Source organism: Channa argus, chromosome 4, assembly GCF_033026475.1.
Source record: "Channa argus isolate prfri chromosome 4, Channa argus male v1.0, whole genome shotgun sequence".
NCBI classification, from domain to species: Eukaryota; Metazoa; Chordata; class Actinopteri; order Anabantiformes; family Channidae; genus Channa; species Channa argus.
This window is the reverse complement of record NC_090200.1, coordinates 23,376,283-23,496,693: the sequence shown is the minus strand read 5'-3', so window position 1 is coordinate 23,496,693 and position 120,411 is coordinate 23,376,283. Positions and strand designations below refer to the sequence as shown.

Genomic DNA, 120,411 nt, shown 5'->3' with positions numbered 1-120,411 from the left:
TGTTATTATTAAATGGAGATTATATAATTATCTTTTTTTTTTGTAATTACTTTTAAAACAAAAATTAAAAGGCAGTTGTAAAACTTGTGGCTAAACTTCAGTGTTTGTAGTTAAAAAGCAAGTTGTGTTCTTCTGAAGGTTTTTTTTTTTTTTTTTCTTTCCCTCCCAGACTTGGATTGTTTCTCCTTATGTATTTGTCTCTGTCCTCTTATTTGTGTGGCAAGTCCCCCCTTCCTTTTTTTTCTGTCTGAGGAGATAGGGAGGTTAAGCCACTCATCTCTCCCTTTCTCTTCACGTGGAGTCTCAGTAATGTTACTGCTCTCCCTCAACTCCTTGACTTTTTTCTGTTTTTAATTTGTCATTAAATAAATCTATCTTTTTCATACCTTGTGCCTTTTCTTATTTTCTCAGATCATGGCTGCGCATTTATCCCACTATTTGGATCCCATAGAGGGCATGAGCAATGTTCCCTCTAATTTTTCATGTGTCTGAGCAAACACAAACTTCCTGAGCAGTCTCTTAGACCACTGTGAGAAACATCAGCAGTGTGCACTGTGCTCACGCCAGCATCGCATCCATCCAAGTTACATGGTTTATTAAAGTAATTAAATTACAGCATTTACAGTTCTTTTAGAATACTTTTAATTAAGTGCTTTAGCCCACTTACAATGAAAACTACAAAAATCTTGTTCATGAGCTGTGTAGTATGTTAACGCTATTGGAGGTATAAATATTTAATTTCAGCTATGGCAAAACCAGAACTACCAACCAAACCAAGCAAACTATAAACTTCAATTTTGAAAACACAATTCACATTTTTAGTATAAAACTCTGACTTGTATTACGAGTATGAGCCAGTGGGTGAGATTGTCCTACTGTGGTCTGGGAGAGCGTCCTGTAACTTTGTCTGCAAAATACATAATGAAAGTACATAATGACACGATTATTTGCATTTCTACTACTCAAACTTGTGAATATCCATAAATGAAAATTTTTATATATTTTTATTTTATTTTTTTTATTTATTGTTATTAAGGGTCAACATAAGCAGCACTTAGCATCATTAACGCGTCTTCACTCCACATCGGCCGCACCGCTTTGCTAAAACACCGGTCCCAGCACATAAGGATGGTGTCATAGCCTGTCAATGACGTTGATTAGCTGAGTAAATACGTATGTGAATAACATCATTGGCTGGAGAAGCCAGTCACTCACTAAATCACTTAGCAAAATAGCACAGAATAAATTGTGTTTATTTTATTTTCAAATCAGATAGGGTTTTTATTTTTAATTTTTTTTGGTGAGCCGAGCAGATTTTCTGTGCACGGTGACAGTGTCAGTAGTGTGCAATTGCGCATTTGTGCAACTTAGATGGAACACTGGGCATGAACATTTTTACTGTACTTTTATCACCTAATAGATTCAAGTCATTGTAAGATGGTCAGTACACTTTCAATTAATTAGAAATTTATTAGAATAACATTTTGGAACTAGAAAAAGCATTTTCAAAAACAAAAGGCACTGAATGCTTCAGCGCCTAAAGGACTTTCCAAGCAAAGCTGAAAAAAGCTGAACTGTATTTGTTGAAATAGCTAAAATGAAATATGGGTACCCTTTATATAGTGGTTAGGCAAACCTCAAACCCATCTAGCCTTAAAAAAGCTTCAAATGCAGTTATTTGACATAATTGATGATTTCATCAATGATGAATCATTTTTTGATGAATAATTTTAGTATATAAACACTAATGTCCCATATAAGCTGAACGTTTTGAAGTTTGAATTGTGTTTCCAGCTGAAAGTATGCCAAATAACTTGGATGTCAGAATGAATAATAATAAGAATAAGGATAAGAATTCCATCACAGTAATTCTGTTCTTGTGTTCCTTGCTGCCTGTCTGATCTACCTATCTGACTTTACAGGCTGCCCCACATCCACAGACCTACTTAACAATGATAAACTTAGGAGGCCAACAGATGTATTGAGCACAGTATCACTGGGATGCATTTTACTGCTCAGGCATCAGTGTTTTGGACCACAATCACATCGTTAACCATCTGTTATTATATAATGAGGAGATATAGCTGAAATAGCGTGTGTGGTTCCTTGTAAGTGGCCTTGGAAAACAAATTAGCAGGGTCAACATATTTAGGCAAGCATTTGTTGAGACTGCATCTTTTCAACTGATGCGGTAATAAAAGACCCATTCACACCTGGGGTTGCTGGGCTGCCCTGCACAGTCCCGACACAGCTTGGCTGTACCTAACAGAGGCAGGTTAAACAACAGTTTGTCTTGCACCTTTCAGATCCTCACTGACCTTATTATTCATCTGCAGGATCCTAATACAATTATCTTAAATTATCGTTATTATTATTATTATGACTCCTAAGTTATTTGGTGCCCAACTACTTTGGTATACTTTCAGCTAGAAACACTGTTTAAACTTCAAAATGTTAAGCTCTTAAAGGACATTATTGCATGTAAAACGCTTTTTACTATCTTTTATACTTTTTAAAATGTTTATACTTGAAAATGTTTTAAAATTTTAAATTTTTTTAAATATTTTAATGTTTAGCTGTTTTAGCTATTTAGCATTATTTCAGCTATTTTAGCAAAGGCAAAACTTTCAGCTGTTTTTAAATAATTCAACTTCAATTCAGCTTTCAGCAAAAGCAAACAATTTAGATTTTTAGCAACTGTTCAGCTTTTTTCTGCTTTGCTTGGAAAATCGTTTCAGCGCTGAAGTATTCACAGTGCATTTTCTTTTTTGAAATGCTTATTTTAGTTTGTAATTAGTGTTTACAGTTACACTAAGTACTTTGCCAGTATGATAAGTTCTTTTCACACTTTTCCTCCACTCCATGGGGGATCTAAACACCCACACAAGCATTTTACAATTTGTTCATCTACAATTAGACAAATTGTAACAAGACACTTTAAACTATGTTCATACATGTGACTTCCGGTTATAAAAAAGCAAAATAAAATGTTTTTTTAGTAGTCATCTTAGTTCATAGATCCCCTGCACAAATAATTTTCCTACAGTCCCTAATGATTCCACTGCCCCATCAGCAGTGATAAATATATTTCATCCACCTAAAAATATGGTGGAGTTATAAATTATGTTAATATAAAGAACTGTAAAGTGTCATCTGGAATCCGAATCATGGTTAAAGACAGACTCCAGACATATTGGGTGAAACTTTTCTATACTCTACTATTTCCTTCCATGATGTGGTCACAGGGGTCCAGCCCATCTGCAGGGCCCACACCTAAAATGTGCTGATTTGTGAGCATACAGTATGAGCTCTGTTTGTGGGGGTGCTCTGCCATGTGAAGTGGGCATGCTGCCAGCACCTTTAGCCCACCCAAGGGCCTCTGGGTAATTATGTTATAGGTTAAGGTCCTCTATTCACCAGAAGTGGAATGTATGTTTGTGGTGAGGGGGAATGTTGAATCCAGATGGCTTTGAGAGAAGTCTTAATACTGGGGTTTGAATGCGATTGGGTGTGTCTACAATGAACTCGCTGTAACACACATACAGTGCACTGTACATACATGAACATAATAAAACATCCATATATGAACACTGTAATTATCTGACTTAAGTGAGATATGTGATGAATTAAAGGCAAGACAATCAGGTGATACATGTTAGAGTACAGGGAGACATGCAGGACTTGGTTTTCTGCAGAGCAGCTTAATGGATCCTACAAGACTAAATAGCGGTTCCTAGAGGCTTTAACGTTTATTACACTTTAAAGTACAACATTGGTAATAAATGGCAATCTTGACATTTTCGGGTGATGGTGATTAAGTCTCTGGGGAAAATCCATGTTTTCGATAAATGTGATAGCCATTTTAATTGAAGGCTGACCGATGACTCCTGATTTGGATCAGCAGTCATTTCATTCCCAGTTATCATAGAACTTATGTCTGACAGACTCAACAAAATCATTACCAGCTTTAGAAAATTTACAGTTGAGCATTTTTTATTCAATAATATTAAGTGCTCATTATTCCAGTTATCCCTGCAAATGGTTCATTAAGTTCATCTTCAATGAACAGGCTGTAATTCATGATGCTCCCAGGGGCTCATTTTATAGCACACAACAAAATATACATATTGGGTAAATGGGATCAGAATGGAGCTGAATAATGTATGTAAGCACACAGTATGTTGCTCATCAAAGGTTAACAAAGAAAAAAAAACATATTTTACTACTGTTTTCTATTGTTTTTTTTTGTTTTTTTTATTCTGCCATCTGTAGCATGAACAGATAAAAATGTATGAAACTTTCTGTACTTTCCCCCTCTACTTATCAGTCCAATTATGAGACAGATGACGGTGGACAGTGCAAGAACTGTAGGCTAAATCTGTTTTTCCTTGCATTTTTCTTTTGATGTGTTTGACTTTTAGAAATGTATCTGTCCAAAAGTTTCAGCTCGGGTCTATTAATCTTTTCATGGCTGTCTAGAAACACACACAGTAGTGCTTTACATTACATTACAGGGGACACACACACACACACAATCACATGGCAATTTCTTTCTGTTGAGAAACATTCACACAAATCCACATATTGTTGGCAGTATCCCTTAGTACCTTTAATATACTCACTCACTCAATAACATCCGAGGGCATTTTTTTAATTTTAAGTCTTGTTTTTTAAGTTGCTGCATATTATATTGTTATTTAAAAATCTGTTTTTTTAATACGTCAGTTTCCTACACCAAACATCTGTCATGTCGGTAACAGAACATGTGAAAATATTCTCCTGTTGAAAGGAGCATAAGTCATGTGAAGGATATACTGTATAAACATGCTGCTTTATGATAGACACCATAAAGCTTTGATGTACTGCAGACCTGCCAACCTTGAAGAAAGTCCTGGAGTACCACCCTATGCCAAAAAAAACTTCAGTGACCAAAAACAGGCATAACACATGGTATCCTATATTGACATCTGTGTGTACCTGTAAAAAATAAGCTTCATATAAACTGTCTGGAAAATTTAAATAAATTCTAATGTTATATACGATCTTGAGGAAAGAAATTATTTCTAAGAATACAAATGAAAATAGCCACCAGAAGGCCTCTGTCTATAGACAAGATGTTCACTGAAGCAGACTACTTGCACATTTAGTCAAACTCATAATCAGGTTATACATTTCAATTTCATTGGCCTATTATCCTTCAATTTTTCTACATTTTCAGAGGGCCCACATATCACTACTCTACTACACGCCTATGAAAAAATGAGAAAAGGATGTCTGTTTTGGGGCCATAATATTAGTTCTCTATTTTTCTATATTTTTTATTAGCATCCTGAGTAGCATGACCAGTATTACATGATGCACCATGAAAAGTGAAAACAAAAGTATGAGAGCAGCTTCTTAAACCTTTACTCTTTGCATGTTACCGTGCAACTATACAGCACTGACTGACTGAGTGGTAAGAGCTGATGAGGGCACCAGCCATCGTGACTGTGCGAATCCTACAAAAATACAGGCGTTAATCCAATGACAAGGATACAAGGTCATCTGCGAGATTCACACCCTACGTACGAGGTGTCACTGGCGTTTTACTTTTAAATTGTACCAGTGTACTTTGATATCAAAATACATAGTTGCTACTGAAAAATGAGTTAAGGTTGGCAAGTGTATTGACTGTATAATATATAAAATCAATATGTTTTACGTTTTCATTTTTTACTGACATCACTGCCATTCAGCTTCATGGAGTCCAGAAATTACACAAATAAAAAAATTTACATATCACTAAATAATCCAGTTATCTAAATAACTGAATTGGAGAGTAAGAATAAATTATGGTAAATAGTCTGCACTTATATATGGCTTTTCTACCTCTATTGGCACTCAAAGTGATTTACACTGTTTATGCTCCAACACTCAACTGGGGTTCAGTGTCTTGCTCAAGGTCACACTCTAACATGTAACTGGAGGAGGTGGGGATTGAACCAACAATTGTGAGATTGGTAGACAACCGCTCTACCTTCCTGCACCACAGTCACCTAATCCTGTCCTTTAGCCCACAATTAGCATCATGAAGCAATATTTTACCCCAAATTAGGAAATTAAAAAATATATTTAGAACATTTTCCAAATGCCATTAAAATGTTATTTTTAATTTTCCTTTTGGAAAATGCCTTTTTCCATTTTTAAACTGTATTACATTACATTCAAATTATGAGGCACAACCGCAAATGGAAAATTAAAAACAGCCTTTTTTCCAAAAAGAAATGTCAAAAAAATTTCATTTTTATTTTCTGTTGCGTTTTAGGTGAAATATTCCTTCATATTAACATGTAAAAAAAAGTAAAAAAAACAAATTAAGATTGACTTAATTAGAGAGCATAATTTATTTGTTGTGTGATTTCCATTCACTACCATTTCTCAGTCTAATGCCAGCTTGCCCAACAGATGTACAGGATTCCAGAAATTATAAGTGTGTTGTTCCATTATGATGAAAAATGGCATTTTGGATTTAGACTTGGCCATGAGAATATCCAACCAAAGAAATATTGATCTAACCCTCACCATCAAATAAACTGGTAAAGTCTTTTATTTTTAGTTGAGAAGAAATTTGCACTAATACATTTCAAATTTTTTATTTACATAACTCACAATTCATCCAGCATTTAGCTTTTATCAGGCTTTCCACAAACAACATGATTGAACATCAATCAACTTCAGTCAGGCTTCAGAAGCCCTTTTCATGTGTCCACCATTACCTACAGAAACCATCACCATAAACATTGCTTTGTTCACACTTAATTTTTACTGTTGATACTATAAACACATCAAATCAGATTTATTGAATAAAAGCTGTGGTTGTTCATCAGATTCTTGTAGCTTTAATTGGTTCACATCCATTTGACTTGGTTTTTAAAGGTGCAGCAGTGATATAAACTCGATCTGGTCAACATCAGCTGTGACTTTTTGTACTATGTTAATATGCATTAATAATGAAGCTGCAGTTACCTCGTACGACATGAACTCATTGTGCGCAAAACTCTGTAAAACCGAATTCTCCGAATTTCTTAAATATGAAAATAGTCTGAACTCACAAGTCTCAACATCAGAGAATGGTCAGACTTATAGCATTGTTAGAAAATGAAGGATTAGAACTTTGTTTCCTCATTAGGCTCAAAAAGCCAGTTCATGGTTTCTGTTTGCCCTGGGACCTACAAGGATGTGGACACAGATGCAAATACTGACAGCTTCTATTTATTCTACAATCAAAGGTATTTATGAATACTTGTCTAGCACATGTGCAGTCTTGCAGTCCATGTGGACCCTTTTGGGCTGCTTCTTGGTGTTCCCTAAGGTTAGCATGGACCTTTGCAGACTTGGGCATGTGACAAAATATACATCACAGCACCTGCAGATGCAGAAAGCGTGAACTGGCCTTTACTCAAAGCTGTTCATATCCATTTTTAAATACTAGTATATTTTCTACACTTAACATTGCTATTGTGTGTGCATTTTGATCAGTGTGTTACAGTTTGCTGGTGAGCTGTGGATGTGTGGTCATGTTGGCCGCCCCTGGAAACCCTCCGTCGAAGGCGGCATTAAGCACTTCATCCAGGTTTCCTGTGGTGACAAAGTCGAGGTCAGCTCGGACATTGGATGGAAGCTCTTCTAGGTCTTTCTCATTACGTTTTGGGATGATGACGCACTTCACTCCTGCCCTGTGAGCTGCCAGGACCTTGTCTTTGATCCCACCCACCTGTAGAAGACAAACAATCAACTTGCTTCAAACAGTGAACTGTGGCTGAAATTGTTGGTACCATTCCATAAAAAAAGACAAAACCCACATTTTTCTCTGAAAAAACCTGACAAAAGTAATAAAAGAAAAAAAGGAAATAGGAAAATAGAAATATTACTTTTATAATAATAATACAACAAATGTGAATGGCCTGGACAGATTTATTAGAAAAGGTGAAAACTAGATAATTGTAATAATTCAAAATAAGTGTTTCCTATAATAGTGTAGCACAGTGGTGGAGTGGTTAGCTTTGCCGCCTCACAGTTAAAAGGTCCCTGATTCAAATCCACCAGTTTATCTGCATGTTCTCCCTGTGTTTGTGTGGGTTTCCTCCGGGTACTCTGGGTTCCTCCCAAAGTCCAATGTCATGCATGTAAGGGTAATTGGTGACTCTAAATCCCTGTAGTGTGAATAGTTGTCTGTCTGTCTATGCCTGTGTTTGGCCCCAAGATAAACTGAACTAATGAACTGAACTAACACCCTGACCTGTCTTGGGTGAACCCCACCCCCCAGTGACAGCTGGGATAGGTTCCAGCCCCCAATGACCTTGAAGAGGATAAGCGGTTAAAAATTATGGATGGATAGATGTTTCCTCTAATTAGCATAACATGTCATGTAGTTTTCAAAGTTTTATTTATTTAGGCTTATCCTTTGTTAGTTTTAAGTTATTTCAGAAAATCCTTTTACCATGAAAGGGTACCAACACTTTAATGTGTACTGAATTCAATAACTCACTGGCAGCACCAGCCCTCTTAATGTGATCTCGCCTGTCATGGCAACATCTGATCTGACCAATCGTCCACTAAACAGAGAGGCAAGGCAGGTTACTATGGTAACACCGGCTGAGGGGCCATCCTTGGTGACAGCTCCAGCCGGGAAGTGGAGGTGGATGTCTGTCCCTTCTAATGGATCTGGACCCCCAACCACTGTTGAAACACACACAGACAGTTTAAATTCTTGTTTCTTAGCCTATGTAAATGCATAGATTGCATGTACATCTGTGAAAGCATACATACTGTTAGTGAGCTGGTAGGTTTTAGCGTTCGCTCTGAGCCAAGTGATAGCCAGATGGGCAGATTCCTTCATAATGTCTCCCAGCTGACCGGTCAGAGTGAGCTGACCTTCTCCCTCCATTCGACTGGCCTCTACAAACATGATCTCCCCTCCGAGTGGGGTCCAGGCAAGACCCAGGGCTACACCAGGCAGGGTGAGCCGCTCAGACACCTTCAATAAACACAAAAACATGTGTTTATTGGTATAATCAGAAAAGTAATTAATGTAAAAAATAACGGCAAACATGATTTGGGGAGACAGGAGGAAAGACAAATTTCTGTAATTGATAGCTTGTGGATTTTAAACACTGATAATTGTCTCCCTGTTATTGACCCACTTACCTCCATTTCAAACAGTGGAGGTCCCAGGATGTCTTTAAGGGCGATGTGGTCAATCACAATGGGCATTTCTGGGGGCGATGCTCTGTCTGAACACACACACACAGAGTATACCTAATTCATCATGTAACACATGCATTAGCATTATATACAAATTATTTTCACCAAAAAGAAGAGTCAGAACATTTGTCATTTACAGCTTTGTGTCTGGTGATCAGAGGCCACAATAATAACAGAAGGACGACCTCATAGAAAGAATGGGATGTGACAGGAGCTGCAGCTGAGACTGGAGAAATCAGGTGTTGCACACAGACACTGACATTATGCAAAGATGCATCAAATAGTGAAACTACACACACTGAACAGCAAGATCAAGCACACACCATGCCTTAGGAAAAATGCAAAATACACAGACAAGAACACACAGAATTTGCATACACACACCATTGTTTGTGCTGCGTGCCAGTGACATCAGTTACCTGGCAACAGTCTTTTTTTTTTTTCCCCTTTCTTTTTTAAAAAAGAGGACATAAAACAGCTGATAATATTTTCTGTTTATCTCCACCTCTTTTTGTCTGTTTTCACTCTCTTTCACTCTGCTAAAATAAATCTATGTTAATTTCATTGCACATGTCTGATCCTTTTTATGACAGCCTGGTGGAATTCGTCTTTTGCAGATTCACATCTATTGTGAATCTATTCATAATTCAAATTTCAACTTTAAAAACTGTTATTTTACAATTTACAGCTTTTAATTTTTACAGAATTGTAATTTAATCAGCACCACTAGATAATATATAGTAGTTCAGGATTTTTCAACCTGGTCTTAATAGAAAGTTGAGTGCTATTCATGCCTATGGAGCAGGCTGTTGGTTGTTATCCTTCCTGCCAGAATGTCTGCAAATGTTTCCACATGGAAACAAGGGTTCTTCTCTATATCCCTCAGTCTGTGGGGAAAAAAGTGCACTTCAATGTCCACTTGATACCGATATGAAATTAGAATGGTCCATAAGATAAATCGAATTGAAATCTATCAAAGTTACAACAGTCCCTATGCTATGGCTCAAGGACACCAAAGTCGTGCCTTGTTTGTTGTTGTTCCGGTGACCAGTGTTTCACGCTTTTATTAGTAACTCCATTGTCTTGTTCCTCTCCTTATGTTTACTCAAAAAAAGACGCAAAATACCAATTAAATATGATTGCGGAGTTTAAACAAATGCTGGTATTAAAACAAATGCACCCATTGAGCTGATGCTGGTCTGCGGGAGCTACTGTCATGGGGTGTTAATCAGGGATGAGATTTGACATGTTAATCTAAAATAAAAGAATATTTAATGAAAGATATTTTTTTCAGAGTAACTATAGGATTATTTGAGGGGAGAAAGAAAAGCGAAAGTCTGGATGCAATAAAGTATGCAATGCAATGATGCAGTACAATAAAGCAATGCAATAAAGTTGACGTAAACGCGGGGCAGAATTTAAAGAGGGAGGAGAAACTGAAAAGGAGGCAGTTGAGAGGGAAATATGTAGACTGAAACACTGTCCAAGTCTGTCTGATATCTTAATGCAATTCTAATGAACTTCAACAGTCTAACAATTGCTGTAAAATAATTTTGCTCTTATAATGCGACAGCTAAACAGTTAATATTTAATGTATTGTTTTCTTGTATTTTGATGGATGGACACGTTTGTAGACTACTGTAGAGCAGTAAAATGGTCAGATTGTTTCAGGTCTGATCGGATGAGATAGAGTACAGAGAAACAGCGTAGCTTGGTAAAATGGCCTTTGGTTTTCCATAACAGCTCCTGATTGCTTAGTTAAGTAACTAACAGAATAGTAAAAGAACCTAGTTCTGCATTGCAATTATTTGTCATTGATTATAAAATGTTTTGATGTAACTAAATGGACTCAAGAATTTACAAATCATGAAAAAGTCATGTGTCTCACATGATCATTTTCACATTAGTTCCATTCAACAGGAAAGAAAATGTCAGTATTGATATTAGTGATGTTGGTCTGCTATTGCTTGGAAATGTATACAAACTAAATTTTATTGTATCGCACACCCGTAAATAAAATGAGTATTTGGTCTCTTGATTGAGCTGAGCTAAAACTTATTTTAATTTTATTTCCTTTTTTTGCTTGAATTAATAATATTGTTTATTATTTATTTAAGATTCTAAACCATTTAACATGACAATACCTCTCTTCAGCTTTAGAATAACACACTGAATAGTGTTTCCTAAGTAAATTATGGATATGTGAAATATGAATCTTATCCATCAACACCACCACTACAAGGACTCTTGATGGGAGTCTTGTATATAACATATATGTGTCCACACACAGCGACAGACAGAACAAAGAGAGCTTTTACCCTCCTGTTGTGTTGGACTCTCAGGTGCTGAGGCATCTTTCTTGGTGACTCTGTGACCTTCAGCGACCTTCACTGCCACAGCTCGGCAGATGGCTCCTATCTTTCTCTCTAGAGAGCGTACACCTGCCTCACGGGTGTATCTACAAAAACAACAGATTTACAAAATAATGGTGAGATGTTTTGCTGCTAATATAGCTTCCACAGCACAGTTTACCATTATATATGTGCATGTGCAGTCATCAAGTAAACCTCAGGAACACCTACTCGACCTTTGTTTGACCTGTACAGTAGCTGTGGTGCCCCTTCAGGGCTGGGAAAATCCTGTAAATCTGCATCAGTGGTATCATCGAGATATATATCAGGAAATCAACAGAAAGAAATGAAAGAAATCAAAATAAAATGGGTTTCACAGTATATATCTAAAAACCTAAAGTAATATCCTGAAAGAGCTCCTAAAAGAAATACTTGTTCCTTCTAAGTCTTGTCAGGTTTTTAAATGTTTTTTTAGTTTTTAATGTTTATTAAAGAGATCTAGCAAGTAAAATCACGGGTATCCCTCAAAGAATGAGCATCGAGAAGACTGCTGTTGGCTGTTTCTATAGTAACCAGACTGGAGTGGTGGCTAGTGTTGTAAAGAGGCTCTGCAGGTCTGCAGGCAGCATACTGCTTACCATCTGAAAAGACCAAACACCTATACAGCAGCAGCTCCTTGTATGCAGAAACTATTCCAAGTATTTCAGACAAAGGTGATTTACAGAATATAATTAGCGAATGCTGAAAACTTTATGTGATAACTCAACAGAAAATTAATAAAGTGCACTTTGAAAAAATTTACTTCAACACACTGTGACAGGCAAGTGCTTGCAGACACATGAGGCTAAACCCGGGTCATGTGGTTGAGTCATGTTCTTTCTAATCAAAAAGCACTCTGCCAGAGACACACTGGTCAACATTCAAAACAAATACCCAGTGAACCGCTTGACAACTTAATGACACACTCTGTCGACCAGCAGTGGAATTTCATTTTGGCCTCAGATGTGAGCGCTATCCTCCACACAACACACACTGGATCTGCAGCGTCTCAGCAGTGAATAGGGTACAATATCTGCAGAGCTGAATACTTTATTTGACTTTTCTTACTGTTATTGTTTCATTATGTGCTCAGCAGTGAACTGTGTATATTACAGACTGAATCAATAGTCATATATGAAATATTTACTTTACTACAAATTCCCAGTACAACACCAGCAGTACTGTACTAACAACACTGCAAGAAGTTATGTTTAAATATATAGCTACTGATTTTTCAAGCTATCCTAATCTCAAATCAATACACCACTCATCATGTCTGGAGGTTAAATGTTTGATCACTCACAGGTTATGGCAAAACTAAACTAGCTGTGGCAGGCAACAGCCTGCCTACATAATGACTACAATTCTGTGCTATCTCCCTAGGAGGTCAAATGACAACCCTTAATTATCTGGCTCAAGTTAAATAGTTGCACTTGCCCTTCCTAATTAGAGGGAGAGCTGGACAACACAGCTTTGACACTTATGTTATCCTAATCTTTATTATTATTATTATGACGCCCTTTTTTCAGTCACTCTTTACTTCTCAACGATTTGTCATTGAAACTTTATTCAACTTTCAAAAGGTGTGTCTTCTTGAGGACTTCCCTGCTATTACTTTTCACTTTAGTCACTTTTGTAGTTTTCACTGTATTTCACTTTTTCTTTTATAGAAAATTAATGAGAGTCACTTGAAACCCTTCAACTTGCCTCTTTTGATCTGCTTCCTGTACCGTCATACTTTGACATACAAACTTCAATAAAATTTCAACGAGTCTAAACACTTTCAACTTTTTGTCTGTTGATCAGCTTCTTTGTATCGTTTATACTTTTTGAAAGATAGCAGTTTTAGTTTGAGGTACTTTTTGGTAATTTTTTAACTTCTCCATTCGTGTGTATTGTGGAAAGTGCAGTTAGAGTGTGTGACATCAACTTGACAGTGTCCACTTTTATCAAATCTTTTCTATTTTGCTTCTTTTCTTTTGTCGACTTTAATCGTTCATACACAAATTATAAAAGTAGGTATTTTTATGTTATTTTATGGAAATGTAACTCTCATTGTGATAGGACTTACAGTTGTTTATTTAAATGGCGAGAAGCATCTAAAACTCCCATTGGAGCGCATTATAGCGCAAGTCCAGAAATTCTCCTCAAATCATAAAAGGGTTTAAAATCTTTTTTAAAATTGCCACCATGCCTTCATTTTATTGAGTAACTTAAAGTAAAGTATATTAACGTGTTCAGTGAAGTCTTTTGCCGCTCAGTTTCAAATTTTTTTTGATAAGACTAATACTTTTTTACATTTTGCAGATTTTGCAAGGCAAAGTCTGAGCAGTTCACAGCCCGTCTTCAGCAAATGTGAGTGATTTAACAGAATAGCAACAGTCAGGTAACAAACACAGCTGAATCAGGTCATGTGATCAGCCTCAGAGTTGTGCTCAAACACTTTACCTGACAGTTTTTCTCACGCAAACAACACAAAAGAATAAAACAATGTAGGTTTTACACGTGCTATTTCTGACTGACTGATTAACGGGGTTGGTTTTAGTGACTCCTGTCTCCTGCACCCATGGAGGCAGTTTATCTGCCATTTTCTCTCCTCCTGGCAGAACAGGTCAACATTTATTTTTACAAGTCTACATTCACTGACAGGAAGTTAATGCAACATCCTGTACATAGTTTTTATGATATAACAGGTACCTGTAGTAGCATGACACATACAACCACACACACACAGACACTCAAATTAAAAGTCTTTTGATATTTTTTAAAACATTTTTTAGCATTTACATGGTAAAACAAGTTTGTGGTTTTCATCTACATACAGTGAAAACACACAACCACACACACAAACAGGAAACACACTTTCAAAATATTATCATTCCCCCCCTTTTTTTAATTGTTAGCATTTACATGGTAGAAACTGTTTGTGGTGAACTCTACCTTTATAATATCAACCTCTCATATCATATCAACCTTTAAATCTCTTTGTTTTTAATGTCAACTTCCTACATATTAACTTTTTTCTTTCAACTTCTTGTAACTTTTGTTAATTCAACTTATACTGTAACCGTTTTCTTTCTAATCTTTCTTTACTTCTCTTTTCATTTTCTTTCTTTTCCGTTTTGTCCATATTTAAATCTCATCGTTTTTTGCATCAGTTCTACGATTTGAAGTTATTCCCATAGTTTAAAGCCATAAAAGTCTAGTCAGTAACTTCTATGTAATACCACAACATCTTGCGTTTATACATATTTGTGCATACTAAACAATGATGATATAAGTGAGTCCGAAAGTTGTGTGTTCACCTGCTGATTATATTTTGTGTAGTGTCCTGTGGTATATGCAGCTGCTGAGGTGTTAATCCATGCTGCTCCAGCTGGTTTGGGATCAGGTGACGGTGGGCTATCTCCACCTTCTCCTCCTGGGTGTAGCCTGGAGCACACACACAGACAGCTTTCATAAATTCCCTTTGTAGAGATCAAAGTAGTTTCACTTTACTGAGTTACATTAAAGACTTAGCCCTAGATTTAGATGTGCTGCAGGCTACTATATGCTCTTTTATCTATACATTACTCTTTCTGGTCAAAACCAGGCACCTGCATTGTCTGCCAACAGTTCAGCTGGATATTCAGGGGTGTTCACTAGTAGAGGCTACTGTACATAGCCTCCAGCCCCTGGCTTCAAATAGAGATAAAGAAAAAGCCTTAGTCAGAGGTCTGTAAGATCACTTCCACACTACCAGACTTCTTTCATTTTGACTCATACACTTCTGCCTCACCCAACATTTACTCAAGAGACTTGAGATGATAATATCACACATAATCCAGCTCAAACTGTAACCACAAAAGACTTACTGTACAACTTTGTGAGGTTTAGCATGTGTGAAATATTTATATCTAATGTTAATACGTTTATCAGTTTGTTAATCAGTTATCCTTTGTAAAAAATGGTGGGTTTTGAGTACCAGCAGAGGTTGTTATGGTGGACCTGTGTTTGCACTGTTGTGGATCCAAATGTAATAGGGTACATCACTGGACAGCTGTTATGTCACACTGTAGTGAATTCAATCATACAGATTTTCTCTGCTTCAGATTAGCTATGTCACCAGAGAAAGATTTGATTACAAGTTCTAATGAAAACTGTGGAGTTATTTGACTCCCAACTGTCTCCACAGTTAAACCCACCTGGTACCTGCAGCACCTCCATCCTGTCCAGCAGGGCTGGGGGAATGGTTGCTGTGTTGTTTGCAGTAGCAATAAAGAGCACTTGGGACAGGTCAAAGGCCACATTGAGATAATGGTCTGTGAAGCTGTGGTTCTGCTCCGGGTCCAGCACCTATGGGAGAATATAGAGACAGTGTTATGTTTAATGACACTGACAATCACATTTTATTTAGCTTGAATTTTAACTAAGGAACTGATGAAGAAAATAAACAGAATGAACAGAAAAAAAACATTTACATGAATGACAGGAAGCAGAACAAATTCTTGTGAGGACGTTTACCTTAAAGTTTGGTATAGAGCACATAAATGTTAATGTATTCTTTGGGATTTGATATGGAGTGAAAAGTTCTTATCATTCTACTCCAGTAATCTGAGAGAAGAGGGTGCTGACCTCTAGCAGTGCAGCTGCAGGGTCTCCTTGTAGGCTCTTTCCTAGTTTATCCACTTCATCCAGCAGGAATACAGGATTATTGACACCCACTGTCTTCAAACCATTGATGATGCGACCTGGCATGCTTCCAACATATGTACGTCTGCAGAAATAGAAAGGAACTGATGGCCTAGTGCATAAATATTTTCATTCCATTTCAAACAAACTAAAAAAGCTCACAAACAACCTGATTGTATTGTTTACGACAGAAAAAAGAAGAAATATATACAGTTGTGCTTCAAAGTTTGTGAGCTGAATTTTCCTTCCTAAATAGGACTTGTTGTTTTTCGCACAAGTCGTACAACCAGATAACGACATCTTAGTAAAAAAAAAAGCACTTATTTATTTACCGAGGAAAATAATTCAATCTTAAAAGTATGCGACTGGTGACTGTTTATCAGCCCTGCACATCAGCTAGCAGGAATTTCAGCCCATTCCTCCTTACAGAACAGGTCCCCCCCCAGGGATGTTGGTTGGCTTCATTGCGTGGACTGCTCGACTTAGGTCTTCCACAGCATTTCTAAGGGATTAAAGTCTGGACTTTGACTAAGTTTTTCAAAAATAATACATTCTTCTGCTTCTAACATTCTTTGTTTTGTGTTTAGGGTTGTTGCTTTGCGGCATGATCCACGTTGTGTTGAACCTCAGTTCATAGATGGATATCTGATCATGTTCCTGTAGAATTTGCTTATAAAACTAAGGCCTCGAGCAAACTATAGACAGGCAGCAATGTTCTTTTTGGAGAATAATTGTTGTACAGTATTCTTTTGGTGGTGAACTCATGAAAACTGATAACAGCAACAGCATGAGAGGGCTTTAGTTTCCTGGCTATGACCCCTGGGGTTCTTCGTGACTTTCTGGACTATTAATTATCTTGCTCTTGTTGTGATCTATGTTGGATGCCCACTCCACCAACGTAACAGTGGTCTTGAATGTTGTCCATTTGTGCGTGAACTGAGAGTCAACTGGTGACCTGAGTCCAAAATCTTTTGGCACACTCTCCAGCCTTGTAAGGATCAGCAACTCAGAAGTCTCAGTTGTTCGAGACATGACATGCTGCTCCAATCCTGTATTGTCAGGATCAGACTTTAATAGTAAAGACCCAGATTTCTCCTCTTTAAGACCAGGCGTCCCAGAATCACACCTGATTGTCCTCATGACTGACTGGAAACTATAATAATAATAATAATAATAATAATAATAATTATCATTTCCACATGACTAAAAGTCTGAATGTAGCAGTCTGACTGCTGATGGGCAGCTAAAACCCATAAATGTCTTTACACATCACAGACGATACTCATCTGAAGGACTTTAACGTGCACACGTCTGTGCCAACCATCAGTCATTAAAATTTCACACAGGCGGACTCCCAGACAACCTGGAAAGATTTCAACAAGACTTTCCAAATGAACAGATGCTTTTTGAGAAATGGACAGAATAAAAAAATATGTCATTACTCCCCTACACCAGTAGTAAGGAAAATCATATTTAAAAAAAACAAAAAAAACAGAGGACATTAGTTTTCTTCTCTTTTATCAGTGTGATTGATGAGACATGATATATGACATAATTTATTTAGTTTGAAATGCAATACAAATCTTTTGCTGTAAGCTTGTGTTCCACAAGCAACTTGCCAATTTAAATATATATTTTAGCCAATGTATCAAATATCTGTGACTTTACACAAGATTACCACATTTCACACTGCTAACACAAATACAAAGAAGAAAAAACATCCTTACAGTTCAAATTCAGAATTTTCTAAAGATGAATTAAGTGTTGGGTCCAAAAAAAATCTTATCTCTAAAGACGTCTACTGCCATTAGTATATTTATGTATATGTACTACAATCAGTTCTCCTTCCCTATAACAAACTATCACAGACAATTACCTGTGTCCTCGGACATCTGACTGGTCACAGACGCCCCCTAAAGCGATGCGGTGAAACTCCCTGCCCAGAGTTCTGGCAATGGAGCGTCCTACACTGGTCTTGCCAACCCCAGGGGGTCCCACAAAGCAGAGAATGGGGCCCTAGGACATAGCAGTGGTGTGTTAGTATATTTACAGCAAAAAATGTGACAAATGTGACAAAAAAAAGTAGATTTTTTTTTATTCTAGATACTCTTCTAGCATAATACATAAGAGATTCTTGTCTTATTGGAGTTTATTGAAGAAGGGGTTTAAATGAAGCACCTTCAGAGAAGTCTTCAGCTGTCTAACAGCAAGGTACTCCAGCACGCGTCTCTTCAGCTTGTCCATGGCATAATGGTCGTTGTCCAATACAGTACGAGCAGCTCGGATGTCTAAGCAGTCTGAAGAGTGTGTGTGTTGGATGGAGCAAGTGCGGACAAGATGGATGGAAAAAGTAAAGTTAATTACTAAAGATGAACAGATGACACTAAGGATAAATATGTGCCGAACTGGTCGACCTCTAAAGAATTCTTTTTTATTATATAAATCAATCATTATAATTTAAATCTATTGTAATATTACTCTGTCAGATGGTCAATAGTAGATATTATTTTTTAATCAGTCATCAGACAACAGAAAGCTGCAAAAAAAAGAAAAACACACGATTGTTTTCAGCAGTTCACCACACTCAGTCTCACATCTGTCTCATGTGAGGGGTTAAATGTGAGGGGTTTAAAAGCTAGTATTAAAGAATAGTATTAAAACTCGAGGCAGGGCAAAACTATTACTTCAGGAGCAGCAGGGGGAAAAAAAACAGCCCTAAACAAAGACAATACTGAAGAGTGGGGATCTCGAGATGCACAGAGTGTGCAACATTAGATGTTTTCTACTAAATGTAGCGTCTAGTTTTATTTCACCTTTGGTGCTTTTATTCCATGGTAACTCCACCATCAGATCCAAGTAGTTTCTGGTGAGGGCATACTCAGGCATGGACTGAGGCATCTTCTTTAATCTGAATACAAATAAATGTATAATTGTATTTGAAACTAAACCACATAACAGGTTTCAAATTGAACTATAGGTGCAAGACATGTATGTGCAGGGTGTAATGATAGAGATAGTTCACCTCTTAAGTTCTTTAAGACAAACTCTGAGTGCAGCTTCCGGCATGTTGGCCCCATGGATCTTTCTCTCCAAGACTGTAATGTCATCTCCATCATCATCTTCATCCTCCTCATCCAGATTGAACTGCCGGCCTGGGAACACGCCGCCTTTACGCACAGATAAAACCTGAATGGATAGCACACAACAGAAACGTGAACAGGCATAAACGTGGACACTGCTGAAATAAAAAGGAACAAATGCAAATGTCCGTTACCCTCTTGTCATTATCAGGGTTCATCTTCCTTGTTCTCTGTAGCAGTTTCAGTCCCTCAATCTGTCTGGTCAACATGGGCAGAGCCTTCTTAAACCGTTCCTCCAAGCTCACTGCATCCAGGACCTTCATCACACACAAAGGTACAGAAAGTTAATTCCAAAGTACATAAATGTTTGGAAAAAATAAACTTTAAGCCAAGGGTAACCAACCTTTTTGAAACTGAGAGCTACTTCTTGGGTACCGATTAATGTGAAGGGCTACCAGTTTAATACGCACTTTGAAATAACAAATTTGCTAAATTTACCGTTAATTATATGTTATTATTAATAATTAATTAAATTAATGATATTCATCTATGTGAAGACACGGATCATGTTAATGATTTTTCACAATAACTATCAAATGTGATTTAAAAAAGAATAGCAACAAAAAAATTCGACCACGGGCACCATGTTGGTGATCCCTGCTTTAAGCCAACAATGTGTAGTATCTTTTTTTAGTGCCACATAGTAACTTGCTTCACTGAATACTGCACAAAATGTTGTGTTTTTGTCCAATTTAAAAAATGGTTTAAGATTTCTTTCCTTTTAACCTTCTGTTACATCCCATCATTATTGCGTTATGTATGCTACTATTTTCCTCTAGTTTGACAAAGTCACCTGTAGTTTCTCCTTGTTTGAAGTGCGGATCATTGAGGCAACCACATCAGGAAGCGTTTCCCTGGGCAGACTGTCCAACAGACGCCTGAACTTAGCAACCACGGGAACGGACATGTCCAACATACCTAACAACTATACACAAACACAAACACAGATTAGATTTACTTTGTGTGTTTTTAAGGCAAATGTTTTATCAATCAGAGCATGTTATTTGTTACTATGATGAATACTGGAAAAAATTTAGATAAATGTGTCTGTTTTTGTTATTTTGATATACTTGTAGAGGCAGGCTTTCGCGTGTCCAGTGGTCCAACAATTATCCACTCCAGAGGTCACTGAACATTTATCGAATTTTAAGTTCCACAATTGAGCTGATAACAAAATAATTCCACAGACAACGTTAAGAAACCGTGTACATACATGGCTAAACACACATTTTTCCACTACTACCCTTTTGCCCAAGTCTGTCCGCTCAGTGAAGTAGCAGAAAAACAAAAGTAACTGATATACTTGTTAGGCAACCATTCAGCCAGTCAGCATCCACAACTTCAAAGGAAAAAACTTCAAAGGCGATTATGTTATTGAATGATGATGTCAAGACAAAGCGTGACTATAGGAAAAACAAAAGTAGAACAAATCCAGAGAAAACTCTTGGCTCATACATGCCCGGGCCCTACTTACGACTAGAAACAATTACTAACTTAATAAACTTAATAATAAACTAAATTACTTATAAACTAGCAAAACAACAATGCTATAACATAAAACATTATGACCAGTCTCTTATGGTCTACTTTCTTCTGAGTCAGAGGTTACCGGCACTTTAAAAATACCATAGAAGAACTGTCTTTACCACTGTCGCTGACCTTGGTTTCAGGTATCTCAAGCTCGTCTTTGTCTTGATATGAATCTGGCGGACTAGACCGTGTTTATCGTTCACTGTGTGGATGATTTTGCCCATGAGGTGTGTAATGCTGACTCATCAACAATCAACACAATGTCCCCAGGAACTAAATTTCAGCTTGTATCAATTTTTGCTGTGTATTCCTGCCGGATCAGCATATTTTCTATTTTGGACATGTTCCATTCTTTTTGAGCTCTCGCTCAGCCCAGACAAAGTTTGTTCCATTGTCTCAATGTATTTCCAAAACCTGATGTCTTCTTGTTGACTTATTAACATGAACACAATGTCCCCAGGAACAAAATTTTGGCTTGGATGTGTCCCTTTTGCCACCTTTAGTTGTCAGGCAAATATTCCTTAGTCCAACATTTCCAAACGAGATCTGCCATACACTGAACTTGTCTCCATCTACAGTGGGCATAGAGGTCCTCTTTGTGGTCCTCCAAACTGCTGTTTGGAGATCTCTCCACAGATCTCTTGTCCACACTCTCTGACTTAGGCATCTCTGGATCAGCTCTAGGCTGGCTTCGTTCTTACCTATCGGGACAAACCTTCAAGGTATCCTGGCGGGGGCATCTTTCTCACTCTCATAGCCTCTCTACCGGTGTGTCACAGGGCTCAGTTCTTGGTCCTCTTCTTTTTTCTGTCTATACTGCATCCCTGGGTTCCATCATTCACTCACATGGTCTTTCCTATCACTGCTACGCTGATGACACACAGCTCTTCCTGTTCTTTCCACCAGACGACTCCACTGTCTCATCACGCATTTCTGCCTGTCTCTCAGACATCGCAGCCTGGATGAGAGACATCTTTTGAGAGGAGAGACAATTAAACCCTTGCAGATGATCCAAAAACGCAGCAGCTCACCTCATTTTTAATCAGCCAAAAAGGACCAATGTCACACCACTTTTTACCTCTCTACACTGGGTTCCTGTAGCTGCTCGCATCAGGTTCAAAGCTATGTCTCTTGCTTACAGGGTGGTTAACTCAACAGCTCCTGCTTACCTCAACTCACTCATTCAAGTCTACAAGTATTCCCGTGCGCAGCGGTCTGCCAACGAACGACGTCTGGTTGTCCCAGAACCGCACAGAAGACACCAAGCAAAACTTTTTAGCGCAATGATCCCACGATGGTGGAACGAGCTACCAAACTCTGCACACTCAGCAAACTCAGTCCCAATATTCAAAAAACTGCTGAAAACAGAACTCTTTGTCTTTACACGCATCTTCCCATGCACTTAAATCTATATATAAAAAAAAAAAAAAAGGCCTTTCTGCTCTTTCTTGCACTTGCATCTCGTGAAATGTAAAAACTTTTCTGATAGGACTTTACTTTGATGTTTTCTCCTTGACTTAGATTTTTGCTGCCTTGTACCTCACTTGTAAGTCGCTTTGGATAAAAGCGTTTGCTAAATGACTAAATGTTATTTATGGGATTCAGATGTGGACTCATTGCCGTCCATTTCAGAACTCTCCAGCGCTTTGTTTGTAACCATTTCTGGGTGCTTTTTTAAGTGTGTTTCAGGTCATTGTCCTGCTGGAAGATCCATAACCTCTGGTGGAGACGCAGCTTTCTGACACTAGCCACTATGTTCCGCCCCAAAATGAATCAGATTTCATGATACCGTTCACACAGTGCCAGAAGCAGCAAAGCAACCCGAAAACACCTTTGAACCTCGACCATGTTTGACTGTAGGGACTGTCTTTTTCTGTAAACAGTGCCATAATGTCCTTGACCGAAAAGCTCTACTTTTGTCTCATCTGTCCACAGTACGTTCTCTCAGAAGGATTGTGGTTTTGTTAAGTATTGGCAAACTCCAGTATTGATTTTTTTATGCTTTTGTGTCAGCAGTGGTGTCCTCCTGGGTCTCTTACCATAGTGTCCCCTTTCATTCAGATGGCACGGATAGTTTGAGCTGACACTGTATTACCCTGTTTCTGCAGATCAGCTTGAATTTGTTCGGAAGTTTGTCTTTACACGTCTTTCTTTTCTTCATGCTCAGTCACACACAACACAAAGGTTGAGTGAACTTTTCTCTATTTTAACTGGTTGCAAGTGTGATTACTATATTGCTCACACCTGTCATTTGCCAAAGGTGTGTCTAAATACAACTTACAGGAGCATCACATGCTTGAAAAGCAATTCATTCTTACAATTTTGACAATGTCCCAATAATTTTATCCAGTCAATTTTTCTGTTCTGTTCTGAGTTCTGTTGTGTTGTTTCAGTGCAAACAAAAAGAATACGCATGTGAATACCAAAACCATTTGCAATTGGAACAATATTCTGAGAGAAGGGCTGCATTTTCTGACAGAATTGCAAGGGTGCCACTATTTGTGGCCATGATTGTAGCTCTGTTAGCAAAACTGGTATTGATTGAGTTTGTGAAGCATGCTCCATCATGAGTAAAAAATGTTAAACAGTAAAACTAGGGGAAAAAAAGTTTTACTCTCTCACTCATCACCACTCACTACTTATAGTCGGCTGTGATATAGACCCTCATCTTATGTAATTTAACATGTTTGTTAAATTACATAACTTTTGTTAAATTAAAAACTTGCATTTACTTTTTAGGAGATCATATCCAGGTAGCGTTGCGTTTGCATTTTGAAAACAATTAAACCCGCGATATGAAGTTTACACTAAGAAATACTCTGGGGATTTCTTTTTTTTAATACTTCTCACGAACACTCACACACACCTGTACAGCAGCCTGGTAGAATTTCTGGGACAGCTCCCCCAGCTCTCCTTCTTCAGCTGTAACACCCTCTCCTGCTGGGCTTGTGTACTGTTCCAGTTTATCCAACTGCTCCACCTGCAATACACAGTAGAGAATCATATCCAGCAGTTGTACACTTCTACATTGAACTTTCAGAAAGACTGACTTAACACTGTGTTAGTGTTAGGTTTACTGACTTAAAATGCATTTTTGACAATGTTTCAATTGAAAGAAAAGCATGCCGTACTTCTGCCAGCACAAAGGGTCGGTCCTTCAGCAAACTTGCCACACTAAAGCGGCACAGTCCGGTGATGAGAAGCGTGTAGTGCGGCTTTGGCCAGTTACTGCCCACAACCTGCACTGCTATCCCCGCAGTACCAATTCTACAAAAAGAAAAAGCCAAAAATCCAAGAGAATGTCACTGCTGGTAACACATCACTTAAGAAAGAATATAACTTACACGTCCCTTGTGAATGGCAGCCAGGCATGCTGTAGTGTGTAAAAGCCATTAATTTAATTCTCAGTCAAACACTGTCACTTACAGCTGCAACAATGTGTTGGTTAGATAACAAATCTGCAGCAACCCTAATAACAGAATAAGTGGTTTATATATTAGAATAATTTGATATTTTTAGAGCAAATTGTGAACTGTTGCTGGTTCCTGTTATGAGTATTTCCTGCTATTTTACAGGTCAAATGAATAATCCGCTAATTGTGAAAATAAGATTAATAGAATGTTAGAACAGTTACAGTGGTTGCTGGATGTCACTGAGCAAAAAGCTCTACTGCTAAATTCTGTATTACACACAATGAACTGAGCATATAATGTGTCATGCTGACACTTTTAAAGCATGATGTAATGAAGACATGAGTCAAAGGTTTATTCAATGTAAGGAGCTGCCTAAATATATATTACTTCACCAGGACAAATGCTAGCAGGTGCTCATTCAATCTAAGATGACAAACAGACCCTACTTAATGCCAATATTATATGTATCATTAAACCATACTGCTTCTACATGACAGTGTGCAGTAGTGTGTGTGTGTGTGTGTGTCTCTGAATCGCACAACATCCCACACTCGAACAAAATTCGTTTCTGATTACTTACTACACAAAATGTGACTATGATTTGCAGCCTTTGTATGAATGGTGGTTTGTCTGGTACATGTATCGGAAAACCCCTTCTTCTCTGTCATCTGTGCCAAATTGCTGTGGTCTACCACAACAACACAAGGAACATCCCATTTATTTTTCTTTATTACAAATGTATCCTCTAAATCCCAAATCATTTGATCCAATTAATTGGGAAAATGGGAAGACAGTGCTAGGATGCTAAGTTAAGTGTCTTAGTAGAACCCTTAACAAGCATGTCTTTATTCTTCAGTGGAAGATTATGTGCATCATTGATTTAAACAAGCTTAAAGCAACAAAGTAATTGTAACTGAAGGAGACAGGACAGCAGGCATAGAGCTTCTACAAACTGGCCTTGGCAGAGAACTGAAATAAGTTTAAAGTCCACTTCTGTGTTTGGCTGACTATTTATGGCTGTAGGGCCACAATGGTAACTGTAGAGATTTCTAGAACAAATAACACAGGGAATGATTTGTTAATTTTGTTAATTAAGAAGGTTTACATAACACAAATTTGGCAATTAAGTTGACAGTCATTTCGAGGCAATAACAGTATGACGTCACAAGCAGTCACACACATGCTTTATGAATGGTTTCCCCTTCACAAATTGTAAACCTATTCATTATGAGACCCTCAGGTTTTGTATCCAAAACATCTACCCGTTATGTCACATTACAGGAAGAAGAAGAGCAAAAATAAAAACAACAACAACAACAACAACAACAACAACAACAAATCAAGCTCAAGAACAGCCTCAGCTCGTCACTCTCTATCCAGCTATAAAGAGAATTATGTGTGTAGAAGTTTTTTTACTTGTGTAGGGTGGGGAGGTCGTCAGAGTCGCGCTCTGGGTCTCTGGTGTTGGGAATCACTCCTATGATTGTGCTTTTTAGCGAAGTCCCTCTCAGCAGCCGCTGACTGACCAGGTGCATGTTCCGCGGTGAGTCCACGCTAAACCTGACGGTGGAGCCCGGGAGGAGCACTCCTTCATGGGTTAGCAGCAGTGGGAGACGACTCGGTATCTGAATTCCGCCACCGGAGTTCATTGTCAGTGTTTTTTCAGAGGATAAGTTGCTGTGAAGGACACTATTACTGCAATCAAATACGCACTTCTCTGCTTGTGAAATGATTGAAGTGTCAATATAAGACTTCCGGGGTAGTGCTTTCAAAGTAAAACTTTCATTGACGACTAAAACACATAATTGCTATCCAGAGTGTAAAACCATAAAGTGCTTGTTTCAAGATAATATTCCTCAAATCAAAATATTTTAGATGTCTTTCGTTATCCATTTTTGCACAATTCTTAGCCATAAAATTAACTACATAGTACTCTTTAAAATTATGCAACTTCCAGTATTGGCTGATATGCTACGGCAAGCAATGAGGGACAAATTATGACCCCCACACCACCAAAGTCTGCAAGCGGCAGTGTAACCTTTTGCAGTACCTTAATCCTATCTTTTTTAACGTGTATTTTAAAAATCAATCATTTTCCAGTGATGGCAAGTAACCAATTACTGTATAATTATGAGGACTGCTAATATTCAAATTATTTCAGCTTTCTCATGCTTCCTATACAATTGTTCTACTATATCTCAGAATGCTTGACTAACATTTTTTCAATTCATTTATTTTATAGCCCTAGTTACTGGCTTGGAATATCCTCTTACTGCATAACTGATCGGCAGGTATTTAATTTGTACATTTAACTATTTTACCTTTTTAATTTGCTGCTGAAACTGGTTGCATCATGCATGTATTTGAGCTCTCTTCCAAATAAAAATTACGTCTAATAATGACACTTTAGCAATTCACAAGTCCTTTTTCTTTTGCTATCATTTTGCTAGTGTCTATTGACCTTGCAAATCAGCAAGATTGTCCAATTACCATATTCTGTACTATATAAGATTACTGAAAATATTGAGCTACAATGACATTATATTTAAATACACTCTTAATGACTCTGCACAAAGGGTCAGTTGATAAAATAGCAATATAATTTTTATTTCTTTCATAAACATACAGTCATACTGTCAAATACTATTAAACATTTCCAAAAAAATAAATAAATTCTGTTCCTTGTTTATAAAAAAGTTCTGTTTCTACAGTCTATCTTTGGACAACAACCTACAGACAACAACACAATTTGTAGTTTGCAGTTTTCATCTCCCTGTTGTTGACAGAAATTTTAGGTTCATAATAAGTACCCCTTAGAATGTGTAAAAAACAACAACTATACATTTCCATATGATAACAAAGTAAAGTAGAAAAAACAATTACTGCATTAATAGCAATTCAGTAATTCATTATAGAGCTTCTTTTGCATATGGGAACAAGGTTTAGTTCCTTTAAACATACAAAAGCTGTCAATGAGTTCCTTTGAGATTCAGGCTCAATCCAATGCAACTAATATTTGAAGTTAGCAGTGAACTGAAAATTTAATTTTCATACATACAATAAGCTCCTTGAAATACTTAGAAATGCAGTCTTGGGAGTTACTCAACTTACTATAAAGCTTATGGGTGAAAGATCTCATTAGTTATTTAATTTGGAAATAAAAAACACAATTATAGTAATCCAAACATGTTATTTTGTATGTTTTGCCTTTGTACCTATTTTGCTTTTAAAACCTCACTTAAATTACAACCCCAATTCAAAAAAGTTGGGACAATGTGTAAAACGTAAATAAAAACAGAATGCAATGATTTGCAAATCTCATCAAACCATATTTTATTCACAATAGATCATAAACAACATATCAGATGTTGAAACTGAGGAATTGTTACTATTTCGTGGAAAATATTAGCTCATTTTGAATTTGATGGCAGCAACTCATCTCAAAAGTTGGAGGAAGGGCAACATAACAACAACTAATTAGTTTAATTGGCAACAGATCAGTAACATGACTGGGTATAAAAGGAGCATTTCAAAGAGGTAGAGCCTGAACATCACTGCATCGGCTCAGGATGCAGAACACAGTTCTCTGTCCAACCCACAAATGTTAGTTAAAGCTGTATCATGCAAAGAAGAAGCCATATGTGAACGTAACACAGAAATGCCGCCCTGTATTCTGGGCCAAAGCTCATTTAAAATGGTTTGAGGCAAAATTAAAAACTGTTCTGTGGTCAGATTAACCCAAATTTTAAATTGTTTTTGAAAAACCATGGATGCCATGTTTTGCGGAACATTAATCTTGATATTAGCGGACAGTTCAGAAGCGCTCATCTCTGATGGTATGGGGGTGCATTAGTACCTATGGTATGGGCAGCTTACACATCTGGAAAGGCACCATCAATACTGAAAAGTACATAGAGGTTTTAGAGCAACACATGCTCCCATCCAGACAATGTCTCTTTCAAGGAAGGACTTGCATATTTCACCAATACAATGCTTAACCACATACTGCACCAATAAACAATGGCATGGCTTTGCAGGAGAAGAGTCTTTCCTGCCTGCAGTCCAAATCTTTCACCAAAAGAAAGCATTTGGCACATCACAAAACAAAAAATCCAGCAACAAAGGCCCAAGACTGCTGAGTAGGTAGAATCCTGCATCACACAAGAATGGGACAACATTCATACATAAAACTTCAGCAACTGGTCTCCTCACTTCCCAGACATTTACAGACAGTTGTTAGAAGAAGAGGAGATGCTACACAATGGTAAACATCACCCTAAGATATGTTGCCGCGATAAAATTCATAATGAGCTAATATTTTCAATAAAATGGTAAAATGTCTTAGTTTCAACGTTTGAAATGTTGTTTTGAATAATATATGGGTTGATGCAAATCACTCTATTTGATTTTGATTTATGTTTTACACATGGTCCCAAATTCTTTTGAATTGGGGCTGTATTTTTTAACAATTTATTGCTAAAAACTTTCAAATTTAACCCGATTTATTGTTTTTACAAGATTTTGGGTGTGTGTGTTTTATAAACCAACTCTGGTAACAACTGTATGAAAAATATGGTCCATGTTAAGATGAACTATAAAGCATAGACATGTTAAATTGCTCAACTGAAACTGTGCTGCAGCATGTGTATGTGCATACTGTAAGTATATATTTTATATACATATCCAAATAAATCGTAATTCTGATATATTAATACTCATAGCAAAAGTAAAGCCTTTCCACTATAATGTTTGAGTATATTATATCCTTTAGTGGAGGTTGTTAAAATTGTAATTTAGCCATCCCACAGAAGGTTGAAGAGATTATTGTTTGAACTGCCTCTCCCAAGGGGTCTCTATGAACTTTCAAGTCCTTTTGACATGTTACACTGAACAAATATACAAATACAAGTTTGCATTATCTGTACAGTACATTGAGCTATAGTGGCAATTAAACTACAGCACAATAATTGTAATAAAGTCATCCTCATTTTCCAAACATGACATTGTTTCACTTTATAGCAACAAAGTACCCTCAGGCTGGACTGACAAGTAGGAAAATAAAAAACATTAAAGTTGACCCAACCTGAGGGTACCTCCTGCTCTATCAAAACATGCTGTTTGGCTTTGAAATAAAATGATTCATTAATTCCATCCAAACCTAAATTTAAACTCACAAAAGCACTGAATGCCGGTAATGTCCACCTAACACTTTAAATGTTTACAATGGTACAACTTATATATATTTACACTGAGAGATTTTTAGCTTGCTCATAGCAACTCATATAACTCCAAAAAAATAAGGGAGTGCTAGTTTTATGTGCTCTGTCAAATATGTAACATCTTAAACATTTGTTTTTCTACTGAGAATTTTGTAATTATATTTACGATGATTTCTGTATTTATGCAAAAATATTACATTTGCAAATCTAGATGATTATACAAAACAAATTCTGACCGGCATACTTCATATTTAAAATGCTACTTCCTCTTTAAGCTTTGCTCAGCTAACTGAGCCATGGTTGCCTGGCGAGAAAAAAAGACAACTCCACATAGTATTGGAATAAATATGTAAATCTACACCTTGTTTTGTTATTTGTTGGGGTTTTTGCATAAAATAAACATACAGAAAATACCAAAAGTGCAGAAGTGAAGGGAAATGTTTGACTGCTAATAATAGGACTTGGACCAATAGCACGCTTGTAAAATAGCTTTTTAAATTTACCAGTTTTTGTAGGAAAAGTATGGACATTATTGAAAAAGTAAAGAGACAACAGCAGTTACTAGTTCGCCTTTAGGTTTGAAGTTCAGTTTATATACTTTTCTTTCACTCTAGCTCATTATTGTTTTAAGTTTTAAGTTTTCAAATGAAACTTCTTGTTTGTCTAAGAGTTGAGTCATGCTGGTCCAGGCATACACACCAGCCTTTGGGTAAAGCCCCACTGATGTCCTCATTCAAAGTGAAGTTAACCCATTGCTGAACCTAGTAGTTTAGTAGATTCTTAAAGAATCCATATTGATCATAAATCAATAAATATGTGAATATCAACAAATATTTTCCAAAACTAGAGTCCTGGGAATCTAAATATCAGAGACAAATGCTTTCTGACTGATTGCAACATTGGAAATTCTGGGGAGCTGGAGTTTTACACTAAAATGATTTTTATTTCATTTAAGCATCAAGTCCATATGTTCATAAATCCACCATGAATACTATTTCTGTACGTACAAATTCAGTCTGCTTGGATTGGTGGAGCTGGGCCCCAAGACTTTCTTGTTTCAATGTAAAACAATCATGTACCCCTCTTTATCGTTCAAGGTATCTAATGAAAAGTTGACATGCTGGCATCTTTTCAGCTTTCAGGCTGTAAGTCTTTCTTCCTGCCTTTCCTCCAATAGGAAACACCACAGTCTGAAAAATAAACAAGAAGAGAAACAAAGATAAACAATAGTTTCTCCTTAAGTGAGGGTCTAGTTGATTCACAATTAATATTCATTCCACTACACATTATATGTGGACTAGTACCACTATTCCATTATGTTAAACTGCTTATCCTATTCAGGGTCATAGGGGGCAAGAACCTATCCCAGCCATCAGAGAGAGCACATAGAATGACTTACACACAGACAGACTCACATTCATACCTACAGGGAATTTTAGAGTCATCAATTAACATAACATGCAAGTCTTTGGACTGTGGGAGTAAACCAGAGTACACAGAGGAAACCCACACAAGCACAGAGAGAACATGCAAACTCCAAACAGAAAGGTCACAGCCGGCCTGGGATCCGAACCATGGACCTTGTTCTAGTTGTGAGGTGCAAACCACTCCACCACCGTGCTGATCATCAGTAAAAACTATGTATTCTAAACAGTACTGATTTTGATACAAGTAAAAAAGTGAAAATTATAGCCAAGAAAAAAATAGTAATTAATTGTTTTTTAAAAATGATCAAAGGTCTTAGCAGCTGGCAACTGATTTTAACCATTTTCTTTACTGATAGCTTATTACATTATATACATAATCTATATTTGCAAAAAGTAAAGAGTAATTATGGTAACCATGTGTAAGAGGTCACTTACACAACATCCTCCACATCATCCATACACCACCAATCCTAATGTGAGGGCAGTGAATTCAAACAGGTTAGAGCCCAAACACATATATTGTTATTTAACCCCATTTTATCTTAGTTCATATTCTACACTGTTCTTTTGGCACATTTGATTTGCTAGTTTACCTTATTTTGAGACATCTGCACTTCAGTCTGCTGCACACAGACAACATTGAGCTTTTATAAGTGTTGTTACCGATATTCGCCACAAGAGGGAGACGCCCTTTAGCGAGCGTTTCTGTCGGGAGTGTACAGGCAGCGCCGACACACTGTGCGCTGAGACGAGACACGAGACAGAACGATGTTAACAACAGTGTACTGTTTGTCTGTAATTTTGCAGGTAAGCTGACGAGATATTGAATAGAGGATTAAAGTTTCATATAAAGCAGAGGGTTATGAGTAAAGTGGGAAAGTTGGCCGTTTGCTTCCACTCAGTGTGCGTTGGCACGAGTTAGATGTTAGCAATGACAAGGTAGCAGTTAAGCTAACTCGGCCATTGGGATTAGGACCCTGTACGGTACATTTGAATGAGAAACATCTAAATTGCATTACATGTAATTGTAAAGATGTCAGGTATAAGGACTGAAGTTGTAGTAGTACTGTTTCATTATTGGTGCCAAACATTTATTATAATTGTTACGAATATGTGTTAAATATGCTCAGGTCGGGTGTGTACAGGCAGCGCCGACACACTGTGCGCTGAGACGAGACACGAGACAGAACGATGTTAACAACAGTGTACTGTTTGTCTGTAATTTTGCAGGTAAGCTGACGAGATATTGAATAGAGGATTAAAGTTTCATATAAAGCAGAGGGTTATGAGTAAAGTGGGAAAGTTGGCCGTTTGCTTCCACTCAGTGTGCGTTGGCACGAGTTAGATGTTAGCAATGACAAGGTAGCAGTTAAGCTAACTCGGCCATTGGGATTAGGACCCTGTACGGTACATTTGAATGAGAAACATCTAAATTGCATTACATGTAATTGTAAAGATGTCAGGTATAAGGACTGAAGTTGTAGTAGTACTGTTTCATTATTGGTGCCAAACATTTATTATAATTGTGACGAATATGTGTTAAATATGCTCAGGTCGGGTGTGTACAGGCAGCGCCGACACACTGTGCGCTGAGACGAGACACGAGACAGAACGATGTTAACAACAGTGTACTGTTTGTCTGTAATTTTGCAGTAAAGAGAGAGAAACCACAAGATCCTGTCTGCGTGTTTTGTCAAGTGTGCTACAAAATTTGCTGGCCCGTACGGGGATCAGCTGTGCTACTGAGAAGACAGTGTGAGGTTGCAGAGGCAACACAAACGAAATGGCGCTGGAGCACCTGCAAGACCAGTTGAGTGAGACCCTGGTATCTCTTAGGTTGGAGCAGCTACAAGAGGTGTGTTTGCAAGCAAAAATCTCCACTGACAAACAGTCCAAAAAGCACACGCTGATCATGTTAATAACCGAAGCAGCAGAAATAGCTGTTGAAAATGAGGAAGAGGAAGTGGCTCATGAGTTTTTAGTCCACTTATTAACAAATGCTAAAGAGGTGACGGAAAGAGGTGACCAAGCACAGGGGACAGGGGCTAGGGCAAGCAAAGATGCTGCTATGTTGGCCAGCTTACAAGAACAATATGGAGAACTACAACTGAGTTTTCAGACCTCTACCAAGAAACTTGAGGAGGAAATGTTGAAGCTAACTAACAGAATAACTAGTCAGCAACAAAGTCATGCTTCCCCTCACCAACCAGCCTTGTCCACAGTTACACAGTCACCTGAAGTAACTCTTCGGAGGGAGTTCAAAATTAATGGACAAATTGGAGAAAGAGGGCAGAGGGACAAGCTGTCTTATTCTAACCTCATCCACCAGATTGACATGGGACTAAAGAAAAACCATAGTGAGGCGGAAATTATTGAGGCAGTGGTCCGAGCTGTAAGCCCAGGGTTGAACCTCCGCGATATGCTGGAGATTAAAACAGACCTCACTCTTTCCCAGCTGCGCACCATTTTAAAGGGACATTACAAGGAGGATAGCTCTGCTGATCTGTACCATCGGCTGATAAACATCACCCAGGATAATCACGAGTCCCCACAAAACTTCCTCTTTAGGGCAATAGAGCTGAAAGAGAGACTGTTAGCTTCTTCCAGAGAGCCTGGTACAGCCCTGAGCTGGTTCAGAGGAAGTTTCTGAGAGCGGTGTGGACGGGGCTAATTAGTGACAGTGTGAAATATCAGTTAAAAAATTATCTGGATGACCCAGCCGTCACTGATGAAGTGTTGATTGCAAAAACAAATGAAGCAGCCAGCCTAGAGTGGGAACGGCAGCAGAAATTCAGAAAGAACAGTAAAGAACTCAAGGTGAGAGAAATAAAAGCAGAAAGATCACTAGTCCCTGAGACAACAGTGAGAGCAATTGGTGGTGAAAAACAGTTCTCCTCCATGCCCACCAAAATTAAAATGCAAAAAACACCACCAGCAACCACTCAAATGGAAGCTGAACTGCTGGACACAATCAAAAAACTGAAAGAAGAGATGGAAGAAATAAAAAAAGTTATCCATGGATCTCCTAAGCCTCCAGTACAGCAACGAGTAAGCAGCGAACGTAGCTGCAGAAAATGTCAGGACAACAAAAAGGGAGAACAGTGTGACCATTGCTTCAAATGTGGGCAAAGCGGTCACTTATCCCGTGGGTGTAGGATGAGGAGGAGCACGGAAAAAAAACCAGGACAGGTAGAATTGTCAGCAAGCACTGCAACACCAACACTATCAGCAGACAAGAAAAGTAAGCCATCTGGAGATGTTTACAAGCTGATTGATGACAGTATCCAAGGTTTAGAGAACAAAAGGGATGTTGGAGCCCAAGACATTGGATCACAGAGAAATGAAATGATCAGTGTCAGTCTTCTCTCTCCAAGACGCAGAGCACGGTTGCTCAGCCTGATTGGGAAGAAATTGATGATCACCTGCCTGTTGAACGGGGGTTGAGACAAGAGCACTGTGGGACACTGGGTCACAAGTCTGCCTGATAAATGAGAACTGGAGACAACGGCACATCCCAAATACCATGGTGAAGAGTATTGCAGAGATCCTTGGATCAGAAACACTAGATGGAAGAGCAGTGAACCAGACACCGATCCCCTTGTCCGGGTGGGTGGAAGTTAAATTTAAACTGCCATCAGACCACACTACACAATTGGAACTCTTAGTCCCAATGCTGGTAGCTAATGAAGATGGTGTGGCTGAAGAACCAATTATTGGATATAATGTAATTGAACATCTGTTAGAGAAGGGCATAGACCCACCCCGTGGGGTTACCGAGGCTGTCAGTGCAGCATTCTCTTTTGACTGCAAAAGGACCGAAGTCTTTCTGAAATTAATGAGGAATGGAGACGACAGGCTAGGAGAAGGCATGGTCAAAGGAGGTAAAGAGATTACAACTATTCCTCCAGGTCAGACAAAGGGACTTAAATGCAGTGTACGTGTAGGCCCCCTCCCAGAGCAACAAGATGTCCTTTTTGAATCCCGCTCACACCCACAGCTCCCGGAGGGGCTGCACATTGAAGAGAGTGTGGTGCGGTTACAGAGAGGCACCTGGTCCCGCTTTACTATCCCAGTGACTAATAACACTGCTCATGATATCTATCTCCCTCCAAGAACCATACTGGGGCAGACCCATGTAGTTAAATCCATCTACCCTGCGCCGGCAGAACCGGTTGGAAAGAATGAAATACGAACGGTGAACCAAAAGCCACAAGAAAAACAGGAAATAGAGACTAAGGAGACAGTGCAAGGAGACATGACAGTGAATGGTGATAAAAATAGCTGGGACCCCCCAGTCCCCCTCAGTCATCTCTCTTTAGCACAACAACAGCAGGTCAAACAGGTCTTGAGGGAGGAGTGTGGAGCTTTTTCTCGGGATGAATATGACGTGGGGACCATTCCATCACTGCAGCTCAAAATACGCCTGAGTGACCCCACACCGGTGAAGAAGACATATGTATCCATCCCCAAGCCACTTCATAAGGAGGTAAAAGAATATCTGGAAGATCTGTTTAACAGAGGCTGGATCAAGAAATCAAAATCGTCTTACTCCAGTCCCATTGTATGTGTGAGGAAAAGGGATGGAAGCTTACGTCTGTGCTGTGACTATAGGGAGCTAAATAGGAAATCCATTCCAGATCGCCACCCAATACCCCGAATACAAGATCTGCTCAACAGTCTGAAGGGAAGCTCTTGGTTTTCTGTCCTCGACCAAGGGAAGGCTTACCACCAAGGCTTCCTGGAAGAGTCAAGCCGCCCTCTCACTGCATTCATCACACCCTGGGGCTTGTACGAATGGGTGAGGATCCCCTTTGGATTGTCATCCGCACCCGCAGAGTTCCAGAGGTCGATGGAAGAGTGTCTAGGGGGACTGCGAGATGAGATCTGTCTACCATATTTGGATGATAATCTGGTCCATTCTAAGACATTTGATGACCATCTCAGTGACCTGAGAAGTGTATTACACAGTTATAAGAACCATGGGGTCAAGCTAACACCAAAAAAATGCGAGATATTCAAAAATCAGGTGAGATTTCTAGGGAGGCTGGTCACAAAGGATGGCTACACTATGGATCCTGCAGACATCGCCCCTGTGCAGGCATTGAAGCAAAGAAAAGTCACCACTGTAGGAGAGTTAAGAAAGTTGTTGGGATTCGTTTCATATTATCGAAGCTATATCCCAAACTTCTCTCGCATAGCCAAGCCTCTGTATGATGTCCTCTCCTCAGACAAAATGGTGAAAGGAAAGCACAAACGAGTAAAAAAGGACAAAAACAAGCGAAACAGTGGAGGCCAGTTGTCATCAAGTCATCCAGTTACATGGTTAAAGGAACATCAGCAGGTATTGTGCCAGCTCATTGACCTTCTTTCTCAGCCACCCGTATTAGGATATCCTGACTTCGAGCAGCCATTTACCCTACATTGCGATGCCTCGCAGGAAGGGCTTGGAGCTGTGCTTTATCAGAAGCAGCAGGGAAAGTTGGCTGTGGTTGCATACGGGTCCCGGACTCTAACAGCTCCAGAGAAAAACTACCACCTTCACTCGGGAAAATTGGAGTTCCTGGCTCTGAAGTGGGCAATATGTGAGAGGTTCAGGGACTATCTGTATTATGCTCCAGCATTCACAGTTTACACCGACAATAACCCTCTCACATATGTGCTTACCACTGCCAAGCTGAACGCAACCACCTATAGGTGGGTAGCAGAACTCGCCGACTTCCAGTTCTCCATCAAGGACCGTCCCGGCAGAGCAAACAATGACGCTGATAGTCTCTCGCGTGTGCCATTTGATATGGAGCAGTATATGGAAACATGTACACAGGTAATAATGCCTGAGGTAATGAACAGTGTGACACAAGCGGTGGCTGTTCAGTCCCAAACAACTGAGCCCTGGCTGTGCCCTGCGATCATCTCAACAGTAGTAACTGAAAATAATGACATGACAACATCAGTAGCAGAAATCCCTAAAATCACCTTAAGGGAAGCCCAAAGAGAGGACCCCGTGATTGGTGAGGTGCTCAAATATGTCCTGTCAGAACAGTGGCCAAAGAGTATAAGACAACTCCACAATAATAAGAAAATAGCTGCACTGGTGAGGCAAAAACCAAGACTACACATGGACAGTAATGGGCTGCTATATCGGAAAACTGCCAGTCGAACGCAGCTACTTCTGCCAAAGAAATACCACCAGCTTGTGTACAAAGAACTCCATGAGGAGATGGGTCACCTTGGAGTAGAGAGGGTGTTGACCCTTATCAGGGACCGCTTCTATTGGCCTCATATGCAGAAAGATGTTGAGCATCACGTCACGCAGGTGTGCAGCTGTCTAAAAAACAAGCGACCCACAAAACCAACTAGAGCTCCTCTCTCTAACATTATTACTACATATCCATTCGAGCTGGTGTCCATTGATTTCTTACATCTGGAGAAATGTAAGGGAGGATATGAATATATTCTTGTAGTAATGGACCACTTCACACGGTTCGCTCAAGCTTATCCCTGCCGAAATAAAGCTGCCAAAACAGCTGCTGAGAAAATATTTTGAGATTTTGCACTGAGATTTGGTTTTCCCACAAGACTCCATCATGACCAGGGAAAGGAGTTTGAAAACAGACTGTTTGAGAAGCTACAAAAGTATAGTGGAGTTAAAGGGTCCCGGACCACACCATATCACCCTCAAGGGAATGGCCAGGTGGAGAGATTCAACAGGACACTGCTGGCAATGCTCAGAAACCTACCGGAGACTGATAAAACAGATTGGAAGGCATCGCTGACAAAATTGGTCCACGCTTACAATTGCACACGCAGCGAGGCCACAGGGTATGCACCTTATTTCCTCTTGTTTGGCCGTAACCCCCGGCTCCCTATTGATCTCATGTTTGGGCTTGCTGCAGAAGATCAAAGCTCATCTCATACAGACTATGCAGAGAAATGGAGGGCAAGAATGACAGAAGCCTACCAGCTAGCATCGAACACCGCCTGCAAAGAGGGAGTAAGAAGAAAAGTCCTCTATGACAAAAAGGCCTATGGTGCAGAGTTGTATCCTGGGTGCAGGGTGTTGATCAGAAATTTAAACGAGAAGGGCGGTCCGGGAAAACTCAGGTCATTCTGGGAAGATCAAGTGTATGTCGTAATACAGAGGAAACACCAGGATAGCCCAGTGTATGAGCTTAAGCCTGAAAATGGGAAGGGACGCACTAGGGTCATTCACCGGAACCTTCTGCTACCATGTGACTTTCTCCCAGTTGAAGAAGTGAAGTCACCTGGTGAACTGAGAAAAGTGAGTGAAAGAGTGAAAGTCAACAAACAGAGACATAGGGAACAGGAAAAGAGCTCTGATGAGGAGGATGACTGGAGAGCCATCGTCAGAACACAAGCAAGAAGTGACGAAGGGGTCAAAGGTTATTTGAGAGCAGAAGCACCTGAGTTCTATCCACACACCACAGTAGTAGCAACAGAGGATTTGACTCCCGAGGACAGTAGGGAACAACCACCAGAGGAAGAGGAAAACAGAACAGCGGATGAGAACAGTGAGACGCTGAACATGGAGTGTGACAATGAGTCCTCTGAATGTGCACCCAGTAGCCAAGAAGACACTGACCTATCACCGGTCAGACAGAAAAGATATCCTTTGAGAAGGAGAAAAGCAAAAGTTATTCTGACTTATCATAGGTTAGGTGAGCCTAGCATGTCTCAGTAATAAGTAATAGACCTAGTCAGAAAATAAGACAATTGGAATGTTGGAAAGAGAAATGTTGACATTTTTCACAGTTCATAAGAAGTACTCCAGCTACAGCTAAGCAAGAATGTAAGAAAGTTTTGAGAAGATTAAATAATAAGACTATATAAATGTTGTCGTTGAAAATGTCAGCGCAGTCACCTATCATAACTTGTGTACGACATTCTTTTGTAGGAAGGTTATTACTAGGTTAAAAGTCCTTACTCAGAAGTAATGCAGATACCCGTGTACATGGCGGAAGGGGCAGTGGAGTGTTATCGTGCACATTAACACCTACTGCAGACATATGGCATTAACAGGAGATATGTGTCATATGATTGGCTGGGAGCAGCATTGCATTTGCAGGAACGCTGTGAACTCTGACTCCTACTGGGACTAACCTATCTATATGCTGTGCATAACAAGTGTACTGATGATTTAATTACATGAACTGGTGATTGCATAATGTCAGGATGCCATTATTTTTGGAGGGGAGAGTGTGAGGGCAGTGAATTCAAACAGGTTAGAGCCCAAACACATATATTGTTATTTAACCCCATTTTATCTTAGTTCATATTCTACACTGTTCTTTTGGCACATTTGATTTGCTAGTTTACCTTATTTTGAGACATCTGCACTTCAGTCTGCTGCACACAGACAACATTGAGCTTTTATAAGTGTTGATACCGATATTCGCCACAAGAGGGAGACGCCCTTTAGCGAGCGTTTCTGTCGGGAGTGTACAGGCAGCGCCGACACACTGTGCGCTGAGACGAGACACGAGACAGAACGATGTTAACAACAGTGTACTGTTTGTCTGTAATTTTGCAGGTAAGCTGACGAGATATTGAATAGAGGATTAAAGTTTCATATAAAGCAGAGGGTTATGAGTAAAGTGGGAAAGTTGGCCGTTTGCTTCCACTCAGTGTGCGTTGGCACGAGTTAGATGTTAGCAATGACAAGGTAGCAGTTAAGCTAACTCGGCCATTGGGATTAGGACCCTGTACGGTACATTTGAATGAAAAACATCTAAATTGCATTACATGTAATTGTAAAGATGTCAGGTATAAGGACTGAAGTTGTAGTAGTACTGTTTCATTATTGGTGCCAAACATTTATTATAATTGTTACGAATATGTGTTAAATATGCTCAGGTCGGGTGTGTACAGGCAGCGCCGACACACTGTGCGCTGAGACGAGACACGAGACAGAACGATGTTAACAACAGTGTACTGTTTGTCTGTAATTTTGCAGTAAAGAGAGAGAAACCACAAGATCCTGTCTGCGTGTTTCGTCAAGTGTGCTACACTAAGAAAAAAAGGAAATGAATGTCTGCCACCCTGACTGTCAACTGAGTTCTCTTCTTTCAAAATCTTAAATTTGATGGGCCAATGTGCACATAAAAAAATGGATGTTCACTATATTTTTAACCCTTCATGAGGCAGATCATGGCTTCAGAGTCTTGGCCACTAGTTGATTCAAAATGGTAAAAGGTCTGTATATATAGCGCTTTTATCCAAAGCGAATTATAACGTTGCTTCTCATTCACACACACATTGAAGGCGGCAGCTGCCATGCCAGGTGCTCACTTGACCCACAGGGAGAAACATAGGTTTCAGTATCTTGCGAAAGACACTTTGACACATAGCCAAAAGGGACTGGTAGTTGAACCACTGACCCTGTGGTCCCTGGATGACTGCCTTACCAACTGAGCTACAAGTTGTTGATGGACCCTGTGATATTAAAACTCCTAAAATACTGTCCTGTCTAGGACATTTATACTACATTTTACTGTACCAGAAGTCACACTTCCCCTGTTATACTCACAGTCCTGCTGTGCTTCCTTGCTTGGAAAGCACTCGCTGAAGAGGCAGTACATGGTGCGGTACAAGTTGTCCAGAAGGGATTTTGGAGAAGCAAATCGCCAGCTGGAGTCTGGCACCCTGTCAGGTTCCTCTGTTAAACGATCCCAAATGTCTTGAATTGTCTCTGGAGGCTCCTGCTGGAAAACCTGAACACAGAAGAAAATGGACACATAAATATTTAGAAGCCAACTCCACTGAAGTGGAGTTGTTTATCTTAAACAGATCCTGATTTTGTAGTTGGTAAGTTTCAAAATATCATCAAATTAACTCTTGCATATTAGGATTTAGAACTTACTGCAGTTATTATCTTAAGTTATTAACATTTGGCCTGAATGTGCCCCTGGAGGTGAGTTGGAGATTCAGATCAGTGCAAAGAATTGTCTGCAGAAGCCAAAGCTGGGAGGACAAAGTGTAACTAACCTCACTGAAGCATACCCATCAACTCAACTTGTCTCCTAAAATAATCTGTACCAACACAAAGAGAGAATACACATACTGCTGCCATCCTCCATCAAAAAAAAAAGAAACTGGTTATGGATTAAAGTATCATACTGTCTGTCACACAGTGCCTTGTTCAAAGACTTTTTCATAATCGACAAAGTTGACATAATCCACTCTAGTGATTGTCTGACGATGACAACCTTCAACGGTAATTGGGGTAATAAGGGTAATTGTTTCTTCCTGAAACCCATACAAAATATTAGGCTTTAGTAAATATTCTTCCCTTTCATTGTTTTTTGACACTACACCCAAAATTGAAAATGTTCTTCCCCAGTGCTCAGCCTGATCCCCAAGTTTGCACTATCTCCCCTTACATTTTGGTCTGAGGTTTGGTTTCCTGTTTGCTTCATTCTGTTTAAGTGTTTTGGTTTTGTTCTTTGTAATCCCTGCTTGCTTGGTTATTTATTTGTCCCCTTCTGTCAGTCGGCATTTTATGCTTAGTTTGTTTTTCCGTTTGCTTCCCCTTAGTTACTTAGTTAGTTCCTTTGCTTCCCAGGCACAGTTATAATTTAGTTAATTTTCCCACTCTGAGTGTGTTTGAGTTCATGTTCTGTTTTACTTTGTTTAGTTATTACTACGTGTGTTTTCCTGCCCTCCTCATGGGGTGATTTACAGTTGTTTGCCTTTTTTGTGAATAAACCCTCTTTCACCTTGAAAACCTCCCCTTTTAATTATAAAATTAAATACACTCAGTGTGACACTCCATTAATCAGTCTTTTATGTTCTGCTTGTTTCCACTTTGTCTCACTTATTCTGAGTAGTGCAAGGTTGCAGTTTTTAATTTCTTATTTAAATAGTTTTTCTTGCCTGGAACATGGTCTTTATCGTTCTACATTCCTAAGGTCATGTTGTTCCTGGTTGAAAGTGGGGTGGTCATTTCTGAAGCTTCAAGGATTCCTGGTTTTCACCACATGACACCATAAGTCATCTATATGAAGAGCTTTCTCTTCCACAACAAGATCTGTTGATTTTCCAGTATCAGCTTTTTACAGGGCAGGGGTCCTAACCCCGTTTCCTTTCGAAAAATACCTGCTAGGTATCCATAGATCGACTCAGTGTGACATGCCAAATTACCTGTGACCCTGCAGCCTGGGAGAATTTTAATTGCTAAATACCCTGAAGTAGAACTGAATACTACTGTGATGCAGATACATGAGCTCTCTTACCTCAGCATGGTGTGACTGTACAAACACTCCCTCAACATCTCTGAAGCGTTTTTCCAACTCAGTGGTGTATGGTCTTGAAGGATGTCTCTCTGGCATAACTCGGAGGATCTAAAATTATAATTTGTCAACATTAAAGACTTCGATCGATTAAATACAAGGACTGAAATTCACTGTACATGCATCATTTATTCATGTCTATGGTAAAATTGTTGATTACAACTGGTATATTCAAGGTGCTGCCACTTGGAAGTTAATTGTGCTCAACTAAATGAGCAACAGCTACCTTAAATTTCATTAGTAATGTGATTATGGTTACTGATATAAACACCATTACTGAAAGAGACTTTTTTTTTCACTACACGCACACAGTCAAGTGTCTACTTGTCTGTAATTGTCATTGTCAAAGTTTTATTTCAGTTTTTAGGGTGTGTTTGTGGGAAGAAATTCAAGGATCAGTACTGACCTCAAACATGAGAGGTGGAAGGTCTGACGTGCAATTAACCACTTATGCGACATGGAGGATGTTTTATTTGTTGTTTTGAACTGTTATTAGTTGAAATTGTTCCCTCCTCGTTTAACCTATTATATTAAAGCTGAACTGATGGACGAAGGTACAGGAGGCCCTACCAGCTGGAGCCACTAACGCCCCCAACAGTCTCATATGAGCTGTTTCCCCTCAAGGCAGGGAAACAGCCAGGCTATCAGACACAAAGGAAAACATCCTAAAATCAAAAGCATTCAGGGACACACTTTCATTTTGCAAAGCCCAGTAGGGGAAAGATATGCATTGCTTCCCACTGCAGACTAATATAGTTATGTAACTAAGTCCTTGTCAGTCAAATGAAAGATGGATCTTCTGTAAAGCTTCTTTTCAAAATGTTCATATATAAAACAAATATATGGGAAAGAATAAATTAAATTTGTTTTTGAAACTTCTGGATTTCCAGGTCAATCCAACAATGAATGTGATGAAATGCTCTTTTGTAATGATTATTTGTGGTCAGTGAATCTTTTAAACTTACAGCTTGACTGTTGTGATGCAGCAGACTGAGGACTTGTGCAATTCACGTATATTAATTGTGTATTCAGTGTGGTTTAAGGGTGTTGAACTTTTTCACATGTGTATGTCTTTGCAGTTGCTGACGTGTGAATGAACATTTACCGTAAGTGCTGAAAAAGGAAAAGAGTGGGTGTTTGGAAGAGGAGGCAGAGAAAATTCAACAGAGCAACAAACATTAAAGAAATCAACATTAAACAAAGTCAGTTTGGTTGGTGCAATCACTTAAATCTACGGATTACAGCAGTTCAAGCCTTGAGGTTTTGGGATCAACAGACTGCAGGACCCCACCTTCCCAACCTGTCTGCTCCAACAGTTTCAGGTTAGCTCTGCTTACAGCTCTCTCAGGGGTCAAATAACAACAGGCCAGCCACTAATGAGTGCAGTTTCACTATTCTGTATACAGGATACATTTGAGAATTTTTTAATTAACCAAAGGTAGATAGTGAAGATACTGCAAATATGCTTTAACTACTATTTTTTTGTTTTCTAAAATCAGGTATACTGTAATCTAACATCCACTTTCATTTTCGAATGTTAACAGATGTTTTATCTACAGAAATGGCTCCCAATGACACGCACAATATCAGCTCCATAAATTTGCTCGAAGTAGCAGGATCTAATAACTCGACAGGGCAAATGTCAGTATGTCACCTTTTGTGCAGAAGCATCCATCAAGGCATTTAAGACCCAAATGAATATACAGTGTGTTTCTCTGTGACTGTGTCAGATTTCATTCAAGGATAGTTTGGACTGTCTTGTAATCCTGACACTAGCTCAGCTAATAGCAGCATTTAATTATTTTTTATTATGAATGAACTTTTTGGAAAAGATTTGATGAATCTCATTTTTATATAAATGAGCTATATATTCCTACCTTTTTTAACACGCCTTGGTTGACCTGGAACCACAATCTCTGGAGAATAAAGTCTTCCAACCCCTCCACCCGCAACTTCTGATGAGAAGAGAAGGTAGAATAGAGAGGAAGCAAAGCATTACAAATATTTAATTGTAGACACAGAAACTTATATTACAGTGCAGCACTGTATATACAGCGTCTAAACTGCAATTCTTAAAGGACTAGATAAATCAAGCATTACTCTAAAAATGTAAAGTGTAAATTTTTTACCATTCTGCTGATGTTTTTCAGTTTAAAGAGTTCCTTTTGATGAACCTTGATGGTGTAATTTATGGGAAAGTTGTGCTTCTGTGCAAAGAAAAATACAGAGGGGATAAATTAGGAAAATTTATTTCATGTGTCAAACTAGATGTTACATTTTAATTTTAGAGCTGTAGAAATTAGATACAATATCTTTCAACATCACACTAATCTTAAATGTTAAAAAATGCTGCAAGTCATTTCCCCATGTGGTGCTGTAGTGAGATAAACATTTTCAGATGCACAAGTCATTTGTTTTGGGGAGGCTAAAAGATCGAAGTCGGTATGATTGCTAGCACCTCCTGTCCATATATCAAAGTGTCAGGATCGACCCCTTGCACGGCAGCTGTCATCATCACTGTGTGTGTGTTTGTGTGTGTGTGTAAATGAGAAGAAACATTGCAAAGTTCTTTGGGTACCGATAAAGTAATTAAAGTGCAATTTAAGTATGGACTATTTAGTCTGTAGTAAGTGTTTATTTAATTCCTTCACATATTGTAGATGTTATCAACCCATGTGTTTTTCAAGGCACTAAATTGCATTATGGGTAGCTTGTCCTAAATATGGAGCTTTTTGAAACGTATCTCAAAGACCTGACCTAATGGAAGTGTATGCTATACATCTATATTAATAAACAATAATTTCCTGTTTGTTGTTGAGGGTTGGGGATGTCCTGCTCATTCACTCCCACTGCTCTGACTTCCCATGCTGGGCTACATTAAGACTACAAACAACTTTCTTCTGCTTCATAGACAAAATGCAAACAAGCCTCTCACCATGTACCGTCGCCGGTGGCTGAGGCTGTCACTGAGTGTCCTCAAGGGTGTGCACATGCTGGCTGGCGTCAGGGCCATTAGTACAGGAGCTAACAGAGACAGGCCTTCAGAAACGGAGAGAGGAACAACAGAGCATATGATTAACCTCACACAGATAACTCACAATTATTGGGGGGCCTGTAGCTCAGTTGGTAAGGCAGTCGTCCAGAGACCACAGGGTCAGTGGCTTAATCCCCAGTCCTAGCTATATGTCAAAGTGTCTCTGGGCAAAACACTGGACCCCTAAAAGCTCTGTCCCCTCCCCAGCTGTGCAGTGCCAGTCCAAGCCTGGTAGAAATTGGGGAGGGTTGTGTCAGGAAGGGCATCTGGCATAAAGACTGTGCCAAATCAACATGCAAACAATGATTCACTGTAGCGACCCTGAACTCACTGGGTAAGCCAAAAGGATAAAAAAAAACATAACTCACAATATATTAATGAGTATTGTTGTGGTGTCACAGAGATCTTACACATTTGTTTTTTTTTTCATTCCATTTCATGCACACCTGATAAACAGTTATGCTTCTATTTTAATCAGTGGAGGCTGTCTACATAGCTAGTGAAATGTTACTCAAGCTACATGCCGGTAAATAGGACCCAAAACATATTTTAACTCTGTTTTTCTAAAATGTACACATGTAACACATGTAACACATAGTGACTGGGCATTGGACTATGGGTACATTTAAAACTGCAGGCGACTCAGTGACTAGACCAGAGTACCAGAGTTGCTGCTGCTGCTCTGCTAACATGCTGCTCACACTACGACTTTGGTGCACATTTTCCTCTTGGGGATCAATAAAGTGTTATCTAATCTCCTATAAAGAGTATAATGTTAACTACAACTAAAAAGTCCTAGCAGTGGTTCCAGGATCAGGAGTGATATAAAAATAGCCACAAATAGTATGGTTTATTAAAGCTCAGTAAGATGCCTGTATGGCAATTTGGCAATATTACATTTATCACATTTATTTATTCTATATTAGAAGGTGGTTACACTGATTCAATGATTCTCCCCTTGATGAAAATTCACATAGTGTTGTTGGAGTGCTTTTATTTTGTAAAAAATATAATGTTATCAGTGAGCAGAAACATGAACTGATGGAAATGCAGCTAACCTCTCCACTGCGTACTTGCCACAGTCTTTTCTTAGCTTTGTTTTTTATGAAAATGGTTAATTAAATTCTGAGGATCCTGTTGCAACTTTGGCACAAAAGCCCATTAAATGCAGTGCATCATGCTTTATAGGTGATAGCATCACTTCTTCCAGGAAGTTCGTGCCTTCTGACAAGACAAGTTACTATGAAACCTTGAGTACAACTAGAGAAGAGTGACTTACCCTGAGCTCTAGAGTAGATATTCAAGCTACCACACTGTGAACATTATTTTTTCATTTAACCAAAAGTTAAACTATTGTCATGTTCAACAAATAACCAACACTGTGTGTATTTTTTTGGTAACACACACATTTGGTCAATCACGGCTTATACAAGTGAACCAACAAACACCCCTCACCCCCACCCCTCTCTCACCCCATCTCCAAGTCATCTTTGCATGTACATAAGCATAATATTAATACACTTGCAACCTTCAAGCTACATTGGTGTGAAAGGTGTTTATGGTCATATGAACACTTACATACAAATTGTGATGGTGGAAGTCAGCATGTAAAGAAGAAAAAAGGTGAAAGGAAAAAACTGACATGGACAAGTTGATGCTGGTATGTTGCTGGTGATTGTGTGTCACCTGGGGAGGAGAACTTAAATAAGTTACAGACTGAACAGTAAATCTTATCTCGGGATAACTAGAAAGGTGAAAGATAATATGGGGTGTGTGGGAGTTAGATGCTCCTCTGTGTCTCCGAAGGTGCCAAAAAGCCATTAAGGGAGCTTTTTAATTAACTATAGGGTTAGAAAAAAGTATTTTCGTTGTGTTTCCAGGGTACCAGGAAACAATTTTTCTCAATAAACGATTTTGTCAAAGCTGTATGTAGGTTAAGACTTAGTTTTAGGATTTGGAATTTTGTCTAGGAAGGTCTAGGAAATGTAGGGATTGTAATTTAGGGAATATAAGGAATTCACATCCTCACACCTGAGGAAGACACGTGTTTGTGTGTGGTGTGTGTGTGTGTGTGTGTGTGTGTGTGTGTGTGTGTGTGTGTGTGTGTGTGTGTGTGTGTGTGTGTGTGCGCTGAGCAGTATGAGTATTTAAAGTTATTAGTCATAGTAAATTACAGTTGAAAGGAAAATTATTCTTTGACTGAGCAGTGGAACAAAATTTACTGGCACACTGTGTCAGTTTGTAGTTTAGTTACTGTAGCAGTAAACTGAACTGCAGCAGGTAAGGGATTCAGAGTTTGGATGTGTCATAAAATGTGTTTCTGTATCTGAACCTGCATGTCAGTACATGCTTGTACAAATACTGATGCCTGTTGTGTGTGCATGTGTGTGTGTTTGTGTGTGAAACTGAATGGATTTGTTTGTAGTGTAAAAACCAAGGATTATTTGCATTTTTTTGTCAGTGTTGGACTCGATTCAGTGAAACCTTTTCAAAGAATGTTTGATTCAATTGTCAAACAGGTTTTTCATAGTGTTGCCCATAGAAACACAGCACTAACAATAAGATAGTGAGTGGTAGCCTGCAGTTATTGGCCTCCATTAACTGTAATGACTATCACCAAGCTGGCTAATGTACCTCATGCAGTACCACTCGTTTGGCTTGCTTTCTGGACCAGAATAACTTCTACTCATGGAAAGTCTGTCATTTATTACAGGACAAGACTATGCAGGAATTCAGATGAAAAAACAGAACAGGGTGGTGAGGGTGTGTTGTTTGAGTTACAGAAAAGTTTAAGTCCAGGTTGCATAAGAGTTGAATGTGAAGAATTACCAGATAAAATAAAACACTTTACAACTCTTTGTAATTCTCCCTACATACAATAAAATGCAGCATTATGTTTACAACTAATATACCAATAATGTCTGCCTGCACTTGTTATTTTAGTTTTATTACCAAAGTAGTGGATGCGTATCTCCTTCCTTAGAACCAACCTGTATCACCTTGTACCACATGTAAAAATGTTATATCTAAAGACTGTCAAAAACTCCCCTAAGTCCATTTGCATCTCCAGTTTCACATGTCTGAAACCTCGTCAACCCCTGTCAGTAGCCTAAGATGAACAATTCTTTTACAACTTTTCTCTGAAGTCACAAAGTGGAAACATTTGCACATTCAGAGACCAAACAACAAACACGACCTCAGCAGTTTTCTGTGTCTGTAAAGTTCCATTTAAAAATAGCTTTAGACCTGGCTATCGTCTTGTGCTTTCCCTTACTCAGGAGGATATGTGTGCAGCTCTGTAGGCTGTGGTGACAGTGGTAGTTTGTGCCCTCTGACCGCAACCCACCGGACTGTAGTTCATGGTCTGTTTCAGCAGCCCAGCTTTCTGGCACTTCTTGACTCACTCAAGTGACTTTTGCCACACATTCTGAGACTCTACAGCACACTTACAGATCCAGATTAGGGCTGAGTGAAAGGATGAAACATGTTTTTATGGTTGATTTCCCTTTAATATTTTGTCATGCTAAATTATTAGCAACCATGAATAATCCAGGTAAAGCCCCTGAAATCAGCACTAATATTACTACACAACGCAGTTAGTGACAGAAGGTATTTTGACAACCAGCCACAAAAGCAAGTGTATTAGCAGAGCTGTAGAGTTTCAATTCCAAAGATATCCTCAAAAAGAAAAGCTGTCTGTATTAGCTCAATTACTGAATTGAACAAATACATGCTGGAGAGGATTTAAAATAATCCTCCCGTCATTCCAAGTTGTCACAGTGAATAAACATTACAGTGCAAAACGTTTAAAAAGAAGAGAGAATATGCTAACTGTCCCAGTAAGCTTTGTGTACTTGGAGAAAAACAGCTCATAAACAGCATCATCCACTGATGTGTCATCAGTTTCTACATTCCTCACATTCTCTCCAGATTTCCAGAAACAGTCAGTTGACTTACTGTTTGGTGAGCTTCATGGGACTTGAGTCAAGGATAAGAGTAAAAGACCTTTTTTTAAAAATTCTAACATAAAAAAACCCACAAAAACGAAAGGAAGTGGGTTAACAATATTTTAATTGCTGTAATGTGCTTAACAATCCTTAAGAATACAGTTTCCATACATGTGGCTTTGGAGTGTAAACATTTATACTGAACAAACATACTGTGCCACATGGTTTAACCTTTTTGGTCTTCTCATAACACATAATGTAACCCCAGCACATGATAAATGTGGCATTAGGCATTTTTCTGCATGTAATTACTTTCAGGAAGGTGACACAGAAAAACAATACAAACAATATACTGTACAAAAACAACATGACAACAAAAACACACTTTTGCTTGCAGTGGCATATTGAGTGTCCAATATGCATCATATGAGCATAGTTCTAAACCTTTATTTTCTTTAAATGTGCCCAATATGCAAAATGTGAAATTATTTTAAACAAAATTTTATTTTTCTTGAGTAGCTTCTAATTTACACTAAAGTGCTCAAATTTTACCATGTGGCTTACAAAAACCATTTTTCCCAGTAGATAATGTCTAACAGATTACATGTTCCAAGTCATTCTGAATGTACAAGTCATTCTGTACAGCTGAATTGACTTGTTGAACCAAACATTAATAACTCTACAATGCTACAACACACAGTCTAAGAGTGTCTCTCTACAACAATCTGACATCACAACATTTACTTAAATTCCCCCAGTTTCCCACTTTCACTTAGAATCCACTACGGGTTTCTGTGCAGCTGGATCCTTTCATAGCCTGCATTAACAAAGAGGCAGGGAAACTTTGGACAGACCATCAGTGTGTCACAGTGATAAGACACAAATACGGACGTTTCGCCATCACCTGACATTCACAGCTTTAGACTGTGGGAGGAACCCAAAAATCTCTATTAATGCTTCAGTTGGCCATTTCCATGTCCAGAGTTTATGGGGGGTTAAACTGGGTCAGAAACCACTGCAGCTGAGCTCTGCCTCCAGCTGGCACCCTGCCGAACCTGAACTATTGGGCTCCTTTATTATCACAGTATTGGCAACACTCACACTTGAGAATGTTGGTCGCTCTGTTTGAGTCCATTAAATAACTCTGGTCACTGCACAGCTGCTGAAACCCTGTAAAAACCTGTAGAAGCTCCACCATATGAGTGCAGCTGTCCAACTAATTCCAACTAACTTCCCCATGGAAATTTACAAAATATATTTTACATCAATAAAGAAATTGCCCTTTGATTGATACAAATAACTGCCTGAGTTGGAAATAAATACTAAAGGTATCAAAGTGGGGTGGAAGACCGCTGCTCTAAAGGAAGCAGTATCATCTAGGACAGCAGACACAGCAAATGTCAGTGGATTGACTTTCACAGCTTCAAAAATAGGCAAAGCATATTTACAAAAATGAATTTTCAAAGAAGGCTCGTAAATGGTGAGAATAATGGCTACTTTATTGTCATTATACCAGATAACTGACATGGTTTGTTTTGTCTTGGGTTGCAATTAACTGTTGTAATTCTGTAAGTAAGATAAAACAAGACATTTCAAAGCCATCTAATATGAAACCAAGCTAATATAATTAGCACATTTGCTGGTAAAGACAAAATTGTCTTTCTTTGTATAGACTGTAATTTTAAACTGATTACGTGCACTGGTTGACTAATGCTTGAAATGTGAACAATAGTGAAGTTTGGGTGATTCTATCCAAAGCTAGCTGGTTACAGCCTTACTGACTGAAGTTACCAAAATAGCACAAAATATGACTAGATGGTCATACTTGACTCCTAAACTGCAGCGTTCACTTCTGCACAAGTTTGGCTACAATTACAACAAGCATGGCCTTGATAAAAAATTTAAAATAAGGCAGAGAAAAGCACCCATTTTTTATATCACACAATCATCATATCACAATCTGCACATATACACAGTCAACCCACATATACTAGCTCAGGACTAAAAATAGAAGCATGACCCAGTGGGCGCACACACACGCACGTCTCTTACCCAAAAGGGCTCCCAGGAGGCAGGCTGAGGTGGAGAGTTGAACCATGCTGTAAGGTTTAGGTCGTCAGCACCGTGTGTGCACAAACAAAAAAACACACACACACACAATGCTTCAACGCTGGTGTCTGCACCTCTTCAGTGAACGTGTTCAGCAACAGGTCTTCTTTGTACTGAGCATTTCTGAAGCAACAGATCTTGGTCCTTATTGCTCTTGTTCTTCTGTTGCTCTCTGCTGCAGAAAGTCTGAAAACAAGAGATAAAATCAGTTAGGGAGACACAAAAAAAAAAACACAAAAGCATGCAATCACACAGATAGAGACAAGAACTGTCAGCTCTGTTACATATCAAGGCTGGGTACAAACATCAAATTAAAATGATCCAATGATTCACTTATTTAGTTGACAAAATACATGTTACCTAAAATATAGATGGCAAAATGCAAAATTTTTAGCCATGCTGAGAGGTTGGCTCTAGGGATGGTAACGTTAGTCATTTGATCAGTCAGCCCACACTTTCTGTCTGGACAGATACAGTATAAGTAAACATTTATTAGAGTGGATTTCCATGGCGTTTTGTAGAGACATACATTCATGAATGCAGGTGGAATCCTAACTTATCTATATCTATCTATTTATCTATCTATCTATCTATCTTTAAAGGACTATGGTGAATAATCTGTTAGCAGCAAACAGTCAGTATTGTTTCTTACTTTTATCAATCAAACCCTAGTTTGTTTTTAGTCTGATTACTAAGTTAACGACTTGAATGCATGATTCACTATAAATCAAACGGCGAATAAAGAAACGCACATCTCAGCAAAATCAAACAAAGAAATCTTCCTTTAATGAATGATTTCTGAAAGAACAGGGAAAGGTTTTAAGTTTAAAAATAAATAATCATCCCTCCAACTAATGTTGTATCTGTACTACAGATCAGAATTTAGCAACATGCAATGCACCATAAATAAAAATAATAATAATAATAACAGAGAGCAAAAGGAACGTTGCGCAATCAACAGCTTGACTCATAGCAATCCTGAAAAACTCCATTGCCTTTTACTGAAAATGAAACCTAACAAGTTCAAGAAATGAATGCAATGGCTGGTCCTTTTTATTGACAGAAAACTAGGATGCACTGTTCCCTTCTGTTAGACATATAATACCAGCAACAGTATCATGACTGTAATTCCAAAATCACTGAGTTTCTCCATCTGTTTTTGGATGAAGTGACCAACAGCCTTTGTTTTATAGCTGACATCTGCTGCTGCTAAACACCAAAATAATGTAATTATGTTGACACACAGTGTATTTGTTTGTGGGATGTTTTGAATTACAACACCGGCAATGAATTACAGTGCTCCTAAAAAGATTTCACTGCCTTGCTCTATTACGTGTTTTGTTATAACTCAGACACACACGAAGCATGGCCACTTGACACAAAACTGATTTGAATGAGAAATGGCCAACAGTGTAATCAGTATTTACAATGAGTAATGGCCACCAACTTTCAATTTAGTTTCAGCTCAATTACAGCTCTGGCTCTTAATACAATACACTGACAAATGGGAGGGGATTTGGTCAGCAGCAAAAGAAAAGCGACAAAGATGAAGCTAAAGTTATACACACAACCTTTTAACAGTGTTAATGCTCTAGAGTGCAAAGTCTGAGACCAGACCTCAAGGAAATTCAGCATATGTGCTTGGATTTTCAAAAATGGTATTTACTCACAGTCCCAAAGCAGCTTGAGAATGAGCATTTTTTTCCGAAGGACAACAAGGAAACAATGCTGAGCATAGATGTGCACAGTTTCATCGCATCAAACTCCAATGACTCAGGGCTGTAAATGTGGTCAAAGACACTAATAAATATTGTGCTTTAAGTCATTTCTTTTTACAACACTTGCAACTGGTTGTATAAAATAGGTTTTTCTTTGATATGTTATTTTTTGTTGAACAGACTTAACATTTGTTCAGGGGACATCCAAAGTTATTAGATATCCCCTGAGGGAGATATGAATATGAGTCCAAATTTTTGTGTAGATTGGATAAGTTAAAAAATCTGACCTGCCAGTGAGACTGGATTAAAAAGTCAGTAAAGTTCATCCTCTGGGTTCTGCAAACATCTAAATTTGATGATCCATCCAATAGTTAAGACTGACACATTATGCCAATTTTATTTAACGTTGTACAAAAATATAAAACAATAAAGCTAAAGGCAGGATTTTAAATACTTGGTACAGGAACATTACTGTTTTTGCCAAAAAAATACATGAACATTAAAGTGGCTCAGCTGCAGCATTTATCAGATTAAGATGAGTTCATGAAGAAAGTTAGCTCCTTAATGTATACAGCGTATGAATTTGTAGTTGATTCTAAAAATACTCTTCACATCAAACATGGACTTAACCACCAGGAATCACTGACACATCTTACCCTCATGCCACCTCCCTTGACATATAAAGAACAGACACAATTTCTTTACCTTCTCACATCAGGCACACAGAAAATGTCACAGCTTCGAACGAATTTGAAGCAAATTTTATTAGCTCTAGTTCTCAAAGCGACTTCTCAGCAAGCGGCATAAAACAGATTACACAAACAACCAAGTTCATTAAATTCATGACAGCTGTTGAATGAAAGTATTTGAGTCTTTTGGCTGTACTAGATTGCACTTTATATTTAGAGATGTTTCTTACATTTGTTAGACACCTCAGGAAAAGCAGAGGTAGACTATCCAAGCAGCACAGCACTCCCAGCTTTCTGTGTCTTGTCAATAAAAGGTCTAATCTTTAGTAATCTTTGGCAAAGCTCAGGAATGCTAGTGATGTTTTGGTGTAAAGCACAGGAAATAAGCCGTATAATCACAGATGAATGTCATATATTTGTCATACTCACTTAAACAATACAATATGTTCCAACATAACATAACATGCTTTAATAATATTTCTCATGAATCAGTTAAAAGACTAAATCAATTAAACATGCTTAAAGGTTTACTTAAGATTTATCTTAGCAGAAAATAAACTGTTTGAACTGAGTCATCTCTTCCGCCCCTGTTTTCTCTCTCTCTTCCCTCCCTAACTTTTTCGTCTCCCCCTCACTATTCACTGGCGTTTGCCAAATTCATTCCAGCGCTCCACATCTGTAGTTGGCCCCTCAGTGAGTATAGCCAGCTGACTATATCTCTATGACTTCCTGACGGGATGTAAGTGCCACAAGCGGTGAAGCTGCTGTGGCAGGATGCCAACCTGTTGCTGCAGACATTGACAAATACCCAAACCGAAATGTCTGCAAAAATGGACAGAAGAGTGTGTAGGTTGTAATTACACCCTGTTGCAGAGATGGGCGAAACCAAATTGAATCTGCAACAAGGGAACATTTGTGATCACATGCAGGCAGCAAGATCAAGTCAAACATTCACAAAGTTTTTGTTGTTTAATTCCTGTGCATAAAGATTAACCACACAAACAACTAGCAATGAATTGACGTCAATACAGAAAGTAACATTTGGCATTTATGGGGCAGCAGGAGAGGTGGTCTGTTCATAGATCACCTCTCCCAAGCTTAAGACCCAAGCTCTAATTTGTTTAAGTGTCCATATGCGTGGCCAAGAGGTCTCAGTTAAGTAGAATTAACTACTATGGAAATATAACCCAAAATGTGATGTACACGCATGTGGATGCCTGGTTCTAAGAGGATAGAGTTGTATGAAAAATGAAATAAATGTGGGTTTGTTTTTTTTACCAGATTGTGAGGATTTGCCAAATTCTTACTAGTGTGTTATCACAGACTGTAACACACTGTAAAAAGTAATTTGGGGGACCTGTATCCACAACTTAATTAAATATGTGTTTCCAAGATAAAAATAGGAATTTACTAATTTAAATTTACATTTTAATTTGAAAAATATTGGTAATTGCAGCAACTTTTTTTGCGTGTCATTTACACTCACATTTATGCATTTACGATGTAAAATAAACTTTAGGTTGTGGTAACTTAATAAAATGGACTTTGTTCATTCATTCAATTTTGTTCTGCCCTGAGTTCAGGATTTTAGGACCCTTCCTCCATCCACTTCACACAAAATAAGTAGAGACTGTGTGTTACAGGACTTGCTGTACATGGCAAAGAGAGGGGAAAAAAATTTCAAGGTGAGAATAATTTGCTTTACAAAGTAATTCTATAATTGCGTTCTTATAACCAATTGTTCTAGTGAACAGCTGGATAAAGGTGCCCTATGAAAAATTTACTAAACTAGAAGAGGGCTTTTCATTTGCCACGTAATATTTATGAGTAGTCAAATTTAAAATATTTGTTTATAATAACAGTAATTAAGTGGATGGTAAATAAAAATGCATGTATTTGTAGCAGAATGTAGTTTGTTTCTTCCACTTAATTTTACCAGACATTGTCATAACTCAACAAGCTTGATGCAAATTGTTGGGGGGGTTATTTTTTAGCCAATACATTAGTTTTTTAGAGTGCACTGCAACAATAATACTGCTCCCCACTGTTACTAGAGCTGACTATGAAGCTCTGTAAGCCATTCATGTCAGATAAACATCAGATAAAGAGTTTGTAGATATTTGACATGAATTGATTTGTTATATTGACACAGCTCTCTTGAAACTGATCAAAATTAAACACATAACAATTTAGGGCAAAGAATTCAGTCAAATGCTGTTTACCAGTTGATGCCCAGTACACAAAAAAAAAAAAACACAGGTTACAACAGGTTTGCTCCATCATCGAACTTTTCACATCTGCACAGGCAATGATGCAGAAAAGCTGTATCTCTAAGCTGCTGACAGGGTGCACTCTGAAAATTACAGCATATGAATTCCTCCCTCTCCTGTATGACACTGATTTATTTTCCCCATGCTTTCCTACTTTATTTACTCACTCTAATCTCGACCTAATCCATCAACAAACATTACGTGTCTAAACTTCACCTTGATTTCTAGATCCCAACTAACCAACACGCTGTGATGTCATTAAACTGGGTCAAAATACCATCACACATACAGGCACGAGTTAAGGCATGAGTTAAAGCAGGACCAACAGGGAAAGTCCAACATGGTCCTTTCTGGTCCCCTGGTAGTGAATGTGTAACGACTTGGAGGTCATTGGATAGAAACACAAGTGAATGCACATACTGGCACTGGTGACTCAACAAAACTCCCTCCTATTTCCCCTTGGCCTTCTGTCAACCATCTCTTTGATTCTAAAATTCCTATCAGCCTTTAGCTCACTATTCCAAAAAGACACTGACAAATACCTCGTTATGGTCAGATGCCTATAGAAAGCTGGTGAAGTGAAATGGTTTAATTTCAGGTTAAGACAAGTTGTTATCTTACAACAAATGTTGACTGAATGCATTTGAATGCCACAGTACAATAAAGGCTGTGTAATTGTCAAATAAAGCAGAATTGTCTGCACATACTGCACAATAATGCCCATTTAACTGAGACTTGGAAAGGAGTGAACAGCGTGTGGCTGCAAAAACTTCAAAGGCAATGTCCATTTTTGGAAACAATTACCCTGTCTGCTCTTTTAAAGGGAAATATTTCATTACAACACGTTGCAATGTGCTGCTTCCTCATGTTCTACTGTTTTCTGTGACTTTATACAGTCTAGTCTTGTCCGCCGGCTTCTCAATTCTGTAACCTGAACTTTTCTCACACTTTCACTCACACACTTCATTTAATCAAGTGTTGAAATCCGGATCTGTACTCGCAAGGTCTCTGGGATCAATAGGACATGCTTATGGCTCATGATAAATGACAGCTGTCCGGGCAGCTTGCATAAGACCTCATCAGCAGGTCCACATCGTCACTGTATAAAGGAGCCGCCTGAGAAATAAGTACGCACCTGACGAAAGTGAAAGTACTGCCGGACAATTTGAAGGCTACCAGCTGCAGCCACAGCTCCACGCAGGACCACAAACACTCTCCAACATCCACGTTTCCAACAATAAGGTGTGGCAAAAAATATATATGAAAATCTATTATAAAGGCAAACACATACATGTCGGTTCGCACTCACCTTGAGTTCTTTGTTGCCCCGGTACCCGGGATGCGTAAAGTCCGCACAGAAGTTGCACGCTGTAATGATCCCTCTGTAAATCAGAGGAAAGGCCGGTCCGATATGAATCCAGTCATAACACCGCGTATAACAATCAACAAAAGAAGTCCATTAGTGACTCCGTCCATTCAGGCAGCCGCAGAGCTCTCTGTCTGTGTGTGCCGCCAAGTGCGCAACACACTGGCCTGCAGCTGCTTGCAGCGTAGCCTAAACCAAGGCACAGACAGGCTCACGGACACACCATCCTTTCAAAATAAAAGCGGAGGTAGGTCGGAGCCTTTCTGCATAGCTTGCAGTCCCCCTCCCTCCCCGTTTCTTTGTAACCCAGAAATTTCCCCTTTAATCTGGAAATAGCACAAATTAGATTTGCGCCACATAAGCAAAGAACCTCCCCTAAAAGAAAACTGTTCGTTCAAGCCAAGTAAATAGTATTTTATAACAGTAAAATTAGTACATGTTATCATATTATTATCCTACTTGTAAATGAAATTGATAAAACATGACGTTTAATTCAGGAAGTGTCATGTCCAGAGGTTCAAAAACCATTACTTTACTGACTATTTTAAACTGCGGCAGCTGGAGACACCAGTGGAATCAATAAACTTGTTATCCAATTTGCCGTCACCTTTTTCTTATTTGTCCAACAATCCTAACCTGCAATGCAATATTAAGAGGAGCATTGAGAATCCTGCTTTATCATACAGCACTGCAGGGATCGCGAAGCGCAACTTTTGGCAGGGAACATGCCGCCAACATAAAGGAACATTCTGCCTTTTAACACCAGGTTTTGTTTCCACGTTGTCTTTACATGCGCTGAAAAACTATGTGGAGGTTGTTTCTTGTCAGAGATTTTACTTTGGAAGCTGCTGCTGCCGCTGCTTCTGCTGCGTCACAGTTGCTTTTAAATCTTAAGCATCTCGGTCGGGACCACAGGTCTGGCGCTGCATCCAGCTAGTTAAATGACATTACCACATGTTCAGCAAACATGTGATAATAATCAGCCTCCGAACTTGGATATAGTCCTCTTCTGCAAGTTTATTTTCAAATGGACAATATGATTTTTTTCCATTTCAAAATAAATTAATTTTCCGAAGTATTTGGTTTATTGGAAGATTGTAACAGATCTCCTGCGTTTCCTACAGTACCATGACAAGTCCAAACAAGTCCATGACAAATTAAAATGTTTTGTGTTGTGTTGTTGCTGTTATATTATTATCAGCATAGTATAATTATGAAATTGTGTTATCACAGATGTACCCAATGAAGTTGCAAATTAGTGTTTTTGTGGAGTGCAACTTGCTGACTAAGCGTGTATAATGTCAGATATTACTACAATATTATGGACCATAACCAGATCACACCAAAACCCTCCACCACAATGGCATGTGTTGCGGTTCCAGACTAGCTGCTGAGCTCAGAGGGGAAAGCCCGCAGAAAACAGCAGCACTACCCGGCAGGGATTTTTAGAGTTTCCATTCAGTCATAGGGGGTGGGCTTTGGTAATGGACTGCGCTAAGATTATTAAAAACTCTTCAGGAAAGTGGCTATGACAAATATCCGAGAATGTAAATTGTGTGGGAACACAAGGGCACAATGTGATTAAAATGAGAGCTTAGGAAGTCATTTTCTATAAAGGGTTTCTTCATATTATAAACAATGGTTTTAAATAATGAGTCAAGTTGACTCATGGGTGTGACAATGCACAAAGGGCATTGGTTGCCAACAGAGACAGCTGATATTTGACTGCATCCAACTAAGACAGACTACAGACCACAAAAGCAGTTGAGCCAATCTGGCTTTTAACCGGCTTTTGTACAAATGCATCAGAATGTTTACATTCAAGAATCAGAGCCAGGATGGCCATAAAACGAAAGCCATACAACTGATTCAGTTCATGAGTAAATGAGCAGAGCAGTCCAACTCACTGAAACCCGCAGGAATTTTTACCATACCCCTAAAACTATAAAGCATAAACATTTAGAATCTTTAGGTTTTATTTGTTAATTTTTAATATATTTGAATATAATTTGTCACTATATAGTTTTTACTTTTAACTGCAGATTTAGGTCAAAGGGCTTCTGCAGAGCACTCTCCACACTGCTATGAATAAAATCTTTGGTGGAAAAATCCTCAGCAACATTTATTCATCCTGCATGGATTTTAAATATAAACACAAAACACTAACAGTGGCTAGCAAAGGTTTTCTAGATATTTTAAGACATATCTATTTGTGATACATAAAAACATTAAAAGCATCAAATGCAGCGGAAAAAAGAACATACAAATCTGAAAATAAAAAACAAATTGTTATCAAAACCATAGGAATTCTCTCTCCTCTGCCAGCAGTAGTGATTCAGCTCTGGTAGAAATGCCTGGTGGCCAACAGGAGAGGACTCTGTGCCGTGGTTTGCTCTCGCTTTATTGTTCATGTTGGTTGAGGGGACAAATGAAGCCTGATAATGATACAGTTTCTAAAAGAGGACACCTTAATGTGTAAAAAAAGATTAGGACAATGGACACTTTACTCAAAAATGTCCTGCATGTCCAGAGAAAAGTTACCCTGTTCGATCAGTGTAACACAATGATGAAAACGTGCACGAAGGACCTGTTTCTGGAAAAAAACTTTTTCCTTTATCTTGTTGACATTGCTCCCTATCCAATCGGCTCTCCTCCTCACCGCCCTCTGGGAAACATGTAAGACATGATTCATGAGGGAATTTATGGACCAGTTTAGTACTTTACCTCCCTCTTGACTTGGGGGATGAATGACACAGGCTGGAAACTAAAACTGACAATGTTCTACTGACACAATAATTGGTTTGGTCCTTTCAGTGCTTACTTAACTGGTGCGAAGTTTCCCCAGAGGCTTTTTTTTGTCCCCACAGTGACACAGCAGAAAGTACTATATGATTTTGTCTAATTATCAATCACAACATTAGTGAACTAGACTATACCCCGTCAGTACCACTAACTGGTTAGGGTCGCTAAAGCTTCAATACTACCAATCTAAAGTCTCTGTAATGTCACTTAGAAATTAGATTATATAGATTTTATTTATACATCAATGACACATTTTTTTTTCATCAATTGTATTTGCACAATTACACATACACATGGGTCTTAACAGGTCCAAAATGTTCATCTTGAAATGAAATGGACTAATCAAAAACCTACCCATAACCTGCTGTACATTCAATTAAACAGAGAGCCCTAATCTGATTGGGAACTAAAAACCACTGATGCCTGATGCAATCGGGCATAAAAGTAGTTATTACATGAGAGGCACTTCAGACATTGCCCCTTGCATTAATCTTATTCAGCCTTCAGCCTTGTACCATACTGCCCTCAAACTAATTTTCCTCTTTTTCTAGACATTCCACCTCTGGGTCTGTTTTGTCTTCTCTTCCACATTGGTCTTCTTCTGCAACTAGAACCTATTGTTGTTACAATATCCCTTTGTCTAACATCTTCTTATCAATAAATGGTAATTAAGTTCCCCAGGGAATTACTTTAGGGCCACAAGTTTTTTAGTTCACATATGTTATCAGTTAGTGGAGTCATCAGGATACACAGAGGTTCAAAAGCTCAGAGAGAGACAAAATTAAATTCCATAGGACTTGCCCCAGGCCAGCAAGCCAGAAACCTTTACATGATCTTTGACTCAGAACTGAACTTTAATGACTATGATGAGAATCTCACCGAATCTACATTTTATCACCTTAAAGAATAGGGTGGTCATTTCTGGCTCTGAGTGACACACAGATACTGATGCACACTCGAGTCGTGTGATTCCCTTCTACCCGGTCGACCCCTTATGAAGTTCAACTGATTCAGAGCTCCGCTGTCAGAATGTCCACCAGTTCAGAAGAAGAAACACAATCCACCATTTTTAAAGATGTTACACTATTGTATTTGTGTTTTTTTAGATGGTTTATTCTTTCCAATCTATTTGTCATTGACATTTTATTTTCTTTATCAAATTTGTATTTATTCTGAAAATGTACTAAACATGATCTGTTTTGTTCTTTGCATTGGTCTCATAAGGTTTGGTCTCAAGCTATTTTTACTATTCATTTATTCTATAAAGCATGTAGAATTTGATTAAATTGTACAAAATGCTAAAACTACTTTCCTCTGGTTTCACCTCCTCCCTGCTGAATCTGTCGCCATCATTACACACTGTTATATCCCCAGATTCTATCAGTGTAGTCTGCAAACTTGCTTTTGCACATTAAACTCTTCTGTTAAACAGTTTTAAACTGCTTTTACATAAATGAACACTTTTTTCTGGCGTGTAAACGGTCAAACCTCGAGTTATTGTGAAATATGGCAAAACCGCTTAAAGCAATTGGTTAACTTCGAAAGGTTTCCAGAATAAGTACCTGTATGATTTCAGTCAAATCATTTTTCAGTTTTTTTCTCTGAGTCAGAACAAAACCAAATCAGAGATTGTAAAAATCTCTTAGTAAAAATACACCCAGTGTGACTAGCTGAATTAACCACCCAGTCTTATCCTTCAACCAATGCTGGTTTCATTACAGAGTACAGCCTTTGTGTGCTTCACTTACGGAACAAACTGAAAAGTCTCGTAATTTTCTTATTATCCAATAAAATTAAATACAAGGAGGATTTTCATGGAAGTACCTATTTATTTAAACCTATGAACTTCACACAGACAAAGAGCTAAATCAGATGGAAGAGGACAGAAGACGAACAGAGCGGCAGAATGGAGGCATCCAAAAAAAACCAAATCATGCTAGTTGCTTAGGAACTCTGTGCTGGTGTTGTGGTGACTGTTCTCCACTGCCAACTGAGGACAAAAACAATTTTTGTAAAGAGTAAGAGCTATTGATTCCAGACTTAGAAAATCCAGATGTGTCCATGGATGAAAATAACCCTAGAAGTGTTACTATTACAGATGATTTGCAGAGCTAATCCACATTGCTGTCTTGAAAAATGTGATTCATCTCTATTTTAAATCAACTGGAAACAGACTAAGGTCAGGTGGGTCAAATGATTGACTCTTCATAGGGTGAGACACATCGATTGCATCTTATAAAAGTTAACAATCTGTATGCTTTATACACCAGGAACCGATAATATTTTGACTGGTTCAGAGTCTCACATGTGTAAACAAACCGGCACTGGTGGGAGAATGATCAGAAGTGATCGGTTCATCGACAAGTTGGAGACTAATCCCATTGCCACTGTATCGGCTGTATCTTACGTTTATTTCAAGTTTTCCCAAGTCTTTAGAATCTAGTTTACTTTTAAAATGCAGAAACAAAAAAATGGAAGACATTCACTTTACATGACATGAAGCTTTATATGCCTGCATAATAAACTGTTAAATACAATTTTCCAGTCTCTGACTATTTAACTGTGGAACAGTATAGCACATGTATACAGAGTGTACAGTATGTCTACTGTATGTCCTTTATGAACAGTCCTTACATGAATCAAGATTTAATTTAAACATATCTTTTAAAAAAAACTGCTCACTATGAATAAGAAACATACATCTTGTCATCTTGTCATCATATCTTTTACCACTACAAATGTACTTAATGTCAGAGGGGCAAAAAAACAGCCAAATTTGTTTCCTCCTAACTAACTAATTTTGGAACAGAGAAAGGACAGAAGTCCCATCTTTCACAATTAAAAACAACACTGGGGTATTTTCAGTAAAAAGCATGTGGTTTCAAGCCAAAAGTGTCAAGTGGTGGTTAAAATGAGAACATGGTTAAAGAAATAAGGGACATAAAAATCATGTACTGGTTTTGTGCCTTTTTATCTGATGTCAATTGTCCAAATGTCAATGGATTTTTTTTATATGGCACCAGCATCTGCCAGGTCTTAAGTCACTGTTGGTTGGGTAGCTTTGCTGCCTGAAGAACATTAGGATGTGTGTTGTGATAATTACCGTAAGGCATAAACCGTAGGGCATAAACCGTAGGGCATATTTCATGCCTACAAAGTTTAAAGTGTTTCATAATAACCAAAGAAAAGACTAAAAATGTACGAAAGAGTCATAATTAAAAAAACTAATTACTCACTTCATACAGAATACTGTAAAGGTCTATAAGAAACAAAGTTGTATACAATGACCCATTTTAGAGGCATTTACACAATCATAAAATATCTACATATGCATAATAACATTATTATTCATGCAGTCTTTTCTATGAAATTAGCATTTTATAGAAACGTTCAATTAAAAGCAGACCATGACTTAATTTCACTGTGCAACCACAGTAGCTTTGTTTGGTTTACCCTCCAGTCAGTGAAGCCTGTAGTTGTAAACACATGTTTAAAGTTTAAGAACATGCAATAAAATGGCTATAAAAGTCTGCTTGTAGGTTTCAAGATTACTGACTGTGAAAGGTCTCTGGTGACTGCAAGCCAACATGCATTGGTTGTATAGCAAAAGTTATAAAGGTGTTCAAAAATCTGCAACTGTTGCTGGTGATTTCATCTTTTCAATTATCATTCATTGACACAAGTTTAACAGCCATACTCAGGCATCATCAAAAATAATAAATTGTCTATAAAATAATTTTAGGATTATTTTTTAGTGAATGAACACACGTGATCCAAGTCTTTACAATGAAAACACTGAGCTACTGTTAAAGCAAGACCAGAGAAAAGATACAAAGTCAGCCAAGTTTACCCAGGTTATAGCAGGATTAGCCTTGAGCATTTATTGCTTATTAATTGCAAGTTTTAATCATAAGAAGAATATTGTGTTTTTTATGTTGTAAAAGTTACAAAGTTTTACTTTATGACAACCGTGTTGTAAAGGCAGTAATTTGGTGCCATTTTAGAGAAGGAAAAGTATTATCAAAAGCATTTTTATAAGTAAATTAGCATAGAATATCACTGATCCAGTAGTTGATGGCTGCTTATTTATCAGTGTTGTGTGATCATTCTGTCACAAACCATTTCAAAAAAATGTGGCAATTTACCACAGGATTTCAGGCAGTATTAGAGAAGCAGCTTTGCAAGCCATCAATTAGTTCACAGAGGAACAAGCTAAACTACAACAAACTACCCTATTGAGAAAACTAGTCTGCTTAATAATGAAAGTATAATTAAAAACAATTACATTCATAAAGTCATATTTCACACACAAACATCAAAACAATTAAAATCTCAAGAATTTATGAAAATGTGAATGAAATGTCTGCTTTTGTTTTGCATACAATGTCTATCAGTCAGACACCAGTCTTCCAAAAACTCCAGTCCAGGTACAGTTACTGTACTCTTTGCTGAAGAACCAGATGTTCTTCTCAGACATTGGTGGAGACCAAAACAGAGCTAAAAGAAGAGTCAAATAGAGCTAAGAGATTATATATGAAAGTTTTATGAATCTGTATGTCAGCTTTGTGTTTATAGTTTATTTTACTGTCTCCACTACCGCAAACCTTTCCTCATGCGTGTATTGTAATGTGGAATTTGTGATGCTGTTTATGAATTAGCTGCAATTTCCTTTTGACCAATACCACAATAAATCATTGACAAGGAAGGCAATTATAACATAACTCCTCCACAGGAGGTGAATCAGGCATGGTTTTTTGGAATATTCCACTGTCGTCATTAAGTGCTTTACAGTTAGTGTTCCCCACAACCACACAGTGACATGAGTATGATTCATTCATTTCATGTGTGTTCAGGCTGAGCATCGTACCCAGACTGTGATGATGTGTCACAGTTCCAGTGGCTGCTCTTCACAAAACCACAACAGTAAAACACAGAACACACAACATACCAAAACACACATGACACAGTTTGTCACTTTTTATCCCCCAGGACTGGTCTCATGCACCTCTTTATTTCCAGTCCAGTTTTTCTCTCTCCTGTCAATGCACTCCATCACCTCATGGCTGCCCCGTGGGGATGTGCTGAACTTCAAGGAATCTCACTATCTTTAGTGAACTTCTAGCTCTCATTACACTGTTTAAAGTGTGACTTTTCTGCTGGAAAGTCACTGTCTCAAATCTTGCCAACACCTGGGGAAAATCGGGCTTCCTCAGTGTCATAATGCTGGTTGAAGGAAAAACAAATCAGCCACATCCAGGCGCTTCATGAGTCAAACTTTGCACAGACATGTTTGTCATGTTGTCAGGTTTTCTGGTGGTTAAGTTTGGTTAAAGTTTGATAGAATTTACAACCCCAATTCCATAAAAGTTGGGAAGATGTTTCGAATGTAAATAAAAACAGAATGCAATGATTTGCAAATCTGCAACCCATATTTTAGACCCATAAATTAGAACATAAACAATATATCAAAATAGTAATAATATAAAATAAATATTGAATTTGATGGCAGCAACACATGTAAAAAGTTGGAACAGGGCGATGTTTACCATTGTGTAGCATCCCCTCTTCTTCAACTGTCTGTAAATGTCTGGGGAGTTTAGGAGAGGAATGTTGTCCCACTGTCTGCTGATAACAAGCTGGAAGGTCCCTCTCCTCTTTAGTCTGCAGGACACAGTATTCATGGTTTCCAAAAAGAATTCCAAATTTTGATTCATGTGGCCACAGAAGACACAGTTTTCCATTTTGCCCAGACCATTTTAAATGAGCCCAGAGAACACGGCAGCGGTTCTGGATTGGGTTCAAATATAACTTCTTCTTTGCATGGTACAGCTTTAACTAACATTTGTGGGTTGCACAGTGAACTGTGTTCACAGAGAACTGTGTTCTGCATCCTGAGCTGATGCAGTGATGTCCAGTAGAGAATCATGATTGTTTTTATGCAGTGCTGCCTGAGGGTCCGAAGATCACATGCATCCAGTTTTGACCTTCAGCCTTGTCCCTTGTGCACAGAGATTCTTCCTGACTCTGTGAATCTGTGAATCACTTTTCTCAAATTGTTCCACAATTTTTACACCCAGTTTGTTGCAGATTGGTGCCCATCTTTATATTCAAGAGGCTCTGTCTCTCGGAAATGCTCCTTTTATACCCAGTCATGTTACTGACTTGTTGCCAATTAACCAAATTAGCTGTCAAATGCTCCTCTATTTGTGGCTATTGCTTTTCCAGCCTTTGTTGCCACTCTTAGAACTTTTTTGAGATGTGTTGCTGCCATCAAATTCAAAATGAGCTAATATTTTTCATGAAATGCTACATTTTCTCAGTTTTAACACCTGTTATGTTGTTTATGTTCTATTGTGAATACAATATAGGTTGATGAGATTTGCAAATCATTGCATTGTGTTTTTGTTGTGTTATGTTTTCACATCTTCACAACTTTTTTCGAATTGGGGCTGTAATTGAAATGTTTTTTATTAATCTTCAAACCAAGCCACTCGTGCAGAATTCTCAAATATTTCATGCCTTTTGATCTACTCATGGGTGGAAGTAGCACACACATCTTCACACCCATGCAAAGATATATACAGCACTTGCTGTTTTCAAATGCCTTCTTAGGAAAGGGACAAACAAAATCACATCCACAAAAAAAACAACAAGTTAAACTTTCAAACTTTTCTTTGAATACAAACGTTGTGTCCACGAGTTACTGCAGATCAGCAAACACTGGTGGTTTTATTCCTTCAACCTAAACTAGTGGACAAAATTTCCTGTCTGTTCTCAAAGGTCGATCTGTTTCTGATCCATTTTACTAATTACCTGCTAAATAGCTTTAAACTGAATTTCATTATATTAGTCCATGAGTTCACACTCATGTGCATCTCCTCATTTGCTTGGCCCCATGTGTGCTTTTGAATCTGTGTCCATTCTGGGTCCATGCACAAAACATTACACAGGGCCAAACCACAGGAGGGATTGATCTCTGTTGGGTTCAGCCAACTGTGAAAAACACGATTTGTAAAAAAAATGATGGCATTGGATCTGAACTGTCCAGCAGCTTTTGATCTCTGTAATGCACGGAAGATTTTAGAGCTTGAGTCTGAATGTTCGCCATTGTGTAAAATGCTGCTCCCTTCTGCAGCTATTTCTCTGCAGTTGCACATGAAGAAAAGGCACAAAATACACAAAACAAGTGTCTCTAACTTGTTTTGTCATTATGTTTCGTTTATTTCAGTTCCATGTAAATTATTTCACTTCAGAGAGTCATCATGCCCCTGAATCATGCGCAGAATTTCAGTTTAAAAAAGGATCTGCTGCTTTATAAAACAGAGTCCTCAATATTGTTGTTGGAAAAAAAACATCTGACTTCTTATTTCATTGACATGGCTCCAATTACTGCAATCAACCTTTCTGTTCCTATTTCAGGAAAATTAAATATTCGGCTGATGAGAGCGAGCAAGGTGACAGATAACCCCACAATGAGTGATGAAAATAATTATGAAAGCCATTCTTTAATAAATGTCTTTTATACACTTATGCTTAAACATGAGCTCTTTGACTTCATATAGGCTGTAGGAGGAGTTCTGTGTACAGGGTTTTCTCCAATACTGTATAGTTATGGGACAGTAAGTAACTCTTCTCAAATGTGAGATTTGTTTTCCTTGGTTTTTCCCTGATGTGGTTCAATAAAAGAATGCCTGTCTGTGTTTCTTTTGAAAATGGAGCAAAACTATGAAAGACGCACACATAAAAGAACATTTTTTTGTGTTTTTCTGTTCTGTAAACCTGGGGGTTTTGCAGATTTTTCCACTTTTGTTCATTTTAAAAATACATTGCAAGTGCACTTTGTGTTGTGTGGCTTCTTAAGTGTGTTTCCATTTTGAGTTTAATTCATCTAATAATCTAATAATCTAATAATAAGCACCTTTTATCTTTCTCTGTCTGTTTTTTCACTCAACAGATTGTTAATTTTGGTTTCCATCAGTTATCTGTCTGAGAATTACTGTCATGGTTGCCAGTAGCATGGTTTCATTATACACAAACTCATAGGTATAGTTATTTGACAAATACAAATCATTTCTTTTTAATAAGATATTGATATTTTTTGTAAATTACATGTTTAAAACTACTGACTGATGGTTATAGAAATTATGAATATTTCAGATTAGAGTAGACAAAACATAATTCTATTAATTTTTCTTTTAAGGCAATAAATAAAAGCAAAACATTTACTGGTCTCTCCAATCTCCAATATTCAAAAGCATTCTCTTTTAAAGAGAAGAAAAGTAAATGCATTTCTTGTGTTATGGCATTTCAAGTGCTTTTATCCTTAATGAAAGTTCATTGGAAAGAAAAGTGAAAGAAAACCTCTGACTCATACCAATGCTGACCAGCACCGGCTTTTAAGTCAACAGTAAAGAAAGAACTCCTGTTCCATGGTGTAGCTAAGAGGAAGCCAAACCAGACGTTCTGGATAAACAAAAGCTGGATAAAGTAGGAGACTTTATCAAATTTTTGGGTAAAATACAGCCTTTTAATTACAGTAATAACAATAACATGACTCACATCTCTGCCTTATCTATGTGTTGTTTCTATAAGGCCCACAGCAGTCATTCATTAGTAAAAATATCAAGATGAATGGCTTCCAGCTTGTCCCCTCAGGGGTCATCACAGTGGAACATATATATATATTTTTTTATGCTGGATGCCCTTCCTGCTGCACCCATCCCATTTAATGTAATGAAACACAAAGTTAGGGAAATTCCAATTTTATTCAAAGCCCTGGTGAGCTCTGTCCATGGTGCTGACTGTGTTGGGGTGTGGACAGGATGCAGTGATACAGCAACTACAGTAGCCAAGCAAACCGGAGAGTAAACCTTTTCACAGCAGAGCAATGTCATAGCAGGAGAACAGGCTTCTGGTTACATGTCAAATATCCTTGAGCAAGACTCTGGTGAGCACTGTACATGGCAGCTGCTGTCATTGGTTTGTGTGTGTGTGTTACAGCTAAAGCTTTCTTTATATGGAGATTGGAGCCATTCACAAATTAACCTGGACAGAGGGCAAGACAGACAGCAGTTCACTTTGATGGGAGCTATTGACGGTCTCAGATTCGACTGACTTAAATCTTGCTAAACTTACTAAAAAAAGATCTCACCTGAATGCAAATCCAGTTTCTTGACCTAAAATTATGATTTTAATGAAGTAATTTTTGAGAATTCAGCCATTAAATTAATTTCATTTAAAACAAATGTTCTTTTTTGTTTTTTAATTTTAACACAACATTCAATGTGGTCTTTAATATATTAGATCATGGTTGGTTGTTTCAACAATAATTAAAACAATATGAATCAAGACTAAGGTTATTGCTGATTAGTCACTGGGAGCAGCTTGACATGATGGATTTGGACTGACTTTAGTACAATGTGGTTCCAACAGAAGCAAGTTGACCTGCTGCAGAACAACAATTTATATTTTGCATAATTCGGGAGTGAGTTACCTGCTTACTGATAAGCAGATGACTCATTTGATTACTTCTCTATCCCTGACTCATTTTGGAAGCATAGCTCACAGAGTTTACTGTTATAAAGAAGATGTGAAAGAGACACAGCTAATACACAGGACAAACTTTATGTTAGCTTTAGTTTTAATGAACATAAGTTCTTTAATCTCTCCTTTCATTGAACCTTTCAGTTCGCTGCTTGTCCTGTCTGCAGCCTTTGTCGAAGTGTTTATCTGACAATTAAGAAATCATCTTTCTCAAGGAAGCCAACCGTAACATAAATACTTTAGTGCATGGAAACACACTCACTGGGTGCTAGAAGAAAAATAGACCATGTGCAGTATGTTTTATGTTTCTTTTATTCTGCTACGAAAATGCATAAACATAAATAATTTCTGAAGCCAATTTTAGAATCGACTTTTTACAGGAGAGGGTTTTTGATACTAAAGATAAGATAAAGATATTTTTGGTGCAAGACTTTGTTGCTACATGCTGTGTAAAATGACCACAGGTTGGTTAATCTGTAAAAATCTCAGTTCTGTCCTTTAACGCTATATTCAATCAATATTCTGTTTACTTTGAGACATAATGTCATTGAAGTCATTTACCTACAAAGCTAAGGGGTCCCCAATGTCAAAAATAACAGAAACAACTAACCCCAAGCACTGACTCGTCAAAAAGCACAAACAGGCTCAGAACACTGTAATGGATGTTTTTATCATAATGAAGTTAAGCAAAAAAATGCAACTGGAACAATACAAGTGGAACAAATGTCTAGACTAACCACCTTTATGGGAAATAATACACAGGAAATACAAGGTACAGACACTTACTCAACGTTAAAGCCACAGAGAAGCTAAAACAACTGAGTCAACACAGCGTCAAATGACTGACGTGCTTTCACACACTGTTACCATTACTGGTAACTGGACGGCGCTTCACTGTTAAAGGTACCCATGTGGAAACAAGACCATTGAAAGTAGCAGCAACTTACAGGAACTCCTCAAGGTGTGGTAACATTCCCTTTTCTCATGTTGTGTAACTCAAAGTCTTACTTCAACAAATGGGTATATTTTGTAAACTACACTTCTCTCACACAAGTAACTTAGAATAAAGTGCAAAAGAAATACAACATCAAATCCTCCTTTTTCTAAAGTCAAGCTACTCATCCTTTGTTTACCATTGGTGATGGGTTGTTGGCTGGTATCATAACCCATAAAAAAGCTGGAAGCTACTCAAAGCGTCTCAAATGTAGCTTTCAGCTCATATTTCTATATGTTTCAGTGGGAGAGCAGGAGGCTGCCTGGATATATAATGGTTTCAAACACATTGTAGTTTTGTGTTGACTGAGGAGTGCTGCCTCTTTGTTTATTTATGCACTTATGTCATTTGTTCTGCACCATTTGGCTGCAGTTACATAACATTAGGTGACATTATAACCATAATTGTCTAATAATACCAGAATCAACTGAGGCTGTAGCAGCCAAACCGCTAATCGTATTTAAACAATCAAGGGTTGTTTTTCTTCTCGTGGATTTAACTTTTCATTTTAGGAAAAAAGATTGAGTTATTCCTTTATTTAAAACCAGCAAGTTATACCTGTTACTGTTAGGATTCATCAGAACAGTGTATGCAACACTATTAAATCATTATATCATTATAGGTGATTTAAACCAACTTTTAGTAAATCAGGACACAACCCGAAATCTTACAGATGATATGCTGTAGCTCTGGTCACAGGGAGCACATCAAATTCTTCCTAAATATACAGAGAAGAATGATAAAACCTAAAAGTTTGTTACATAGCCAGCAGACTCTGTATGTATTGTATATGCTGCCTTTCTATATATGTTCATTTCACTATAACCCCAGTAAAAAAAGTTCCAACTCCTTAATAACAAGATTAAACAAAAAACATCCATTCAGTACCAGGTCTGCACTCTGCACAGAGGTGGTGAGCAGAAGGCCAGTGAAATGCTGTGGCCTTCGTACCAGTCATTGGTCCAATTGTTCTTGGCTATTATCCACTTACATTCCTCCATCTCATGTGAAAGCACTATTTCCATCAAGATGGGCATTTTCATAGATCCACAACATTCCTCCCTGTGCAATGTGCATTTCTCTTCTAAAACTAAATCCTCTGGATAAAATTCACCAAAGGGCACTGCAGGTTTTGTTGTCCTGTACATATTTTTAAACATGGATATAGTGGTTATAGTTCTATAAATCCCAAAAAGCTGTTGTTCTGAGTGGAAAAGTTTAGTCTGACCGAGTTCTTTGTTTTTTTCCCACAGTGGCAAAACCCACTGCATCTAGGAACACTAGATCAGATATGAGGATTTTGTAGCTGAGTGTTATTCTTCTACGCGACAAACCATTATCCTCTTGTCCTTAAGCAAGTCAATAAACTGGTGCCAACAGAAAACCAGCGTCAGTGAAGCTGTAAAACAGTGAAACAACATAGATGGAAGAAAGAACACATAGCTGTCAGGCTGGTGCAACACTATGTTCTGCATGTAGGTGAAAAACAGTGTTCATCAGTATCAATAACAAATCTTTAAATTAACTATTAGATTTAAACAAAATTAGCATGCTGCATTCGTAATGCAAAGCAGCAATTCTCTATTTTATTTTCTAACAACGGAAAAAATCAGATGAGGTACATTATTTACTATTAGTTTTAAATTCAGTCAGTGTAGAAGTTGGAGACCAACTGAACACTTTCAAAATTGAAAGATCGACTAAGATGATTATTTGCTTTTCAGTTTCCAAAGTTTCAGTGACGCAAAAAGGACACAGGGTCTTCACACAAGTAAGAAATATTCAACTGGGAAAATGTTAAATCTCACGTATACAGGGAAGTAAAATCAGTGAAAGTATTACAGAAATACCATTTCTATTTGATTAGGATTATATTATGGTTGACGTAAATTTGCCCCAATTGATACTTTCCTCTCATTTTTTTCACATTAGAAACATTAAGTGATCTTCAGAGATGCTGCCAGCAATTTCTTTGCCTTCAGGCCAAGCCAAGCTAGCTGACTCAAGTTAGTCAAGATAGTCTTCGTGATAAGCAAACTGGCTGCATCTAGTAAGTCTAAATCAAGCAAACATAGCCATTTAAAACATAAAATGGCAAATGACAATTGACAATATATACAAAACCCCAAGATGTGTTATTATATAGACAAATGTAGCTGTGAAGTTTTTTGCTAAGTGAGAAGGTTCTTCTCACACAGAGGGGCAAGAAAACGTGCAAACACATGGTTTTATAAAGTAAAAAACAACTTTATTTACAAAAACAGATCACTGCCCCTGTCCCACAAACCCAATAAGTCCAGTGACTACTGAGGAATGCTATGTCTGTGCCTGTGGCTGAGGTTGGGAATTTACAGGACCGAGAGGAACACCACCCAATGCAAACCTTAAGTATTCTTCCACCCACTTTAGACTGACTTCACCCATCGTCTAATGCTGCAGTATGGCAACAATTCATGAACCATGGCCTGAGGATCTGACTGGGTTAGAGGTCAGCTTCTGTTTGGTTCCCAGTTGCGAGTAAGCAATATGCTTTAATGAGCCTGGGGCCAACCTATTATCAGCCGCACACACACATACACACAGAGTACCGGGGCTGTTAAAGATTTAATAATACCATCCGTGACTATGGTATATGCATCATAACAAATTATTCCAATCATTACACATTAAAATAATCAATCACCTTACAAAAACTGTTTTGTTTTGAGATCATACATACAGGACACAAAATGAAAATCACCTTCTTGTAAAATAAGCAGTCACAGTCTAAGTTTTTAAACTTAGTCTGCTTTTAGTCAGGTAGCAGTCTGTACGGGACGTGTCCACCATGACATAACTTTTTACTTGTCAAAAAAAGAAAACAAAAAAACAAACAATATAAAACGAAAAAAGCCCAGTGTAATAATATGTATTCAGTTGCTGACAGATGTATGTTGAGCATGGATGTATACTGTGTCTGTGGATGACCAAAAGTTGTGCAAAAGCCATTTGTGCAAGTCTGATGCGTGTGAATTCTGTTGACACAACAGTGTGAGACAATGCACTCACCACAGATGTGTGAATGCTGTTCACACATCTGTATATGTAAAACAAGGCAATTCTGGGTACGCAACCTAGAAATGCTAAGAGAGCTCTGGACTGAGACTTCCTGTAAAGTCTCCTTGTGCTGATGCCTGCCTGTGGTTTCTACTGACAATAGCACATGGTAGATGTGAGAATTCTCAGTAATTGACTCAGCAAGTGAGTAGAAAGGTGACATTACTGGTCTGTGTGACTGTGTGTGTGTTGCAGGCGCATGTGTTGGCGGGGCATCTTTAACATTTCCATGTAATAACATGCATCAGACCACAGCAAACAAACGTCACCATAATTCTGCATCCTTAAAGAGGGCATTTTGATATAAAAGGCATATCTATTTTAAATGATTCTAATGAGTCGGTGTCGGTTCTCTAGCTGTATGAAGGTGTACAGTTAGAACGCGTAGCGAGTGCGAATGTCTTCCAGCTTCTTAGAGACCTCGGGTGGTGTTCTATCCAATTCTTCTGCAACACTTTTCTGCTTGTGAGGGTCCATACTGTTAAACTGCTCACATAGGTCTCCATCAATCACATTCTGGGGAACAATACAGAAGACACATATTACTCAAATTATATTTTGTTTCTGGGAGTCTGCCATGATTTAATGCACTTTATGAAAAGACAGACAAAAAAAATCAATTATCAGATCACAGAGGTTTATAAATGCAGAGAGATATGAAAACAGTATGAACCTTGACTGGGAAGTAGTAGGATCTAAAGCTGAGATGATCTCTGCCGCACAGAGGAGGGAACTCAGAGCGCATGTGCATCTCTAAATGTTGGAAGAAGTCATGATCCTGGAGACAGAAAAATAAAAAAATAACACATTATAAAAAGAAAGAGTAGTAGGAATGGGGATAAACTAGTGCAAATGGCCCCAAAGAAAAAAAATATCTGTGTAATCACATTTACAGTGTGTTATACCTCGTGTGAGGTGAAAGGGACCAGTATGCCAATGCCTCCAGACAAAGTTGTGTAGACCAAAGACTCTGAACCTCCAGGGATCAGAGTAGTTTTCTGTAGGGATAACACTGTCTCACCTACGTGGTAGTTGACTATGACCTCAGCCTGAAAAAATGAGGGAGAAAGGTAGTTGTCAGGTAACATTCACTGCCCCACTGAGGGTCATAGGCTCAGATATAAACAGATGTAATAGATATAATAGTCATTCATGCATAAGCCATCAGGCCTTAAGGACTGAGGCTCATCACTGACGGGATTCGATCTTATTTGAGATTTTCTCCATGTGACCTGAAATATGATTTTATTTTTATTTTTTTAAACATAAAGTACAGAAAGAAAGAACATTTTATAATGCCATGGGCCCAAAAAAAGCGCAGGCAAAGTTAAAACGGACTCTGAACAAATCGTGCATAGTTGTCCCGACAGGAAACAACTGCCACTGGGAATTCCAACAGAGTGGAAATGTCACATTCAGTCAACAAAGGCTTAACAGTTTAAAAAGTCTTTAGGTATTAGGGCCCTAACTGAAGAAAGTGTCCAAAGTCTATAGTGGGCTTAAGGAAGTAAAAGATGCGGCTAGGGCTGGTTAAACTTTTAAACCTGGCAGGAGAGTAATAGGAAGAAAAATTAAACACCAACAATCACAGGTCACCCCTGCAGGGGAGAAGGTAAGGAATTCACCACTAAGAGGGGTATACCTGCAACGTCCTGGCACAAGTTTATAAAACTGAGCAGGCTAAAAAAGCAAATGTGAACCATCAGATTTACTTTTACAAAGCCTGCAATTTTGTCTCCGTGACCTTAATATTTCCAGATCCAAATAGCAGTGGAATGCATGAAATTTCAGGTGAGACAGCATTTAAGCAATCCATATATGGATAAATACCTTTATACGCCTAGACACACACACACACACACACACACACAAACAAACTGGATACGGACAAAAGCAGGCATCCACACCCACATCTAAAAACAGACATGGTCCATTTCCAAACTCAAACAAAATTTTCAATCAATGTGCACAGAAGCAGAAATAGCTGACAAACACTATGTCACAAAGACAGCTGTGACCAACTCGTACTGTCTAAACTGGAGGGACTTTCCCAGTCCATCTGCTATCTAAACAGTTTTTGACCAGGATTTAAATATGGGATGAGTGATGTTCTGCGTGTTTCTTTGCGTGCACGAGTACTACTGCATTTGCAAGTATATATACTTGTGGTTGATGGTGCTATTTAGTTTGTGTATGTGCATGTGTACTGAGGGGTTGAAGGGGCAAGGGCAGATCTGTGCATTGGGTGAGTCCTGCAGTCCAGAAATGATTCAAAACATGCTCAACCCATGTGCAACAGAAAACACAATGTTTCTTCCTGATGCACATCTTAAAGCCTGAACCAACTGTAAATAAAAAGACATTTTTTTTTCGCTGTCTTTCGCTCTCCTCTCGCTGAAGAAATTAGATCAGCTGTGAAGTAAAGAAATTGGGGGCCTAGTCTAATGCATTACTGGCTTTCTCGTTAGGTTTATAATGTGAACTTAAATTTCAGCCGCTTGTACAAGGACATGGTTTTACCTTCTGTGATGCTCCATTTAGGAGTCCTCTGTCCCATAAAGCTTTGTTCCCTGTAGGGTCCTCATCCACATCATCACTGGTATTTGGAGGAAGACGTACCTGAGTGATAAAGTGTGAAGCTTTGTATTTCGTATAAGCTATTCAGTTACAGAGTAAATCCACAGTAGTTTTTTTCCTGTTATCAATTTTGTCTGTGTTAAAGTTTAGTGCCACTAAAAGGATTTTTTGCCTTATCAGAGAATCATATACCATATATTTCATAGTGTATTCATTCTGCCACAACCCCAACACTTCCCAGCACTTACAATGCTGATGTTTCCGAATTTGTCAGCGCAGGCCATGGTGTCATAGTCGAGCAGAGTGGCTGTCGTCACCCAGCGGGGATATGTGTCATCAGCAAAGATGATCAATTGGTTCTCGTTACGTCTGTAGCGCACCCAGAACAGACTCTCCTGAACGTCAGACACAATCACACGCTGGCCAATGGTATGGATGCCAGTCACCAGGGTGGGAACGTGCTAGAGAATAAAGGGTTAATTAAACAGGGTCCGTATGTGCGTGCGTGCGTGTGTGTGTGTGTGTGTGTGTGTGTGTGTATATATATATATATATATATATATATATATATATATATATATATATATATATATATATATATATATAAAAAACTCAGTTCACTGCACTTCCAAATTATGACTTATACCTATAAAATTTATTTACCCTCTCTGAAGCTTTTACAGTACCAAGATGCACAGTGAAGTAAATGAAAGTCATTTTAGAAATAACTTCATTTTGTTTCTGATGTGGTCTCAGACTTTGAGACCCCGTTGTTTACCCTGACCAGCTACATTAAATTCAGTACCAGATAATGCATTTGTATGGATTGTATATGGGAGAGTGACAAAGAGAAAAGCCACTACTGAAAAAGGGAAACACAAATTGTGTGGCGTGTCTGAGTCAAAGCTGCGACCTCAACCCAATCAAGAATATTGTGCCTGGACTTGAAACAGGCTATTTTCTCCCCTTGCCCAATGTCCCAATATTAAAAATGTAATGAGACCTGTGAACAGAGGCTTAATTCTAAAACTGCTGAAGGTGCACTTTTAAATAGTGACTTGATTAATGGCTTTTGGCTTGTCCCTTCAGGGGTCACCACAGAGGAATATGTTGATCCGCACCCCTGAATTTATTATTCCCGGATGTGCCTTCTGCCGCAACCCTCCCATTTTTGTCCATGCTTGGAACAGGCACCAAGGATGCCCTTGGTGGCTGGGCAGGGACACACTTGGTGTGGTCGGATTTAAACCCATTCCAACCCAATGCTCTACCACTGAGCCACCAGACCCCCTTACTAAATACTGGGGGTTATTACCTATTTTATCACTTATTTTACTATTTACATTTTAAATAAATTTTATTTGTTTTTGATTTGATGTGAAGTCATTAATAAATTAATAAATAAATAAACAAAAACGAGAATAATTGAAGGGCCCTTGTCTTTGTATGCATATGACGAGCAGGGCTGGGTTCTGAGTAGGGACTTTAAAAACACCTTGTGCAGTTTTTGTTAACAAATACAGTTTTTAGTGTGTCCTAGGTCCTCACAAAGATGACAATTTAATGAATTAAACAAGGAATAAAATCTGCAACTACTTAACAGCTGTTCTTTCTCCCATTAAGAGCATTTATACACCAATGGCCCAGCAAATGTATTACTATGGCAGTAAGTGTTCCTGGAGACAGTGGAGATTTCTGACCAAACTAGTTTAAGGGTTTAAGGCTACACTGTATCTACTGCTGTATAGTTTTAACAAATGTGTATTTGAGTCCTTGCCTTACCTTGTTCTCACACTTGCGAAGCAGCTTCTTCTTGCCCAAGTCATAGATTCTGAGCAGTTTGCCAACCCCCACCATAACTCGTCCCTGGAACGGAGCAATAGCCAGAGGCACATCCTCTACCGGCGTCTGCCAATTAAAATACAAGTCTCAGTAAATCTAATTATTTTAGGCAGCTTTTAGGAGAATTTAGGCTGAACATTCTCATAAACAGACGAAAAAGGCTGTCTAAACAGAAGCAGATTAAACTTCTTAAGCACTAGAGTAAGCATCCAATGTCTCATTAGATGCAACTTCAGCTTCAGTCATAAGCACTAAAAGGCCCTAGGATTTATGACTGAAAGTTTTTCTGAAAAGAAAACTGAAAAGAAAAAAAGTGAAGATGTTGGGGCCAACTATTACTACATTGTCATGACGAGTAAAAAGATGCATATCCAGATGCAAAAATTCAGAATCTCCACTACAGGTTATGAAATTTGTACATACGTGTAAGACAGTGTTTATTACTTCTACTGTGTATTTCTGTTTGTGATGAGACAGTCTGCACTCATTAATGTGTCATACATGTACAAGAATGTAAATGGAAAATGGTCTGCACTTAATAGCACTTTTCTACCTATTGGTACTCAAAGCTCTTTACACTGCTTCTCATTCACCCATTCGCACTCACAATCACACACACATTGCTATTTCATTTGTTTAAAAATAAAATACAAATAAATAAATAAATCAGATCTGGTTAAGTGGTTGGGAAATTCCTAAAGACGTTGTAGACATTGCTGTGCAGTAAATGATTCACTTCCGTTGTTAATCCACATCAGGTAACAGATGCATCGGGCTGATTTACCCTGATGGCCTCCACCCTGCTCATGTTTCTGGGGAATTGCCCAGATAGCTGCATGTTGTGTAACATCTGCCTTTGGTGTCATTTAAACCTTGCTCGGGACTGTCCTGTGTGGTAAACACTGAAGAGCTCAGCATCTTAAACTATGACCACTAGCACATATTTTAATAAAAGAGCAGAGCTCCCATGGTTAATTAATAACACTGCTTGACCAAACTTAATGGCTGTATGATAAGATCCCACTTTCCTTGAAAGAAAAACATATTTAGAGACGTCTGATATCAGTGTGCTGCCAGTCACACTGTTTTTTACTTTCACCTCTTGCACACTGCACTTGAACACGCACACTCGAACTAGAACTTGTACTTTATTAATTCTAAGCCAGACTGACCAGCCAGGTACGTATCTAAAATGGCCTTTTAAATACAGTTGAAGTTGCGCCATCTATTGGCAAGACAATTAGAGCAATAGCAGCTAGCAGCCCTGTCCAGATTGTAAATGTGTCACCTACAGTGAAACGATAGAACAGCAGAATGTTGCTTGTACCTGTACCACTAGGATTCAAACTGCACAGATTTTTCTTTTTCAGGAGTCATCCATCTAAATATTTTACCTAAATGAAATTTCAATGTCTATCAACCTGACCTTGTGCACAAATTCCAGCTTTTCTCCTCCACTGATGAGCCTGTAGGTGTAGATGAAACCTCCACCCACTGATCTGGGGTTCAGAATCATGTCTCTGGCAACGCCCACCAGAACATACCAATCATCTCCTGTGTTGGTGAAACGACACACTGCAACACTGAAAGAAATCAATCACAGAAAAAGGTAAAAAATAAAATAAAAATGGAGGTGTGACATACAAGCTACTGATTTATGTACATGGTCGGCAGAAGAATATACTTCCATGATATCTATGCAAAACACCAAGAGACTGCAGTACTGTAAATAGTAAAGCCCATATTCAATACAAACATTATCGGATCTTCTTTTTGAATTTGCTGAAAATATTCCTCCTTGACCATGAATGTACACATTTATGTTACGTTAAATATTAACCAGTGACTTCAGAACATATCTGAAAATACCTAGTTATACAGCAGGCAGAGATCCTTTTTTATGTTTCTATGAATTCCACATTTGGTGAAAAAGTGGAACATGCACTTAAATACAGATGGTGACTGTTGCCCCAAGTTTCACTTTTGTTTTAACAATATTTATCCTCTCTAATCTGTTTATAACACTTAAAGCTTCACTAACAAACACCCCCAATTAATAAACAGAAGGCTGAGATCTGGCTAGGTGCCATCAAAACTCTTTTTCACTCTCCTTTTTTTTAATATATATTTCTACCTATACACTGCCTGTTCAGTCCCCACCTAATGATAGCATTCTACCTTTTCATGTTAAAAAGTGAGGAACGGATTCTATTCACCTGAACGCAGCTTCATTCTGTTCAAGCTGCATCTGGTCCAGAGTTGAACCTTGTATGGGGTTGACAAGACGAACCAGGGATGCCCACTGTCCTGCTCCGGCTTTTGGGGCTCCAAAGATGCCTTCTGGGAGATTCTCATTGAGGAACCCAGCAGCCATCTCAGCAGCCAGTTCTCTTTCATCCTCACCAGCGGCCTCAACCATCTCCTGCAGGGGTAATGACATCACAAAACATAAAGAGGTTGATTGAACCGTGCCATTTTCTTCCAACCTGAGCAATGTTTTCTCTATGAGCTGACCAACTTATTCAAAGGAACTGAATCAAAGCCCGATGACAAAATACAAAGTGAGGCCTTAAAGCACTTGGCTTACAATGATTTCTGATGAATTTAGTTATTGTCTTTGTTAAAGTATCTTTAATATTCCTGATCAATACAATACACATTAACTTTCACCTGATTCCACTGCAAACAAAACATTATATGTAAAATACTATGAATGCAGAGACTGCTCCTGGGGACCTTGGGTTGGTGGACTCTTACCTGCTGCAATTTATACTAATGAGAATTTAAATGAAAACTAACTGATCATCTTTGACACGATTTTCAAAAAAGCTGAATAATTTCAACAGCACATTGCACAGTAGCTCAATCAGTGACCTGGTATTCATGAGGGAGTAACAAAAACATAAAACTGTCCATTTTTATTTTCAAACATCAACTTTACTGTAACTGGGTTACCACACAGTCCACAACACATGAAACCATGTCATAAACAAAACACTTAAATCTACCCATTTCATTTTTAAATAAAATGTTAAACAAAAATCCCAAAATAAATCAGGACACAATGGCCAGCGTCTCTTGCCTGCTTCTGTAAACTTGTGTAAATACCACAACGAAGAATGTTGAAAAAATAAATAAAAAATTAAATACGGCCCTTAGCCAACCCTGAGGGCTGACCCCTGCTCTGACCACAATTAATCTCCATAATGGAAACACTTGGCTACAATCAGGCTATGGCATAAAAGTTATCAACAATATGACAAGATGCTCAGCCTGTGTGGTCTCTAAACTTTTAATGCTTTGGCTCGTTCTTCCTTTTGTTTAGTCTGACTCTTTTAATCAAGTGTTTTCCAGTAAAATGTCTGTATGATCCCTGACAGAGGCAGGAGAAAACCAGCTCCATTAAAAACTCAGAGATCTTCTTTCAGAAGACACAGCACAGGTAAATCAAAGATTTTAAGGCTCTAACCTGAAATGATTAAATAGAGTTTTAACTAACAAGACAACCACTCTAATATCTTTTACTGTATCAGGGACCATGACCAGGTCTGAGCATTGCCAGTAGTACGATCATTTTATTGAGATTACATTTCATACTGTACCTCAGCCATCTGTTGCTTTCTCTGTGCTTTGGTTGCTTCTGTGTAGGCGTTGTGGTCAGTTTCAATTAAAATAAGGTTGTTGGTCTCTGGGTGGATTACAAATTTCCTGGGAGTATATTGCAAAGGAAAGGCCACCTGGTTGAAGACGGCTCCTAATTTCTCCAAAGCTAAGATTCTGTCAGACAAATATGAGTAGGAGACAGAGACAGTTACACATAATTTTAAAATGAGAGGCACGCCATAGATATTACAATGATAACCTAAATAACCTAAAGGATAACTTGGGCCAATTTCTAAATTATTTTATTGTCCACAATAACCACACAAATTCTAGAACCAACCATGCAGTGTGTCCATAAATCTGGAGCCTGTATTAGTTGGTTTGTCTGTGCCATATACCTGAGTTGTCCAAAAACCACATCAACCATACACACTACTCCACTGGGTGACCTAGTACTTCATTCTAAGACATGTAATCAACATATGTTTGACAAATGCTGTCAATCTTAAGTAAGCTGGTCAGTTGCTCGAGAGATCTCTAGTGGAATTATGCTGATTCACATACTAGTGTCTCTTGATAATGTGTTCTTAACAGTTTTTGAATAACAACAGAGGTCTACAGCAAAAATGAGCTAATCCAGACTGCCCACTATATGTATAAAAATATCTTTCTGCAGCAGTGTGTATTCATACCTCAGTGTGTTGGTAGAGATGGCCACTATACCTTCTGGACATTGCTCTGAGGCAAAACCAGAGGCATACTCCAGAGTCTCATATGACAGAGGGGTCAGATGAAAGCGGGACTGGTACGAGTAGCTAAGCCAGGAGCGACTGGACATTGCCAGCACCTGTCAGTCAAAACAAACTGATTATACAGCTACAAAGAACAACTATTGAACTGAACGTTTCATTGGATAAAAAATTACTTGCTTGATGTGATTTCATATTGGTATGATCCTAAACAAACGTGTGTTTTGTGCTGTTTTTATTGATAAGATGTAAATGCCTGAGTAACAAACATACAGCTTCCTGTCCCTGCATCCTGACTCTGAAGAGTTTGACAGGTCGGGACCCCAGGTAGCGTGTTCTGGTATCAGACAGGTCGCCTGTCACTGGATCCAAAACAGTCCTCAGAAGCACACCATTCTGAGAAAAAGGAAGTAAGAGATGTAAGAAAGTGATGTACATGGTTACTGAAACAAAGTTTCTCTTAAATAATGTTTAAAAACGGGATTTAGTTAATGTTAAATATTACCTGAAGCCCTATGTTCAGGTAAAGAAAACCAATAGTTCCCTTTTCCCCAAGTTCATCCTGTTTTTCAACACCTCCCATCTCTACGATACACAGGCTCTCTGGCTGGGCTGGCAGGGCCTGCATACTGAGAGGCTGGAGGCAGTCCTGAAGGCAAACACAAAGATTCAAAGTGTTGAGACAATTTTTAACATACACAAAAACTTGACTGAATTTTATGAACACAAACCTGCAGATCTCACATACAGTGCATGCAGAAAGTATTCACAGCACTTAAGTTTTTCCACATTTTGTCATGTTGCAGCTTTATTCCAAAATGCCCTAAATTCCTTATTTTTCTGTAACATGACATGTAGAAAAAGATAAATGCTGTGAATACTTTCTGGAAACCCTTAATTGGCTTGGATTAAATGTAGGCTGCCTGAAGTCCAATAGTAATTATAATCTTTATAATAGTTTAAACAACACGACATCAATATTTCTCAGCCATGTTTGCAGTAAAACTGCAAGAATGTATTTTACCTTTCAATTAACTGTAGTCAACTATTGAAAATTACTAAGCACGTTTTCAGTTATGATGTGTTCTATTTGCCTCTTAAACTCAAATCAATATGTCATACTACTTTTCTTGAAGTTATTGCTATATCTTCTCCTGAAGCATGACTCTCTAGTAAAGCTAAATATAAAGATTTTATTTTTAATCCAGGGGCTGTTTAGATGGTCATCCTCTAGAGCAGCTGAAGGAAGGGAATCTTGTTACTGATAGCATAAATCCAGCACCTTTCTTTTGGCTGTAGAGGATTCAGGTCAATCACACACAAATACAACAGCTTGAAGAGTGTCCTTAAACTAGATACTAGCATCTAGATAACCAGCACCCCTATAAAGTACTTTACTTAAACTAACATTAACTGCCTTTGTTCTGAACTCTTTAGACTGGGATAGGCAATGTCAGCAGGATGCTGGTTTCTGTACTGTAGGAGTTTATATTGACAAATTTCTGTTTGTCCATACCGATGGGTCCAAGGAGATGATTCGGACTGTGTTGTCAACCAGTCCCACGGCCAGGAAACGGGAGCGTTGCTCACCAGGTGGAACATTTGCCAGACTCATACACACAACATCTGCAGACATCTCTTTCCGCTCTGTGTACTCATTTAGCTGGCCAGACTGGAGAAAGTAAGAAAGATATTATTAAACAGAATATAAGTCTCCTCGGTTTTCTACTGACTTTATTTTAGTATAAGATGATGCTAGTTTTTGTCTACAATCATAACTTTATACAGTTTTACCATTCTGATGTTCTTGGCAGTAAAAAATATGGGGAAGCTATTAATGCTAAATTTTGCATTGTCAGAATCCTTCATTAAAGTGAGCCACCATGTTTGGCATAGATAGAAGACATAGTTAAAGCACATTAAAATCCATTTGAGATTCCACTGAAATCTGTGAATTGTTGACTAACAAACTGTGACAAGTGCTCAAAACCTGTTCTTAAAACCTACCTTGAACTATAAGTTCAAAGTAGTGTAACATACCTCTATAGTATAAAAAATAAATAAATAAATGAATGAATGAATGATCTAGTTTCAAGTCTCTAGACCTCTATACAAAGCAGCCACACAAAAATTCATTTTCTTACCGGATCCATCTCAAAGTAGACCAGCTCCCCTCCAGTTAGTGCAATAACCACCTGTCGCTGGTTCACAGCACAGCGGACAATTGTTTTTTTACCAGGAGTCTTCCACTCATTCACACGCTTGTCTGCTCGGATGTGCCGAATACCATCTGGGTACACCTGCACGTGGAGAACAGAGAAGCAATATACTTCATCAGTGAAGAAAAAGAAAGTACAGTGTCAGTAAATTTGTTGATGTAATTTATTCATCATTTTGTAATGTAATGTTTGAGTAGAAAGGTAATAAAACCCAGAGAGCTCAGCAAGATCCAGACATACAGGACAGTAGTCTTTGTTGCAATGCTAAATGTATTACTACTTTAGAATATCTTAAAGTGGGAGGCCAGGGAAATAGTATCTTCACAGGGATGAGTGAAAGTGGTGCTGGACGTGCATTGTACCCACCTGCACCAGGGCATCTTCACCAAGCAATGAGCATGAAAGAGTGGGCGTGGTTCCTAGAAATCCTGAATCTGTCACTTCCTCTACAGTCTCCCCGATGGACAGTACCAGGGTAGCGTTGACGAAAGACACAATAATATAGGCATCAAACTCATCTATTAAAATAAAGAAATGAGAGAAAGTGAAGTAAGTAAATAAGAAAAAAAAAGTCAAAATGACAAAAGGATGCACATTAGAAGATTATTGCTGGCAACCTTAGTTTCTGAAGGAATCAAAGGAGGCTAAATATAAATAAAAAGGAGATGGTGTAGCAGTATTTAGTTGAATTAAAATAAGTTTTAACATATAATTGCTAACTCCAAAAAGTGCTTCCTACAGGCAAAACGGCCTTACACTTCGTGCTTAACAATGCAAGTATTTAATGAAGTTCTCGGTAATTCTTAATCAAATCTTTAAAAAAAAATGTGTAAATGTGATCACAGAACGTCTTTCTACTCTCCTTGTAGAATTTGTAATCCACATGTAAAAATAAGAGTGTGATCACATAACTTCTCAATCCCATCATGACTGACAGGCAGATACTGCCCTGATCCTAAGCAATTGAATCTAATATAATACATTTTTACAAGGTAGCTGAAAGGTTTAAAGACAGAGCAGCAGAATATATTTCAATAAACTGAACACAACTGAGACCACTGGCAGCTATTCTTAAAACTGGAACACTGATAAAAACTAATGGCAAGTTTATGAAGTAAAGTGTCATTGACTAGACAGTTGTACCTTCCACGTGTCTTCGTACTGTCCACACAGCATTGGGATTACCGGGCAGTTCAGACACAGCCATCTCTGATACCTGATAGTGATGAAGATTGAAGGAAAAAAGAGAAAGGACATAATACATAATTGTCTATAAGACTGTTTGATTCAGGATTCCTCCTAACCTTTCAGAAAGTGTGACAGACTAATCAGTGAAGAGACATGAATAAACCTTCACTTTTCCAGGAAGTACTGAGAGTATGTGTATGTGTGTACCTCTAGTCCATGTCTAAGGACCCTCAGAGTAGACCTGGGTCCTCGTCCACAGGACACATACAGCTGAGGCGTGTCCTCATTGGCCAAATCAGCAATCTGTCAACATGTAAAAAAAAAAAAAAAAAAAAAAAAAAAAAACACAACAACAACAACAACAACAAAAAAATATGTCAAAACCCAAACATTATTTTTAAAGTTGCTGCAATAAAGCAATACAATTTCTGTGGCAGAAGTAAGTCAAACATCGCACTGACCTGACAGGACATGATGGGTGATAAATTCTCCTGTTCATCCACAAGCACTAGGTTTTTAAGGGGACGTGGCTGGAAAAAGAAGGTGTCTCCCTCTTCCAACGGCATCGCCGAGGAGAACTCTGGCTCATCATCGTCATCACCCAAATGAGCAATTTGATAAAGGTAACTAGAGAAAACAGAAATGTATGTATCAATTCAAATTCATGATAAATCAAATACACTGCATGAGAGACATGGAGACAGCTAATAACTAATAACAGAGCCTGATACTTACTGGTTTCCAAACTCAGAAGACACAAACAGGAAGCCAGTCTTCAGAACACACATGGCTGTTGCCACAGGGATTGTGTCAAAGTACTTCAGCCTGATTTCTGTGACCTACAAAACAACACAGACACAGATTGCAATATTTTTGGCCATGGCCATACCATTTCTGACAATGTCAATTCAATTTCAGTTGTTATATGCAAGTTGAACTCCAAACTCCAGGGTAGCCCATAACATGTTAACCAAGCAGTAAAATATTTTAAAACACAAACATAAAATATTTAAAACAAAACAACAAAACAGGCCAAATGTCTATTTCTAGAGGGAGCATTTAATAATCTTTGATTACCATTTCTTCATCTGTTTCCAGGGTAACCTTAAAGATGTCTCCTTGCTCAGTCTGGGCCAGAAAAAAGAACATGGACTTGGTCTTGTGTGTGGCCGAGCAAACAAATATCATACCACGCTCTGGGTCATCCAGGTCATTCTGTAGGAAAGGACAACTGAGTTTGTGTGCAGGAGCTAATGTGTTAGGCTTTGCTTTTGATTCTGTAGTTCTGTATTGACACTCACCCTACGCCGTGGGATGGGACAGCGAATGTCAGGCTGATCTCCAAAATTTTTGTAAGTGATGTAGTTTTCCGAGCAGATTAAAACCCCACTTGGTCCATCTGAACCACCAGGAACTGGGGAGATAAAATGTTTTAGTAGTATGTTTTCTTAAATGATGACAAGGGTTATATCAGGGGCAATCTAAAAGCAGGATTGGCTCTGTTTTCCATATCAAGTCTTCTCCCTGCTACTCTAATACGTTTGCAGTGTGACGGAACTTGTGTGCTGAGATCAGAGATGTTAAATCTCTCTTCAGTGACAGTCAGAGAAGAGACATGAAAAACTCATCACATTTACAGCACATTTGTGTATTTTGCAATCTAACAAACTAAGTGTGTGTTGTCTTACAGCCATTTATGTCCACAAATGCTTTACAAAATAATTCTAACCCTAAAAAATAAATCTATTCTAACGATGTTCTGGGCAACACTTCTGCCTCCAACCATGACATTTTTTTTACATTATGGGATTGCATGTTTTCCTTCCAGCACCTGATAAATCGCTGAACTATAGTTTCATCGCTAATGTTTGCAGCCACGTGGGCCAAAATGCTTACCAGTGATTAGGAAATTCCCATGTTCTTCCAAAGCCTCACTGTACTTGCGGACGACGTGATTTAATCCCAGATCCAGCTCATAAAATGTAAGGGTCTGTTGTGTGTTGGCGGCAGCTTCTCCTGTTGGGTCACTGTCAGCTTCCTGGAAAAAGCCATTATCAACATCCATAAAAACATGTTGGTTAAATCTGCCCATTAACTTTGAAGTGAACAAAGATGAAATAAATAAAATAAAGTATGCTAATGTTTGAACATTGCAGTCGTGCCAAGATCAGAGATGTTAAATCTTTCTCCAGTGACAGTCAGAGAAGAGACATGAAAGACTCATCATATCTACAACACACTCACATGTGATCTAATAGGTCAATTCATAATCCTGAGTTTTCATGAGCTTACCTCATAGTCCATTTCTAAGCAGGCAAACATGGGATTTTCAAAGCCAACATCAACTCCAACTACATGGTACACCAGTGTGTTTGCTTTATGTGCTTCCAGAGGAGAGGAGATGGTCAGTCTTGCAGCTGCATCTCTGTTCAGTATATAAACCAGCTTCTGTTTCTCTATTGCTCCTAAACAGGAAAAAGAATAAAACAGGAATTTAAAATGCTTGACTTCATTTCACTTAGTGTTGGGATATTAGTATACTAAACAGTCACTTGTGTCTTTCTTTTGTACCTATCATCACTGCTCTGCCTTTAGGATCGACAGCCAGGAACTGTCCAGGGACAATGCGTCGGCAGCCACTCTTCCCAAACGTTTCCTGGTGGATTTTCTCAAACATGTTTTTTGATGGCTGATATTCCAAGATGACGATACGACCACTGTCACTTCCCACAACAATGTAGTCTGCACACAAACACACACATGTAAATATATCATAACAAGTCCCCTTAACGTGTGAAAAATGTTTTTAAGAAGTTCTTTGATTTAATCCGTGTCTATAATCTTAAAAACATGCATGCAACTTTGTTTACATACCTTTGGTTCCCCCAGTAAGTCTGAAGGCCATCAGGGATCTTATGATGCCAAATACCTCCACTGTAAGCAGAGTGTGAACCTTTCCTGTGTTAGCATCTGGACGCAATAATTCCAAGATTTTACCCCTGGAAACGACAATCTCCTGCATTTTGGTTCCTAGAATAACAAAACAAATTTGATGTCAACACAGCATGTCTCGTGTCAGACAGTTGTGTTACAGTTGAAGCACAAAAATTATTCTCTCATTTCACAGAGAAACATAGCTACAAAAATTAGGATCTTTATGTATCTGTGATTGCATGCCACTAAATGGCTACATGCAAAGAAATAAAGCCACAATCTCATTTCAGCATTTACTACAACATATCATAAATGTGAGTACACCTTGAAATGCTATAATCATGAAATTTCTTCAACACAGTAACACATCTTTCTTTCCCAAGAAAACAGGAAAAATATATAGTGTCTAATCTTTGTGAAGCCATTAGAAAACTACTGTATTTTTGTAGTACATGCAATCATTGTACCCAACCTTTTGTCGTATTTTGATCGATAACGCAATAAAAAAAAAACTAATGTTTAATGTGCAGGCCTATATCTGCTCAAATGCTGCACAAATGAAAAGAAAACAAAAACACACAGCAGAAAATACACTTCAATAAAGACAAAAGAAGAACCTACCAAAAGGCAATTCAGGAAGAGTGAGCACAGGTGCATCAACAAGTAAGAGGATAAAACAACAGGAAGAGAGAGGGGTACGAAAATGACATACAAGAACATCCTGAACAAACCCACCTGAGAAGTTTCCATGGATTGCATGGGTGATGCCAGTAGCACGCTGCAGGGTGAGATTGTATAGAAACATGGCTCCCTTCCAACGATCACCCCTCAAGGTTCTTTGGGGGCAGCAACAACCAATGCACTAAGTCAGCCTAAAACTGCAGGAGAGAGAAGAAAGAAAAAAAAAAAAAAGAGGAAGCCAACAGTGTCTAAAGAGTAAGAACATAATGAAAAGCCACACTGCTAGTTTAAACCAACGAGCCTATAAATGTTATCAATGTATAAATGACTATTCAATGTTCCACTATTCAAACTGAGCTTAGTTGCACTACAGAAAATGAGTACTTTCAAACACCTTTAATACTTAGCTTTAAGTGACATGTAATAAGTAAGACGACAGTTAAAATGCTTACAGGACGATTGAATGTGTTATAATTGCTGTTTACATGGCTGAAACCGCTCAAAATAGCTAACATGAGCTAGCTTACATGACGCTTTAGCAAGACGCTACCGACACATAAGACTTAATTCTTTTGTTTGCTAAATTAGCCCCTTTAATGTTGATAGCACGACGGCACCTTGTTTGTATTTGTTTAAATAATTTCAGCTGGTAAAACATTTGCACATATTGCACAAAGTTCGAACATAAAGCTAGTATGTTAACTTGTTTTCAACGGTCTGAGCCCATTCGTACAAAGCGTCACTTTTGCCTGACGTATTTTCCTGCTATATTGTTTACATCGTACACACTTCACATGCATAAAAGGTTGGTTTGATTGAGGAAAATCTCAAGTATTGAACAGTGAAATATTTACCGGCGTAATCAATAAGATGATTCTGATTTCAGGTGGATAATATTTAATTTACACAAACGATTCCACTGCTACCCCGGGAAACCGACAAGCCGCCGTTTCAGGGTCTTTCGTCGGCTAAACGCCGTAATCCGAGGTGACCGCTACAGTGCCTGACAGAAATCGGAGGCGTGGCGCAGTGGCATATAACATCCAGCAGATGTCGACAAAGACCTCAAGATTAAACGTGCCTAACTTAAAAAGGGTTTTCGTGCTCATTTATATAAATACTATAATTCGCAAAAATAATTTCACAATAAAATAAAATAGCTGTTGTGATAATGTGGATTATTTTACAAATCTTACTTAAAAATGTTAAGCTAAAAAAGTACGTTTAAGGGGTCACTTTTTTGTATTGTCACAAGCTGCACTGTAATGATATACGTGGTCATTATTTAGGTGTGTGTGTGTCTGTGTGTGTGTGTCTGTGTCTGTGGGCGTGCGTCCTAAAAAAATCAGAGCTGATGCTGATGTCTGTAGATAGATGCATGCTATCTCTCTCTGTCTCTTACTCTCCCTCTCAAACACACACACACACACACACACACACACACACACACACACACACACACACACACACACACACACACACACACACACACACACGCACGCACACACACACATTAAATGAGATGTACTCCAGAAGTCCTCCAGTCTTTTTGACAATATTAAATATCAGCTCTGATGGATTTTTAGTTCCATGGTTCATTGAATGTGCTGAGTGAACCAGAAAATGAAAACTATGGGTAATCTTTTGCTGGCAACCCGAAGAGTGATGGCGTCTCACACATTATAACATTACTCTGAAAAATCACCTCTATGCCAGTGCAAAGCTGAATGTGGTAACTGTTGAGGATTCATGAACCATCTGGTTGTATGTAATAACTAATTTATATACTATTACATTACAAATATACAGAATTTGATTAAAGACAAGTAACTAATCCTATGTGCCATGTGAAGAATGGATAACTTGTTTTTCTCATTAATTCTGTGGTTTAAAGTGGTTTCTTAGTAGATAAATTGTAAAGCTTGAACATTTTCACTCATCACCTTTTTCAGCACTGTAAAGATGTGTTTGTATTACATTTTCATGAGTTTTTATTTTTTGCAATTAGTCCCTAACAATGCAGTGTATGCAAAACCTACAAATACCAAAATACTTTGGATGCAACAAGGATAGGAGGAGGGAAGGAGAGAGATGCGAGTGTCCCACAGGTGGTGGTTTGCCTTTGTCCTGAAAAATACAGAGAACATAAAGTGACTTCAGATGAGTTCATATCTTGATTACACAGGCTATGGTTAGGTCTTCTCTGAAATCATTTTCCCCTAAACTAACTTCCCCTAAACTATCAACAAAAGCAAAAAATCTGGAGAAAAATTGAATATGTTTAAAATAATGACCTGTTTTAATTGAAGCGCATTCAAAATACATAGCTGGAGCTCGGAGATAATGCAGACTGTTTCAAATGTCTGAAGGAACGTTTACGCATCTGCTATGGGAATTTCCCTTTGTGTAACGAGCATCATTTCACGAATGGATCCGTAAGTGAGTGTCATTTCAGAATAAGAGTTAGGGCTGCTCATTATGCAAACAAATAGCGTGGTATTTTAGAAGAAATCACTGCTGATGTGTTACGGTATTGAAGAACATAGCAAGCATAACACAACATAGTATTTGTGTATATAGGTTGTTGTAAATGTATATTTGTTTGTGCCCGTGTATGTACCGAAACCTATAAATATGTGTTGATGCAGATGGAATTGTAGCCTACTCGTGAGGGCATGTCCTATATTTCGCTTTTTTTCCGTCTTTATAAAGTTTTTAATTATTTGATATAAGGGAGTTCCTGTAGGCCCATATCTCATATAGCAAATATAAAATAAAGGTAAATTAGATAAAATCATGTAAAACCCGCAAAAATTACAATTTTGATGAAAAAACTAAAACAAATATTGCATATACATCTTATGTAATTTTGTCAACATAATTTTTAAGTCATAAGTTTTTTTTAATTGTGAAAGGTAGAACAGGAAGTTGTAGATTTATGCTAGTTAGCATGACGGCGGTGGTCGCCGGGGTCTGTGAGGACCATCCCTCCCAGGAAGACACCCACCGACGCCGCCTCTTGCTCCACCTGCCTCGCCGCTGAGGGCCGAGCTGGAGAACAGTCTGGTCTTTGCTCTCATCGGACACAAGCTCATCATTGATTTGCCATTTTAGCTTCATTTAGCCTCCTCAACATCTGGTACCGTGGGTTTTGTGTTACAGCTCGGGTGAGACCGCTATAGGTTTTTTTATTTTTAAGCCAAGGTCCATTAAAATTCCGCTGCTCGTTTGGCTCTGAATCCAGAAAGAGTACACACACATTTATATTCAGACAACGTGACTGCATGTCATGATCGTCGAGAACCGCTAAATAAAAGCCTGAAGTAAGGCAGCGGCGGCGGCGGCGATCAAGACCGAAGAGGACCGGTCCCTAAAAACAGCGAAGAACTGGGATTTCATACACACACAGCGAGGTGAGCCCTTGAAAACAACGTTTGTATTTTTCCAATTGGTCTTCGCTCTCTCTCTCTCTCTCTCTCTCTCTCTCTCAACCACACACACACACACACACACACACACACACACACACACACACTGGCCGGACAAACAGTGCTTCTGTTGTGGCGTAATGATGAAGAGCATCACACTCCACATCCAGTGTCTGCTGCTGTTGTCGGAGGCCATCGGGGTTGACACGGTGGTCTGGCTGGCAATGTCCAACTCTTTAGGCTTATTTCTCCACAGGGAAATCAGTATGTAACTCACATGAAGTAGAGGAAACTTACCTTTAAAGCATTTAACGAATACCACGTAAATATTGTAGTTTTATTTTTTCTCTCTCAACATTTAAAACATAGTTACAGGAAAAATGACATACAACTAGATTTAAATGTGTTTCAGGGATTATACTCAGGGGAACTAAATTCCTTGTATTTTTATTTTCAATGCTAAACTCATATTAAGCTGAAGTATGTTCCTGGATGTAGAAAGTATCTGCTAATGGAGTCCAATTTATCTTTTAAATTTTGGTCCCAAATGACAAGAAATGCATTGACATGACTACTGCCTGACATTTAAGCATCCTTTAAATAGCTTCTTACCCACTGTTTTCTCCTTTTTCCCACCTTCTCTCCCCCCCCCATCTTCTTCCAACCTTTCCTCCTTTGTATTTATTGTCTCTCACCTCTCCTACTCTGCACTTCACTACCCTGTCCTCTCCTTTTCATTACACACTAGACACCCATCTGCCCTTGTTCCTACTTCTCCCCACTTCTCTCCACTTCTTTCCACGTCTTCCCCCCTTTGTCCTCTCACCCTCCTCATTCATTGCTCTGTCGCTCTCTTTTTCCCCTCCATTGATTTGCCTGGCGGCGTTGCTAAGAGACATCGCCAGTCGAAGTGCCGTGAAGGGTAGAGTAGATGAAGGTGCTCAGGAAAAGAGGGGAAGATTGTAAGGGGAGATTCGCTTCTCTTCGCTCTGCATTTTGTTTATTGATGTCAGTGGCTTGCAAAACCTTTAATTGCACATTTTCTAAAGTTGTTGACTATGACTGTAATGGCTGTTTTCAGTAATGATTAATATGTTGATTATTATAAGAATAATTAAGTAATTATAACACACATGGATGATGTTTTTTGGCACTCTGCTACAAAAAAAAGAAAAAGGAAACATTGTTCTCTGAACAAATAAAAAAGGCCTAGACATGTTTGTTAGAAAAGATCAGAAATAATTGGAAAGTTGGATTGGATATGTGTGGTTTGTGGTTTGGCCTTTTACTATATTATGAAGAAATTCAATTCCATGAAAAACCAATAGCAAAGTCTTATTTCTTAACTTTGTACTTTGTTTTATAAGTCTCAAGTTATTACAGAAAAATATAAGTTCTAATTTTTTCATGGAAAGGTACCAACAATTTTGTTTAAAATGATCATTTAATTTCCTACTACCCACACTGACATTTTCACATCTAGTTTCACCCAAGCAACAATTTAAAAGTAAAGAAATTTAGTTTACAACGGTATAGAGCACAGAAAAGAAAAAACATTTTGCTGTTTCACAGTAACATTACCAGGGGTACTTCTTGCATATAAAAGATAATCTGGATAACTTGTGAATGTAGGCTATAATAGTTATTATAATAGTCGTGGTACAAATTATATTGAAAGGGTCATATCTAGAGTGAAATTAATAAACAATAAAAAAATAATATAATAGAAAAGCACCCTGGAATCAGATATGTCCTATAGCTAATGAATCTAATTTCTAATCTTAAGTATTCATCTGTAATATTAAATATTAATAACTTAATAAGCAACAGTAAACACCCCTAAACTAATTTGCTTTATTAGGACTGTGTGTGTATGATAAGACACTTCACTGTTTATATTAATGACAACAATGGAGTAACAATCCTAACCATCCTAATCCATCAAAAGCTGTCATAAATATGTCCTTTACCTTCATAGGTAAAAAAAAAAAAAGTTAAGTTAAGTTAAGAAGTTAATTAAATGTCATTATATTATTACCACTTCACCTACCCTTTCTTCTCATCCCGTGTGAGCATATTTCTAAAAGAGGCACAGCAACACTTCATATTCTAAGAAAACCCATGGGGCTTAAATGCAAGCAGGGACATTTTCACAATTGCTTTGCCGTCTGTTGTGAGAAGTGTCATAACCTTCAACTTGGCCTCCTGGTTTAATCACTAGTAGACTGTAACCACCCTTAATATCTCAACACTACATTATGTTTATTATGACAGAGGACTTCTTCCCGTTCACAAAAACACATTCTTATAGAATTTTCCTTTTAAGGACTAGTTTTGTAATCCTTTTTTGAGTACATATGTTTTAAATAGGACTGTTGGTAATGAATGGGGGGGGAGCCCTATACCATGTGAATCCAGTGCATTGCACACAATGCTCAAAATCCCACTCTGGATTTTTTTCCCTGGCTTTGAAAGAGGTTCAGATGCAGCCTCAACAAAGCAGGTCAATATAACACCTAAACCTCTTAAATTCTAATTTTCTGCTTGTGTAGACAATGTATTTTGGCATGGGTTAGCATAACACTGCGTTAGTTGAGCTAGTCTTCAGCTTGTAGACCCAATTTATGTTTCCATTATTTAGCGAGCCAGAGAAGCCTCATTCATTTGTCAGAAATCATTGCTGTATCATCTACCCTCTTTTTAAAATTTTGGTATGAATCTCTTCTCCATTCAGCCCTAAAGCTCACAACAGAACTACTTTGACTTGAGAAGAAGAATATAAATTCCTTCTGGGTTCTGATTTTTTTAATATTATTATTAATAGTTTTTGAGCAACTTTGATTAATGTAACATGGTCCCATTAGGCCGATCCCATGCTTTTACAGTATGTTCATACCAGGGAGCCTGACAGTATAACACACCTGGCGATGTTGTTTATTGCTTTAAATGTGTGTAGGAATTTCCTGCATTGTGTTAGATTTGTGGAAAGGGCGTGGCAGTGATTCTTCTTTCTGACCAATTGATATTCTCATCTGTGTTTTCATGTCACCTTTTGTTATTGCCTCAGTTTGCTTGGAACCTCAGTGAATGTGATATCAAGAAAGTACCAGGCAGCAGGTACAATCCACAACTTTCGCCCACTGGAAAAGCACAAACGGGAGGAGAGCAGAGCAGAGTCAATTTGAGTCAAGTTTAACCGGTACTATGCATGGAAAAAACGACATAACGGAGCTTCAGAGGTTCTCTGCAGAGATGGGAGAATGTGACAGAAGGACAAACATGTCAGTAACACTGCATCAATCAGCTCCTTGGGGTGGAGTGTTTAGACAGAAACTACAGTCTGCTTAGAGTTTGTCCGAGAGCAAGAGGAAAATACATTCTGGTCTGATGAAAATTAAACTTTTTGGGCACAACTCAAAGGACCAGGTAATGCTCATCATCTGGCCAATACCATCTCTATGTTGAAGTGTAACAGTGGTAGCATGTTCCTGTGGGGGTACATCTCAACAGCAGATATAGGGGTAAATGCAGCCTAATACAGAGAAGTTCTAAGTACTAAGAAGTACTAAGAACACTTGCTCCAGGGTGCATAGATCTGAGACTGGGGTGGGTGTTCTTTTTTCAGCTCAAGAGTGACTTGAAGCTTACTACAAAGACAACACTGAAGTGACTTCAGGACAAGTCACTGATTGTTCTTGAGTGGTCCAGGCAAAGTCCAGACCTAAAGAACCCACATAACCTCTGCAGAGCAATCGGCAAATAGCAGTTCTTATCCAGTTTATAGAGACTGACCCAAGAAGATGTTAGTGGTTTCAAGTTTTGGTTGTGCAAAAAGGAAATGTATGGTAATACTTTGTGAAGCAACTGTTTATACCATATGTAGGACGTCCTTGTTTGAGCTATAGCCTAAAAATAGAGAAAAAGAACTGCTAATAAAAGATAAAATATTTATATTATTTTCCTGTAGTCTTTTTGATATCCCATGAGATGCAGTAAGCTTACATGAATACGACTAACTCTCAGCAAGAAAGAAAAATGGTTTTGACTAAATTGCATTCAGTTAATTAACTTAAGAGCTGTCTTCTGTCTGTGGCACTTAAAGTGAGCTTGTCTGAATCTTTACAATGCATTGTTTTAATGGCGTTTCCCACTTCCTGCTCTGTTAACACAAAATTTCCCGATCATCCATCTGTGATTGTATTTGCTTTTATTATTATTATTTTAGAAGCCAATTATTAGTAACCAACAGCGGAAATAAATTGACATACATTTCGTGTGTAATGCGAGTATTTGAGTAGCTGTGTGATTTTTATTGGAAAAATAATTAGACCAACAACCACACCAGGTAACCATCAATGATGGTTTAGTGAACAAATAAAGATTAACAGAAACAAAAGCCAGACTGTATTGATTTCTATTAATTTTTATAAATAACAGCACAGTGCAATGAAAAGTGCAGGATTTACTTTGGTTTCACTCTAAGTGAATTTAAGTGTGGATTCAAATACCCGTGTGAATAAAGGCGTTAAACATGTATGAGGCAGTTAAGTGGTTTGGAATGATAGGATTGTGTGTGTGTCTGTGTCCATGTATGTGTGCATATGGGTGAGAAAGACAATAAAATACAGTTACTGTAACTGGTTTAAAATGATGGGATTATGTGTGTGTGACTGTGTGTGTTGCTACATAGCGAGGACCACAAAGTTCATTTTCTAACAGAGTGAGGACATTTTATTTATTTCCTCACAATTTCAAAAGGCTGTTAAGGTTACAATTAGGTTTCTGTTGGGTAAGCTTTTAGGGTGTGTGTGTCTGGTTACCAAGGGAAAAAAATGAAACTGTCATGTCCCGTTCTTTTCTGTGCTACTGCATTTGTTTTCATAGGCTGAAGTGGTTTGTACCCACCATCATGTGAAATCAGTGCGCTGCCTTTGCCATCACAAGTCTTTCATGAAGGCCCATAAACTTAGCTTCACTGGAGGCCTTTTAACTGAAGGCAGTGTTTAAACTGGAGGCATATTAAATCATTTCTTCAGCTCATTAAGCACTAAATTTGCTGTCACGGCCAGATTTGCACACAGACTGTACCCTGAAAACTCTTTAGTGTTTGGGAGGTTTGAGTCTGTTTTTGATTTTTTTTAACTGCTAAACTTGATTCATCTTTTCTTTTAGTTACAACAAACCACATAATTCACCTCAGAGACAATGTTTTTTTGCAGCCAAAGTTTTTGGGGATAACCTTAATCACACATCTCTTTGTAGAACTGGGTTGTACACAGTTTTTCTCCTTGTTGGTAAAGGGGAAGACACTGGTAAGAGTAAGAGAGGGAAATTAGCTGCAGAGGTTGGTACATTTTTAGTTTGCATTATTTAAGATCCTTAATATGTCTTGCTAGTATTTACCACAAAGATACACAGATCAGCCACTTGTTGCTTTTAATGTTGTGGCTGATAAGCGTTTAAGGCAAATATATAGCTAAACCTACTGTACTGTAGATGTTTAAATTTGTGTTCAGAGTTGAAACAACCATATAAACCTGAAATGCTTTGTATTCATCACATTAACAGGTTTTGTACTGACTGTAAATGTTGCTGTGGTTGACCAGTCAAAGACCCACGAGCAGGCTTGTGGCATTTGACAGAAGGACAGGGATTTACATTTCAAATCTGTTCTTGGTTTTCTCAGAATGTTGCTGGAGTATAATAAGAGCTTGTGTGTGTTTAAGGCTAAGAATCCTATTAGCAACCTCTTGGCTCTGTGCTTAGTCTGTCACCGTGTCTGCAGATATGTCCGATTTGATTAGTAAACTGTAAAGGCTTGTTTTTGTTTCAGAGTTTAGTTTCTGTACATGAATGTAGGTGGGTCAATTAAAAAAAATGTAATGCATTATACCTTTGTACATACAACTATAATATAATCACCACGTTTTATATCACTATGTAATATATAGAATAGATAAATAAGATAGACATTCTAATTTTGTCTATGCATCATAAGTACCACCATTTGTGCTGCTTGAAAGTTAAAAGTTTTGAACCAAATTATTAAAGTGCTTCTAAAACAATAAAAAAAAAATATATACACTATATTGCCAAAAGTATTTGCTCACCTGCCTTTAGACTCATATGAACTTTAGTGACGTCCCATTCTTAATCCATAGGGTTTAATATGACGTCGGCCCACCCTTTGCAGCTATAACAGCTTCAACTCTTCTGGGAAGGCTTTCCACGAGGTTTAGGAGTGTGTTTATGAAATACATAATACACTGGGCTCGCAGTCTTCGCTCTAATTCATCCCAAAGGTGTTCTATTGGGTTGAGGTCAGGACTCTGTGCACGCCAGTCAAGTTCTTCCACACCAAACTCACTCATCCATGTCTTTATGGACCTTGCTTTGTGGACCTGAATTCATTTATTTGGATGGGTGAGCGAATACTTTTGGCAATATAGTGTATATATTCTGAAGCACATAAAGCTTTCACTTTGCCCTACATTTTTCATTAAAATGGCATTTTCTCAGACCTCACTTTTGTAGGGGCTGGAGTCACCTGTCCACCTGTTGTTCCACCTGTCATTGGGTGAGCAAGTGGGTAAACCCTGGACAGCTTGCCAGTCTATCTCAAGGCCAACACAGAGAGACATACACAGATCATACCACAGACCACAACCCATTCCCACCCACGGGCAATTTAGAGTCACCCATTTAACTTTAAATGCATGTCTTTGCACTCTGGAGGAGAACATGCAAACTGCACACAGAGGCAGCTATGCTATAAGGCGGCGGCACTAATCACTCCACCCCTGTGCTGCCATGTTTAAATACAGGCCCCTTTAAAATATATTGTCATTGATATGGTGGCTTCAGAGAGTATTATGCTAACTTTGTTTGGTTGTAGATTTTTTTTTCATTTCAAAAATTCACAAAAATGAAAAAACAATCTATGATGGTATTTAAATATTTTGCTGTGGCTGTCCACACTATGATCAAGTCCTGCTTGAGTTTTCTTGTGACCTAATGTGTCTAGAACTTGACTGAATTTCATCTTTGGCAAATTGAAATTGACACACAGTTTTAAAAAGCAACACACCTATAAATCCCATTCTTTACATTACTTGTTATGACTAAAAGCAAGTTATTAAATTATTAAGTATTCTCTTTAGAACTCTGAGATAAACTTTATCCAGGCTCAGGACCAGGACCGACATGGCTGGGTGGGGTGGGATTCGAACTTGCGGCCTTCTGCCTCCCAAACCAATGCTCTACCATTGATCCCCCAGGCCTCCTGCAGCTCCTTCCATTGAGTAACCAGGAAAAAGGGTCTTGGTTAGGGATTTGGCCAAGAACGGTACTTTTAACTGAGCTTTAGTAAAAAATTATCAAGAAAAGGCTCAACTAGGTTAATCAGATACCTTGAGAACAGACAGAATTTGAACAGAACCACACAAACCAAATTAGGTTACCCCTTTTCTCTCCTCTCCTCGTCAGACATGCCATCCTAGTGATACACCTCAAAAAGGTTATTTTTTTTCTGTCACTCTAAATCTCTCCACAGGCATTACTCACAGTGGGGCATAGCTCATTGCACACATTCTTCTACACAACATTCACAATATAAATAAGCAGACACACAGCATCGAGGTGTCAAACCAATGTTCCCTTTATTGAAAGGACACCTTCGGTGACAGACATCCTGGGTATAAGACAGATAGGTTTGATAGCAGAAGCACTTGCTTCCAAACAAGAACACTGTGCTCACTGACAAACAAAATGTTGTATTTGTTGCTGAATAATCAGTTGGTGTTGGCCTTTGTGAGCAGCGATACAGACAGATGACTCCAAAAGGTATACATTATGAGAATGTCCCAATATTTGCACGGTCCCTTGGTGTCTTTTTTGTGCTTTTTTTTTTCTTGATCTGGCAAAATGTCAATGTGCACCACTCAGTTTAGTGCTGTGTGACTGGAACCCGAAAGAAATTGAGATACGTCCAGAGGTTTAGGAACGATTTGTTCCCAAGGTAGATCTTTAGCTTCAATGCTTTTGTGACGTAATGTGACTTATTTGTGTAAAACATACACAGGAATAATTATTTTGATCTTGGAACAAGTTATATTTCCATGGAAGAACAAAACAGAATATTGTCCTATGCAATGATTATGCTATTTATGTACTGTATTATGCACTTCTTAACTACTGTAGATTAATCTATCTGGGGATCTATGTGCTGGCCAATTAGCATTAGCGCTCGTTAGGATGTAAATTTGTGACAGAATTGAGGTATTATGTTTTCTTATAAGTATATTGTAGAAAAGTTGAGTTCTAACTACAATTTTAGAATTACGCTACATTATGTTAATCTAGCTAGGCTGACTTTATAGAGTAATTATATAGGAAAAATGTGTTTAGGCAGAGAATAGTTTATGATTAAAATAATTCATCTTTAAGAGACACTGGCACTGGTGCACAAAGGTCCATTGGAAGAAAAAGTAATGTTGTCCTAAAGAGCCAATGAAATAAATGTTATATAGTGCATTTGAATTACAGTTACAAGAGTTAATTACTGAAAATAAACATTTCATTAAAAGCTACAATGTCCAAATAAACCAGCAGTACCGTGAGACTTGAAATCAATCAACTCTTCTACCCCCAATCCTATTCTTTTCTAACTTCTGCTACATTTTGACATGCTCTGCACAGCATTTCAGGTATTACTATTATCAAATAATAATAAATAAAAGATGCCACTTGTCATGATTATCACTATCTGCATATAGCTGTTTTAGCCACTTGTGGTGATATACTCAAATACTTTTTAAGATGTCCCTGAACAAAAGCAACTACCGATTTTGTAAAAACCTTCTGCACAGAATGTAGCTTTTTAATCAAATACGGTGCAATATCAGACAGGTGCTTGCAATATGTCACTGTGATTGTGTGAAAGCAATTCTGACATTAGTTTGGAAGGTGAATTGTGACAGGGACCACTCTGCCTGTCAAATGTGAGCAGTTGTGCCAAAGCTAAAATATGGATTGAATTGAAAATACTGTCTTATTAATGCTTATGCCACACAGTCGTAGCATCTGCACATTGTGTGTACGTCGCCTCATGTGTGTTTATGTGTCACACCTCTTGGTCCAGATTAGCAACAGGAAGGTAGGCAGGCAGACTCATCCATCACATAAGCTTACTTCTCATCTGATGGCTTTCCTCTGTCAAGATTATTTTACCTTGTGGCCTTTCTTCACTTAGGTGAATATGTAGTGAACACAGCCATCATAAAGTCTTTAACTTTATCAGATGATAAAAATAAGGTGATCAGATTTACAGCTTTGGAAAATTATCATCCTGAAGCAATAACACAAATAAGCTTTTGATGTAGTCATTGCTATTTTGGAAAGCAAAATCTTCACTGGTAGCTTGACATTTACAGATCTGAGTAATATGGCATGATCACCAATGAACATATTGTCAACAGAAATGTCACAGATTTTTCCTTCATATTTTCTAGATAATCCTACCCATAAAGAATAGGCTGCTGGCTCTGTTCCTCAAGTTTTGATGAAGTGAGTTTCTTTTTTTTCCGTCTGTCTCTGTTGTACAGCAACACAGACGGGAGCAGTTCCCAGGGCTTCTGTCTGTCAAGTGTTGACTTCATCTCATTTGGGTCCCAGAAACCTTCTCATGTCTTTGTCTCGTCTCACCCTCTCATCTCTCTGTGGAGCGAGCAAGTGCACCCAAGGGAGAGAGTGGAGAAGAGCAAAGGGATCCCTCCTGCTCTCTTTTCAAGAAATTTGTAGGGCTGAGGCCTAGTTAATCGACTTCCCCCGACACCAAAGACACCACTTGCTATGAACCTCCACCTGACTTGAATGTGAGATTTGCTCATTATTTTGCTGTAGCACTCATGACGTGAATGATGTAGACACTTGTGACATGTGCTACAGGAATGAAAACAGGTTGGGTTTAGCAGTTACACCACTAGTTAACACACTGTACAGTAAACGCTCGATGTGTTATAATCAATGCTAACCAATATTAAGCACTTTACAAATACTCAAGTGTATAGTGTAATATGTGAAGCTTTTCTTAAAATGTGCTTCAGCCAAGTTTCCATTTCTCTAAAAAGATTACAACAATTATACAGGACTTGTACATGTTGACTCAGACGGGTGATGTGAGAATTGGTTATTACCATGGTAACAGTCAAATTCCGACTAGAAAATTTAGATATCATTGATTGCAACCCACAGTATCCAAATTGCTCTGTGCAGTTTTTTGCTATTCACAAAATGTCTGAGCCAAATTTAATTATCACTTTATTATCTATCAGTAGCCAATGCTGATTGCAAAGCATCTGATTTTATTGTAGCAATTTGTGCAGATGGCTTTTATAAATTAAACCTCTATTGTGCTCTAAATGTGAGCTATTTTCTGTGCTCCTAACTAAACACAATTGTTAATCTAAAGCTGCTTTACTCTTCCCTCTTCAAATGAACATACAGGGCATTCCTAAAGTTTACACACCTCCACTTTTCTCAATTTTGGTATGTTAGAGCTTTCACACAGGAATTTTTTGAATTTTTTTCTTATTAATCTACACTTAGTACCCCAAAATGATAAACTGAAAACAGAATTATAGAAATGTCTGTAATTTAAAAAAAAATGTCATATGTACATAAGTATTCAGACCCTTTGCAACAACACTTGAAATTTAGCTCATTCCTCCGTTTTCTCTTTATTTTTGCTGAGATGTTTCTACACCTTTACTGTAGTCTGCCTGTGGTAAGTAAAATTGGTTGGACATGATTTGGAAAGGCACACGCATATCTATAGAAGCCTCACAGCTGACAAGGCCTACTGTATCAGAGCAAAAGCCGTGAGGTCAAAGGAACTGCCTGCAGGGCTCAGAGACAGGATTATTGTAAGGCACAGATCCAGGGAAGGCTACAAAAATAATTTTTTGCACCTCATGTTTGTAAGAGTAGTGGCCTCCATAATTCTAAAATGGAAAATGTTTGGCACAACCAGGACTCCAAGAGTTACTCAGTCAAATTGAGCGATCGAGGGAGAAGGACCTCAGTAAGAGAGGTGAACAAGAACCTGATGGTCACTCTGACTGAGCTCCAGAGATCCTGTATGAAGATGAGACAAAGTTCCAGAAGGACAACCATCACTGCAACCCTCTATTTATTTGTGATTTATGGAAGAGTGGCTAGAATGAAGCCTCCCCTCGGTTGAAACACATAAAAGTGGAGTTTGCAAAAAAATAGCTGAAGGATTCTCACAAGAGTCCATGGTATGATGAAACCACGATTGAACTTTCTGTCCCAAAATCTGATGATTATATTCTGGAGGAAACCAGGTACCTCTCATCACTAGCCAAATACCGTCCCCACTGTGAAGCATGGTGGTGGCAGCATCATGCTGTGTGTAGGGGGTTTTCTGCAGTAGGGCCTGGGACAGTGGTCAGGGTTGAGGGCTAGAGTGGCCAGGCAGAGCCCTGAATTGAACCCCATTGAAAATCTCTGGAGAGACCTGAAAATGTATGTGGGTGTACAAAGCTTGTAGCATCATACTCAAAAAGACTTGAGGCTGTAATTGGTGCTAAAGGTGCTTCAACAAAGTATTAAGCAAAGGCGGTAATTAGTTATGTGCATATGTTTTTTTTCCTTTTTGTATTCTTTGTAAATTTGTCAAGATTTCAATCAAACTCCTTTGATGTTGTCATTATTTAATTCATTTTGAAATACGCTGTAACATAAACTATGGAAAAGTGCTGTGAATACTTTCTGGATGCACTGTATACAGCAGGGTTTTGTTAAGCAGTGAAACTTATTTTAAGACTAACTATTGCTGATAAATCATACACAAGTCATGGGCTTTCAGCCGTGTTCCTTCTGAAATACTGTTAGTCTTTTTAAAATGAATAAAAAGATAATATATCATAGTTGTTAGCTGGGCTCATTTTTTGACACATTTATGCACACCGTTTTGCATGTGGGTGGTGTTTTTGTTTGGTGAATGTGACACAGCTGTGCTGCTGACTCAAGTTTCTCTTGGAATTGTACAGTAGCAGAAACACACACACACACAACGTTGTTGCCTTATGGTTTATTTCATTACATGCCCATCAAATCTCGAGTGTAGGTATGACTTAGCTTCATACCCTACGCTAAACTCTACGCTGTAGCCTGACTGTCACCTGATGCAGACCTCAACAACTGTTATTGGTCCCCAAGGTAGCATGACATGCCTGTAGGGATACACTGATGTGAGATAAACAGTTGCAGATGTCAAACCAGACAGTAAAATCAACCTGTCAATATCCATATATTTCCTGTACCATTTCTGTCCATGGCTGGACAAGCACAGAAAATTCACCAGAGAAAATTCACCCTCTGCCTTGGCTGATTCAGTGGTCCCACAGACTATCTTGTGCATCATCTTCAGTTTTTTTATTGTTGCAGTAAAAGTAACTGATTTTTTAGCATTTATTGGCTCCAACTCCAACATGATTCACTCAACTCATTTTCAGTCACTGCTGTTGGTTTTCTTTGTAATCATACACAGAAACTTAGTCCAAAACGTAAAAATACATCACGCACCAAATTAAGCAAGATTTAACACCTGCTCAGAAATTTAATGTCAACTCAAACATGAAAGTTCCACTCAAAGGCCTCTACAATTTAGTAACAATTTAAAAAGTCTTAATGTGGGACATGGACAAAAACAGGAAATAAAAAAGTTTATAAAAGTGGTTGCCTAATTTCAGCAATGACAAATGTCTACCAACACTTAAGGTAGTATTATCATTATTGCAATTATTTTATATCCTTAAAAATAAAGTACTACTTTAACTATACTGCAAATTGAGTTATATTTAAGGAATCCATCCCTTCTGCTTTAAAAAATATTTTCCCAGCAAAAATTTTTATAAATATAATTATATATCAAGTTGATTTTTGTGATAACCCTTAGTACACCTGGGGAAAAAAACGTCTTGCTGGAAAGTCAACTTGTTTTCTAAACATACCTTTTAAACCTCCCTCAAGAACAGCAGAAACCACAGTACAAAAATGAAAGAATTCAGCAGTTGATTGAGATATAGAACAACAACAATTCTCTCTCAATATTGCCAATAATATCCTTTTTCTAGTAGCCAAAAAATTGATAATTTTAAATGGAATACAATTTAGAATACATATTGATTGTTGTTTTTATTCTTATCCAGAACTCAAAAGTAATGATAGAAGATAAACAAATAATTAAATGGGTCATTTACCTTATGAGTTGATGAAAGACGAGGCTTATGGCCTTTGATTATGTAATAGTCACATAATACCACTTTTCCGTATGGTTAGAGGAGATGAACAAATGTAAAACAGAGGTGATGTGAACAGCCCCATACTTCTAAATATTTTAATCTTGTGTGTTCTTCATTTTCCCCAAATCTTCTCTTCCCAAAGTACGCAAATAACCATTATTGTATAGCCTGCAGTCTCTTTAGTAAGGTATCATAAAATGGCTCCTTGTTGGTAGTTTGTGTATGTGTTATTTTGTCTACTGTAGACAGAAATGTGAAATTATTGTGGAAAGACAAAATACTTTTTGCTATCTGTGTACAAGAAATACAAGGAATGGGCACATTTAATGGTAACATTGTCTAGAGAGCATAGACTGGAGCATACAGTTATCTCTGTTATGACTATTAGGATAGAGCATCACATAGCACCTAGAGAACTCAAGGGTTTATCATGGCAGGCCTACCCACAGAGTTTGCATCAAGAGCTGCATCCCAAAGCAGTGTCATCGCTGCCTGTGTTTAGATGGATAGTCTCTGCAGCAGTAGCAGCTGGCACTGGGCCTTAGGACGAAGGACTCTCTTCCTCGTCTTCCCTTTTGTATTCCTCTCACCTCTCTCTTTAGGGATCAAGACTGATGGAAAGAACAGAGAGGGAGGGGAGTTGAGGAAAAGCCCAGAGACACTAGCAGGGGTAAGCGGAGAGATGAGGGGGAGAGAGACAAATGGCTGGTTCATGGTTTCACTATGGCTATAAATGAAGGCACGCCATCTGTGCACTTTGACAGTTTTGTTTCTTGTACCACCTTTGAAGGAATAACTGAGTTAAACCCAAAATATATTAATTGTGTTGGCATCTTACAACAGATTCTGGAAAGTTTTATCATCTGTAGCTTCCTCGCATTTGCTCTATGAGTTGGTTAAAAATGCTGAAAACAATCTGGTTGACTTTGTAATGTTTTGAACTGACATGTTTCAAAGTGAAATCCCTGTAATACACAGTATGCATTTGACAGCTGCATGTAGTAGAACACAGAAAAAGTCAACATTTTTATCCAAAGTTAGAAAAATGTTCTTGTGTATCAGTAGCCCAGTGGGACGCACACTGGTTATTAAAGGTGGGTATATCGCTTTAGTAATCTACTGTATATAAAATGTACTGTACCAAACTGACTCCAAGAAAGAGTGTGCTGATGACTTTCTATTAGAGTAGAAATAGCATTTATGACATGATTCACATTCAAGTAAAGCTGTCATGCATAAAGTACGTACATATTTATTGTACATTTGAATATTATGGTTGAGCGATGAGATAATGCAATGCTGGCGGAGTAATGGTGAGGTTCGCAAAGGGCTCCAATGACCTACAAATGGTTGAATGAAATCAGCTGAAGGTGGTATTCATGTAAAATGAACACTGGAGCGTCTTTAGGGAATCAAGCTGTAGCTGACTCGAAGTGAGTCTACCCGCAGTATTAAATACTGATGCTGTATTAAATTTAGTTTAATCTCACACAACATACTGATCACCGTGAGCATGGGACGCACACGGTTTGACCTCTGATTCGTTACATTAGTGAGCCTCGCACAACAACATTTAGAAGTGAATATCTCTACACTGCTCTTAGTGCTGTAGATACTGTAGCTTTAATGATGTGCTTTTTAACCTTGGAAATAACTCTTGGTTACTACAACTTATGTTAGCAGTTAGCATATGCAGAGCAGATAAACACAAGTTTAATTAGTTCCACACTGTGATTTCTATTTTTTTCCAGTTTTGAAGACAATTGCAATAATACATCACACTCTAAACTCTTTATATACCAGCCCACATGCCCATTTTTGCAGCCCTACTTCAACATGTGAACACATGAAAAGTTTGGTATGTAGCAGTCTGGATTCACACACACAGTAAATGGCCACTTATATATTCCAAAGCGCTTTACAACGTTGATTCCCATTCACACACACTCACACAATGAAGGTGGTGGCTGCCATGCAAGGTGCTCACCTGACCCACCAGGAGCAACTTAGGGTTCAGTGTCTTACCCAAAGACACTTCGACATGTAGCTGGGAGCAGGGATTGAACACTGACCCTGTGGTCCGTGGATGACTGCCTTACCAACTGAGCTACAGTCACCCCATCACATGGGCCCTTTGTGAAAAAAACATGGCCTTGACATTCATTTGAATGGAGAACTGAATTTATATAGTCTGGATTGGTACCTTTTCTAAGGGGGATCTGCCAAAAAGATGCAGTAGTTGGATCTGATTCAGTTCTACGCTTTCTAGACTTTCCAGAATTGTACAATCCTGTTTGTGTTTTGGTATTTAAAAAGCCTTAAACACTTAAATTTGTTCTGCTTGTAGCGAATGGTTATTTAATCCTGTATTTCTAGTTACAGGCCTATTAAGGTAACTGTAGCCTCAAGGTTCAGAGAGTAAGTGCATTTTCAAAATAGAAAAAAAGTCCTTATCATCTGAATTTTAACAACAATTTCTGTTGGCAAGTCAAGCACAAAATGTTCCAAAAACAGCAATATAATGTAGTATGTGCCACTTGTGGCAGCCATATAATATGACCAACTGCACCAACACAACATCTCCAACTCACAGTAAAATACAGTTTCTGCCAATGTAGAAAAACTAGTCCATGACTGTATGAAAAAAGTAGGTTTGAAAAGAATAGAACTGATCAGTCTTGTTGTAAAGTGCACTCACCGCTCACTTCAACTTGAAATAGGAGCATAGAACAAGGGTTTAAAAGCACAAGGGGAGGAAGGAAACGAGTTAGTGCGAGACAATCTGAGTGTGACAGCAGGGGTTCTGAATGATAAGCAGCGAGATTTAAATGTAAGGCAGTATGTCAGATACGATGAGTGTTTGATTCTGTGTGAGTCAGAGAAAGTGTTAGCATGAGACACGTGCATGACAGAGTGATTGTTGGGTGTGAACATGAGCAGTGTTGTTGCCAATACATAAGATGCAACGATACTTGTGGCAGATGTGAAAATGAAAAGGAGAAACAAGAGGAGCTAGTATGAATCCATTCAGTTTATGCTAGCAAAGGATTGGATTTTTATAGTTCACAGTCTTATTATTTTATGTTCCCTACAGAAGAATACCAAAATAACCAGTCTTCAACTCATGATGCAGAATTTACATGCAAAGCAAGTTTTTGGCTGGATTGTAAAGAAAGCCATTTCCCACGGGCCTCTGTATAATGAAACACTATAGGAGAAAAAGATTATGAGAAAACAGAAAGAGGTGAAAGTGACTAAGTAGAGAAAGATAATAAGTCAATGGATAATCAGAAGAGAAAAGAAAAGTGAAGGAAGGAGATGAGAGCAGCAGAAAGAGGTGATTGTTTTGGTGATAGGCCACTTTACTGCTACCTTTATTCAGCTGTCAAGTAAAAAATATTATAAGTGCGGTTTAAGAGCACCCATTTTTTCCCTGTGATTGGACAAACGCTTTGGTATCAAGTTCCGATATGGGATGTAACGACTCATAAATCTAAAAAGAAGTGAGGTGAGCAAACGTTTGAAGAGAGTGAGCATGTCCATGAGTAATGACTCAGAGGTCAACTATACTGTATGTTTGCAGTATCAGATTTAAGGCGGTAAAGCAACACTGAGGAAGGTTGGATGAATCTAAATATAAATGCTAAGTGGCACACCATAAACATAGAGGAGGACAGGCCATGAGACAAATTGCAAGAACTTGGAAAATATTAGGATAATGGGAGAAGTCAGGGAGATTCTGTAAAGGAGAATTTTAGGGCATTACAGTAAATGAGATGAACTGTATGGAAATAAAGATTTTTTCGTAATAAAATAAGGCAAGGAAGCATAACTGTAATTGGGTATGACCTTAGGATAATTCAGTTTTATGCTGCCATCCACATCCTTTTTTTCGTCTTCTGTGATTCCTCTAGTTTTTGTTTTGACTATAGATAGTATCAAAGTATGTCTTTCAACCACAAAAAGATTTACATTGACATCTTTACACTTTAAGATTAGAAAATGCAAGGTGCGTCATGCTGCCTTTTTTTATATTGAAACGCCCTAATCAGATAGAAAGCCTTTTAGCAGCTTGCTGCCTCTTTTTTTTTTTTTACCAGTACTAGACAACCATTGAATTATGGTCCTCAGCCGAACTAAAGACCACTAGTTAATTAAACATCCTAAACATTTATATAAGCATTCATTATTTCTCTGAACATCTGCATTAAAGGGTACCTGCTGTGGCTCTGGTAGAGCATTAGAGGCTGCTCTTATTCGTATGCAGAACACAGAAACAGACATCTGTGTGTACATGTGACAGAAAGGACAAAAATAATGGGGAGGAAGCCAGCTCGTCTAGGCAATTTGGCTAGATGATGTTCACTTCCTGGCTTATTTTATGATGAGTTTAGACAATTTAGTGATCTGCTGTCAATCAGCAAATCTTTCAATTTATCTGATTGGACAATGTGGGAAAAAAAGCTTGTGATTTCTAGTGATTTTCCGCCCAGAGCTTTCTCAACTGGATTCATTGCCGCTTTTTGTGATGCTGTGACCCAATCTGTAAAAATATGTTTGGTAAATGGGACAAGGCCCTCTGACAAATATGGTATCAATTTGTCAGAGTTATGCATTTCTGTAGTCTAAAATACAATTTGGCAGAGGGTTAGGGTGAGGTCAAACTCAAATGATGTGACTCTTGTAATGATAAAGGATTTTGACATTTATAATTTTGAAAGTAATGCAAGTAATGAATACGGGAACTGAAAGACTGGTGCCATGTAGGGAGGCAGGCATCTGCTGTAAACTGAACCCTTTTTGGTGCCAGGCAACAAAATGCTGGATGCTGCTGCTTGCAGTAACACCAAAATAGCATCTAGTTTTACACTAGTTTTTGCTTTGAACATTTAAAAAAACAGGACTAAAGCTGTGTAAACACAGTAATTTGGTCAGGATTAGGGAAGATACATCAGGTTTGGGGGTAGGAAAATTAAAAAAATTAAGTGATTAAAAACAAAGTCGTGGTTTACCTTAAAAATCGTGTACGTCGTATGTGACTTTTAACAACAAAAAGAGTAGTAGTTTTACACTGGACTCTCTTGTGGGATAGTTGTCTGCTTTGTAAGCGACCAAACAACCTCACCGTCCTGATTAGTAATTTTTACTTCCTCTCACAGAGAATCTACATAGTAGGTATAGGTATTTTAACAGAGGGGGCCGTCTCATTAAAACACTCTATAGAGCTGACAGACTGTAGAGTGGGTTTGTCACTACATGGGGCCACTTGTACATATGGACATAAAATTATTTGACCTTGCATAAAATATTGAATAGTGCAGTTTCAAAGTAAACTGTAATTATACCAAAAGTTGGGTTTTGCTATAGCATTAAATCTTTTTATGTGTTTCGATTTTTTTCTTGTCTGCTTTGTTGGTGTTCACTGCTGCACAGACTTTCCTTTAAATATAAACTATACTTTCTGTGTTGTTTTATCCTCTATTATACATGTAACATAAATTTTTCTCCTTCCCAATCCGTGGGTGTTGGCATGGACTCTTTACAGACATCTATATTTAGCCAAAAAGTGTGTCTCAGCACGCACTATTTGCAGTGCCAGTTCATACAACAACCGGATGTAATATGTATTTCACTGTCTTTGATGATGTTCTTCTGGAGCAGTTACTTGTGCAGTTTTGTTTTCTTCATGTCATTCAGACTAATACAACAAACAAATTAGCTCTACTTCTAGTTTGTGCTACTGTGCAGAGTGGCACTCATTTTCAGTAGTGCATGTGTCCGATCCACTTGATCTGGAGGCAAACATTAGGTGTAACAATAATACAATAATAATTTCCAAAAAGAGAAAAATAAATGACAACTGTTACCATTATTTGAACGGTATAGCTACAATCACTAATCATCTTAAAAATCTTACTGCGTCACCATCTCATGAGGGGCCATAGTGCACTGTACTCTTTGTTGCAGGTCGGCAGCGTAAGCAGATAAAACTAAAGTTATAAATTGGTCTTTGTTGGCTGTATGTCTCCTCAACCATGGCGATTGCTGAATTTAATGCTTTGGTGATTTGATTTATTAGTCCTAGTGCTGAGTCCAGCAACAGAAAGTTCTGTGTGTTCTTTTTAGTGTGCTTTTCAGCACCACTTTAAAAATGTACTAAAGCAGCCTATAGTCTTTTTCCCATTTTTCAGCTTGTTAGTTCATGGTTTTGTTCAGTCCAGCTATAATCATTATCCTCCCACATTCAGGCATGCACTTTATCTTGATAATGACAGGGATGTTACATATTCCTCTGTAAACGAAAGATATAGCAGAGGTAATCAAGCCACAATGCAGATTTGTCACAGTAAAGATGCTCACAATAGTTCATGCCTTGGTTCACTCCAATTTGTAACCTCTCTGGCACCTCCTAGCTGCACACTGTTGTAGCAAATGTTCATCAGTTCATTAAGTCTCCTCAACAGGTACATCACACGTTCATTTTCACTTGCTCTCCTTTGTCTCTGTGTGTCATGCTGGCAAAATTACTGATAAGCCACGCTTACACAAAAATACTCACATTATTTGAGACTTGTACACACAGTCATGCATAACTCATTTGTATTCCTCCAGCAGCGAGATATCTGATGTGTTTAATTGGCCACAGGGGAACAGTTGTATGGGCCTCTCACTTTCTCTTTCACTTTCATTTTTTCGCTGCCTCTCTGAGCGTCCTCACTCCCATCTAGTATTCCTGCAGCTGCCCTTCCCTATGTTTGTTGGCTGAATGACTAGATGAAAACAACGAATTTTAATTCAGGCTCACTAGTGACAATAGTCATTCTAGGCAGACAAACATGAATTTCAATAACTTGACTGAGAATAGGTTTGCAATCCATTTGATTCTCTGGGGGATGTTCATTTGTCAACATGTCACATTACTGGAACTATTTTACTACTTAACTACTACTAAATTGCCTGTGAGTTTGAATGGTTGTCTGTCTGTGTATGTCTCTCTCTGTTGGTTTTGAGATACACTGGTGACGTGTCCAGGGTGTACCCCTCACACAATGACAGCTGGGATAGGGTCCAGGCCCCTGTGACCCTAAACAGGATAAGTGCTTGCAGATAATGGATGGATGGATGAATATGCTAGACGAGGCAAACTGATTTTGGCATATGTCTTTATTATAATGTTTTTTCATCAAAGTCAGTCTTTTTCAGAAATGTAATTTTCTAAATCAAATGTGGGGGTAATGTGTAGCACTATGGATAGGTACAGAAACTATATGTAAATAGTTAGGAAATAATACCATTCAGGAAAATATTAAGTGTAATTAATTAATGTAAAAAGTTCAAAGGCCGCCAATATTTAATTAGTATCCTAGGAGACAAAATTTAAATTACAGAACCATTGTGTGCTCGACCCCAGTTCGGAAATTGAAAATGTTATTAATGTATGTCCTTACAATATTTAATTGAAGAACGTGCTGCTTCTGATTATTTTTTTTGCATTGTTCTTCAATATATAGATTCCCATCTGGTGTGATTGTCCCTGTGAGTCTTTGCTAGTTTATGAGACTTCTGGGAAAAGATGTCATTGGGCCTTTTATTTCCAATGCAAAGAGTTTTCATCATGCTACCTTTTAAAAAAATGTTTATCAGTACCTAAGCATAGTTAAAAATATAATTAAAGCGCATATTTATTAAATATCTCAAAACTTTTTCAAATATTTTGAATGTCAGGAGGATTTCGAGTAAATGTTTGTGATGCTGATAACAACAGATAATAGGCAATAGACGATTCTTCTGTCAGAAAGATTGTTTTGAAAGATGGCATGAGTATTGTATAGGTCTGATCTACTACTATTTGAGGAAGTGCTTGTTTGATGTTATTGCTGCCAATTGTGGTTCAACTGATTGTTACATCCAGCCTATTTTTTTTTACACTGTAACACTATGAAGCACATTAAATATTATTTTAGTGTTTGTGTGTTGTTACGAAACCCCTTCAGATCCTGCGTCCATTGAAAGGGACATGATATGTTTTTCTCTGCACGTTGTACTGTATTTACGATATTGATATTGATATTGATATGATATTTTATAATCACTTACTTTAGAAAATGAGCTAAATTAATGTTTATAGCCACAGTAGTAAGTATTTGAAGAGATTTCTAAAACTCAATACTGTCTAACAACTGGGCATCTGTTCTTATAGTATTACATTCTGTTTTTGTTTAGATGGGGAGATATTTTTCTAAAGTAAACCTTTGCCATAAGACCTGGACTTCTCTAATTAAAGCCATGCTGACAGTACTAAACTTGGAGGTTGCACTCAGCAAGTGTAGAGCTTCAAATTATTTAAAACGCTGGCATCAAGCTCTTGCCAAAGACAAAAAACGAGAGACCATATAACACTTTTACTTACAATGGCTTTGTGTCATTTAAAATTTATTTTTAAACTTAAAATTGAACTTAAATTATCTATAAAGATTTTAATTGACTAGTCATTTCTAACATTGCTTACACCTCTCCTGCTGATTTAATTCAATTCAATTCAATTCAACTTTATTTATATAGCATCAATTCACAACAAAGTCATCTCAAGGCACTTTACAGAATAAAGTCAAGACCATAAAGATGTATAGAGAGAATCCAACAATTCACCTTAAACAAGCCCTAAGCAACAGTGGAGAGGAAAAACTCCCTCTAACGGAAGAAACCTCCATCAAAACCAGGCTCAGGGTGAGCGGCCATCTGCCTTGACCGGTTGGGTTGAGTGGAAAGTGAGGAGAGAAAAGAAAAGAGCAACAAAAGCAACAACAAAACATTGGGCAGGTTGGTAGGACCAGTAGCTGCACACTAGAAAACACACAGCTCCAAAGTCAGGGACTCCTGAAGAGAGGGACAGAGAGAGGGAGACAGAGAAGGACAAAGACAACAGTTAAGAAATATTCCCTTTAAACAAGATACCGAAATAGATTTAATAACTTCTGTATTTTATACTTTACAATTGTGCTATGTTTCCTCCACTCACCCCCTGCACCTCTCTATCTGAGAAGTGCTTAAACATAACTGGAAAATGATAGGCTGGATTTCAGATGAGTCACTTAATCAGTCTCAATATGTACACTGAAGAGACACTGGCATGAAAACATTATGATAAAATCTGAGTAAATTATTGCTCTTAATCATAACATGAGTAGATCTGTCAAGTAAGTGCAACATGTACTGTGGATTTTTATGTTACAGCTTTCTATGGCAATTAAAATTTAAACACTGTATTTTTAAAGTAATTTTGTGTAATCAGAGTGGCTGTATGACACAATTAACTGATGACACAAATGAATAATCTACTTCTATACAAACAAGATGGTGGGTTTCTATGGCTACAACCCATCTGCAGAGCAAGGCCTTCTGTTTACAGTTTATAAAAATGGAGACTTTTCAATTCTGCGATAAATACCCCATTATGTCCTTTTCAGATTGCCTGCTCTTTGACTGTCTGGAATTATGTTATCATCATGCTATATTGAATTTCATGTTTTCATTTTCCCTTTTTACTGTGTTGCCCAAGGCTAGTCATGACTCTGTCGCTTTTTGTGCATACAGGTTGTGAGTATGGCAAAAGCTTGGGGTGTTTGTCTCAAATACATGTACATTGAAGCATGTACACTGTGATATAAGATTGAGTTTGTTATTAAAAGAGGTTCTTTAAGTGGTTTTCTTTTTTTTTTTAAATATCCAGAGACACTATTAAGCTTTGAGTGAAAATTAATCAAGTTATGACTTGAGGTGTGTTTTTGCGGCATTCAATAGAGTGTAAAATCATAGAATTTTTAGCAGTACATCTCATATTGTAACACGGCTACCACATATTAAAAGTCATATTTCTTTTTGTTGTAATCCGTCTTTATGCACCACAAAAATCTTAAAATCTTAAATACCAGCCTATTAGAATATTAGTTCTGTCTATAATGACATTGCCACAATTAGTGAACTCGTTCAGAAGTGCAAAGCAAATCTCTATCCAAAATAAAATAAGTATTTCTTACATGCCAATGTGCAACAGTTTGCAAACCAAAATATTTAACAAAGACAACTGGACAGATAACATAATGATAAAGGCAATGCAGGTTTTGCTCATTTAAAGTTTCTCAAATCTGTAAAAATACAACCCAGTTAAAGAAAGTACATAGGTTATAGGTTTACGACAAAGGAGTTGGGCAGATGCAGCCATGGTATTTTCCTTACATTCTTATGGATTTTAGCTACAGTAATGAAAACAGACAATATATGCATAAAAAGGAAACAGAGATGAGGTGGCAGCAGACTGCATTTGCAGATGTTGCATAAATGCAGGCAGGGTGAAGAAGAGATGATTGCATTGCATAAATATAGATCACATTATACCAAGATTGTCCATTAAAACCTACATGGATAATTTATTTTGATGGGGTGGTGGCCTTTGCTGTAGAAAATACAGCCAAGTTCCACACACAGCTAAGATCCAAAAAGGGTAAGAGGGGGTGAGTAGAGAGAGAAAATGTAGGAGGAAGATGGGTGGGGGGTATGTTGGGGACTTTTAAAATGGAAAGAGAGATGGATAATAGAGGGATACGGGACAAAACAATGACAAATGAGATAGTAAGTGAGGTTGAGAGAAAATGCTGGAAGAAAGCAATAAGAGGGAGGAGATGGTAAATCATTAGAACCTGTTTGAACCTTTAAAAAAATCAATAAGTTCAAATGCTATTGATGGATGCTTCTATTTTGAGGATGGACACCAAAGAGGGAATGAGAGGAGAGCGATGAACGATAAGCGATGAAAACAGTATGTGTGGTGGTGGTGGGAGAGTGTCACGCTGAGTATTATGCACCAGTAATGTTGTCATAATTCTTTTATCATCATAAACAGTTCATGATTGGAGGATATGAAGATAAATGAGGGGACTGATAAATTACCAGAAACAAATAGTGGCTAATGAGGAGATAGTGGAAAAGTTGCTACTAGGGGAGTAGATTATCAAAGGGTGATTGGAAACATAAATGAAAATGGTCTGTACCACGATAACAGCTGCTAACAGATGTTTTGGCAACAAGATTTTTCTGATGCCTTACTTCAAAACGGATGAGAGGAAAAGACAGAGGAGATGGAGAAAAAGAAGACAGGGGTCAACTGAGTTTCGACTCATTCAGGCTGGTTAATGGCAGACTGTGCTTAGTGGCAGCAGCTGTTAAAGGAAGTAATTAAAGGCGGTAATTAAACCTGGAAGAGGAGTTGCACAGATGCAGTTGTACACTGTATATGCCCCCAGATGTACAACCCCAATTCCAAAAAAGTTGGGATATGTGTAACATGTTAATAAAAAAAATGCAATGATTTGCAAATCTCATCAACCCATAATGTGTTCACAATAGAACATAAACAACATATTAAATGGTAAAAATATTACCAATAATAATTGCTTTTTCTGTCACCTGACAGATCGGAACTTTTAAGATGCCATCCAGGACTCATCCAGGGTGGCTATTTCTTCTGTTACTTGTCAGTTTTTTCCCAGCAACTTAAAGGAGGTTTCTAATACTACCCCTAATTCTTACTTTAATACATTTTTATACCAAACATATCTATTCAAAATCATGGCCCCTGTCCCAAAATGCAAAAGTACAAGACAAAAATAACTCCTCAATCTTACCTGACTAAACTATAGCACTGTAGACATGCAGTCACTCACAATAGTTCACCTTATTAACAATGACTCTGGGAGGTAGAATTATGTGTTTTTAGCCTAAAGTTTTGCAGACTGATGCCTGCTGCTGGTTATTGATAGTTTGCAGCATAGATTCGCTACCTTGTCAGTGGCTCTAATCACCAAGCCCATTTATTCCTTCTGAATATCTAAATCTTAAAAAAAAGCTGACAAATATTTAATAGGTTCTAAATAAGGCATATTTTCATCTGCAGATTAATAAACTTTTGGTGCACAAAAAAGTGTATTATTAGTGTATTTATTTTATTTTATGCATTTATGGCAGCAGGATGGTGAATATGGGACCACAGCACTAATGTTAATAATAATGAGGGAACGTATATAGTCTTACAACTTACAACAGTGTGGCTCATTTAATAACTATATATAAAAGTAGGTAAATTTGTGCCTCCTTCGGGAAGAATTGTAACAACCTTCTTTTCTTTTTGCCATAAGTGAACTTTGCTTTTATGTACAGGTCTTAAGAAGGTAAAACCATGCAGTGCTACTAATCTCTCATCCAAAATTCTTGTTCAGAAATAGAACAGAGTGAAGAACACATTTGCAGAAAAGTTTGGCTATTGGACAAAATTTCAAGGTTGTGCAGAATTCATGAGGATTTGTTAAATTTGTCTTACTTGTTGCCGTTGCAACATCATGAATTGCTAGATGGTATTAGAAATACATAACATATACTAGAAATTATGCAACAAGGTACTCTACCAGGAGTGTGCCTTGAACAGATTTGATTTACCTATGCAATGTTTTGCCAGATATTGGGTTGTGGCAAAAGTCATGCTTGGTTTAATGTCCCATGTCCCCCTGCCCCCTGTGCTTTACTTATACAGTTCTGTACATAGTGTTTGCTTTGCTGAAACACAGAGCTCTGTGGCACAGAGAAATAATCTATAATGCTCTTTGGTAAAACAGGCGGTACCCTTTAGTTAGATCAGTTCATGTTTTGGGTCTTTTAATAGGAATCGTTGACGATTCTATTCCTTCTGCGGTGAAAGATATTAATATAGATCATTTTTAAGGACTGCAGAGCTGCGTAAGAACAGTCAGATTCCCAGGGCTTGTTTTCAGTGTCAATAACAATAATCCCGGTACTCATTTTTCTGCAGCAGTACACTGAAATGTTGAGTAAAACTGCTGCCAAGGGTGCCAGAACTGTCACACATAAATACATTTTGGGGTTTGTTGCCTGGGCTTTGGACCAATGCATGCCTGAAATGCCTGACATCAGGGTAGAATTGTACTCGATTTAGTTTTTATTTTGTTCAGTCGTTAGACCCCTTATCTATAGAATAAAGAGAGGAGTAGAACTAAGTAGATTGAGGGCATCATAGAGGAGAACACTCAACAGGAGTTAGAGTGAGAGGAAAGACTGAAATTGTCTGATACCTGTTAGAAGCAATTGTTACAGAAAGATTGCTAGTAGGAGTCATTGGGTGATAATTGCTAGCTGTAAAAATGTGATGGCATCAAACTTCCCAGAATATGGCAAGACAATAGGTATGCCTAAAGCAGAAAAGGGAGAGTGCGAAGGTAGGGAATATGGGGGAGGTGATTGACAGTTTAAAGTGGTGGGCTCCTGTTCAAGTTGGACTGTAATAAATGCAAGAGAACTCTTACAATTCTGACGGCAGAGCAATGTAAAAAACTGGACTGAATACAAACCACAGAAGTCAATATCACAGACTGAAAGCTGCTCCCAATGTTCATAAACGTATTAAGATCAAGACAGGGGATGTCTTGATAAAAAATATTCACTACAGTGTGTTTATGGCTGTGCAAACATCAGTTCATTATAGATAAGCTGTGTATTTTTGCAAAAATGGGCATTTGCTCAGTGAAAACCTGATGTGATGAGTCATATAAGAGTAGATTTTATTTTGACAGCTCTATGGATAATAGTGGTAAACAGTGACAGCTGTTTCCATTAACAGCTGCCATAGTCAACAATTAAATGCATTTGTCTCTGAGTTGTGTTGGGAGCTTTTCTTATTAAAACCAAAGGGCCAGAGGAGAGCTTCATGCTGAAATTAATTATGTCTCTTGGCTTCAACAACAAATGCAAGGAATACTAACAGGGCATTACACAGAATGGGAACAATGAACAGGTTTCCTCAAGTATAACTGATGGTGAAAGTAACCATCTTCAGTTCCTGTTGTAAATCTGCAGATTGTTGGGAGAAAACAGCAGTTGTAACTTTTCTAGAG

General features: G+C 38.2%; 3 protein-coding genes and 1 long non-coding RNA gene across 5 annotated transcripts; 1 reads left to right on the top strand and 3 right to left on the bottom strand.

Moving 5' to 3' along the window:
• Positions 1 to 6,568: 6,568 nt before the first annotated feature.
• Positions 6,569 to 26,144, bottom strand: lonp2 (lon peptidase 2, peroxisomal). Its single transcript, XM_067503012.1, has 17 exons — positions 25,804 to 26,144; positions 24,106 to 24,241; positions 23,841 to 23,954; positions 20,238 to 20,369; positions 19,579 to 19,701; positions 19,327 to 19,490; positions 19,118 to 19,212; positions 18,483 to 18,601; positions 18,181 to 18,320; positions 16,248 to 16,389; positions 15,818 to 15,968; positions 14,939 to 15,065; positions 11,562 to 11,701; positions 9,187 to 9,272; positions 8,809 to 9,016; positions 8,528 to 8,718; positions 6,569 to 7,753 (listed from the first exon to the last, which is right to left on the bottom strand). The coding sequence occupies exons 1-17, from the start codon at positions 26,034 to 26,036 to the stop codon at positions 7,523 to 7,525; spliced, it is 2,532 nt and encodes an 843-aa protein (XP_067359113.1). The 5' UTR covers positions 26,037 to 26,144; the 3' UTR covers positions 6,569 to 7,522.
• An 821-nt stretch (positions 26,145 to 26,965) lies between these two features.
• On the bottom strand, positions 26,966 to 57,692 carry il34 (interleukin 34). The gene is made up of 8 exons (XM_067503011.1): positions 57,416 to 57,692; positions 51,373 to 51,615; positions 45,275 to 45,378; positions 44,469 to 44,546; positions 44,217 to 44,294; positions 42,283 to 42,390; positions 40,578 to 40,761; positions 26,966 to 30,796 (listed from the first exon to the last, which is right to left on the bottom strand). The coding sequence occupies exons 2-8, from the start codon at positions 51,416 to 51,418 to the stop codon at positions 30,738 to 30,740; spliced, it is 657 nt and encodes a 218-aa protein (XP_067359112.1). The 5' UTR covers positions 51,419 to 51,615; positions 57,416 to 57,692; the 3' UTR covers positions 26,966 to 30,737.
• A 15,710-nt stretch (positions 57,693 to 73,402) lies between these two features.
• sf3b3 (splicing factor 3b, subunit 3) lies at positions 73,403 to 90,713 on the bottom strand. Its single transcript, XM_067501795.1, has 27 exons — positions 90,555 to 90,713; positions 89,755 to 89,897; positions 88,960 to 89,115; positions 88,657 to 88,827; positions 88,378 to 88,550; positions 87,982 to 88,123; positions 87,387 to 87,499; positions 87,163 to 87,300; positions 86,821 to 86,924; positions 86,547 to 86,712; positions 86,293 to 86,388; positions 86,041 to 86,113; positions 85,264 to 85,415; positions 84,823 to 84,978; positions 84,195 to 84,350; positions 83,184 to 83,327; positions 82,952 to 83,074; positions 82,622 to 82,776; positions 81,929 to 82,103; positions 80,543 to 80,748; positions 79,753 to 79,909; positions 78,267 to 78,392; positions 76,733 to 76,945; positions 76,428 to 76,526; positions 74,813 to 74,956; positions 74,581 to 74,685; positions 73,403 to 74,423 (listed from the first exon to the last, which is right to left on the bottom strand). The coding sequence occupies exons 2-27, from the start codon at positions 89,822 to 89,824 to the stop codon at positions 74,283 to 74,285; spliced, it is 3,654 nt and encodes a 1,217-aa protein (XP_067357896.1). The 5' UTR covers positions 89,825 to 89,897; positions 90,555 to 90,713; the 3' UTR covers positions 73,403 to 74,282.
• Positions 90,714 to 92,640: 1,927 nt separating this feature from the next.
• Positions 92,641 to 116,086, top strand: LOC137125126 (uncharacterized). 2 transcript variants are annotated; one of them, XR_010914090.1, is made up of 3 exons: positions 92,641 to 93,113; positions 93,877 to 94,090; positions 96,196 to 116,086. It is a non-coding gene; the product is annotated as an uncharacterized lncRNA (long non-coding RNA). The 2 variants fall into 2 exon arrangements; XR_010914091.1 differs by having other exon boundaries at positions 93,877 to 94,136.
• The last annotated feature ends 4,325 nt before the right edge of the window (positions 116,087 to 120,411 follow it).

What these genes read in the sequence shown, in the direction of transcription:
- lonp2 (XM_067503012.1), bottom strand. Translation starts at nt 26,036, where the DNA reads ATGAACTCCGGTGGCGGAATTCAGATACCGAGTCGTCTCCCACTGCTG. An exon ending in CAAACAAGGAGAAACTACAG is followed by an intron (nt 19,702 to 20,237) that starts GTGACTTTGTCA and finishes TGTGTGATGAAG; the next exon opens with GTCCTGGATGCAGTGAGCTT. An exon ending in CTCCACTGTTTGAAATGGAG is followed by an intron (nt 9,017 to 9,186) that starts GTAAGTGGGTCA and finishes TGTTTATTGAAG; the next exon opens with GTGTCTGAGCGGCTCACCCT.
- il34 (XM_067503011.1), bottom strand. Translation starts at nt 51,418, where the DNA reads ATGGTTCAACTCTCCACCTCAGCCTGCCTCCTGGGAGCCCTTTTGG. An exon ending in TGAAAAACATCAGCAGAATG is followed by an intron (nt 44,295 to 44,468) that starts GTAAAAAATTTA and finishes TCTTCTCATCAG; the next exon opens with AAGTTGCGGGTGGAGGGGTT. An exon ending in CAAGGAAGCACAGCAGGACT is followed by an intron (nt 30,797 to 40,577) that starts GTGAGTATAACA and finishes TTTATTTTTCAG; the next exon opens with ACTGTGGTGTTTCCTATTGG.
- sf3b3 (XM_067501795.1), bottom strand. Translation starts at nt 89,824, where the DNA reads ATGTTTCTATACAATCTCACCCTGCAGCGTGCTACTGGCATCACCCAT. An exon ending in AATCCATGGAAACTTCTCAG is followed by an intron (nt 89,116 to 89,754) that starts GTGGGTTTGTTC and finishes TTGTTATTCTAG; the next exon opens with GAACCAAAATGCAGGAGATT. An exon ending in GCTTAGAAATGGACTATGAG is followed by an intron (nt 88,124 to 88,377) that starts GTAAGCTCATGA and finishes GGCTTTTTCCAG; the next exon opens with GAAGCTGACAGTGACCCAAC.